Source organism: Pongo pygmaeus, chromosome 11, assembly GCF_028885625.2.
Source record: "Pongo pygmaeus isolate AG05252 chromosome 11, NHGRI_mPonPyg2-v2.0_pri, whole genome shotgun sequence".
NCBI lineage: Eukaryota > Metazoa > Chordata > Mammalia > Primates > Hominidae > Pongo > Pongo pygmaeus.
The window spans coordinates 15,310,185-15,454,363 of NC_072384.2; the positions used below are offsets into that span (position 1 = coordinate 15,310,185).

General features: G+C 39.7%; 1 protein-coding gene across 1 annotated transcript; it reads right to left on the reverse strand.

Annotated features, from left to right (window-relative positions):
- Window positions 1-109,093: 109,093 nt before the first annotated feature.
- LOC129031734 (peptidyl-prolyl cis-trans isomerase A-like) lies at window positions 109,094-109,618 on the reverse strand. The gene has a single exon (XM_054478363.1). It carries the CDS (start codon window positions 109,586-109,588, stop codon window positions 109,094-109,096), a length of 495 nt encoding a protein of 164 aa, XP_054334338.1. The 5' UTR covers window positions 109,589-109,618.
- Window positions 109,619-144,179: the final 34,561 nt, after the last annotated feature.

Below are 144,179 nucleotides of genomic sequence, written 5' to 3' on the forward strand. Positions count from 1 at the left end.
CTAAGGCAGAAATCAGGAAGTTCTTTGAAACCAGTGAAAACAAACAGACAAGGTACCAGAATCTGTGGGCCACAGCTAAACAGTGTTAATAGGGATATTTATAGCACTAAATGCCCACATCAGAAAGCTGGAAAGATCTCAAATTGGCACCCTAACATCACAATTAAAAGAACTAAAGCAGCAAGAGCAAACAAATTCAACAGCTAATAGAAGACAAGAAATAACTAAGAAGCTGGAGGCCACCATCCTCAGCAAACTAACATAGGAACAGAAAACCAAACACCACATGTTCTCACTCATAAGTGGGAGTTGAACAATGAGAACACGTGCACACAGGGAGGGGAAGAACATACACTGGGGCCTGTTGGGGGGTGGGGGGCAAGGGGAAGGATAACATTAGGACAAATACCTAATGCATGTGGGGCTTAAAACCTAGATGACAGGTTGATGGGTGCAGCAAACCACCATGGCACATGTATACCTATGTAACAAACCTGCACAATCTGCATATGTATCCTGGAACTTGAAGTTAAAAAAAATATATATATATACTCACACAAAAAAAACCCAAAACTAAAAAACAAACAAAAATGAAAAGGAAAAAAAGCCAATAAAGGAAGAAAGAAACAAGTGATAGCACTGTGTGATTTTCTTCAGCTCCCAGGTCACATAAATGAGTGTGTGATGTGTTCTGAGTATGAATCACAGAACAATTCTGCCTGGCCTTCTCCCTTTATTATGCCAAAGAAGTCACGTTGGAATCATGGCTCATAGACCTATTGGCCTGGCTTCCTGTAATAACACGTGGGAGATAAGGGATGGGATAAAGATGGTGGGTGTGGCAAGGAACAATGAGAAATAATGTCTTGCTAAACTAAATTCTGATTTTTAATTAAGAATTATTTGGTAAACTCAAATAGTAGGACACTTGGAAGAGATCAACAAAGTATTTTGATCTTGGAAAGATCAAAGTGTTTTAAAAATTGGAAGTTTTTAATAAACTTTGATCATTTACTACATCACTGAAAAACTGTCAACACTTCCAAATATACACATATTTATTTTTTATAAATACGTATGCATGCACCAATAATCTTAGCTAATATCCTAACCCACAGTGTACATTTAAAAAGTTTGTCACCCTCAAAAATGGACATAATTTTATATATCATATTGTCTTTATAATTTCTAACTTGAGCTGCTTCATGCCAGGTGTGATTAATTTGCTGTTGTTTTCACTTATTATTTGGTATGATTTGGTTGACAGAATCTGTATTTGGAGTAGAAAAAATGTCAGCTCTGAAAATAAGGTATGGCATAATTGGCCTTGCATGTCACTATTTTAAACTGCGATACAGTTTCTTGCAGGAATTGTTAAGATATTCATGTCTATTTTGGGAGGCACTAGTTTATCTAAAACATGTAAACACATGTGATTGGACACAGTCTGCAATACTTGGCAATGCATGGAGCGCTCATGAGCAAGTGGGTCCCAGGGGCGGCCCCTTCACGTGAGCCTCCCTGCCTTCAGGTTCCTCATGTGGGCTGACAACAAAGGAGCCCAGGGACACTTCATGGGTTTAACATAAGCAAAGCATTAACGAAGCCACTGCCTCTGGCTCCTCCCAAGTAGCTGGGATTATAGGCAAGGGCCACCATGCCTTGCTCATTTGTATTATTGTTTAAACTATAAACCAGAGTTTAATAGATATACAACCAGCATAGAAAAACTCAAAACTATACATGAACCAAAACCAGAATGCTGCTTGGCTCAGCTGGCCCCCAAATAAAAACCAATAAAAAGGACAAATCAAGAAAATAATATATTAACTAGGATAGGATTATTGTTATCAGAAAAGACAACCAGCCATACAGTAGGAAGGAAAAAGGTGCACTGTTTTGTTTGTAATTTAAAGCAGACCTTCTAACCTGATAGACATTCTGATCCACCCCTCAAGCCCTGCTGGTTTGACCCATGAATAATTAGACCTTACCATTTTCAACCCATAGTCCTCTTTAATTTTAATTTTTTTTTTTTTTTTGAGACGGAGTCTCGCTCTGTCGCCAGGCTACAGTGCAGTGGCACCATCTCGGCTCACTGCAACCTCCACCTCCTGGTTCAAGCAATTCTCCTGCCTCAGCCTCCCAAGTAGCTGGGACTACAGGCGCATGCAGCCACGCCAAGCTAATTTTTGTATTTTAGTAGAGACGGGATTTCACCATGTTGCCTAGGCTCGTCTTGAACTCCTGAGCTCAGGTGATCTTCCTGCCTCGGCCTCCCAAAGTGCTAGGATTACAGGTGTGATTTATTTTATTTTATTTTATTTTTTATTTTTGTTTTTTGAGACAAGAGTCTCACTCTGTCGCCCAGGATGGAGTGCAATGGCATGATCTCGATCTTGGCTCACTGCAAACTCCGCCTCCTGGGTTCAAGCGATTCTCCTGCCTCAGCCTCCCAAGTAGCTTGGATTACAAGTGTGTGCCACCACGCCCAGCTAATTTTTGTATTTTTAGTAGACATGGGGTTTCACCATGTTGGTCAGGCTGGTCTTGAACTCCTGACCTTGTGATTCCCCCACCTCGGCCTCCCAAAGTGCTGGGATTACAGGTGTGAGCCACTGTGCCCTGCCAATTAATTTTATTTTTAACAGAAAAGCCTGTTTTTGTTTTTACTGGAGGCTCACTTGGCCCATAGACTTTTTTTAAAAAATACTTTTTTATTTTGAAATAATTACAAATCCACATGCAGTCGTAAGAAATAATAGAGTTCATGCCATCTTTTTTCAACTTGGGTTATTCTATTTATTATTCTTGCCTCATTGGTCTGGCTAGAACTTCTAGACTGATTCTAAATAGAAGGGGCAACAGCAGGCATCTTTGTCTTATTCCTCACCTAAGGGGAAAAAGTTTTCAGTCTTTCATCGTGTCCTTTGATATAAGCTGTGGCTTTTCATTATGGCCCTATCATTTTGAGGAAGTTTGTTTCTGTTTCTCCTATATTGAGTATGTGTTCCATTAAAAGATATTCATGTTTTTCATATGCTTTTTCTGCATCAACTGAGATAATCATGCAGTTTTTTTTCTTCATTAATTTTTATTGTTGAACCATCTTTCCATTCCAGGAATAAATCCTACTTGGTCCTGTTATGTAATCAATCCTTTTAATATGCTGAGTTTTGTCTGGTAGTATTTTGTTAGAGATTTTTGCATCTATATTCACAAGGGATATTGATCTGTAGTTTTCTTGTAGTGTGTTTGTCTGGCTTATAAGTAGAAATCCTTAAAGAATCCACAGAAGATTGCTTGAGTTAATAAATGAATTCAGCAAAGTTGCAGCATATAAAATCAATGGATAAAAGTAAGTTATATTTCTAAATACTTGCCATGAGCAGTCCCAAAATGAAAAATAATAACAAATTCCCTTTATAATAATATTCAGAAAGAACAAAATACTTAGGAATAAATTTATCCAAGGAGGCAAAAGGCTTGTATATTGAAAACTAAAAAATATTGATGACAAAATAAATGGAAAGACATCCCATGTTGATACATCAGAAGACTTAATGTAGTTAAGATGCCGATACTGCCCTAAGCAACCTATAAATTCAATACAATCTCTATCAAAATCTTAATGGCATTTTTTATGGAAATAGAAAACCCTATTTTAAAATAGGTTTTAAAGAATCTCAAGGGACCCTCAATAGCCAAAACAATCTTGTAAAATAAGAATACAGTTGAACTCATACTTTCTGATTTTGAAACACACTACAAAGCTACAGTAATCAAAACAGTGGAGTACTGGTATAAAACAATGGAATAGATTATAAAGCCCCAAATAAACCCTCCCATATGTGGTCATATAAATTTTGACAAGGGTGTCAAAACCATTCAACAGGAAAGGACAGTGTTTTTAATGAATGGTGCTGAAAAAAATGGATTTCCACATGCAAAAGAATGAAGCAGGACTCTATCTTATACCTTATTTACAAAAATTAACTAAAAATGGATTAAAGACCTAAATTGACAAGCAAAAACTATACAAAATTTAGAAGAAAACAAATGAAAATCTTCATGTTGTTGGATTCTGCAATGATGTCTTAACCACCTACAGAATAGGGAAATAGCTGCAAAGCATACATCTAAAAGGGATTAATATCCAGAGTCTTTATGAACGTTCAACAACTCAACAACCACCACCACCACCACAAAACAAACAATCCAAATGGAAAATGGGCAAAGGACTCGAATAGACATTTCTACAAGAAGATAAACAAATGACAATAAGCACATGAAAAATTATTCAGCATCACTAGTTGTAAGAGAAATGCAAATACAAATCACACTGAGGTACCACTTTATACTGATTAAGATGGTTATTGTCAATAAATTGGAAAATAACGAGTTTTGGCAAAAATATGGAGAAATTAGAGACCTCAAGCATTGTTGGTGGGGATGTAGAATGGTGCAGCTGCTTTTGAAAACAGTTCCGTCGTTCCTCAAAAGGCTGAACATAGAATTACCATGTGATCCAGTGATTCCACTCTTAGGTATATACCCCAAAAGAATTGAAAATAGAGACTCAAACACGTACTCGTGTACTAATGATCATAGTAGCATTGTGCACAATGGCCAAAAGGTGGAAACAACCCATGTGTCTATCAACAGAAGAATAAATAAAATGTGGCATTACACACATAAAAAGATTAAAATTCAGATAGACACTACAACATGGATGAAGCTTGAAAACATTGTGCTAAGTGAAATAATTCAGAGATGAAAATACAAATATTGAATAATTGCATTTATAGGAGATATCTAGAATAGGTAAATTCAAGGATACAGAAAGTAGAGTAAAGGCTACTAGAGGCTGGGTAAAGGGAAAGTTGGATCCTACTTTATATCTGATTTAGGGTATAAAGGAGTTATTGCTTAATGGGTACAGAATTTCTGTTTGGGATGATGAAAAAGTTCTGGAAATACATAGTAGTGGTGGTTACATAACATTGTAATGCCACCAAATGTACATTTAAAATGGTTAAAATAGTACTTTTTATGTTATGTAAATTTCACCACAATTAAAAACATAAAAAAAGTTGACTGGGTGTGATGGCTAACGCCTGTAATCCCAAAACTTTGGGAGGCTGAAGCAGGAGGATTGCTAGGCCCAGGAGTTGGAGATCAGCCCAGGCAACATAGTAAGACCACATCTCTTAAAATAAAAAAAAAATTGGCCAGATGTGGTGGTGCTCACCTGTAATTCCAGCTACTTGGGAGGTTGAAGCAGGGGCATTGCTTGAGCCCAGGAGGCCAAGGCTGCAGTGAGCTATGATCACACCACTGCCTTCCAGCCTGGGTGACAGAGTGAGATCCTGTATCAAAAAAAATAAAATAAAATAAATAAAAATAAATAAATAAAAAGAGAAATTATACAAAGATCCCATGTACCCTTTACCCAGTTTGTCCAATGATAACATCTTGCAAAGTTACAGCACAATATTACAGCCAGGAAAGTGGCATTGAGACAATACACCTTTCTTCTTCAGGTTCCACTAATTTTATTGCATTCATTTTTTGTGTATTTGGGTATTTGGTTCTATAAAATTTATCACATGTGTAGATTCACGTATATACATACCTGTTCATGTATATTTACTTCACTGAAGTAAAGATAATGGGACAGTTCCACCACTCATCATCACAAGGATCCTGTGTTTTTTATATATATATATATATATATATTTTTTTTTTTTTGAGATGGTGTCTCGATCTAACGCTTAGGCTGGAATATAGTGGCATGATCTAGGCTCACTGCAACCTCTGCCTCCTGGGTTCAAGCAATCCTTCTGCCTCAGCCTTCTGAGTAGTTAGGATTGCAAGTGTGTGCCACCACGCTTGGCTAATTTTTGTGTTTTTAGTAGAGATGGAGTTTCACCATGTTGGCCAGGCTGGTCTTGAACTCCTGACCTCAAGTAATCTGCCTGCCCTGGCCTCCCAAAGTGCTGAGATTACAGGCGTGAGCTACAACGCCCACCCCGGGTTGTACTCTTATAAGCACATTCATCATCCCTTCTTTTCTTCCACTTTCCTCTCCCTCATTACTCCACTCATCACCCATAATTCTTAGAAACCATCCAATCATTTCTCAATATTTAATGTTTCATCCTTTCAAAAATCTTATATACAGGAAATAATACAATATGGAACCTTTTGAAATTGGCTTCCTGTTTTTTTTTTTTTTTTTTTTGAGACAAATCTCGTTCTGTCGCCCAGGCTGGAGTGCAAGGGCACGATCTCGGCTCACTGCAGCCTCTGCCTCCCAGATTCAAGTGATTCTCCTGCCTCAGCCTCCCGAGTAGCTGGGACTACAGGCGTGCGCCATCATGCTCTGCTAATTATATGTTTTTAGTAGAGATGGGGTGTCACCATCTTGGTCAGGCTGGTCTCGAACTCTTGACCTCGTGATCTGCCTGCCTTAGTCTCCCAAAGTGCTGGGATTACAGGTGTGAGCCACCATGCCCAGCCGAAATTGGCTTTCTTAAAAAATTAGCATAATTCCCTAGGTATTTATCTAAGTTGTGTCTATCAACACTTTGTTCTTTTCTGTTGCCGACTAGTTTTCCAAGGAATGGATGAATCATATTTTTAATTTTCTGCCTGTTGAAGGATACCTGAACTGATTCCAGTCTTTGTCTATTACAAATAAAGCTGCTGTGAACATTCATGTACAGATTTTTTGTAGATATGGGTTTTTCTGTTTTTGGAGTAAATACTAAGGAGTGATATTGCTAAGTTGTATAGTAATTGCATACATAATTTTCTAAGAGACTGCCAAACTGTTTTCCAACCTGGCTGTACCATTTCATAGTTCCACCAGTGATATATAAATGATCTATATTCTTCATATTCATGCCTGCATTTGGTGGTGTCACTATCTTTAAAATTGTAGCCATTTTGACTATTGCGTAGTGATATCTCATTATGATTTTAATTTGCACTTCCCTAATAGCTAGTGGTGCTGAACATCTTTTCATGTGTTTATTTTCCACAGCTGTATCTCTTCAGCGAAATTTCTGTGCATGTCTTTTGCTCATGTTACTGGATTTTTTTTTTTACTATTAAATTTTAAGAGTTTTTTTTTAAATTCTAGATACTAATTCTTCATTGGTAGTGGCATTTGCAAACATTTTCCCCAGTCTATAGCTTGTCTTTTCATTCTTTTAATGGGATCTTTCACTAAGTAAAATTTTTTAGTTTTGATAACGTTAAAATTATTAGTTTTTCCTTTTATGGATCATGCTTTTGGTGTAAAGTTTAAAAAATCTTAGATCCTGAAGATTCTATTTTTTTCTAAAAGTTTTAAAGTTTATGTCTCACATTTATGTTTGTATCTATTTTGATTAATTTTTTATGAGCTGTGAGACTTAGGTTGTGTTCATTTTTGTGCCTGTTGATGTTAAATTTCTCCAGCACTGTTTGTTGAAAAGATTTTCCATCTTCCATTGAATTGCTTTTGTATCTTTATAAAAAACTCAGTTGGGCATATTTGTGTAGGTCTATTTCTGGGTTCTCTGTTTTGTTCCATTTATCAATATGTCTATTGCATTGTCAATGCCACAGTGTCTTGATTGCTATGATTACATAGTAAATCTAATACCACGTAGAATAATTCCTCCCATTCTGTTATTAGTCCAGATTTTTTTTTTTTTTTTTTTTTTTTTGCTATTCTAGGGCCTGGTGCTTTCCAGATACATTTTGGGATAAGGTTTTCTATGTCTACAGAATCCCTTGCTGGGATTTTTATAGGAATTGGATTATATCTGTAGATCAATTTGGGAAGAATTGACATTTCTATGTTGAGTCATCCAACTCATAAATACAGTATGTTTCCCTATTTACTTAGGACTTTAAAAAATTAATTTCATTGGCATTTCAAAGTTTTCAGCATACAGATTCTGTACACAATTTGTTAGACTTATCCCTATTTCATTTTCTTTGAAACAATTGTAAACTGTTATGTTTAATTTTAGTTTCTACATATCATTGTCAGTATACAGAAATAAAGTTGAATTTTATGCATTGATCTGAGTTTAAGAAAGTCCTCATGCTTATTAGTTCTAGGATTCTATTTTTTTTTTTGTCTACATAGATCTGTATCTATGTAGACAATCATGCTACCTACAAGCAGGTCCAGTTTTATTTCTTCCTTTTTGATCTGCATATGTTATTTATTTTCCTTGTTTTATTGCAGTGGCTAAAACTTCCAGTAGTGTGATGAATAGAGTCATAAGAGTGGACATTATTGCTTTGTTCCCAATCTTAAAGGAAAAGCAAGCATTCCTTTAATGCTAAGTATATTAGCTGAAGGTTTTTTGTAGATGCTCTTTATTAAGCCAAGAAAGTTCCCTTCTCTTCTTTTTTATCACAGATCTTGGTAAATGCTTTTTTTGTGTGTCAATTGTTAAGATCATACAAAGTTTTAAATTTAACTTATGATGGATTACATTGATTGATTTCAAATGTTCAACCAGCCTTACATACCTGGAATAAACCCCACCTGGTTATGGTGTAGAATTCTTTGTATACATTGCTGGATTCAATTTGCTAATATTTTGTTGAGAATATCTGCTTCTAAATTGATGAGTGATATAAATCATTGTATTGTCTTTTCTAGGCTTGTTATAAGGGTAATACTGACCCCATAAAATTAGTAGGGAAGTGTTTTTGCTTCTTCTATTTCTGTAGGAGAATGTGTAAAATTGGTGTTAATTCTTCTTTAAATTTATGGTAGAAATCTTCAATACAACTATCCAGACTTGGAGATCTCTTTTTGTGGAAACTTACAAATTCAATTTCTTTGAAGATTACAGAACTGCCCAGATTGTCTGTTTTATCTTGATTGAGGTTTGGTAGTTTTAGGTTTTCAAGGACTTGTTTCTTTTCTTTTCAGTTGTTGACTGTGAGTTTAAAGCTATTCATGATATCCTTTATTTTTCTTCTAATGGCCAAAGGATTCATAGTGATTTCCTCTCTTTCATTCCTAATTTTTATGTGTCTTTTTTTTGGCCAGTGTTACTAGAAGTTTATGCATTTTATTGATTTTCTTTCAAACAGACAGTGTTTTGCCTCATTCATTTTTTTCTATTTTTGTAAACGAATGCAGGTCCAGCCGTTTGCTGCCTGCAAAGTCTCAAGAATGAGTGAGGTCTGGTAAAAGGAAAGTGGCTTCATTAACAAAAACTAGCAATAGGGAAGTGGCTGGATTCACATCCAAAGCAATCACATTGAATTTGTAGGGAGAAGGCTAGGGTTTATAAAGAGAAACTTGGTATGGGACACATGCAGTTGTGCTGAGTCCAAGGTGTGTGTGTCCTTTTTCACTGGCTATCTTGGATCTCTGTCTACCTGGAGTGTGGGCTGACATCATCTGAACAGTGGCTGGATTGGTGACTAGCTGCCTTGAGGTAATCTCCGGAATTCTGCTCGGTCTCTAGGCTCGGTCTGTCTGTCTCAAGATTAGCCCTTGAACTCCTAAGTAAGCACATACTTAGATACTGGCATAATTAGATGAATGCGAAGGGAGTACACAGTGGGAAAGGAAGGACCATGCAGTCTATTTTAAGGTTAAGGGAAAAGGCTGTTGCAGTTTGCTTCAAGATTACATCTTGAGACTAAAACGGAAAAAAAGTTTTAAAATGCATTATGGAGTTAAGCTGCTGGTTACCTTTTCATTTTTAAAAAAAAATCATTAATTTCTGCTTTTATCTTTATGATTTCCTTCCTTTGCTCTTTTTTCTTCTAGTTACTTGAATTACTTAGGTTATTGATGAGACATTTTCTGTTTTTAGTGCTATAAATTTCCTCACAGCTCTAGTTTTTTCCCCTGCATATTTTGAGATGTTATATTTTCATTTTCTTCCCATTCTATGTATTTTTAAAATTTCCTTTGAGACTTCCTCTTTGATATGTGAAATATTTAGAAGTCTTTTAATTTTCAAGTATTTGGATATTTTCTGTTGTTTTTATTTTATTGATTTCTAATTTGATTTCATTATGGTTAAAGAATTCACTCTGTATGGTTTGAATTATTTTAAACTGCTTGAGGCTTGCTTAATCACTCAGGATATGGCTTGGTGAATGTTCCATGGCCCTTGGAAAATGTGTACTCTGCTACTGTTGGTGGGAGTGTTCTCTATATGCCAGTTACATCCTGTGGGTTGATGGCCTTGCTCAGTCTTCTGTATTCTTGCTGATTGTCTAGTAGCTCTATTAGCTGCTGAGGGTCAGATGTTAAACTTCCCATCTATAATTGTGGAATTGTTTCTCTCTCCTATCAACTCTGTTTTTGCTTCATATATTTTAAGGCTCTGTTGTCTGCAGCATACACACTTAGGATCACAACATCTTCCTCACGGATTGATCCTTTTACATTATTTAATGTTGCTCTTTGACTTGCAATTTTCTTTCCTCTGAAGTCTACTTTATATTAATATAGCCACTCCTACTTTAATTAATGTCTGCATAATACATCTTTTTCCTTCCTTCTACTTTCATCTTACCTGTGGTGTTGAATTCAAAGAGAGTTTCTTATAGATAACATATTGTTGGATTCTGTGTTTTTATCTACTCTGCCAGTCTCTACCTTTTGTCATATTTAGACTATTCACATTTAAGTAATATGTTAGGACATACGTCTGACATTGTTTGCTTTCTTTTTGTTTTCTCTGTTTCTTATTCTTCTGTTCTCTTTCCTTACCTAGTTGTGGGTAACTTACATTTTTAGGATTCCATCTTATTTGTAGTATTTATTGTATATTTTCTTAGTTGTTGCTTTAGGTTTTACAATACATGTATGTAACCTTTCATAGTCTATTGGCATCAATGTTTGCCACTTTGAGTGAAGTTTAGATACCTTACTGTCATTCAGGTCTTTTTATTCTTCCCACGTTTTATGTATAGTGAGCTTAAGTGTTTTCACTACATAAAAAGAGAACTGTATCAGATGGTCATATAATTTTTGCTTTAACCATCAAATATGAATTTGGCAACTCATGAATTGAAGGATATTTATTGTATCTTTCCTAATTTCTAAAATCTACTTTAATGTTTTCCTTTTCTTTCTAAAGTTCCAAGTCCTTTTGTTGTTGTTGATTTCCTTTCCTTTTAGTGAATTTCTTTTAGGTACTCTTTAAAGATACAACAAATTTTCTTAGTTTTCCTTTGTTTGATAAGTACTTATTCCTTTCACTCCTTGGAGGAATTTTGCCACATATTGAATCTACAGTTGACAGTTCTTTTCCCTCAATACTTTAAAAAATAGTCACTCTCTTCTGCGTCCTATGGTTTCAGGTGAAAGCTCAGCTGACTTGAATTGGTGTTGCCTCATGAACAACATTTTATTTCTCTCCAGCTGCTTTCAAAATTTATTCTGCCTTGTCTTTTTGACTTTTAATTATGATGTGATTGGCATGAACTTCTTCGGGTTTACGATTCTTGAGGTTTGCTTAACTTTTTAAATCTGCAGCTGTATGTCTTTTGCCACATCTGGAAAGTTTTCGCTATGATTTCTCTAAAAGCTTTTCCAATGGCTCTTGTGCCCTGTGATGTAAGGGGAGGGCTGGGAAAGGGAAGTCCTCCCAGCCACACCATTTCTGCACTGAGGCGCGCTCCAGCTCCTGTGAAAGGGGCACCCGCCGCAGCCTGGGCAGTGCTCTCCAGTCAAGCGGGGCGTTTCCAGCCGGCTCTGTCCTGGGACACAGCCCGGTCAGGAGAGGGGAGCCACACCACTTATTTTACGGAGAAAACGTCATGTGAAGAATGTAGCCGAGAGGTTAAAGAGAGGACTCTGAGTCGCCATGAGGTATCCACTGTCGGCTGTGGCCGCACGTCTAGCGCAGAGGGCAGGAAAGGCAGGGCTTGGAGCTCTTAGGCCTCAGAAGGCCGTGGGGAGGCCAGTGCACATCCTGCCTGGGCTGGGAGCTGCTGGCTGCTGTGCGGGGCACCGGCAGGCGCCAACGTCACAAAGAGGTCGCAGACGTCACAAAGAGGTCGCTTCCGCACGTGCAGGACTCAGCAGCAAGGGCGTGGGACGCGCAGGCGCCAGGAAGCCCACGGGGCGGAGACCGCAGCGAGCCCGCCCTTCTCCTGCCGCGCGGCCTTCCATTCGCGCCCCCTGTCGGCAGGGCCAGCGGGGCCGCAGAAGCGTGGCTCGCAGGGCCCAGCCGCATGCACCGAGCTGAGCGCGCTCTGGCCTGTGTGGAGCCCAGGCAAGAACGGAGTAATTGGTACAGAGGAGGCTTTGCGTTTTCAGGAATGCACTGTCCCCTTTCCAGGAGCTCTGCAAGTGAGCAGGAATGCCAGAAAGTAGCCTGTGCAGAGGCAGGAGAATGGGAGTCCGCCACAGACTGTCTCTTTCCCCCCTGGCCAGAGTCTCATCCAGCCCTGGGGAAGGAAGAGACCCGGTGGCAATCACGCACCCCCCTACCTGTCCAGATCTTAGCTTGTGGCGTCACCCCTGAGGCTGGAACAGTCTCTGAAGAGGGGCTACACAGTTCCACGGGGGAACTGTGGAGGAAAACACAGGCCTGGCCTGCCAGCGAGGGAGCAGAGGGGCAGGGGAGTCCCAGAAAACGCTCTGGTCGGTAGACGCTTGAAGATAAAACTCCGCCATAGAAGGGTAAGCTTTCATAAAGTGAAAAGAAACATCTGTAGCCAGAGATGGATATAAGAATAGCATAGACAGCCCGGGGAACAAAGCGAGACCCCATCTCTACAAAAAATACAAAAATTAGTCGGATGCTGTGGTGCACGCCTGTGTTCCCAGCTGCTCGGGAGGCTGAAGTGGGAGGATCCCTTGAGCCCGGGAGGTTGAGGCTGCAATGAGCTATGGTCAGGCTACTGCACTCCAGCTTCGGTGACAGTGCAAGACCATGTCATTGAAATGATTTGAGGAGGAGCAAAGGATCTATTCAGGGCTAGCAATGTCTACTTTAAGAAATTATTGTGAGGATGGAGTCTGAAATTTTAAATTAAAAATGAGCACAGACGTGGAAAAGCACTCAATAAACAGAACCTTTACATATATAGTGTAAGAGGGGGTGAGGGAGTCCATTTACTGTGGCATTAGCCTGAGGTTGAAAAGTGGGCTCAAATATTTTAATATTCTAGAATGTTTGGTTGTTTGAGGAAAAATCAGAAGGGGTAATGATGGGATGATGGTGATAGTCTAAGTGTGATTTTTTGATCTCTTCAGGTCCTCCATACAAACAGGTAGAGCAAAATGAACCACATCTGCAATAAAACTAGGTAGCAAGTTTTATCCACAAGCCTCAAGATGAAAGCTGTTGGGGACAAATTCGCTATAGCTAGGTCCATGTGGCACCAGCATCTGGAAGGAGTAAGCTGAGGGAAGCAACACAGTATCTTATAGATCTGAGAGCAGAAGACTCAAAGCACTCCTGGATAATTACGGGAAAGTAGTGGCTTATTTGTAAACAGCAGATGAAATAGGGAAAACATTTTTCATTTCCGTTCACATGTGAATGCAAAGAGTTTAAAGAAGTGTTCACTCTTGGTGTGATATATTCCATGGGTTTTGACAAAGGTGTAATGACATCTACCCACCATTATAATATTGTACACAATAGTTTCATTGCCTTAAAGTTCCTCTGTGCTCTGCCTGTTTATACCTCTCTTCCAGCTGCCTCTGCAACCACTAATCTTTTCACTATCTCTATGGTTTTGCGTTTCCCAACATGTCTTATAGTTGGAGTCACAGAGTATGTAGCCTTTGCAGATTAGCTTCTTTCACATCCTGTTCCTGTTGCTTCACATCCTTGCCAGCATTTGATGTTGGTGTCTTAGATTTTAGCCATTCTAATAGATGTGTAGTGGTATCTTCTTATTGTTTTAATTTGCAGTTCCTTAATGATGTATGGTGTTGTGCATCTTTTCATATGCTTAGTTGCCATATGCGTGGCTTTTTTGGCTAGATGTCTGTTCAAGGCTTTTGCCCATTTTCAGTTAGATGGTTCGTTTTCCCATTGTTGAGTTTAAAGAGTTATTTGTATGTTTTAGATAGCAGTCTTTTATCAGACATGTCTTTTGTAAGTATTTTCTGCCAATCGGTGGCTTGTCTTCTAATTCTTTTGACAGTGTCTTTTGCAGAGCAGAAGTTTTTAATTTTGGTGGTGTATCTAAAAAGGCATTGTCATTTATTAGTTTCTAGGAGTTGTATAGTCTTACATTTTATATTTAAGTCTGTGATCCACTGTGAGTTAATTTTTTGTGAAGTATATAAGATCTGTATCTAAATTCATTTTTTTACATGTGCCTTTCCAATTGTTCCAACACTGCTTGTTGAAGACACTTACCTTTGTGCTATTGTGTTATCTTTACTCATTTATCAAATATCTGTTATATTTATTTGAGTCTTTTTCTGGGCTTTCTATTCTGTTCCATTGATCTAATTGTCTATTCTTTCACCAATACCTTGCTGTCTTGATCACTGTAGCTTTATAGTAAGTCTTAAAGCTGGGTAGTGTCAGTCCTTCAACTTTGTTCTTCTCATTTAATATTTAGTTGGCTATTTTGGATCTTTTGTCTCTCCATTATAAACTTTAGAATCAATTTAATACTCACAAAAATAATGTGCTAGGATTTGATGGGAATTGTGTTGAATCTATAGAGCAAGTGGGAAAAACTGCCATTTTGACAATATTGAGTCTTCCTATCCATTAGCATGGAATATCTTTCCATTTATTTAGTTATTTGGTGTCTTTCCCTACAGTTTTATAGTTTTCTTTAGAGAGATCATACGTGAATGTTGTTGGATTTATGCCTATTTTATTTTTGGGGTGCCAATGTCAATGGTAATGTGTTTTTAATTTCAAATTCTACTTTTTCATTGCTAGTATATAGGAAAGTGATTGATTTTTCTATGTTAACCTTTTTTTGTATACTGCAACCTTGATAATGATTTATTATTTCCAAGAGCTTTTTTTGGTTGATTCTTTTGTTTTTTCTAGATAAACAATCATGTTATCTGGAAGCAAAGACAGTTTTATTTGTTTCTTCCAAATAAGAATATGTTTTATCTCCTTTTCTCATCTTATTGAATTAGCTAGTACTTCCAATACAGTGTTGAAGAACAGTGGGGAGAGGAGACATCCTTGCCTTGTTCTTGATCTTATCAAGAAAGCTTCAATTTTCTTACTGTTAAGTATGATGTTAGCTGTGGGGTTTGTTTTTGTACATGTTCTTTATCAAGTTGAATAAATTTCCTTCTATTCCTAGTTCTCTGAGAGGTTTTATCATGAATGGGTGTTGGGTTTTGTCAAATGCTTTTACTGTATGAATTAATACGAGCATATGATTTTTTTCATAGCCTGTCGATATGGTGGATTACATTAATTGATTTTCTAATATTGAATCGTATACCTGGGGTAAATCCCATTTGGTCATGGTGTATAATTCTGTTTCTACATTGTTGGATTTTATTTGCTAATGGTTTGTTGAGAATTTTTGTATCTATATTCATAAGAGATGTTGCTCTGTAGTTTTATTTTCTTGTGATGTTCTTCTCTGGCTTTGATATTAGGGTAATGCTGGCCTTATAGAATGAGTTAGGAAGTATTCCTTCTGCTTCTATCTTTGGAAAAGATTGTAGACAATTGATATAATTTATTCCTTAAATGTTTGGTAATATTTACTAGTGAATCCATATAGGCCTAGTGCTTTCTTTGGAAACTTATTATTGATTGAATTTATTTAATAGGTATAGGCCTATTCAGATCGTGTATTTGCAGATGCACATAAATTCTAGATGAAATAGATAATTGTCAAGAAAAATACAATCTGCCAAAATTTACGTTAGTCAAAGTCTAACAGACCAATTATGATAGAAGAAATAAAGAACGTAGTTAAAGTGCACCCTCACAATGAAGGCATCAAACTCAGATGGAGTGACGGGAATTCTACCAATCAGATACATTCCAAAACTACTTATAAAGCTTGTGGGTATGGAGAAAGAAAAAAAAAAACCTTATAGTTTTGTGAAGCAAGTATTTATTATATCAAAACTAAAACGACAAATAATTGTAGTAAATATATGATATAATCACTATATTAATTGAAATATATTACTTCAAAAAAATTAGATAAAATATTAGCAAGCAGAATTTAACAGCACTTTAAAAATAATATGTCATTATCAAGCTGAGTTTATTCCAGGAATGTAAAGGTTGTTCAGTATTAGGTAATTCATTAATACAATCCATCATATTTATAGAGATAAGAAAAACATTCCAATCTCCATAGATACATAAAAGTATTTGAAAAAAATCCTTAAAAATGGAAATAAAATATAAATATATGGATATATTCTTAACACGAATACACACACAAGCATGCATTTGTGCATGTACCAGCCCAAAGATTGAATTTTGCTTAATGGGAAAACTAGAGACTGTGTCACTATGTGGGATGCCGACCACCTCCAGTACTATTGAATATTGTGTTACAGATACTAATCAGAGCAAGTAGATAAGAGAAAAAACTAGAGGCACAATAATGGCAAAGCAAGAAGTAATGCCATTTTTCTTTGCAAGTAACATGATCATATATCTGGAAGTTCCTCCTCATCCAAATCAATGGAAAAACTGCAAATAACATGACAATTGAGTAAAAATATATCTTAAGTCAAACAACTCAGAAACAGAAAGACAAATACTGCATGTTTTTACTTATAAGTGAAACCTGAATAATGTATACACATATACAGAGTATAGACTGATAGACATTGGCGACTCAGAAGGGTGGGGAGGAGGGAGGGGAATAGAGGATAAAAAAATTACTTAATGGGTGTAATGTACATTATTTGGACGATGGATACTGTAAAAGCTCAGATTTTGCTACCATGCAATTAATACAATTTAGATGTTTGTCCTCTCTAAATCTTGTGTTGAAATGTAATCCTCACTGTTGGAGGTGGGGCCTGGTGGGAAGGTGTTTGGGTCATGGGGGTGGATTTCTCATGAATGGCTTAGCACCATCCCCTTGATGATGAGTGAGTTTTTGCTCTGGTAGTTTATATAAGATCTGGTTGTTTAAAAGAGTGTGGCACTTCCTCTGTCTCTCTCTCTCTCTCTCTCTGTCTCTTTTTTTTTTTATTTTTTGAGACAGAGTCTCTCTCTGTCACCCAGGCTGCAGTGCAGTAGTGTGATCTTGGCTCACTGCAACCTCCGTCTCCCAGATTCAAGCAATTCTCCTGCCTCAGCCTCCCAAGTAGCTGGGACTACAGGCGCACGCCACCACGCCTGGCTAATTTTTGTATTTTTAGTAGAGACAGAGTTTCACCATGTTGGCCAGGTTGGTCTCAGACTCCTGACCTCAGGTGATCTGCCTGCCTTGGCCTCTCAAAGTGCTGGGATTACAGGCATGAGCCACTGTGCCCAGCCCCTCCTCTGTCTCTTTCGTGCTTTTGCTCTCACCATGTGATGAACTTACACTCACTTTGCAATGATTGGAAGCTTCCTGAGGCCCTCATCAGCAGCAGATATCAGCACCATGTTTCTTGTACAGCCTGTAGAACTGTGGGCCAGTTCAACCTCTTTATAAATTACCTAGCCTCAGTATTTCTTTATAGCAATGCAAGTACAGCCCAATACAGAAAACTGGCACCAAAAGTGGGACATTGCTATAAAGATACTTGAGAATGTGGAATCAGCTTTGGAACTGCATAGCAGGAAGAGGTTGGAAGAGTTTGGAGGGCTCCGATGAAGACAGGAAGGTGAGGGGACGTTTGGAACATCTTAGAGACTGGTTAAATGGTTGTAAGCAAAATGCTGATAGAAATACGGACAGTGAAGGCCAGGCTGACAAGGTCTCAGATGGAAATGAGGAAGTTATTGGGAACTGGCATAAAGGTCACCCATGTTACAACCTGGCAGAGAATTTGGCTGCATTGTGTTCAAGCCATAGGGATCTGTGGAAATTTGAACTTAAGAGTGATGGCTTAGGTTATCTGGTGGAAGAAATTTCTAAGCAGCAAAGCATTCAGGATGTGGCCTGGCTGCTTCTAATAGCTTAGATTAGGTACAGGAGCAAAGAAATGACTTGACATTGGAACTTACTATTAAAAGGAAAAGCAGAGCATAAAAGTTTGGAAAATTTGGAGCCTAGCCATGTGTCAGAGAAAGAAAAAGCATTTTCAAGAGAGGAATTCAAGCAGGCTGTGGAGCAAACACTTGCCAGAGAGTAGCCAACTAAAAGGCATGTGCTAATATCCAGGACAATGGGAAAAAGGCTTCAAAGGCATTTCAGAAGTCTCTGGGACAGCTCCTCCCATCCCAGGCTCAGAGGCCTAGAAGGAAAGAATGGTTTTGAGAGCAAGGCCCAGCCTTGAGACACTGTTCTTCTCTCCATCCCAGCAACTCCGGCTCCAGCCTTGGCTGAAAGGGCCCCAGACACAGCTCAGGCTACTCTGGAGGGCACAAGCCATAAACCTTGGTAGATTCCATGTGGTGTTAAGCCTGAAGATGTGAGGAATGTAACAGTGAAGGGTGGTTGGCAGCTTGCCCCTAGATTTCAGAGGATGTATGGGAAAGTCTGGGTGCCCAGGCAGAAGCCTGCTACAGGGGCAGGTCCCCCACAGAAAGCCCCTATTACAGCAGTGCTAAGGGGAAATATGGGGTTAGAGCCCTCACACAGAGTCCCCACCAGGGCACTGCCTAGTGGATCTGTGGGAAGGAGGCTACTGCCTTCCATACCCCAGAATAGTGATTCACTGGCAGCTTGCCCCCTACATCTAGAAAAGCTGCAGACACTTAACTCCAACTTGTGAAAGCAGCTGTACCCTGCAAAGCCATGTCAGGAGGTGCTGCCTAAGGCCTTGGGAGCCCATCCCTTGCACCAATGTGTCATGGATGCAAGACATGGAGTCAAAGGAGGTTATTTTTGAACTTTGAGATGTAATGACTGCCCTGCTGGGTTTCAGACTTGTGTAGAGTCTATAATCCCTTTGTTTTGGGTAGTTTCTTCCTTTTGGAATGGGAATGTTTACTCAATACCTGTGCCACTATTCTATCTTGGAAGTAAATAACATCTTTTGATCTTACAGGGTCATAGGTGGCAGGAACTCATCTCCAGATGGTACTTTGGACTTGGGACTTGGGAATTGGGATTTTTGAGTTAATGTTTTTAGTGACTATTGTGAAGGAATGAATATATTTTGCAATGTGAGAAAGATGTGAAATTTGGGGGACTTGGGGCTGAATGATACAGTTTGTATATTTGTCACCTCCAAATCTCACATTGAAATGTAGTCCCCAGTGTTGAAAATGGGGCCTGGTAGGAGGTGTTTGGGTCATGGGGGTGGATCCTTCATGAATGGCTTAGCACTCTCCCCTTGGTAATGAGCGAGTTCTCGCTCTGGTAATTCATATGAAACCTGGTTGTTTAAAAGAGCATGGCACCTCCTCCCCCTGTCTTGCTCCTGCTTTCGCCATGTGATGCACCTGCTCCCCCTTTTCCTTCTGCCAGGCTCTTATCAGCAGCAGATGCCAGCCCCATGCTTCTTGTACAACCAGCAGAACTGTGAGCCAATTAAACCTCTTTTCTTTATAAATTACCCAGCCTCTGGTATTTCTTTACAGCAATGCAAGAATATCCTAATACAGTAATATATTCATGTAACAAAATTGTACTTGTATCCCTTAAATTTATACAAGAAAATATCAGTTTATAGAGTGAGTATTATATACACACATGCATACAAGTATGTGTATATATTTGTATATACATATATGCACTTTATATATTAAATTGTATTATATTCATTCATATAAATATATATTCTAATATTTATTAATAGACACATATGAATAAGTATTTATTCTGTACTTGATCTTAGCCTAAGGCTAAGCCTAAAGGCTGAGAAACAAATGTATATATATTTATATATATATTTTTTATGTATATATAGTACTATGCACACATACACACACATATGTGAAGATATAATGGAAGAGAAGAACCCATTTACAAAAATAGATGTAACAAAAATACAAAGACATAAATGTAGCAAGAAATGATCAAAATCCATATGAGGAAAACTATGCATACTTTTAAAAGACATAAAAATAGATTTGAAGACATGGAAAGGCACCATATTCTTGGATAAATAAGCTAACATTATCCTAACTTTTAAAATCCCAGCACAATAATAGCCATAACTTTTTTTTCTAGATCAAGACAATTTGCCTGTAAAGATTGTTTGGAGGAGCAAGGATATGGGGTTCTGTGAGACATTCGATATGCAATAAAGCCTGTAAGTAAAGCAGTGTGACATAGGTCCATGAAGAGCAGACAGATTAATAGAATAAAATATCCAGAAACAGATACACTTACATTTAAAAGTTTACTGTAACAGGAAAGTGGGATTTCAAATCATCAGGGAAAAAGAAAAACTTTAAAAAATTGAATAACTGAGTGACCCTATGGGGAAAAAAAAAAGAAATTGGATTCGTTTTTCACGTATCATGTCAATTACAAAAGGATAAGAGATTTCAATGTAAAAAAATGGAATCACATGTACAGTAAAAGAAAACACAGATGAAATTCCTATATAATTTGGCATCAATTTAAAATTCAGAAACAGTAAGAATAAAATTGGATATGTTTGAATAATAAAAATTTTAAAAAGTAATTTTCAGGGCAACACCATAAAGTAATGACAAACTAGAAAAAGATATTTGTAACTTATATTGCAGAGAAAGGGTTTATATTCTTAATATCCAAAGAGCTTCTAATACTACAGAAGAAAATAACCTAGAGCCCTATGGAAAGATCAGAGTAATGTTTCATTCACAGAAAAATAAGTGCAAATGATTCTACACCACATGAAAAGATGCTCATAGCTGCTGATATAAAAGAAATCCATATGAAAACTACATGACGATTCCATTTTTAACCTACCAGATTGTCAAAGTCCTAATTTTAACAGTATATTCTTTTGGCCAGGCTATGGGGAGATAGGCACTGCTGTATATTGTTAGTAGCAATAATCTGATGTGTACCACCTCAAATCAGTGAGGAAAAGATAAAATAGAATCCATTTTTTCAGACCAGACATCAGGAGTGGAATTCAGCAATGCCTAGAAAAATTGTACATACCTTCATCCTTTTCCGCAGCAATTGGAATTACATGAATGTATCCCACAGTTACACTGACAGAAGTTCTAAGAGACATAGATGGCTGGGCATGGATTTCCTTAGATGGAAATACTGGCTCATTCCAGTAATTCCAGCATTTTGGGAGGACAAGGTGGGTGGTCCATTTGAGCTCAGGAATTTGAGACCAGCCTGGGCAACATGGCGAAACCCCATCTCTACAAAAATTATCCAGGTGTGGTGGTGCATGCCTGTGGTCCCAGCTACTTGGGAGGCAGAGGTGGAAGGATGGCTTGAGCCCAGGAGGTGGAGGTTGCAGTGAGCCAAGATCATGCTACTGCACACCAGATTGGGTGACAGGCCAGACCCTGTCTCAGAAAAAAAAAAAAAAAGACATAGATGAAAGGCTGTTTATGCAGGACTCCGTAACGGCAAAAACTAGCAACTACCTAAACATCTATACATAAGGTTGACTATACTATGATACATCTCCATACTGGCATACCATGTAGCTACAAAAAAGTAATGAGGAATACTCTATTGACCTCTACATGGTTATGTCAAGTATGTGTGTAAAATAACAATAAAGCAAGGTAGAGAAAAGTGGGTATACTGTGCTGCCATTTAGCTGAGAAGGGGAGATATGGTTCTATATACCTCTCTGTATTACACAAACCACAAATAATGGGAGGATAGCTTACCTATGGAAGGGATAGAATATAGAGGACAAGGATAAAAGCTATACTTTTTTTAAGAGCTTGTTTTTATAGATTTGATTTTAGCACCACAAAATTATTTTACACAATTATAAAGCATATTTAAATTAAAATGGTCTTTAAAACTCAAAAATAAAATAAATCAAAGAAACTTTTAAATATGTATCCAGTTGGTTGCATAACCACACAGAAAGAAATATTCCAAGTGGCTTTAAAACACAGTAATTTGTGTATCCCTAATGGAATATATTCTTAGATAAAGTCTATTTGCAAAACAAAAAAGCAAAACTTAAGTTCTTTACAGTAATCATATTGTTGGAGGAGTGCTGGTATTGCTATTCTAAATTGTTGTGGGTATGTTGTGGCTATAAAAACAGAGCCTGGGAATAATTATGTGGTTCTCCAATTCTATCAGTTTGTGTATTATTGAGAACTGGGATTCACTGTATGAGAAAAAAATACAGATGTAAGACTGAAAGGGTTAAATAAAAGCCTTATAATTATGAATTTGGATTAGAAGTATTAGCATAAACTCATGATATATTACATTTCCTATAAAAACACAGAAATACACATATTTCCTAGTTTTGTCAACTAAAATGTCCTAGGAAGATAACGATGAACTCAGAAGTGAGGAGGAGCTCTAGAGCTGAGATTGTGATCCTGAAATACTGTATCTTATTAAGAGAAACCAGAATGCCTGAGAGAAATGACTGATTCCAGGTTTGGGGCAAGGAATATAAAGAATAAGCATGAAATATCTTGTCATGGCAGATAGCACAGATGCTAACAACTACTACCAAGGTCACGGCAAAACTCAGGAGCTGTCTTGAATAGGGTCCCATTAGCCAAAGGGGAGATATTAGCTACAATGGATTAAACACATAAAATGGGATTAAATCCATGCATTTGTAATCTCATTGAAAAAACACGCATATGTTTAATCTTGGAGAAGGAAAGTGAACCAACTCGTTAGTAGAAAACGAGTAAATAAAGGGAACCAAGCATTTTCCCTGGCTTTCTCATGCCATGTGTGCCACTTGGTAGGCAAAGTTTCTCTTTATAAAGCATTTTAGTTTATAAATGAAGAAGGCATATGACATCAGAATGCTACCTACCATTGTGTAGCTCCTAATGAATTAGTGGGTCTAAGTGCTCATAGTCAATGGCTGCTGTCATCACAAAAAGAGAGACAAACGCATTATGGGTATCCTAATGGAAAAACACACATTCCTGATCAAGCGGTCTTGCAGAGGAGGAGGAGGAGGGGGAGAAAAAAACACCCCAATTTAGTCAGAACTTTAGATCCAAGTACCAATTTATGAAAAATATGAAGGATAAAAAAGCATATAAAACAACACCCTGGGGATACAATCAGAAAACTCCAAATTGTGAAATATCTGTAGGACAAACAACCTATTTCTTTGACAAATAAGTTGCATGGAAGAAAAAGAGATGGAGGCAAAATATCTATAGGCAAAAGAGATTTAGGAAATATATCATCCAATCACAGTACATGGACTTTATTTGGATATTGATATAAACTAATAAATCACTGAGAAAATAACATTTATGAGACAATTAGAGTAGGAACACTGGCTGGCAGTATGATGATATGAAAGAATTATTGTTAATTTTTTAGGCACGATACTTTAAAACAATCCTCACGTTCTAAAGACATATATTGAAACATTTGTGAATAAAATTATAAAATGTCCTGGATTTTCTTCAAAATAATGTGGAAAATGGGGAAGGGGGTTGGGTAATTGCTGACCCCCAGAGGCGGGGACAAGGGAGACATTATGATATTCTTTTTGCATTTGTATATATTTGAAATTTTCAAAATTAAAAATGTAGAAAAATATTTCATGAGGGCTTAAGAACTGCACACTCATGCCCTTGTAGGCGTCTGGCTTTCAGAATAGCTTAGTGTTTTCCGGAAGACCTCCTGGCCCCATTATTTTGTATTTCTAACATAAAATCAGAGGTAATTTGAAATTTTATTTGTAATGGGTTTCTTTGCAAGTGTACTTCTACCTGAGTTGGCTTTTCATGGCTCCAAAATTGCTCTCTGGGTTTAGGTAGAGACATCTGGCCATTTCGGATGAGTACACCTATTGGCAGGTGGACAGCTTTCTCCATATGGGCCATACCATTACCATAAATCCATATGCATAAATATGCATGAAATAGGTGCCATATGTTGGTTCACTGTTTAACATTCACCGAGCAGACTTCCCCTGTTCACCCTTCTTACTCTCCTCTAATCTTTTCCTTTTGTCTAATCACTGGAGCTCCTAATTTCATCCTGTGCTATTTTACTCTTTTTTAGTTTTTCTTTTGCTTCTTTGGGGGAAGATAAAAGTCCCCCCAAAACTAGGGGAATGTCAGTCAAGGCATGGGGGTAGCAGTAGGGCCCGTATAGGCAAGGAGCAGCAGAGGAGGGCGAACTAGATGGTGGGTCAGCTCACACAGGAGCCTGGGAGTTTGTGGTGTAGGAAGGATTAAACCCCAGCGATTTTGGTTTTCTGTTGCTGCATCACAAACTACCCTCAAAAGAAAAACTGAACATTTTATTGAGAAGGGTCTTTCTAACTTAAGTTATTCCTCTGTTCCATGTAATGTTGGCTGGGGAAAAAATCGTCTGGGGTTTGGGCGGGCTAGAAAGCCTAGGCTGGTTCATCCCCGTGTTGGGCCCCTTGGTGGGGATGGCTGGAAGATTAGGCTCAGCTGGGATGCTGGTGAGGTCCGGGCCTTCTCTCCCACTAGGTGGCTTCAGCACCTCTCCTCCTGGCATTGCCTTCCATGTGGTCTCTGTGTGGCCTGTCACACAGGGTAGGCAGACTTTTAACAAAAAATTGGTATTATAGTTTAAGTTCTGGGATACATGTTCAGAATGTGCAGGTTTGTTACATAGGTATACACGTGCCATGGTAGTTTGCTGCACCCATCAGCCCCTCATCTACATTAGGTATTTCTTCTAATGCTATCCCTCCCCTAGTTCTCCACCCCCTGACAGGCCCCAATGTGAGATGTTCCCCTCCCTGTGTCCATGTGTTCCCATTGTTCAGTTCCTACTTATGAGTGAGAACATGTGATGTTTGGTTTTCTGTTCCTATGTTAGTTTGCTGAGAATGATGGTTTCCAGCTTCATCTATGTTCCCGCAAAGCACATGAACTCAGCCTTTTTTATGGCTGCATAGTATTCCATGGTGTATGTGTGCCACATTTTCTGTATCCAGTCTATCATTGATGGGCATTTGGGTTGGTTCCAAGTCTTTGCTATTGTGAATAGTGCTGCAATAAATATATGTGTGCATATGTCTTTATAGTAGAATGATTTATAATCCTTTGGGTATATATCCAGTAATGGGATTGCTGGGTCAAATGGTATTTCTGGTACTAGATCCTTGAGGAATCGCCACACTGTCTTCCACAATGGTTGAACTAACTTACAGTCCCACCAATAGTGTAAAAGCATTCCTATTTCTCCACATCTTCTCCAGCATCTATTGTTTTCTGACTTTTTAATGAATTGCCATTCTAACTGGCATGAGATGGTATCTCATTGTGGTTTTGATTTGTATTTGTCTAATGACCAGTGATGATGAGTTTTTTTTCATGTTTGTTGGTTGCACAAATTTTTTTTTTGAGAAGTGTCTGTTCATATCCTTTGCCCACTTTTTGATAGGCTTGTTTGTTTTTTCTTGTAAATTTGTTTAATTCCCTTGTATATTCTGGATCATAGCCCTTTGTCAGATGAATAGATAGCAAAAATTTTCTCCCATTTTGTAGCTTTCCTTTTCACTCTAATGATAGTTTCTTTTGCTGCACAGAAGCTCTTTAATTAAATTAGATCCCATTGTCAAATTTGGCTTTTGTTGCCATTGCTTTTGGTGTTTTAGTCATGAAGTCTTTGCCCATGCCTATGTCCTGAATGGTATCGCCTAGGTTTTCTTCTAGGATTTTTATAGTTTAAGGCCTTACGTTTAAGTCTTTAATTAATTCAAATTAAATTAATTTGAATTAATTTTTGTATAAGGTATAGGGAAAGGGTCCAGTTTCAGTTTTCTACATATGGCTAGCCAGTTTTCCCAACACCATTTATTAAATAGGGAATCCTTTCCCGATTGCTTGTTTTTGTCAGGTTTGTCAAAGATCAGATGGTTGTAGATGTGTGGCATTATTTCTGAGGCCTCTGTTCTGTTCCATTGGTCTATATATCTGTTTTGGTACCAATACCATGCTGTTTCAGTTACTGTAGCTTTGTAGTATAGTTTGAAGTCAGGTAGCATGATGCCTCCAGCTTTGTTCTTTTTGCTTAGGATTGTCTTGGCTGTAGGGGCTCTTTTTTTGGTTCCATATGAAATTTAGTTTTTTTCTAATTCTGTGAAGAAAGTCAACGGTAGCTCGATGGGGATAGCATTGAATCTATAAATTACTTTGGGCAGTATGGCCATTTTCATGATATTGATTCTTCCTATCCATGAGCATGGGATGTTTCCATTTGTTTGTGTCCGCTCTTATTTCCTTGAGTGGTGGTTTGTAGTTCTCCTTGAAGAGGTCCTTCACATCCCTTGTAAGTTGGATTCCTCTGTATTTTATTCTCTTTGCAGCAATTGTGAATGGGATTTCACTCTTGATTTGGCTGTCTATTATTGGTGTATAGGAATGCTTGTGATTTTTGCACATTGATTTTGTATCCTGAGACTGCTGAAGTTGCTTATGAGCTTAAGGTGATTTTGGGCTGATATGATGGGGTTTTCCAAATACACAGTCATGTCATCTGCAAACAGAGACAATTTGACTTCCTCTCTTCCTATTTGAATACACTTTATTTCTTTCTATTGCCTGATTGCCCTGGCCAGAACTTCCAATACTATGTTGAATAGGAGTGTTGAGAGAGGGCATCCTTGTCTTGTGCCAGTTTTCAAAGGGAATGCTTCCAGCTTTTGCCCATTCAGTATGATATTGGCTGTGGGTTTGTCATAAATAGTTTTTATTATTTTGAGATACGTTCCATCAATACCCAGTTTATTGAGAGTTTTTAGCATGAAGGGGTGTTGAGTTTTATTGAAGGCCTTTTCTGCATCTATTGAGATAATCATGTGGTTTTTGTCATTGGTTCTGTTTATGTGATGGATTACATTTATTGATTTGCATATGTTGAGCCACCCTTGCATCCCAGGGATGAAGCCAACTTGATCGTGGTGGATAAGCTTTTTGATGTGCTGCTGGATTCAGTTTGCCAGTATTTTATTGAGGATTTTCCCATCAATGTTCATCAGGGTTATTGGCCTGAAATTTTCTTTTTTTGTGTGTGTCTCTGCCAGGTTTTGGTGTCAGGGTGATGCTGGCCTCATAAAATGAGTTAGGGAGAAGTCCCTCTTTTTCTATTGTTTTGATAAGTTTCAGAAGGAATGATAACAGCTCCTCTTTGTACCTCTGGTAGAATTTGGCTGTGAATCTGTCTGGTCCTGGGCTTTTTTCAGTTGGTAGGCTATTAATTACTCCCTCAATTTCAGAACTTGTTATTGATCTCTTCAGGGATTTGATTTCTTCCTGGTTTAGTCTTGGGCAGGTGTATGTGTCCAGAAATGTGTCTATTTCTTTTAGATTTTCTAGTTTATTTGCATAGAGGTGTTTACAGTATTCTCTGATGGTAGTTTGTATTTCTGTGGGATCAGTGGTGATATCCCCTTCATCGTTTTTTATTGTGTCTATTTGATTTTTCTCTCTTTTCTCCCTTATTAGTCTGGCTAGCAGTCTATTTTGTTAATATTTTAAAAAAAGCAGCTCCTGGATTCGTTGATTTTTTGAAGGGTTTTTCGTGTCTCTATCTCCTTCAGTTCTGCTCTGATCTTTGTTATTTCTTGTCTTCTGCTAGCTTTTGAATTTCTTTGCTCTTGCTTCTCTAGTTCTTTTAGTTGTGATGTTAGGGTGTTGATTTTAGATCTTTCCCGCTTTCTCCTGTGGGCATTTAGTGCTATAAATTTCCCTCTAAACACTGCTTTAGCTGTGTCCCAGAGATTCTGATACATTGTGTCTTTGTTCTCATTAGTTTCAAGGAACTTAATTATTTCTGCCTTGATTTCGTTATTTACCCGGTAGTCATTCAGGAGCAGGTTGTTCAGTTTCCATTTGGCTGTACAGTTTTGAGTGAATTTTTAAGTCCTAAGTTCTAATTTGATTGCGCTGTAGTCTGAGAGACTGTTTGTTATGATTTTCATTCTTTTGCATTTGCTGAGGAGTGCTTATTTCCAATTTGGGGTCAATTTTAGAATAAGTGTGATGTGTTGCTGAGAAAAATGTATATTCTATTGATTTGGGGTGGGGGGTTCTGTAGATGTCTATTAGGTCTGCTTGGTCCAGAGCTAAGTTCAAGTTCTGAATATCCTTGTTAATTTTCTGTCTCATTGATCTGTCTAATATTGACAGTGGGATGTTAAAATCTCCCACTATTACTGTGTGGAAGTCTAAATCTCTTTGTAGGTCTCTAAGAACTTGCTTTATGAATCTGGGTGCTCCTGTATTGGGTGCATATATATTTAAGACAGTTAGCTCTTCTTGTTGCATTGATCCCTTTACCATTATGTGATGCCCTTCTTTGTCGTTTTCAATCTGTTGCTATAAAGTCTGTTTTATCAGAGACCAGGATTGCAACCCCTGCTTTTTTTTGCTTTCCATTTGCTTGGTACATATTCCTGCATCCCTTTATTTCGAGCCTATGTGTGTCCTTGCACTTGAGGTGGGTCTCCTGAATACAGCACATCAATGAGTCTTGACTCTAGCCAATTTGCCAGTCTGTGTCTTTTAATTGGGGAATTTAGCTCATTTACATTTAAGGTTAATATTGTCATGTTTGAATTTGATCCTGTTATTCTGATGCTAGTTGGTTATTTTGCCCATTAGTTAATGCAGTTTCTTCATAGTGTTGACGATCTTCACAATTTAATATGTTTTTGTGGTGGCTGGTACTGGTTTTTCCTTTCCATATTTCCTTCAGGAACTCTTGTGAAGCAGGCCTGGTGGTGACAAAAATATCTCAGCATTTGCTTGTCTATAAAGGATTTTATTCCTCCTTTGCTTATGTTTCCATAAGCATTTCCAGCTTAGTTTGGCTGGAAATGAAATTCTGGGTTGAAAATTCTTTTCTTTAGGAATGTTGAATATTGGCCACCACTCTTTTCTGGCTTGTGGGGTTTCTGCAGAGAGATCCACTGTTAGTCTGATGGGCTTCCCTTTGTGGGTAACCTCACCTTTCTCTCTGGCTGCCCTTACCATTTTTTCCTTCATTTCAACCTTGGTGACTCTGACAATTATGTGTCTTGGGGTCGATCTTCTCATGGAGTATCTTTGTGGTGTTCTCTGTATTTCCTGAATTTGAATGTTGGCCTATCTTGCTAGGTTGGGGAAGTTCTCCGGGATAATATCCTGAAGAGTGTTTTCCAACTTGGTTCCATTCTCCCCATCACTTTCAGATACACCAATCAAATGTAGATTTGGAATTTTCACATATTCCCATATTTTTTGGAGGCTTTGTTCATTCCTTTTCATTCTTTTTTCCCTAATCTTGTCTTTATGCTTTATTTCATTAAGTTGATCTTCAATCTCTGATATCCTTTCTTCTGCTTTATTGATTTGGCTATTTATACTTGTGTATACTTCACGAAGTTTTTGTGCTGTGTTTTTCAGCACCATCAGGTCATTTATGTTCTTCTCTAAACTGGTTATTCTAGTGAGCAATTCCTTTAACCTGTTTTCAAGCTTCCTTGCATTGGGTTAGAACATGCTCCTTTAGCTCGTAGGAGTTTGTTATTACCCACCTTCTGAAGCCTACTTCTGTCAATTCATCAAACTCATTCTCCATCCAGTTTTGTTCCCTTGCTGGCAAAGAGTTGTGATCCTTTGGAGGAGAAGAGGCATTCTGTTTTTTGGAATTTTCAGTCTTTTTGCGCTGGTTTTTCCTCATTTTCATGTATTTATCTATCTTTGGTCTTTGATGTTGGTGACCTTTGGATGGGGTTTTTGTGTGGATGTCATTTTTGTTGATGTTGATGCTACTCCTTTCTATTTGTTAGTTTTCCTTCTAACAGTCAGGCCTCTCTGCTGCAGGTCTGCTGGAGTTTGCTGGTGGTCCACTCGAGACCCTGTTTGCCTGGGTATCACCAGTGGAAGCTGCAGAACAGCAAAGATTATAGCCTGTTCCTTCTTCTGGAAGCTTTGTCCTAGAGGAGCATCCATCAGATGCCAGCTGGAGCTCTCCTGTATAAGGTGTCTGTTGACCCCTGCTGGGAGGTATCTTCCAGACAGGAGGCACCGGGGTCAGGGACTCACTTGAGGAGGCAGTCTGCCCCTTAGCAGAGTCGAGCTCTGTGCTGGTAGATCCTCTGCTCTCTTCAGAGCTGGCAGGCAGGAACATTTAAGTCTGCTGAAGCTGCCTCCACAGCCATCCCTTCCCCCAGGTTCTCTGTCCAGGGAGATGGGAGTTTTATCTATAGGCCCCTGACTGGAGCTGCTGCCTTTCTTTCAGAGATGCCCTGCCCAGAGAGGAGGAATCTAGAGAGCAGGCAGACTTTTTATATGACCACTCAGGGCTCCAAAATTGCAAAGCAGAAACCTCTAGACCTTTGGAAGGCTTAGTTAGGCCCAGCATGGGCACAACACCATTCCCACCATGCTCTATTGGTGAATGCAAGTCCCAAGGCATAGCAGATTCATGAGGGAGGGGTGTGTTTCCTGGGGGGCCATGTCTACTGACTGGCTTTCCTGGTCCTCCTGGCATCCAGTGATCCGTATCCTTCCCACATGTAGAACACACTCCGCTTCTCCAATGTCTTATTCCAGCGTAGATCAGGTTCAGGCTGAAGTCCAGGTTCTTGTCCCCCAAATCAGCTCCAGAAGCAGACAAAGGGCCTCAGGCAGTTTTTTAGGTTCATCTCAGTCATTGTTCCTCGTGAATAGAAGACTAGGAATAAAGAGACAGATGACCTGTTCATCATCTTCCAACGTGTAATGATGAGGCAGAGATGCATTCATTACAGCAGACAAATTTGTAGGAGAAAAGGTGGGAGACTGAAGCTATATGGACATCACTAGTCCACTTCGATCCTGGAATTGATGTGGCTGCATCTCTGCAGTCCTGCCCCTGGGAATGGTTCTCCATGGCATTGGCTCTGCCCTCTGAGTCTTCCTGTCCATGGAGAGTGGTCCCACTTATAGTTCTTAGCATTCTCAGGCTTCCTCCTTCCCAGAGACTACTGAGGCCTCTGAGAATACTTTCCATTTTGAGTTGTATCAGTCTCTTTCAGACTAAGCTGGTGAAAGTTCTTCTAAAAAATTGTAAATTTATTACACATCAAATTAAAATTCTCTTCCACTTCCTCTTGGGATGGGTCATGTGTGACATTGCTTTCTGAGTGGCCGTTTTACTCCAGCTGAAAGGTCTTAACAAAGAAACTTACAGCCGTACTTTTGATCTGATCTTTCACTGAGTCAGTTTCCTTATGCAGCTTCAAGTTAGTTCCTCCTCTGTGTTTGCTTTCCCCCTTTGTTATTCACATCAGCCCTCATTGTGGACATGTCCCTTCAACGTCATTTTAGGTTTGCTTCTGCTGAGCATCTGATGGTCTTCTTGAGTCAGGAGCCAGTTTGCTCATTAATTTCTTAGCTTGGAATCGCACATCATGTACTAGGGAATCAGCTTGGAATCTTGCACCATGTGTCAGTAGCACATGGCACAGTCCACAGCTCGATTTTTTTTTCCATAGGAATCTTTTTCTACCAGAGCAGTTATATATTTTTCTCCCACTTTCCTGGTCCTGGTGGCTGTAGTTCTGATTTCCTCTTCCATGAGGAAAGGTAATTTCATATAATAGTGTGCTCCAGGTAGGAAAGAGGCATGCAGAATTGGGGGCCAGACGGCTGGAGTTTTAATTGCAATTTCTCTGTAACCTCAAGAAGTCATCTGCTCTGTACTCAGGTTCCCTATATGTAAAATAATGAAAATAATGCCACCGCTCTCATAGGTTTATAGCAGAGACTGCTGGTTCCTCACTAAACCTGTTTCTTCTTCTTCCAGCGCACCCAGCTAGAATACACTTCCCAGCCTCCTTTGATGTTTATTGTAGCCCCACACCTGAGCTTTGCCAATGGAGTATGGGTGTAAGCAATGTGAACCACACCAGTCTGGCCCCTAAAAACCTTCTTCGGGTATCTTCTACCTGCTTTCGCCATCCCGACGGCTAAAATAGTCTAGTTTTTCAAAGTAATCTTGGAAAACAAGTTTGAGGACAGCAGAGCTTCCATCAGTCAGAGTGCCTGGATGACTGCAAGAAGGACCATCCTGTTGATCTAGATACCTGTCCAATCCAATGCTGTCACAGGAGACAGAAACCAGCTTCTATGATGGTGGAACCATTATACACACTTTGGTCTCTTTGAAATAGAGCCAGCCTGCCTATACGTGCATCATTATTACAAGAATTAAATGAGTTAATACATGTGAAATACTTAGGACAATGACTGGAACATAATAAAGGGTTAATAATCATTATGGATAATGCATTAGTACCAGGTTTATGCAGAGTTCTTAGTGTTAGCTCCTTGCCTAGCACAGGCCCAAGGCCTCCTCTTCTATTCTCCTTTGGTTGGTCAAACCCTGGCCCTGGCCATTAGTGCCTGTATTCACTTCTCATAGTTGTCTGGGTCTCAGAGGCATTAGCTCACCTGCTTAGACTGTTGGCTGTGTAGTCCTCCCTGCTTAATGTTGCCTGAAGATTTCTATTTCTTTCCATTTCTACTATTTCTAAACTATATTTTATCCAGCAGTTCTGCTTATAGCAGATAGGATGTCCACATTTGCTAATTTTGCCAGTTTTTAAGAGGTGACTCTGGAAGATTCTTAAAACCTACAGTAAACAAGTCTCAGGAGCTGCTGAAATGTGCAGAGTATCAGGAGACCACTGGAAAAAAGAAAGTTTAATAGGTGTGCTATGCACCCACTGTACTTGATTTATCTCCATCATTCTCCCAAATCCACCTGGAAGTGATGATTCCCCTGGAAGTCATCCAATATTAAATGCGTTTCTTCCCACCTTTACGTTAACACAGAAAAGTCACTCGCTGAAATTTCCAGCATCCTCAGAGCTTCAAGGCAAGTACAGCTGTTCTAAGTAATTTTCATCACTTCTTTTGCACTTTTCACACTAAATAACTCCAAATCACCTTAAAGTTCTTGAGGAAAGGCAGCACCCCATCGTTTTTTTCCCCCTGGCAATTTGTCAGCTTGAGCTGTCTGACACATTTTAAAATTTGGTGTCATATTCTTGGAAGTCAAAAAATCTTTCTGGTTTCCTTCTTGACAGACACAGGACATTAGGGTGAAAAGTGAATTCTCCGGTTGTCTGCCAGGGGCTTCATCAAAAGCGACTAGACTCAAGTGACATTCTCATAAACAAAATAATGAGACTGTATCTGCAGAGTTTGGTATGACTGCGTTATGAGGCAGTCTGGTTTATTTGAAAATAGATAGGGTTTCAAATCACTCTGAATTGGGCTTAAGCCCCAGCTTTTCCATTTATTAGCCACATTTTTATCCTTAAAAATGGGAATACAGTTGACTTCAAAGGGTGAGAATTAAATGAGAACACATCTAAGAAAATACCCAGCATGAGACACAATCATAACGACAGTGTCATGTTGAAAGAGAAAGTGGGCTTACACTTCCAGCTGAAATCATGTAGCATATATTGGAATAACTCTTTCACTGCAGACAGCTATAAAATCTGGATTAAAAGTAAAATGAAGCATATGAAGGCATTGGAGCCAGAGCAAGGCAGGCAGGACTTGAGGGACCGCACTCCGAGAAAGCAGGAAAGTGCATGTAAATGCCTTGCTACTCACCTCGGGGCACCTGCTGATTCACAGTATGGGAGGTAGGGCTGGGTCCACAGCAGCCCAAGGCTTATGCAGACTCTGAGGCAGCACAGTGGCGTGGATTAAGAAGGTAAGATCTTGGAGAGGTAGGAAACACAGGATTGAGGCAGAACTCCTGCTTGCAACTTCCCTTTGAGGTATTGGCTACCTTCCAAGCTGTATGTTCTTGAAACAAGGCACTGAGAGTCCAAGATGAAAGGAGCAGCACGGAGATGAATATCTGAGCAGAGATTCCCACAGGCTCATGGTGCTGGGAACAGGGTGTGTGGAGGGGCCCTGGTGAACACAGAAGGCTCCCACTGGGACCAGGGAAGACTATGCCCTAGGAATGAGAACTATGCCTTAGGAGTAAGGCCAACTGGGAAGGCAACCATGCCCAAAACACAGCTTCAACACGGTCAGAGTGATCTGCTAGAGACGACCTGCCATCTACCTCTCAGAAGGAGACATCCTTTCTGGGGGAAGAGAAACCCTACATTTATTTCTTATGTGATATATGTGTATTTCATAAAAAATTACCAGACATGTCAAAAAACAGGACCAAATGACTAAAAGTCACAGAAAAAGGCGGACAATGGAAACATTCCAGGTACTGGAATTTTTAAAATATTGGATTTTATGATTAATACAGTCAAGAAAATAGAGAAAATTATGGATAATTCCACCAGAGAACTAGAATTTATTGAAAAATGAAATACTCATTTTGTACATGAAAAGGTATAATAACTGAAATTAAGAATTTAAAAATAGTAAGTCTATTTTTAGTAGATTAGCAGATTAGGCACAAGAAAATGGATGAAAATGAATTGGAATATTGTCCTGGATTGTATCATGGAGGAAATATATATATATATATATATATATATATATAGTTGTTGTTGTTGTTGTTGTTTGTTTGTTTGAGATGGAGTCTCCCTCTGTTGCCCAGGCTGGAGTGCAGTGGTGGGATCTTGGCTCACTGCAAGCTCCGCCTCCCAGGTTCATGCCATTCTCCTGCCTCAGCCTCCCGAGTAGCTGGGATTACAGGCGCCCACCACCACACCTGGCATGGTGTATTTGTGTGTGTGTGTGTGTGTTTTGTATTTTTAGTAGAGATGGGGTTTCACCATGTTAGCCAGGATTGTCTCGATCTCCTGACCTTGTGATCCACCCACCTCAGCCTCCCAAAGTGCTGGGATTACAGGTTTGAGCCACTGCGCCCGGCCAGGAATTTTATATTTTTTAAAAGTAAGAGCTTAAGAGATATATAGAAGATGGTGAAATATCTAAAATACATGTTACTGGTGCTATTCTTCAAGAAAAGGAAGGCAAAATAAAGACATTTACACGCAAACAAAACCCAAAAAACTGAATTTGTTGACCTTCATTAAAAAAATAGAATTTAAGTGTGAGTTTTTCACAAAGAAGGGAAATTTCTCCTGATGGAAGTCTGGTAGGGAGAAAGGAATGAGGTGCACAGGAAATGATAAATAAATGGATAACTCCAAATGAATACTGACTTTTTGAAACAATGATTCTGATGTCTTATGGGGTTAAAATATATGTAGAAATACACAACAGTATTAACACAACAGGTGTGAGATAGGCAAATGATATCAAATTGTTTTTACATTCTTTCATTGTTCTGGAGGTGTTGAAGCAATGGTTTAAGACAGGCTATAATAAATCAAGAACATATATTGTTATTTCATAAATATTAACACATATACATAATGGAAAAACTTAATAAAGAGAAAAAATGGAATAATACATTTTTCTCTTGTATTAATCATATTGATTAATACAAATGAAGAAAAAACTACAGAAAAGTTATACAGAATAAAAGAAAAAATGAAACAAAAAGGTAAATTTAAATGCAAATATATTCATTAAATATGTTTTGTATTTGTCAATGATCCAATTAAATTAATCCAATTAAAAGTGAAAGCTCTCCACACATGTAAACATAGATTTATAATGAAGGTGACAATGCCACACAGTGAAGAAAGATTAGCTTTTCAACATGTGCTATTGAATCAAATGGGTATTGATATGGAACAAAACCCTAAGCCATACTCAGAAATGACTAGAAATGTGTTGTAATCTGAATGTGAAAGGCATAGTAAGTATATAAGAATAAATAAGTCTTTAGAAGAAAATATGTTCTAATAACTTTGTGATCTTGGGGTAGGCAAAAATTTCCTAAACAAGCACAAAAAGCACCAACTACAAAGAAAAAAACCCAATAGGCTGTAATGTATTAAAATTAAAAGTTGTTCATCACAAGGCATCATTAAGTGAATGCAAAAACACAAGCCACAGAGTAGGGAAGGGATCTGCAATAGATATTGCTGGCAAAGAACACATATTCAGCACACAAAGCAGAACTCCTGCAAGCCAATTAGAAAAAGTTAGACATCTTAATTGAAAATGAGCAAAAATACTTGAATAGGCACATAGTATATCTAAATAGTAAACCTAAGTAAGGTGCATCACTTCATTAGTCATTAGATGAATGCAGATTAAATCTATGAGGCCCCATTGCTCTAAGTAAAGTGAAAAAGACTGATGATGCCAGGTCAAGGTACAAGAACTCTGTTATGCCGCTGGTGGGATTGGTAACTGACATAATCACTATGGCTAATGGTTTGGTACTATCTACCAAAGATGAACATCAATGTAGCATAACACCCAGCAATTTTATTCCTAGATATATAGAGAGACAAAATGTGTATATGTGTTTATAAAACTGTAGAAACATTTTAATGGCAACCCTGTTTGTAAAGGTGTCAAACTGGATGTTATGAAAAGTTCAATAGAAAGATGCATTAAAAAAAATTGCTGTGTACCATACAACAGAACACTATCAGAAAGACAAAAAGCAAACTACTGATAGAGCAATGTGAATGAATCTCACAAACATAGGTTGAGTGAAAGGAGAGAGTCACAGAAGACTTAATATTGCATTATTTCATTTCTATAAATTTCAAAAGCAGGCAAAACTAGTATATGGTGTTAAAAGTAAGAATAGTGGTAGGCCCTGCAGAGAGGCAGTGTCTAGGAAGGGGCATGAAAGCTTTTGGGTTGCCAAATGTTCTATTTCTTGATCTGTGTGCTGATTATACAGTGATGTTCATTTAATGAAAATTTACTGAGAGGTTTGAGGTACACACCCATTCCTAAATGTATATTTTAGTATTTTTTTTAAAAGGCAAACATTCTCAGACAAAAAAAAACCCAATTATTGGCTGCATTCAAAGCCACACCTTAACTATAAAGACACAGAAAGATTGAAAGTAAAAGGAAGGAAAATCATATTCCATGCAAACACCAAAAGAATGATGTTATCCCTGTACTAACATTAGACAAAGCAGACTCTAGAGTAAGAAGTATTAATAATGATAAAGAGGGACATTCCATAATGGTAAATGCAGCAATTTAACTGGAACAGGTAAACATTTTGTATCTGTATTGATCTAACAGCACAGCCTCAAAGATATAAAGCAAAAATTTACAGCAATAAAGGGACAGGTAGGCAAATCAATAATCATACTTGGAGATTTTGGCAAACCTCTCTGCTGATTTGATGCCCAAACAAAAACAGTAAAGATGTGGAATATTTATTTATTTATTTATTATTATTTTTTTCTTTTGAGATGAAGTTTCACTCTTGTTGTCCATGCTGGAGTGCAAAGGCATGATCTCAGCTCACTGCAACTTCCGCCTCCCAGGTTCAAGCGATTCTCCTGCCTCAGCCTCCTGAGTAGCTGGGATTACAGGTGCCCACCACCACGCCCACCTAATTTTTGTATATTTAGTAGAGACGGTCACCATGTTGACCAGGCTGGTCTTGAACCTCTGACCTCAGGTGATCCACCCTTCTCGGCCTCCCAAAGTGCTGGGATTACAGGCTATTTATTTATTTATTTATTGAAACGGAGTCTCACTCTGTTGCCCAGGCTGGAGTGCAGTGGTGTGATCTCGGCTCACTGCAAGCTCCGCCTCCCAGGTTCACCCCGTTCTCCTCCCTCAGCCTCCCGAGTAGCTGGGACTACAGGCGCCCACCACCAAGCCTGGCTAATTTTTTTTTTTTTTGTATTTTTAATAGAGACGGGGTTTCACTGTGTTAGCCACGATGATCTCCATCTCCTGACCTCGTGATCCACTGGCCTCAGCCTCCCAGAGTGCTGGGATTACAGCCGTGAGCCAATGTGCCCGGCCAAGATGTGGAATATTTAAACAGCACAATTAGCAAACTTGAAGCAACTGACCTGGTAGAGCATTCAACCAACAACTTCAGAGTGCACATTATAGTCAAGAGATTTCAATATCTTAAATATTTACCAAAGAGACCACATGCTTTGTGATAGAGCTAAGCTTATCAGTCCCTGTGGGACTGTCAAATTCTGCCATATTTTAGGGCCTCATTCAAATTCCATTTCTAATTACCTTTTTGATTACTGCAGCCTGCTTGGATCTCCTTGTTTCCCATAGAGAAACATGGCAGGATAGAAAAAACCCTGACTTAGAAGTCAGGCAGCCTGGCACCCCCTTCCCAACTGGGTATAGATCCTGATTCCAGAACCTATTTACTTAACAGCTTGGGCAAGTGATTCATCTCACCAGGGCTCAATTTGCTCCTCTGTAAAAGGAAAGAAGGGCAGTTGTTTCAGAGGGCTGGTAGGGGGTTGCATGGGATGCTATAAGTAACACTTTTAATCCAGAGCAGGTATTCAGCAGACAGCAGTACCCTCTTCTGTCCTTCTCCAGACTGTTCACCATGATCACTAGTTTACCACATAACCTGGGCCTCATTTCTCCCACATAAATTAGTTTCACCTCCCCAACTAAGCCTTAAAGGGATAGTGACCAATTCCTATTGCACTCCCTGGGCACCTAGCACAAAGCTATGAAATCATAAAAAAACATGTTGGCCTGGCGCGGTGGCTCATGCCTGTAATGCCAGCACTTTGGGAGACTGAGGTGGATGAATCAAGAGATCAAGACCATCCTGCCCAACGTGGTGAAACTCTGTCTCTACTAAAAATACAAAAATTAGCTGGGCGTGGTGGCGGGCGCCTGTAGTCTCAGCTACTCGGGAGGCTGAGGCAAGAGAATCCCTTGAACCCAGGAGGCGGAGGTTGCAGTGAGCCGAGATCGTTCCACTGCACTCCAGCCTGGCGACAGAGCAAGACTCCATCTCAAAAACAAACAACAAACAAACAGAAAAACAAACCAAAAAACCTGTGTTAACAATAACATGGTCAGGGGACCGAGAGAGAAGGAGGAGGAAGAGAAGGAGGAAGAAAAGAAAGACAATGAACATTTATTGTGGATAGATTCCACTCTGGATTCTGGGCAAATGACTTAACATGCAGTGTCTCACCAGTCCTTGAAACCTATAATCCCAATTGTACGAGTTAGGTTGCCACCTCCTGAGTAGTGAACTTGCCAAGGCTCACTCCAGTAGATTGATCCAGTCCTTCCTGGCTCAAAAGTCTTGTTGCTTAACCTCTGAACTACACTTCCTCCGTAAGTGATAGGTACCCAGGGTGTATTTGCTGCCAAGTTATAATTCATGTCCTAAAAGGAATGAGGACCCCCCACTGGCTGGGGCAAGTTGGGCAGATGGCAGAAAGAGGGAAGAGTGCAAGGTGGTCGGGTAGTGCTACTGGGGTGTGCCACTCTGGCACCAGAACCGTCTCACCATTAGCCACATGAGGCAGGCCAAACTCAAAGCCACATAGCCAGGGAACCCTGCCTGACTTCCAGCTACTGCCGAAAAATGGGTAGAGACCTTAGGTTCTTGGATTGCTAATGCTCTCTGAGTGTCTAGGACAATATCTACCCTTCAGCACTTTGCTCAGGGCAGTCATGAAAGCTGATGTCTGTGAAACAGGTCTACTGGGCACTGATTGCCAACTTGTCTGAGTCCCGTGAGACAGAACATCCACATACAGGTTACATGAAGTGGGTTTATCACTCACAGATAGGCAGCAATGGATAACAGAAGCCTAGGATTTGTGACAAGGGCCTTCCAAGGCTCAGGAAAGCTGCTCAGATGGAGTCTTGTCTGCTTGTGCCCCACCGGCACCACAGCTGAGGGACCCTGGAAAGCAGCCCATCCTGGATTTTATACTTTAAGGAAATGGGACTCACTGGGCTAAAGCATAGCAGGACATTCCGTTTTAGGAGAAATGCGGACAGAGCCTGCACTGTTCCAGCCAGTATCTCCTCATCTCAGGACGCTGCATTCTCAACACATTCTACAGTTATTCTTGAGAACTACAAGTGATAAAGAGGGTTTGTTCAAAGGCTATCCAGTGACACTGTCCCGCAGCGTCAACGTACAGAGCACCAGCAGGACATGCATATAACCAGATGTGTGGATTTATCCTCTTGATAGATGCCAAAGGGCTCTCTAAATTATAGGATTCTGCAGCTGTGAGAAGGCACTGGTCAGCTGGCTCTTCACAGGTGAGGAGAGGAGAGCCAAGAACTGAAGCAGCGCTGGGCTGTGATACATGTTCTGACTTCCAGCTGGTGTGAGTCCTTCCCGAGGGTCCTCTGGAGCATGCATGCACCAGGGACTGGCAGGGTTGAGGAGCTGCTACAGCCAGCAGCCTGATGCCACTGCTGACTCATTCCTCCTCGAGGTGACCCGTGGCTCCCCACAACACAGACACTGGTCCTGAGCCTCATCACTGACTGGACCGTCAACTGACTCCCTGAAGAAGGCCTTGGCAGGTGGTGTTATCTGATTTGGTTCATGCGTCTGTCTTTAAATTCACTCCCACAACTAAACTGAGAGCACGGTGATGGGAAAAGCTAGCTTTAGTGCTGTCTGCTGCTAAGCATGTTTTTAGGTCGCTTGCTCTCCATGGAAAGATAGAATTCTACCCCAGTGCTAAAGATACACTGTTTGGTTATACTTAAATAAATTTGCAGATCTCTTCTGTTGTAAATATTTTATAACTCAACAGTTGTTTTGGCCCAGCAAAGCACTTTATGAGTCTTTCTTGTTGTAATTGCTCTTATTTCAGCTCTTATGTCCAACTTTAAAAGCAGATAATATGAATCCCTTGTACCGCCATAGTCATTTCAGCGGCACTCCATCCTTAGAAATCTGATGCCCAGGTTGCTAAGGATCCGAAGTGTGGAAAGGTTGACTCGTAGATGATAAATAGATAATAAACAGGTATTGATTTAAACTGTAGTGATTTTAAAGATTTATTGCTCCAAGAAGCATATATTGACTATAAAAAGTAAGGTCAAAATTTGACATTGAATTAGCAATAAATATTGATATATACCAAAGCAGAAAGGCAGTAGATGTAAATAATGCTCACTGCATGTTGAATCTAAAAATGAATCATTTGCTCTCCAACCTCAGGTTCCCAAGACACACGCACAACAGATTTGTTAAAACTTAGGAAAGAAGGTGCCTTGATGCAGAGCCATTCAGACAGATGTCATCTGTGTCTGCTACCATGATGACATTAGGATAATTACTAAAGTATGAATATTCCTGTTGCCACGCCAGTGAAGCTGGTCCCAGCTTGATTTCATTCCAGGCACTGAGTCGATTATAAAATAACACTGTGCAAGAGACTGCACTTACTCTAGCTAGCTAGAGGAGATATTGCCACTCTCTACCCAGTGGGTTTCTTCACTGGGTGTTGTTCACAAATGCTGCTTTCAGAACATAAAAGTGTATGTACATAGACCAAGCATCTGGATGGAAAGCAAGGAATACGGTCAGCAAAGTTCTGCCATCTGAATTTTCCTTCTCATTCAGATGTTGTCATGACTACGTCTTAGCACCTAGAACACTTCATCTAATCACGCACCTATTTCTCTACCATCTCTTTGCCTTTCTGCCTGTCTTAGCATGGTGCTAGCTGCACTTCCGAGGCCCATTGAGAGGACCACTGAGCACAAAAACTTGCCAGAGTCTAGTTTTTGGGTCACAGTAGTTGACCCTGGTGTCTACAGATGCATTTCAGCAAAGCCATTAAACTATTGAAATTTTATGAAACTTGCAATTATATTTATATGCTATGTAATTCTCCTTAGAGAGAGTCTGTGGCTGTGGATACATTCTAAAGAGATCTGTGGCCTGAAGGAGGTTGAGAAGTTATAAAGAAACATGTGCCGGGCATGGTGGCTCATGCCTGTAATCCCAGCACTTTGGGAGGCCGAGGCAGGTGGATCACGAGGTCAGGAGATCGAGACCATCCTGGGTAACATGGTGAAACCCCGTCTCTACTAAAAATACAAAAAATTAGCCGGGCGTGGTGGCAGGCGCCTGTAGTCCCAGCTACTCAGGAGGCCGAGGAAGGAGAATGGCATGAACCCGGGAGGCGGAGCTTGCAGTGAGCGAGATTGGGCCACTACACTCCGGCCTGGGTGACAGAGCAAGATTCTGTCTCAAAAAAAAAACAAAAAACAAAAAACAAAAAAAGAAACGTGAATTAAAATGGAAGAAAGGGAGGGACAATTGGAAGCATATCTGAGGTAAGAAAGAGGTTTCCTATTGTTTCTCATAAAAGCATTCTCAGGGGACCTCTGTTGCAGCTGCAGCAGGAACTCTTATTTAAACCCACATCATTTGGTACCTGGAAGTGGAGTGCTTGCCCCTCTTCTTCTGATTCAATCCTGCCCTTGTGGAAAATTCCAACTCAATCAACACCCCACATTCAGTGCAGTTTACCCTCTCCTCCCCTCCCGCCTCATCCTGCAGGTCTCTCCAGGCTTTACCTCAGGCTCTCCTTTCAGTGGGATGCTGCGAGCCCCACCCAGTTGTTGCAGGACAATAGCATCTTGTCTTTCAAAGTCTCAGTTGGAGCCGCACTTAATTTGGGAACCCTCTGATTACCCTCAGTTGGCTTCTCCACCATGATCCCTGTCATCTGTGTTCCTTTCTCTAACGGTTCTGACCATGCTGTTTTATAAGCACCGGCTTTGTCTTTCTCCCTCGATAGACTGTGCCCTCCTTGAAGGAAGCAAGCATGGCTTTCATCCTCATATCCCCAGCCCCCAAGGGCAGAGTCTCACCCTGCAGAGAAGCTCAGGAGATGTGCGTCTCAGGAGCACAGCTGCTGCGACTGACTGCTCCAAGCAGCTGTGTAGGAGTCACTGTCTGCACTGCAGCTCTGAGGTGCCCAACCCTCATGGTGCTTCGCGGTGCTGTGTGGTTGATCCCGGCACCCTAGGCAGGTGGGAAGCTACTTGGAAACAGAGCCTGTTTTCATGCCCTCTAACTCATAAAAAAGCCCAGCCCACATAATTCCTTGTGAATGCCTGTGAGGGACAGGGCAGGGTCCAGATGGACATCAGTAAAGGGGAGCTGAGCCCCTCTAGTATTTGCCACGTCTCCAGGAGGAGACACTGCTACTGAGTCTTCACGGAGATGGGATCAAGAAAGAAAATTGAAATTTTTGGAAAGAAATTATTGAGTCTTAATGCCAGCCATCAAGGATTTAAATGGTCTTTTAATGATGTCAACCACATCAGGTTTGTAAAAGTGTATCTGGAAGGGGGTCCTGCTACAACCAGCAGATCCAGCCCAGGAAGTGCCCTCCTTCCCCAGCCTGAGACTCCTCTCCTTCACTCAGACACAGGGCTGGGATTACCTGCGAGGAAAATTTCATCACGACATGTGCCTGGGAAGGAGACTTTGTCTCTTCTCCTCAGAGACTGCATTCCCATCACTGAGAGACAACAGGCAGCCAGGCTGGGGAAGCTTCTTCATTCTCTCAAGCAGCACAAGCAGGAAACAGTGAGACCTCCAGGGAGAAATGTAACTGCAATACATCATTAGAGGACATCTAAATAGTTGGAGAAGCAGTCTATATTCATGGATCAGAAGACTAGCGCTGTTTAGATGGCAATGCTTCCCAACTGACCTACAGATTCAAGGCAGTCCCCATGAGAATCTCAGGTAACTTCCTTATAGGAATTGAGAAGCTGATTCTAAAATGTATATGGACTTGCAAGGGACCCAGAAGAGCCAAAATAATCTTGAAACAGAAGAATAAGGTAGGGTACTCGTACTTCCTGATTTCACAACTCACTACAAAGCAAAAGAAATCAAGACGATATGATCCTGGCGTTAAGAAAACAGAGAGATCAATGAAATGTCATGGAGAGAGTCCAAAAATAAATCCACACATTTAATAGTCAACTGATTTTTGACAATGGTGTCAAAACCATTCAGTGAGTAAAGAATAATCTTTTCAACAAATGGTACCGGGACAAATGTATGCAGCCATATGCAAAAGAATGAAGTTGAACCCTTACTTCACTCAATTTAAAAGTTAACTTTAAATGGAGCAAAGACCTAAATATAAAAAGCAAAACCAAAGAAATCATGGAAGAAAAAAGTAGGATTAAGTCTTCATAATCTTGAATTTAGCAAAGCATTCTTAGATGTGATATCAAGAGTGCAAGAAATAAAATATTATACTTTGTCAAAATTAAAAACTTTTGTGCTCCAAAGGAAACCATAAACAAAATGAAAAGACAACACACAGAACAGAAAAAAATCTGCAAATCACATATCTAAAAAGGGACTTATATCCAGAACAGATGAAGAGCTCTTCAGTTCTTTATTACTGAATTTTCAGTTCAATCCTCAGTAATAAAACAACAAATAATCTAATTAAGGAATGGACAAAGGATCTGAGTAGACGTTTCTCCAGGGAATATGTACAAATGACCAATGAGCACATGAGAAGATAACCAGCCTCATTAGTCATCAGAGAAACGAACATCAAAAAAAAAAAAAAATCACAGTGAGATACCACTTCACCCCCACTGGCATGACTAGAACAAAAAATTTAGACAGTAATAAGTGTTGGTGATGATGTGGAAAAATCAGAACCCTCATATCCTGCTAGTAGGAAGATAAAAATTGTGCAGCCAACTTGGAAAACAGTTGGGCAATTCCTTAAATGATTAAGCATAGAATTACCATGGAGCCCAGCAATTCCACTTTTAGGTATATATCCAACAGAGAGGAAACATGTTCACATAAAACCTTGTACATGACTGTTCATAGTAGCATTATTCACAATAGCTAAAGGTTGGATGCAACCCAAATGTCCGTCAACTGATGAATAAAGATACAAAATTTGGTGTATTCATGCAATGGAATATTATTTGTCCATAAAAAGAATGCAACTCTGATACAAACGACATGAATGAAACTTGAAACATGCTAAATGGAAAAAGTCAGTCACCAGAGACAACATATTGTAGTATTCTATTTATACAAAATGTGCAGAACAGGGAAATGTATAGGGACAGATAATAGATTAGTGGTTGCACAGGGCTGCAGATGGGGTGCAGACCACCTAAGGAAGCGACAGCTAAAAACATAGGTTTTTGATGAAAATATTCTGTAATTGCCTGGGGTGATGACTGCACACATCTGTGAGTATGTTAGAAACCACTGAATTATACAATTTAAATAGGTATGTTGTGTGGTATGTGAATCATAATTCAAAATAACTGTTAAAAAGAGGATGGGAAGTCCAGAAAGTTCCAAATTATCTAGGCTGACTGCAGCACAGGCTGCCATGGCTGATGCAGAGCACACAGCTGGAGAGAGGGAGGGCCCTGCCAGATGGGGAGTTGGGACAACATTCCCAGGTCAGTGGGGAGCTGGGGCAAGCTTAGGCTATAGAATGTTGGCATGGCAGATTTCAGGGGGGATGGGAGGAAGAAGAGGCAGGGTGATCCGCTGTTCCATGGTCAACTGTGTTTCCACAGTCCCCAAAACATTTCTTGCCCTGCAAATGTGCTACTTTTTCCCCCCACCCCTACTTATCTCAGCTGGTGATGCTATTGTTCCGCCTCCCAGCTCACAGTCCTGGCTTTTTCACTGAACCTGCTAAATATGAACTCCTATATGTGGCATTAGTTTATCCATGTATGTTTTCTCAAGAAAAAAGCAATGATTGTTTGATGCTTCAGTGTGGCAGAGAGGCCAGATTATCCTGACTGTTGACTCTTTTCTGTGCCTGCTGACTTCCGTAAAAAAGCAAATATTCCCCTCAGCTCTGGCCTCTTTTCTCTATGACCTGGGGGTGCAAGTTTTGGCAGCCTGAGAAGTAGCAACCATCCCTTTCATGAACCTTTTTACAAAGATAATCTTTTGGTGTCTTTTTAATTAAATGAAGAATTCCACTGTTCTTGGTAGGACTAGAAAAATACTTAATGCACTAGAAGATCGGCTAAAATTGCAAAGCACTTACAAATTACCTAGGATGTGGCAGCCCAATGAGCAAGGAGTAACAGTAAACGTGTAGACCACTGAACCCTGAGGCTGACTCTCCACTGGCCTTGGATGTGGTATAAACCCATGCTGTTCCCACCCAGCATTTCCAGAATGATACTTGGACTTCCTGAAGCAACAGGGTAGAGTTCTTTTGAGTAAAGGGAAAGGAATCAAAGCTGGCTCAAATAACCTGCAGAAGAAAGAGGGTTGAAAAACTACCAAGACTGTGGGACTTGCAGCTAGGTACCTTGCAATGGGGCTGCTATCAGTGACTGCGGGGTTTGTGCTCTGGCCTCTGTGGAACAACAGGCTTCCCCCAGGGACTTCTGGCATTGGAGCACTGCATTGGCCACTCCAGTTTTTACTCATCCTATCACCCCACCTCCACTGTCAATCAAGGGTGTAACCTTGACTTGGAAGCCTGTGTGTCTCCCTGCCAGTTCTCCCAGGTTGTGGTTAAGACTGCAGTTCTGGGTCACCTGTATACCCAGGGTGGGTCCTGGTAGGGATTCATCCCACCTTCAAGAGTCCAGAAGAAACAGGCATGCAAAGAAATAAGTGAAACATAGCAAGGCGGCTGCTGCAATAGCGGGCCAGGTCCAGGCCATGATAGAGACAAGGGTTAGAGCCACCTCCCAGGAAGGCTGCACAGAGGAGGTATCCTGAGGAGAGTCTGAACCCGAGGAGCATATATGAACTTGCTAGGTAGACGGCGGCAGTAGCCTCCTCAGGTAGACAGTGCTTAGGTTCTTTGGATGACTTCTTGCAGCCCTTAACACTGTCTCCCCTTCTCTCTGTACATAAGAAAAATAAACCAACCTAAGTCATACTTTTCTGTGACTCTTAATTATTTTTCTTCCATGAGTCAAGAGACTGTCAATAAATGGGCTCTTCTTTCCTCGACATGCAGAACTAAAATGGTATCCATCAGATTCTTAGCAGCATAACTGATGAAGTTGCAAAGGTATCTAGGGGGTAGAGGGCAATAAAACATTATGTTTGTAAAAGCAGAATGTCTTTGAGCTTTCAAAATGGGTTGATAACTCCTGGTGCTTTCAATTCTGTAAACTTCTCAGAAGTTGTGTGATATCCTTATTGCACAGCTGGGCAAAGTAAAGTCTTAGGGAGATAATATGATTTCTAGGTCTTCCAGATTTGATGAGCTGTAGATGGATAAGTGGGGTTACCTGGACACCTGGTCCAATGCTTTCCTTTGGCAACAATAGAACAGGAGGAGTGGCTTAGTGGGAAGAGTGGGCAATTCAAGGCAGGAGTCATAGAGCCTCAGTTTGGTGAGAAATCCTACTTTGTACATACTGCTGGGCTCTGAAAATCCAGGGATAGAGACCAAGGGTCTAAAGGGCCTGTCACAGATGAACAAAGTGGAATTTGTAAACAAACTCAAGATCCATGCCTCCTGCCTGGAATTGCTCATTTTCCATGAAAATACAAGGCCTGAGTAGGGAGCCTGTCTATATCACAGAGAGTCTGACGTTGGGCAGGGGGGTGGGGGCAGGAAGAGATGAATGCTATCTACAAAACATCACGAGCAAACACTTCCACACTTGAAAGAAATGTGAACTTTTCCTTTATAAATATGAGTATCACTGGAGCACTGTTTATACAAATGTGGCCACTGACCAGGACTGTCCTTGACTGGTCTGTGGGCAGGCTCTGAGGAAGAAGGCTCCTGCCAGTAGGGACAGGCATGTGTCCCAGATGCTAGCAGCATTTTTGATTTATATGAAAAAGATATTCTGATTTTCCTTCTCAAAAAGGAAAAAAAAGTTTGAAAGATGATTGTGCACATTATTTGTATAGTGTTTCTGTTTTGTTTGATTCAATATAACTTCACTGAAATCTACCAGGTACAGACATCATTCCAGGCAATGAGGATACAGGGAAAGAAGGGACTGTCCTGCAGGTGCACCTTTGCTAGTCCTTGTTCCGTCTACCTAGACTCCCCATTCTTCTGGATCACCCCTTCCCAGGAGGCTCCCTGTTTCCTTGCACTGTACCCCAGGTAGGGCAAGGTACCCTTTTCTCTCTCTGCTTGCCTCAGTCGTCACCCCTGGACTGGGAGCCCCAAGGCCAAGGCCTGGCTCTTCTCTGTCCCTGGTCCCAGAATCTCACAGGTCTGGCACAGAACTAGTCTAGACAAATGTATAGGGATGAACAGGTACCCTCAGGCCCTGTCCCTAGGGCGATAGGCCTTTAGTGATATTAAACAGGTCATGTTCACCTCAGCGAGGTCTGCCTGTCATCAGCTCTGGAAAGATGTGGGGTGTGAGCATATCCTCCAACAGGCAGAAGGCTTCCCTTTTCCTGGCCCTGTTGAGAAGACGCTCTGACAGTCCTTCCTCTGGGGCCCAGGCACCCTCCTTGGGCCAGGCTGCATGAAGGCCATCCCTTAATCTGCCAATCTCAGCGTTTTTCTTTCTGCCACATCCAGATGGCAGGCTGTTCCCAAGCATGGCATTCCAAGAGGTGGGGCCAAAGTTGGGGAAATGCTTTCTAGGAAGGGATGTGCCATAGTAATTGGCCACAGCCTCAGCTCTTCACTGGCCTTCAGGACCATGCACAAACCTTGCCTCAGCCTTTTATGCCATTATTCAGAAAAACACACTAAGAAAGAAAGGAAATTGGTTTTATCATGTTCATGTTATAGGGACAACACTGAATCCATTCTGAGTGATAAAAATAAAATTGACAAACTTTACTACCTTAACTCTCATGAGTAATAATGTATTTGAAACAGACCTGTGTTCATCAGGAAACACTAGTGTTGCAATTTGCCACTGAGAACCTCTCAAAGATGATGCTGACTCCTGCACCTTTGGGCAGCCAAAGGTCAGCGCAGGTGTGGGCAGCCCCCAGAGGATGTGAGAATAGTGAACTGTGGAAGCAAGAAGGGCCTTCACAAGCATGTGGGAGTTGCTGTTTTTGCCACCCTTGACCTGCCGTAAAGGGGCATTGAGGTGCTTGTGGCTGTGGCACACCTGAATAATTGCAAACAACGTGATATGCTGCTACTAACACCAACTTCTCAGGTTTCTGGAATTATGCCCAACACTGAGCAAAAGCAAGAGCGCAAATTATATTGTGAGAAGGCTTTGATTTCTGACTTTTTAAAAGAATGTTTGGAGTATTGCATAAGGCTTTCATACCACACAGTTCATTTACAATAAAATGAACTTTTGCTTCCTGCATGGCTGTTGGCAGATGTGGTCCTGGAGAAGGTTCTTCTGAATGTAGAGAGTCAGTGCTTCAGCTGGAGGAGACGTAGCTGTCTTCCAGCCTGCCCATCCCTGCTCCCCAAAGGCGTCTTTCAGATCTCTCAGGGGTCAGGCTCTAGGCCGGGAGAAAATGGATCCCTGGGTCCAAGCGGGCGATGCTTTTAGCCTGAGACAAGGGTGAGGTCAGGTGAGAGGAGGGACAGACTAGGGTGAGGTCAGGTTCATTGTTCAGGTTCATTGTGGATTTTGTACTAATGTAGATTTTAAAAAATATTACATGGAAATATTATTCATAAATTTTTGGGTGTCTGCCCCAGGCTAGGAACTTACTTGTATCATTACAGTCCCAGCCCTGTTACAGATGATCCTGTGCACAAAAAAGCACCATTGGGAATCAGAAGGGTGAGTCTTTGCAAGCCTCCAGGGGCTCACACATTGTCACTCTCTCTCCCCCTTCCCTTTCACCTGGCTTTGAGATTGAGGGAGCAGGCTTTGAGGTTGAGGAGGCAAAATAAAAATAAAAACAACAACAACAACAAAAACACTTGTCTTATTTTCATTGGCAGGCAGTGTCTGATGTAAGACCTTGAGTTGCAGCTTCCTAAAATACTCCTAATTGGTAACTTACAGTTAATTCACAGGATATTCTTGGTTTAAAACAAACCTGGGGACCAGACTGAAAATGCATTTCAGGACATCTGCAGGGATCATAAAAAGCTCAGCATTAGGTAATTCTCTCTATAAGACACCTTCAGGCATAAAAATATATTAGAATAAAAGTCGTATTAGGGGATTTAATAGCCTTCTCCAATCACCAAGCGGTTCTTGCATCTTGATGTATTTGTCAGGGAGCATCGTTGGTGGAAGAGAACTGACGTCACAGGCAGGTCAGTAAGTGGCATGGCACGGATGAGAGTCTGGCTCCTGAGACCTGCACCAGGCACAGCCAGGCGTGGAGCAGGTGGGGGCACTCTCTCCATCCTCCAACTGTGCTTATCCTGGAGGCAGGGGTCATTTTTATCTTTCTTCCTTATACTTTGATGCATTTTAAATGCCTTTCACAATAAGCATGTATAATTTTTTTTTTCAAAAATGATCTTTACATAATTTTAAGTGCTTTCTGTAGTGAGGATGGTAAAAATATTTCCTAATTCCAATAAATACCAAGCAATAGGAAAGCATCTAAGCAGCAATATCAGGTTTGGGGGTTAGTATTGAATAGAATTGTTGGAGCTCATGCTGTGAAAAACTGAAAAGTGTTAAAAACCCTGCCACAAAAATTCCTGTGGTCCTACTTGAAAATGAGGAGAGGGACTTGTCTCATACCTCAGAGTTGTGGAGCCTCCACCCAGCAATCAGGCCTCTATCAGAGTTACCTGCTGTGTGGACAGGGTCACTGTGGCTGGAGGTTTCACACCCAAGATGAGATCACAGTGAGGGCTGGCAGTAGAAAAATTGTTAATTTGGCAGAGTTTGCTGGGGTTTTCTTTCCAGCTGACCCAAGTCCATAGCTGCAGAACTTGAGAAATTTCACCTGGGAGAGCCAGATCTCCTCAGTAAGGAAGGCTCCTGTATTAAGAGGCTCGTGAAGAAGGGTGGAGTTGAGGGTCTGGAAGTGTGGATGGGCCTGGGGCAGCCAGAGGGGGAAGGCAATGGTGGCTCAGCTAAGATGGGCATGGTGTCCTGATGCTGGGCTAGAGGAAACCAGGGGCCCTGCCCCAGGGCTGGGTGTCTGCTAGAGCCTACAGGCTGAGGTGAGCTGGCTGTGTGCATGTGTGCATGCGTATGTGTCAGAGCGGTTGTCAGCACACAGAAACTATGGCCTGCCAGGGAGGCTGAGTGAAGCAGAAGAGCACTGTCAGACACTGCTCCCAGCTTAGCCTGAGTGTGAGTGTGAGGTGTGAGGAGTAGAAGATGACATTGAAATGTAAGTTCCAGGAAGATGAAGATTTCATCTGTTTTATTCACTATGGGTGTATTCAAAACTCCTTGCAAATATTAGACACTCCCGAAGTGTTAAGTAAACGAAGAAAGGAAGGAAGGAATGATTGATACTAGGAAATGAACAACAGGGTGGGTGGGGTAAGGTATAAGGCTCAAACGTAAGTTGGTAGAAGTGATGTTACCTGACCTCAAAACTTCTTAGAAAGCTAAAGTATTAGATACAGTGTGGTATTGACATAAGAACAGATGAAAAGATCAGTGGGGCATACAAAGGCCAAAGAGATCCATGTTAATAGAGTCAATTGATTTTGAACAGACACATGAAAGCAAGTCAATGAGTAAAGTCTTTTAAACAATTGGTGCTATAACAACTGAATAAAGGAGAGAAAAAAATTTCCATCTTCTTCTACACACCATATACAGAAATTAACTTAAGAGGGATCATAGACCTAAACATAAAAGCTAAAACTATAAAGATTTTAGAAGAAAGCAAGAAAAAATATCTTGGTGGCTTGGGATAAGCAAAGATTTTTTAAGTAGGCTTAGAAATTGATAACCACAAAAGAAAAAAGGTGTTTAATTAGACTTCACAGAAATGATACCATTAGGAAAATGAAATGACAAGCCTAAAAGATAAAATATTCACAAAATATATCTCTAACGAGGAATTTCAAGAGTATATAAGGAACTCAAACTCAGTAATATAAAACTGTCACATTAAAAATGGCAAAACATTTGAACAGACACTCTACAAATGAAGATATATGAGTGGTCAATAAACACATGGAAAGGTTCTTAACATTATTAGTCATTAGGGAAATTTAAGGTAAAACCACAAGGTAGCACTTTAAGCACTAGAATGTCTAAAACCAAAATGAGTGACAGCACTAAATGTTGGCAAGAATGTGGAGTAGCCAGAACCCTTATATGCTCCCCATGGGAATGTGAAATGATATGATTTGTAAGAAAATCCTACAGTGTAAGACAATGGCTTATACTTTTATATCATTTAAACATGCACCAACTTTTTGGCCTTCATTCCTACAGGTTCATCTAAGAGAAATGAAAATTTATGTCCATACAAAGATGAGTAGATAAATGTAATAGCTAAAACATGGAAAAAACATGCCCATCAAAAGAAGGTAGACAAATTACGGTATATTCACACAGACTTCTCAGGAACGAAGAGAAACAAATTACTGATACACTGACATAGATGAATCTCAGAGACTGCTGGTCAAAAGAAGCATATGAAGCTCAAGAACAGGCAAAACTAATACCGGGTAAAAATAATTAGAACAGTGATTGCATTATGAGATTGAGGGATTGAGTAGAAAGGAATAGGAGAAAACTTTCTATAAAGAACGTAAATGTTCTAAATTGTGAGGGGTGTAAGTCACACAGGTATATGTGTGTGTCAAAATTTTATGGCTAAGGTTTGCACATATATATATATACTTTTTACCTAAAGTAAAAAAAAAACTCTAATAATGATAATAAAAATAACCCATTGAGTGAAGAGATGGGGGTGGAAGAAGGTATAGATGGAACAAGAGAGGCAAAATGTTAATTGTTGAAGATGAGTGATGGATATATAAGGATTTGTTATACAATTTTGTTTAATTTCTCTAGTGATAGGATTGGGATGTGTGTTCCCTCCAAATCTCATATTGAAATGTATCCCTAGTGTTGGAGATGGTGCCTGGTGGGAGGTGTTTAGGTTATGGGGGCAGATCTCTCATGCATATCTTGTTTCCCTCCCTGCAGTAATGAGTGAGTTCTTGCTCTGAGTTCATGCAAGCTCTAGTTGTTTCAAAGAGCCTAGGACCTCCTCACACCCTGACTCTTGCTCCTGCCCTTGCCATGTGATGTGCTTGCTCCCACTTTGCCTTCTGCCATGATTGGAAGCTTCTTGAGGCTTCACCAGAAGCTGAGCAGATGCTGGCACAATACTTCCTGTAAAGCCTGTAGAACCATGAGCCAAATAAACCTATTTTCTTTATAAATTACCAGTCTCAGGTATTCCTTTACAGCAAAACAACAACAGGTGAACACACTGATATCATTTGGATCTGTGTCCCCACCCAAATCTCATGTCCAATTGTAATCCCCACTGTTGGAGGTGGGGTCTGGTGAGAGGTGATTGGCTCATTGGGGTGGAGTTTTCATGAAGGGTTTAGCACCATCCCCGCTGGCACTGTATAGTGAATGAATTCTCATGAGATCTGGTTCTTTAAAAATATGTGGCACTTCCCTGCTCTCTCTCGGTCCTGCTTCTGCCATGTAAGAGGCTTGCTCCCGCTTTGCCTTCCACCGTAAATAAAAGCTCCCTGAGGCCTCCCCAGAATCAGATGCTGCTATGCTTCCTATATGGCCTGTGGAACTCTGAGCCAATTAAATCTCTTTATAAATTGCCCAGTCTCAGGTATTTCTTTACAGTAGTGTAAGAATGGACTAATACACCTAGTGTGAAGATGTTCATTAAAAAATGTAACCATCGTCTGGAACTAGCCCTTTTTTAGGATCTAACTGTGTAGTAGAAAGTGGATCACAGCACAGCACTCAGCAGAAATAACACCATCCCAATTCATTCATACAGCTGGCACTTTTAGAAACATCTTTTACACATCCCCTCAAAAAGTACCTAACATGCACAGCAGGTTAAAAAGCACAAGGCTGAGCCAAAAACAGGAAGGCAGAGAAGCTTCGAGAGAACAAGATTCTGAGCTCTGGGGATGTTCTCCTCCAACATTGGGCACTTTAGTGGGAGAAAAGGTGTGGGGTGGGCAGTAGGCATGGCCCAGGTGTGAGTACCAACAGGTAGGCAATGGGGTAAAACGTGGAGCTAGAGCACTAGGTGGGATCTTGTTGAAAAGCAATCCAGTGAATGGGGCTGAGAACATCCTTTACCTACTTGCTCCTATTCCAATTTCCTAGAAATGGCATTAATAGAAAGTTAATTTTGTAACACTAGAAAACAAGAGGGGCACTTTCTGTGGACGAAAAATAATGAGGAATCCATGAAAAACAGGAGATAGATGGAAGAGTGCAGAAGGAAGAAGCCACTTCCTGAAATACGAGCAAGAAAGATATTTAGAAAAGATGGCCCAGAGCCCGTGGCTGCCAGCAGGGAGTTGGGGGGTGGGGTGTGCTGGGTGTTGGGAGCCTGGAGCATACATGAAGGGGTTCTACCACTGGAAGGGCATTTCCACCTCGCCTCTCCTCTCTCTCATGCCAACTGGAATCCTTAGAGGCTTCCATCTTGGGGCAAGAGCCATGGGTGCACCTGCCCAGACTCAAGCTGTTACCCCGAGGTGTCACTTCTGCTGCTGGCACAGCCTGCCCTCCCTGTGCACAGAACAGCACACAGAAGTGCTTCACAGACAGGCTGGCAAGGAGCCTTACAGTCGCAGGTGAGCACACAGTTAAGGCCCTCCCAACACACACACACACACAAACACACACACACACACACACACTACAGGGGGGAAATAGGACAAAGAAAATAAGACCAATCCAATGAAATCCAGGAGTAGAAAAAGTGATGAATTTCCTACACTGTTATCAATAATATACAATTAGAAAATGAAATAGGAAAAAAGTCTCAATTACAGCAGCAACAAAATCTATAAAAAACTGAAACAAACTTCACATGAAACTCACAATGATTAATAATAATCTATAAAACATTTCTAAAAAGCATAAAAGAAGACCCAAATAAATGGACATATGGCACATTCTTGGATGGGAAAGTTCACTATTTTAAAGATGTTGAGTCTGCCCAACTTAGCCTATAAATTCAATGCTATCTCAATCAAAATTCTAAAAAAGCCTTGACCAACTGGAGAAAATAATTATGCAATTGATCTGGAAAATATAATGCTCAAGAATGGCACAGCTAAAAATAACTGAAAACAGACAGAGAGAATGACTGGAATATACCAATAGGTCAACAAAACAAAACATTTTAAAAATAAAAATATGGACATTAGTCTATAACAAATGTAGCATTTTAGATCAATGGGGAAAAATCTATACAACACAAAATGTGAAGACAATTGACTATTTATTTTACGGTTCACAACCTCAAAAGAGTTATAGAAAATAAAACCAAAGAGGATAAAAAACTCTCTAACAAAAATATTTTATTTATTTATATCGTGCCCATGTGCACTCTAAAGCTATTAAAATATATGCAAATATATTCATAACATTGGAGAAGTTCTTCTTAAATAGACACATTTCTTAAATTAAATAGATACATATCCTTAAACTGACATAAAGCCTCATAAAAGCTATAGAGTAAAAGATTGATGAGTGATTGAAAATTTAAACTTTCCACATAAGATAGCATAAAGTAAAAAGATAAGACATGAACTTCCACTTCTGTCCAAGATAAAAAAATAGGGACTGGATTTACTCTCCTACCTGAACAAACAACAACACAAACCAGACAGAAGATATAAAACAAGGGTGTTTGGCTAGCAGACCTCAGGAAGCACAGCACAACTAGGGTTGCTTGGCCTTACTTCCTGTACGGGCATTCCAGGCCACAGCTTAAGAAGGGGAAACCCAGGTGAAGCTCATTGGCCTTCCTGAGTTAAGGAGACAGTGCCGGGATTCTAGGGTGTGCAAGGAGGTGAGAAATAGCAGAGCAGAGCACCACATTGGGTAGGAGAGCTCCGCAGAGAGAGAGAGACAGAGAGACAGAGAGAGCTCTATAGCCCTCCAGAAAAGTCCCTTGAGTCTTCAGCTGCACATCTATCAGCACATGCATTTAAGAAAAATACCTGAGCAGAGAGGAAAATACTTTGTGTTGCCCCTTTAAAGTATTTGCCTAGTAAATCCAGTGTCTGTGCTTCTTTATGGATAGTGCCTGTCAATTTACCTTATTTTATTGAATGTGTCATTTTTTTCCTGTTTCTTTGCATGCTCTGTGATTTTTTATTCTTCAAAATTGGGCATTTGGTTATTGTAATGTGGCAACTCTGGCAATTAGATTGTCCCCTTTTCCAGGTGTCTTAGTCAGCTGAGGCTGCTATGACAAAATATCATGGACTGAGTTGCTTAAGCAGCAGGAATTTATTTCTCTCAGTTCTGGAAGCTAGGAAGTCCAAGTTCAAGGTACCAGAAGGGTCAGTGTCTAGTGAGTGCTCTGTTTCCTTGGGTTGCAGACAGCAGCCTTTTTGCTGTATCCTCACATGCCCTTTACTTGGTAAATGCTCGTTGAGAGGTATCTCTCTTTCGCTTTTTCTAAGGCCACTAATCCCATATGAAGGCTTTACTGTCATGACCTTATATAGGTCTAGTCACCTTCTAGAGGCCCCATCTCCAAACACCATCACACTGTGGGTATGGGTAGGGCTTTATCATATGAATTTGGGGGGCCACAAACATTCAGTTCATGACCCCAGGATTTGATAGATTTTTAGAAATTGTTGAAGACTGTAGTATTTGTTTGGAAACTTTTCTAAACTATTTATGCAAACACTATTTCTTGTTACATGTGCTTACTGAAATCTCTGCTTCTTTAGCTCATGTTCAGTTAATGTTTTTACAGAGATTTCCTTGGATGCCAGAAGCTGAAACACACACACACACACACACACACACACACACACACACATGAAAACTATCTCTCTCAGACTTTGTCAATTCTTCACCAATTAGCTCAGCTTCCTCTGAACCTAGTGATTAGCCTAAGGTGAAGGCTGAAGGCTTCTCAACATTTTTCAGACCATGCATTTTGCTGCGGCATACATGTGGCTTTCTAAATTATCCCACATATGCAGCTGCTTTTGAATGTCCTAATTTCCCAAAAAAGTATTACCCCAGCTTCTTCTCCATGACTTAGATGGTCTACTGTATGTCCCCACCCAGAATCTCTTGCCCCAGGCATCCATGGTTTGTTGTCCCCTGGTATCTTTATAAGTAGTGCCTGCCACTTTCCCCATCTGTGTTCCTAGTTAAATGAGACAGAGATGAATGTATTAGTCCTTCAAGTATCCCCCATCCAGGTTTGAACAGATGTACATAATAATTTGCAAATAAGGTCTGCTCTGTTCCCTCCACTTCAAGGGGAACCTAGTGGCTGCTGCTCAAGACCAAGACTGCCATCATGCTGGGGAGATAGTGAGACAAGGGGGAATGAAGACACCACACACATCTTTTGCCATTTTGGAGATAGCCTTTTTCTTGAGTGGGTGTTTGCTTGGGTGCTATAAGCCCTGATTGTTTTTAAGAGCTCTTACAATATTGGTTCTAACAGTTTCTGGTTGTTTTCTTGATGTTTTTGTCAGAGAATGAGAGCTTGGAGATCCCTAGGGTGTCATTTTGCTCACGTCCTCCTGCTAAAGTCTTTATTAAGTCTAGCTTTTTATGTATCCCTTAGGCATATGAATATAAACCTGTCTATAATATGATTATGTATTTGATTACATTGATTGCTTTTTAAATGTAAAATAAACTGTGCATACTTGACAAAAATATCACGGGTTCAGGTTTATAATACTTTTCATATATCCCTGGATCGAGTTTGTAAATGTCTTATTGAGTTTTTTTTGCATCCATATTCTTAAGTAATATTAATGTCTATTTTTCTCTTATAACTTTTTTGTCTGGTTTTAGTGTAAGTATATGTTCGCCTCATACAATATATTGAAACATATTCCTTCTTATTCCCTTTTTTGGAAGATATTGTAATACACTGGTAATAATTTTTTTTTGAGTGTTTGGTAGAATTCACCAGTGAAGCTACCTGGGCCTAGGCTTTCCTTTGTGAGAAGTTTTACAATTATTAATTTTATTTATTTACTTGTAATTCTATTTGGATTTTCTATTTCTTCTTGAGTCAGCTTTTAAAGTTTGTTTATTTCTATAAATTTGTCTATTTTATCTAGGTTGTTTAATATTTGACATACAGTACTGTGTAGTATTCCCTTATAATCCTATTTTATTCCTATAAAGTCAGTAATAATGTTCCCTCTTTCTTTCCTGGTATTAGTAAGTTAATCGTCTTTTTTTTCCCTAGTCTTTTTCTTTTTACTAGCTAAAGTTTTGTCATCTTGATTGATCTTTTAAAAAGTACAGCTTTTGTGTTCATTGAGTATCTTTATTGTTTTCCTGTTTTCTATTTCATTTATTATCCTTATTCATTTTTAATTTATTTCATTCTGCTTGCTTTTGTTTCAGTTTGTGTTTCTTATAATTTTTTAAGGTAGATAATTAGGTTATTGATTGGGGGCATTTCTTATTTTTCCTTTTATATATATATTTTTGTATTATACTTTAAGTTCTAGGGTACATGTATACAATGTGCAGGTTTGTTACATATGTATACATGTGCCATGTTGGTGTGCTGCACCCATTAACTTGTCATTTACTTTAGGTATATCTCCTAATGCTATCCTCCCCCCCTCCCCCCACCCCCCACCCCACAACAGGCCCAGGTGTGTGATGTTCCCCTTCCTGTGTCCAAGTGTTCTCATTGTTGAATTCCCACCTATGAGTGAGAACATGCGGTGTTTGGTTTTTTGTCCTTGCCATAGTTTGCTGAGAATGATGGTTTCCAGCTTCATCCATGTCCCTGCAAAGGACATGAACTCATCATTTTTAATGGCTGCATAGTATTCCATGGTGTATATGTGCCACATTTTCTTAATCCAGTCTATCATTGATGGACATTTGGGTTGGTTCCAAGTCTTATTTTTCAATGTAGGTATTTACAACAGAAAATTTCACTTTAACACTGCTTTAACTGCATCTAATACAATTTGTTATGTTGTATTTTCTAATTTCCTTAAGAGATTTCTTTCTTGGCCTCATTAGTTATTAAAAAATATATTGCTTAGTTTCCACAAATGTCCTGCTTTTATTGACTTCGAATTTGTTTTGCTGTGGTCGGAGAGCATATTAATATGTTTTCAATCCTTTCAAATATATAGGGACTTGTTTTATGTCCTAACATATGGTTTATTCTGAGAGTGTTTCACTTGCACTTGAGAAATATGGGTATTCTTCTGTTGTTGGGTGGAGATTTCTATAAATGTCTGCTAAGTCTAGTTGGTTTAGAGTGTTGCTCAAATCTTCTCTTTTCTTGATTATCTTCTGTACAGTTTTGGATTTGAAATGGGGTATTGATATCACCAATTATTATTGTTGAATTGTGTATTTCTCTTAAATTTGATCAGTCTTTATTTCATGGGTTTGGGGGCTCTGTTTTTAGGTGCATATATGTTTTTAAGTGCTATTTACTCTCAATAGACTGATCTTTTTGTCATTACAAAAAGTCCTTCTTTGTTTTTAGTAACAACTTTTGTAAAAAGAGTAATTTATTTATTAGTCTTAACCACCCGATCTATCTTTTGCTTAGCATTTACATAGTATATCATTTCATTCTCTTACTTTCAATTTATTGTGTCTTTGAATCTAAATTGTGTCTCTTATAGACATGTTATTAGGTCATAGTTTTTAATCCATTTTGCCAATCTCTTGTTAATGGTGTGTTTAATCAATTTTCAGTATGCTTAAAGTTATTACTGATAACTAAAGTAAATAGCAATTTTGTTATTTGTTTCTATATGTCATAGCTTTTTCTTTATTCATTTATTGCTATTTCTTTTTGCTTAATTGATGTTATATGGTGAACCATTTTTTTACTATATTTTTGAGGCTTTTAAAAAACTACTTTCCCTGTGGATTGCAATTAACATCTTAACTTAAAACTATATATATTTAAAGTTATATATATGTAGCAATACCAAATTAAATTCATAATTTGGATATGAATTTTAAAAATATATATTTTATCAGTATCAACTTTGCTGTTATGCTTTTATTTCTTCCTCACTACTTTGTGCAATGATGATTATACAAATTATGTCTTTATATAGTATATACCTATAAACACTTTTACACTTCTTGCTTTATGTCTTTGTCTTTTAAATCAGAAAGAAGAGAGTTAAAAATAAAATATACAATTATACTCTTTATATTTACCTATGTAGTTACCTTTAATGGTGCTCTTTATTTCTGTTTGTAGGTTTCAGTTACTATCAAGTGTCCTTTCATTCAAATCCTAAGGACATCTATTAGTACTTCTTGTGGGGTACATCTAACAGCAATAAATTCTGTTGGCTTATATTTATCTAGGAATGTCTCAACTTTTCCTTAACTTTTGCAGGAAAATATTTTGGATATAAGATTCTTGGTTGACAGTCATTTTCTTCCATCACTTTGAATATGTTATATCACTGACTTCTGGCTTGCATTATTTTTGCTGAAAATATCAGCTGTTAATCTTATTTGGGGTTCTGTGTTTGTGATGAGCTGCTTTTCACTTGCTGCTTTCAAGACCAAATCTTTGCCTTTGTTTCTTGACAGTTGGATTTTGATATGTCTAGCTGTGAATGTCTTATTTTATCCTATATGGGAGTTTACTGAGCTTCTTGAATATATGAATGGATGTTTACTATAACTTTGTGTAGTTTTAATCCACTATTTCTTTAAATATTTTTTCTTCACATTTCTTCTCTTCTTTTCTTCTATGATTCTCATTTTATGTTTGTTGATGTGCTTGCTAATGTCGGACAGATCTCTGAGGTCCTATTAATTTGTCTTCATTATTTTTTCTTTCTGTTGTTCATACTAAACAATCTCAATGGAGTTATCTTAAAATTCTCTATTATTTTTTCAGCTCAAATTTCCTGTTGAGCAACTCCAGTAAATTTTTCCATCCAATTGGTGTACTTTTTAACTCAAAAATTTCTATTTGGTACTTTTTAAAATTATTATTATTTTTTCTGTTCATTCTTTTTTTTCTTTATTATTATTATTATTATTATACTTTAGGTTTTATGGTACATGTGCGCAATGTGCACGTAAGTTACACATGTATACATATGCCATGCTGGTGCGCTGCACCCACTAACTCGTCATCTAGCATTAGGTATATCTCCCAATGCTATCCTTCCCCCCTCCCCCCACCTCACAACAGTCCCCGAAGTGTGATGTTCCCCTTCCTGTGTCCATGTGTTCTCATTGTTCAATTCCCACCTATGAGTGAGAATATGTGGTGTTTGGTTTTTTGTTCTTGCGATAGTTTACTGAGAATGATGATTTCCAATTTCATCCATGTCCCTACAAAGGACATGAACTCATCATTTTTTATGGCTGCATAGTGTTCCATGGTGTATATGTGCCACATTTTCTTAATCCAGTCTATCATTGTTGGACATTTGGGTTGGTTCCAAGTCTTTGCTATTGTGAATAATGCCGCAATAAACATACGTGTGCATGTGTCTTTATAGCAGCATGATTTATAGTCCTTTGGGTATATACCCAGTAATGGGATGGCTGGGTCGAATGCAATTTCTAGTTCTAGATCCCTGAGGAATCGCCACACTGACTTCCACAAGGGTTGAACTAGTTTACAGTCCCACCAACAGTGTAAAAGTGTTCCTATTTCTCCACATCCTCTCCAGCACCTGTGTTTCCTGACTTTTTAATGATTGCCATTCTAACTGGTGTGAGATGCTACCTCATCGTGGTTTTGATTTGCATTTCTCTGATGGCCAGTGATGGTGAGCATTTTTTCATGTGTTTTTTGGCTGCATAAATGTCTTCTTTTGAGAAGTGTCTGCTCATGTCCTTTGCCCACTTTTTGATGGGGTTGTTTGTTTTTTTCTTGTAAATTTGTTGGAGTTCATTGTAGATTCTGGATATTAGCCCTTTGTCAAATGAGTAGGTTGCGAAAATTTTCTCCCATTTTGTAGGTTGCCTGTTCACTCTGATGGTAGTTTCTTTTGCTGTGCAGAAGCTCTTTAGTTTAATTAGATCCCATTTGTCAATTTTGGCTTTTGTGGCCATTGCTTTTGGTGTTTTAGACATGAAGTCCTTGCCCATGCCTATGTCCTGAATGGTAATGCCTAAGTTTTCTTCTAGGGTTTTTATGGTTTTAGGTCTAACATTTAAGTCTTTAATCCATCTTGAATTGATTTTTGTATAAGGTGTAAGGAAGGGATCCAGTTTCAGCTTTCTACATATGGCTAGCCAGTTTTCCCAGCACCATTTATTAAATAGGGAATCTTTCCCCATTTCTTGTTTTTGTCAGGTTTGTCAAAGATCAGATAGTTGTAGATATGTGGCATTATTTCTGACGGCTCTGTTCTGTTCCATTGATCTATATCTCTGTTTTGGTACCAGTACCATGCTGTTTTGGTTACTGTAGCCTTGTAGTATAGTTTGAAGTCAGGTAGTGTGATGCCTCCAGCTTTGTTCTTTTGGCTTAGGATTGACTTGGCGATGCAGGCTCTTTTTTGGTTCTATATGAACTTTAAAGTAGTTTTTTCCAATTCTGTGAAGAAAGTCATTGGTAGCTTGATGGGGATGGCATTGAATCTGTAAATTACCTTGGGAAGGATGGCCATTTTCACGATATTGATTCTTCCTACCCATGAGCATGGGATGTTCTTCCATTTGTTTGTATCCTCTTTTATTTCTTTGAGCAGTGGTTTGTAGTTCTTCTTGAAGAGGTCCTTCACATCCCTTGTAAGTTGGATTCCTAGGTATTTTATTCTCTTTGAAGCAATTGTGAATGGGAATTCACTCATGATTTGGCTCTCTGTTTGTCTGTTATTGATGTATAAGAATGCTTGTGATTTTTGTACATTGATTTTGTATCCTGAGACTTTGCTGAAGTTGCTTATCAGCTTAAGGAGATTTTGGGCTGAGACAATGGGGTTTTCTAGATATACTATCATGTCATCTGCAAACAGGGACAATTTGACTTCCTCTTTTCCTAATTGAATACCCTTTATTTCCTTCTCCTGCCTAATTGCCCTGGCCAGAACTTCCAACACTATGTTGAATAGAAGTGGTGAGAGACGGCATCCCTGTCTTGTGCCAGTTTTCAAAGGGAATGCTTCCAGTTTTTGCCCATTCAGTATGATATTGGCTGTGGGTTTGTCATAGATAGCTCTTATTATTTTTAGATATGTCCCATCAATACCTAATTTATTGAGAGTTTTTAGCATGAAAGGTTGTTGAATTTTGTCAAAGGCCTTTTCTGCATCTATTGAGATAATCATGTGGTTTTTGTCTTTGGTTCTGTTTATATGCTGGATTACATTTATTGATTTGCTTATATTGAACCAGCCTTGCATCCCAGGGATGAAGCCCACTTGATCATGGTGCATAAGCTTTTTGATGTGCTACTGGATTCAGTTTGCCAGTATTTTATTGAGGATTTTTGCATCAATGTTCATCAAGGATATTGGTCTAAAATTCTCTTTTTTTGTTGTGTCTCTGCCAGGCTTTGGTATCAGGATGATGCTGGCCTCATAAAATGAGTTAGGGAGGATTCCCTCTTTTTCTATTGATTGGAATAGTTTCAGAAGGAATGGTACCAGTTCCTCCTTGTACCTCTGGTAGAATTCGGCTGTGAACCTGTCTGGTCCCGGGCTTTTTTTGGTTGGTAAGCTATTGATTATTGCCACAATTTCAGCTCCTGTTATTGGTCTATTCAGAGATTCAACTTCTTCCTGGTTTAGTCTTGGGAGGGTGTATGTGTTGAGGAATTTATCCATTTCTTCTAGATTTTCTAGTTTATTTGCGTAGAGGTGTTTGTAGTATTCTCTGATCATAGTTCGTATTTCTGTGGGGTCGGTGGTGATATGCCCTTGATCATTTTTTATTGCATCTATTTGATTCTTCTCTCTTTTTTTCTTTATTAATCTTGCTAGCGGTCTATCAATTTTGTTGATCCTGTCAAAAAACCAGCTCCTGGATTCATTTATTTTTTGAAGGGTTTTTTGTGTCTCTATTTCCTTCAGTTCTGCTCTGATTTTAGTTATTTCTTGCCTTCTGCTAGCTTTTGAATGTGTTTGCTCTTGCTTTTCTAGTTCTTTTAATTGTGATGTTAGGGTGTCAAGTTTGGATCTTTCCTGCTTTCTCTTGTGGGCATTTAGTGCTATAAATTTCCCTCTACACACTGCTTTGAATGCATCCTAGAGATTCTGGTATGTTGTGTCTTTGTTCTCGTTGGTTTCAAAGAACATCTTTATTTCTGCCTTCATTTCATTATGTACCCAGTAGTCATTCAGGAGCAGGTTGTTCAGTTTCCATGTAGTTGAGCGGTTTTGAGTGAGATTCTTAATCCTGAGTTCTAGCTTGATTGCATTGTGATCTGAGAGATAGTTTGTTATAATTTCTGTTCTTTTACATTTATTGAGGAGAGCTTTACTTCCAAGTATATGGTCAATTTTGGAATAGGTGTGGTGTGGTGCTGAAAAAAATGTATATTCTGTTGATTTGGGGTGGAGAGTTCTGTAGATGTCTATTAGGTCCGCTTGGTGCAGAGCTGAGTTCAATTCCTGGATGTCCTTGTTGACTTTCTGTCTCGTTGATCTGTCTAATGTTGACAGTGGGGTGTTAGAGTCTCCCATTATTAATGTGTGGGAGTCTAAGTCTCTTTGTAGGTCACTCAGGACTTGCTTTATGAATCTGGGTGCTCCTGTATTGGGTGCATATATATTTAGGATAGTTAGCTCTTCTTGTTGAATTAATCCCTTTACCATTATGTAATGGCCTTCTTTGTCTCTTTTGATCTTTGTTGGTTTAAAGTCTGTTTTATCAGAGACTAGGATTGCAACCCCTGCCTTTTTTTGTTTTCCATTTGCTTGGTAGATCTTCCTCCATCCTTTTATTTTGAGCCTATATGTGTCTCTGCATGTGAGATGGGTTTCCTGAATACAGCACACTGATGGGTCTTGAGTCTTTATCCAATTTGCCAGTCTGTGTCTTTTAATTGGAGCATTTAGTCCATTTACATTTAAAGTTAATATTGTTATGTGTGAATTTGATCCTGTCATTATGATGTTAGCTGGTTATTTTGCTCGTTAGTTGATGCAGTCTCTTCCTAGTCTCGATGGTCTTTACGTTTTGGCATGATTTTGCAGCAGCTGGTACCGGTTGTGCCTTTGCATGTTTAGCGCTTCCTTCAGGAGCTCTTTTAGGGCAGGCCTGGTGGTGACAAAATCTCTCAGTATTTGCTTGTCTGTAAAGTATTTTATTTCTCCTTCACTTATGAAGCTTAGTTTGGCTGGATATGAAATTCTGGGTTGAAAATTCTTTTCTTTAAGAATGTTGAATATTGGCCTCCACTCTCTTCTGGCTTGTAGGGTTTCTGCCGAGAGATCCGCTGTTAGTCTGATGGGCTTCCCTTTGATGGTAACCCGACCTTTCTCTCTGGCTGCCCTTAACATTTTTTCCTTCATTTCAACTTTGGTGAATCTGACAATTATGTGTCTTGGAGTTGTTCTTCTCGAGGAATATCTTTGTGGTGTTCTCTGTATTTCCTGAATCTGAATGTTGGCCTGCCTTGCTAGATTGGGGAAGTTCTCCTGGATAATATCCTGCAGAGTGTTTTCCAGCTTGGTTCCATTCTCCCTGTCACTTTCAGGTACACCAATCAGACGTAGATTTGGTTTTTTCACATAATCCCACATTTCTTGGAGGCTTTGCTCGTTTCTTTTTATTCTTTTTTCTCTAAACTTCCCTTCTCACTTCATTTCATTCATTTCATCTTCCAGGGCTGACACCCTTTCTTCCATTTGATCGCATCGGCTCCTGAGGCTCCTGCATTCTTCACGTAGTTCTCGAGCCTTGGTTTTCAGCTCCATCAGCTCCTTTAAGCACTTCTCTGTATTGGTTATTCTAGTTATATACATTCTTCTAAATTTTTTTCAAAGTTTTCAACTTCTTTGCCTTTGGTTTGAATATCCTCCCATAGCTCGGAGTAATTTGATCGTCTGAAGCCTTCTTCTCTCAGCTCGTCAAAGTCATTCTCCGTCCAGCTTTGTTCCGTTGCTGGTGAGGAACTGCGTTCCTTTGGAGGAGGAGAGGTGCTCTGCTCTTTAGAGTTTCCAGTTTTTCTGCTCTGTTTTTTCCCCATCTTTGTGTTTTTATCTACTTTTGGTCTTTGATGATGGTGATGTACAGATGGGTTTTTGGTGTGGATGTCCTTTCTGTTAGTTTTCCTTCTAACAGACAGGACCTTCAGCTGCAGGTCTGTTGGAGTACCTGGCCGGCCGTGTGAGGTGTCAGTCTGCCCCTGCTGGGGGGTGCCTCCCAGTTAGGCTGCTCAGGGGCAGGGGTCAGGGACCCACTTGAGGAGGCAGTCTGCCTGTTCTCAGATCTCCAGCTGTGTGCTGGGAGAACCACTGCTCTCCTCAAAGCTGTCAGACAGGGACATTTAAGTCTGCAGAGGTTACTGCTTTTTGTTTGCCTGTGCCCTGCCCCCAGAGGTGGAGCCTACAGAGGCAGGCAGGCCTCCTTGAGCTGTGGTGGGCTCCACCCAGTTCAAGCTTCCAGGCTGCTTTGTTTACCTAAGGGAGCCTGGGCAATGGTGGGCGCCCCTCCCCCAGCCTTGCTGCTGCCTTGCTGTTTGATCTCAGACTGCTGTGTTAGCAATCAGTGAGACTCCGTGGGCGTAGGACCCTCTGAGCCAGGTGCAGGCTATAATCTCCTGGGGCACCGTTTCCTAAGCCCGTCGGAAAAGCACAGTATTCAGGTGGGAGTGGCCCGATTTTCCAGGTGCTGTCTGTCACCTCTGGAAAGGGAACTCCCTGACCTCTTGCACTTCCTGAGTGAGGCAATGCCTCGCCCCTGCTTTGGCTGGCGCACGGTGCACTCACCCACTGACTGGTGCCCACTGTCTGGCACTCCCTAGTGAGATGAACCCGGTACCTCAGATGGAAATGCAGAAATCACCCGTCTTCTGCGTTGCTCACGCTGAGAGCTGTAGACCGGAGCTGTTCCTATTCGGCCATCTTGGCTCCTCCCCTATTTGGTACTTTTTAAAAATATAATTTCTGTTTATTGATATTCTAATTTGTTGGGAAATTGGTATCATAATTTTCTTTATATCTTTATACTTTTTTAAAGTTCTTTGAATATATTTAAAATAACTGATTTAATCTCTCTAGTAAGTCTACATCTTTAAGGATATTTTCCATTCACTGTTTTTTACTGTGCTTGTTTCTCTGTATATGTTGTAATTTGTTTTTGAAACTGGATATTTAAAAAAAATCATTTGGCAATTCTGGAATTCAGATTCCTTTCTTGCTGAGGATTTGGTGTTGTTGCTGCTTGTTTTTTTTTTTTTTTTATTGTTGCTGTTTGTTTAGTGACTTTCTCAAACTGATTTTATGGGGTTTGTATTCTTTGTCACTTGTGACCATTAGCGTCTCTGTCTGTAAATGAGAGTTTTCAGAGAACTTCCAGAAAGATCAAATTATGACTATTTTTGAGAATGTTGTTGTTGGGGGAGCTCTGAACTTATTTTTCCCCTCCAATGGCTCATAGGTTGCTAGGTTTTTCCATGACGGTGGAGCTATTATTTAAAAGGCAACTGCAGAGCTAGAGACAGGGTATTTGGAATATAAGAAGTTAAAATGCCATAAAACTTAATGTTCTTACTGAGATTAAATATTTTCTTAAATAAATGGTCCTTGGATTGTTGCAAGCCTTTGGATGATTTCCAGAGTTCTTAAATGTTGATATTTACTTTATTTTTGGCCAGTGTTCCAATTTCCTTTTTTAAAAAATTTTTTTACTATACTTTAAGTTCTAGGGTACATGTGCACAACGTGCAGGTTTGTTACATATGTATACATGTGCCATGTTGGGGTGCTGCACCCATTAACTAGTCATTTACATTAGGTATATCTCCTAATGCTATCCCTCCCCCCTCACCCCACCCCACAATAGGCCCAGGTGTGTGATGTTCCCCATCCTGTGTCCAAGTGTTCTCATTGTTCAATTCCCACCTATGAGTGAGAACACTCGGTGTTTGGTTTTCTGTCCTTGTGATAGTTTGCTCAGAATGATGGTTTCTAGCTTCATTCATGTCCCTACAAAGGACATGAACTCATCCTTTTTTATGGCTGCGTAGTATTCCATGGTGTATATGTGCCACATTTTCTTAATCCAGTCTATCATTGATGGACATTTGGTTGGTTCCAAGTCTTTGCTATTGTGAATAGTGCCACAGTAAACATACTTGTGCATGTGTCTTTATAGCAGTATGACTTATAATCCTTTGGGTAGATGCCCAGTAATGGGATTGCTGGGTCAAATGGTATTTCCAGTTCTAGATCCTTGAGGAATCACCACACTGTCTTCCACAATGGTTGAACTAGTTTACAGTCCCACCAACAGTGTAAAAGTGTTCCTATTTCTGCACATCCTCTCCAGCACCTGTTGTTTCTTGACTTTTTAATGATTGCCATTCTAACTGGTGTGAGATTGTATCTCATTGTGGTTTTGATCTGCATTTCTCTGATGGCCAGTGATGGTGAGCATTTTTTCATGTGTCTGTTGGCTACCTAAATATCTTCTTTTGAGAAGTGTCTGTTCATGTCCTTCGCCCACTTTTTGATGGGGTTGTTTGATTTTTTTCTTGTAAATTTGTTTAAGTTCTTTGTAGATTCTTGATATTAGCCCTTTGTCAGATGAGTAGATTGCAAAATTTTTCTCCGATTCTGTATGTTGCCTGTTCACTCTGATGGTAGTTTCTTTTGCTGTGCAGAAGCTCTTTAGTTTAATTAGATCTCATATGTCAATTTTGGCTTTTGTTGCCATTGCTTTTGGTGTTTTAGTCATGAGGTCCTTGCCCATGCCTGTGGCTTGAATGGTATTGCCTAGGCTTTCTTCTAGGGTTTTTATGGTTTTACATCTAACATTTAAGTCTTTAATCCACCTTGAATTAATTTTTGTATAAGGTGTAAGGAATGGATCCAGTTTCAGCTTTCTACATATGGCTGGCCAGTTTTCTCAGCACCATTTATTAAATAGGGAATCTTTCCCTATTTCTTGTTTTTGTCAGGGTTGTCAAAGATCAGATGGTTATAGATGTGTAGTATTATTTCCGAGGGCTCTATTCTGTTCCATTGGTCTATATCTCTGTTTTGGTACCAGTACCATGCTGTTTTGGTTACTGTAGCCTTGTAGTATAGTTTGAAGTCAGGTAGCGGGATGCCTCCAGCTTTGTTCTTTTGGCTTTGGATTATCTTGGCAATATGGGCTCTTTTTTGGTTCCATATGAACTTTAAAGTAGTTTTTTCCAATTCTGTGAAGAAAGTCATTGGTAGCCTGATGGGGATGGTATTGAATCTATAAATTAACTTGGGCAATATGGCCATTTTCATAATATTGATTCTTCCTTTCCATGAGCACGAAATGTTCTTCCATTTGTTTGTGTCCTCTTTTATTTCATTGAACAGTGGTTTGTAGTTCTCCTTGAAGAAGTCCTTCACATCCCTTATAAGTTGGATTCCTAAGTATTTTGTTCTCTTTGAAGCAATTGTGAATGGGATTTCAATCATGATTTGGCTCTCTGTTTGTCTGTTATTTGTGTATAGGAATGCTGGTGATTTTTGCACATTGATTTTGTATCCTGAGACTTTGCTGAAGTTGCTTATCAGCTTAAGGAGATTTTGGGCTGAGACGATGGGGCTTTCTATATATACAATCATGACATTTGCAGACAGGGACAATTTGACTTCCTCTTTTTCTAATTGAATATCCTTTATTTCTTTTCCTTGCCTGACTGCCCTGGCCAGAACTTCCAACACTATGTTGAATAGGAGTGGTGAGAGAGGGCATCCCTGTCTTGTGCCAGTTTTCAAAGGGAATGCTTCCAGTTTTTGCCCATTTAGTATGATATTGGCTGTGGGTTTGTCATAAATAGCAGTTATTATTTTGAGATATGTCTCATCAATATCTAATTTATTGAGAGTTTTTAGCATGAAGGGCTGTTGAATTTTGCTGAAGGCCCTTTCTGCATCTATTGATATAATCATGTGGTTTTTGTCTTTGGTTGTGTTTATATGCTGGATTACATTTATTGATTTGTGTATGTTGAACCAGTCTTGCATCACAGGGATAAAGCCAACCTGATCGTGGTGGGTAAGCTTTTTGATGTGCTGCTGGATTCTGTTTCCCAGTATTTTACTGAGGATTTTTGCATCGATTTTCATCAGGGCTATTGGTCTAAAATTCTCTTTTTTGTGTGTATGTCTCTGCCAGGTTTTGGTATCAGGATGATGTTGGCCTCATAAAATGAATTAGGGAGGATTCCCTGTTTTTCTATTGATTGGAATATTTTCAGAAGGAATGGTATCAACTTCTCTTTGTACTTCTGGTAGAATTCGACTGTGAATCCATCTGGTCCTGGACTTTTTTTGGTTTTTAGTCTATTTATTATTGCCTCAATTTCAGAACCTGTTATTAGTCTATTCAGGGATTGAACTTCTTCCTGGTTTAGTCTTGGGAGGGTGTATGTGTCCAGGAATTTATCCATTTCTTCTAGATTTTCTAGTTTATTTGCATAGAGGTGTTTATAGTATTCTTTGATGGTATTTTGTATTTCTGTGGGATCAGTGGTGATATCACCTTTATCATTTTTTATTGCATCTATTTGATTCTTCTCTCTTTTCTTCTTTGTTAGTCTTGCTAGAGGTCTATCAATTCTGTTGATCTTTTCAAAAAACCAGCTCCTGGATTCATTGATTTTTTGAAGGGTTTTTTATGTCTCTATCTCCTTCAGTTCTGCTCTGATCTCAGTTATTTCTTGCCTTCTGCTAGCTTTTGAAGGTGTTTGCTCTTGCATCTGTAGTTTTTTTTAATTGTGATGTTAGGGCATCAATTTTAGATCTTTCCTGCTTTCTCTTGTGGGCATTTAGTGCTATAAATTTTCCTCTACACACTGCTTTAAATGTATCCCAGAGATTCTGGTATGTTGTGTCTTTGTTCTCATTGGTTTCAAAGAACATCTTTGTTTCTGCCTTCATTTTGTTATGTACCCAGTAGTCATTCAGGAGCAGGTTGTTCAGTTTCCATGTAGTTGAGCGGTTTTGAGTGAGTTTCTTAATCCTGGTTCTAGTTTGATTGCACTGTGGTCTGAGAGACAGTTTTTTATAATTTCTGTTCTTTTACATTTGCTGAGGAGTGCTTTACTTCCAACTATACGGTCAATTTTGCAATAAATGTGATGTGGTGCTGAGAAGAATGTATATTCTGTTGATTTGGGGTGGAGAGTTCTGTAGATGTCTATTAGGTCTGCTTAGTGCAGAGCTGAGTTCAATTCCTGGATATCCTTGTTAACTTTCTGTCTCATTGATCTGTCTAATGTTGACAGTGGGGTGTTAAAGTCTCCCATTATTATTGTGTGGGAGTCTAAGTCTCTTTGTAGTGCATCTATATTTAGGATGGTTACCTCTTCTTGTTGAATTGATTGCTTTACCATTATGTAATGGCCTTCTTTGTCTCTTTTGATCTTTGTTATTTTGATCCCTTTATTTTGAGCTTATGTGTGTCTCTGCATGTGAGATGGGTCTCCTGAATATAGCACACTGATGGGTCTTGACTCTTTATCCAATTTGCCAATCTGTGTCTTTTAATTGGAGCATTTAGACCATTTACATTTAAGGTTAATATTGTTATATGTGAATTTGATCTTGTCATTATGATGTTAGCTGGTTATTTTGCTCATTAATTGATGCAGTTTCTTCCTAGCATTGATGGTCTTTACAATTTGGCATGTTTTTGCAGTGGCTGGTACCGGTTGTTCCTTTCCAAGTTTAGTGCTTCCTTCAGGAGCTCTTGTAAGGCAGGTCTGGTGGTGAAAAAATCTCTCAGCACTTGTTTGTCTATAAAGGATTTTATTTCTCCTTCACTTATGAAGCTTAGTTTGGCTGAATATGAAATTCTGGTTTGAAAATTCTTTTCTTTAAGGATGTTGAATATTGGCCCCCACTCTCTTCTGCCAAGAGATCTGTTGTTAGTCTGATGGGCTTCCCTTTGTGGGTAGCCCGAGCTTTCTCTCTGACTGCCCTTAACATTTTTTCCTTCATTTCAACTGGTGAATCTGACAATTATGTGTCTTGGAGTTGCTCTTCTTGAGGAATATCTTTGTGGTGTTCTCTGTATTTCCTGAATTTGAATGTTGGCCTGCCTCACTAGGTTGGGGAAGTTCTCCTGGATAATATCCTGCAGAGTGTTTTGCAACTTGGTTCCATTCTCCCCGTCACTTTCAGGTACATCAATCAGATGTAGATTTGGTCTTTTCACATAGTCCCATATTTCTTGGAGGCTTTGTTCATTTCTTTTTACTCTTTTTTCTCTAAACTTCTCTACTCACTTCATTTCGTTCATTTGATCTTCAATCACTGATACCCTTTCTTCCACTTGATCAAATGAGCTACTGAAGCTCTTGCATGCATCACATTGTTCTCGTGCCATGGTTTTCAGCTCCATCAGGTCATTTAAGGGCTTCTCTACACTGTTTATTCTAGTTAGCCATTCATCTAGTCTTTTTTCAAGGTTTTTAACTTCTTTGTGATGGGTTCGAACATCCTCCTTTAGCTCGGAGAAGTTTGTTATTACTGATCGTCTGAAGCCTTCTTCTCTCAACTTGTCAGATTCATTCTGTGTCCAGCTTTGTTCCATTGCTGATGAGGAGCTGCATTCCTTTGGAGGAGAAGAGGCACTCTGATTTTTAGAATTTTCAGTTTTTCTGCTCTGGTTTCTCCCCATCTTTGTGGTTTTATCTACCTTTGGTCTTTGATGATGGTTACATACAGAAGGGGTTTTGGTGTGGATGTCCTTTCTGTTTGTTAGTTTTCCTTCTAACAGTCAGGATCCTCAGCTGCAGGTCTGTTGGAGTTTGCTGGAGGTCCACTCCAGACACTGTCTGCCTGGGTATCACCAGCAGAGGCTGCAGAACAGCAAATATTGCAGAACTGCAGATGTTGCTGCCTGATCCTTCCTCTGGAAGCTTCATTTCAGAGGGGCATCTGGCTGTATGAGGTGTCAGTCAGACCCTACTGGGAGGTATCTCCCAGTTAAGCTACTCAGGGCTCAGGGACCCACTTGAGGAGGCAGTCTGTCCATTCTCAGATCCCAAACTCCATGCTGGAAGAACCACTAATCTCTTCAAAGCTGTCAGACGGGGACATTTAAGTCTGCAGAAGTTTCTGCTGCCTTTTGTTCAGCTATGCCCTGCCCCTAGAGGTGGGGTTCACAGAGGCAGGCAGGCCTCCTTGAGCTGTGGTGGGCTCCACTGAGTTCGAGCTTCCTGGCTGCTTTGTTTACCTACTCAAGCCTCAGCAGTGGCAGATGCCCCTCCCCCAGCCTCGCTGCTGCCTTGCAGTTCGATCTCAGACTGCTGTGCTAGCAGTGAGCGAGGCTCCGTGGGTGTGGGACCCTCTGAGCCAGGTGCAGGATATAATCTCCTGGTGTGCCGTTTGCTAAGGCTGTTGGAAAAGCACAGTATTGGGGGGGAGTGTCCCAATTTTCCAGGTACCTTCTGTCACGGATTACCTTTGCTAGGAAAGGGAATTCCCTGACCCCTTGCACTTCCCAGGTGAGATGATGCCCCACCCTACTCCATGGACTGCACCCACTCTCTGACAAGCCCCAGTGAGATGAACATGGTACCTCAGTTGGAAATGCAGAAATCACCCATCTTCTGCATCGTTCACAATGGGAGCTGCAGACTGGAGCTGTTCCTGTTCAGCCATCTTGGAACCTCCTCCCTCTAATTTCTTTTATTTAGAATCACATTTTGTGGAGTTCCTTTGATGTCACTTCAAATGATTTTTTGACAAAGATGAGTAAGCAATGCCAAAGATTATTAATTACCTTTTCAACAAGTAGTGCTTGAGCAATTGATATTTGTAGGCAAAACAACTAAACAAAAAAGAAACATACAAACCTCAATCTAAACTACCTCACACCTTACACAAAAGTAAATTCAAATTGAATTTTCGAATTTACACTGGACAGTATTCTCCACAGAAACAAACAGAAGAATATTATATATATGTATGTATGTATAAGAGATACATAAGCTAGACACATACATATATACTTTTACATACACATACATATGTATAAAGCCAATTATAAATTCCAGTTTGAATCTGAAGGTCTAAGAAACAGAGGAATTGATGGTGTAAGTTCCAGTCTCAGTTCAATCCTGAAGGCAGGAGAAGACTGATATCTCAGCTCAAAGAAAGTCAGAGAGAGAGAATCCTTCCTACTTCTACCTTTTTGTTCTTTTCAAGCCTCTGGTGGATTGAATGAGATCCATCCACATTAGAGAGGGCATTCTGATTTACTCAGGCTACCGTTTCAAATGTTGATTTTATACAAAAACACCCATACAGACATATCCAGAATAATGTTTAACCAAATATCTGGGCACCCTGTAGTTCAATCAATTTGACATATAAATATGACCATCATAGAATTAAATGTAAAATATTTTTTTTGGTAAAAGAATGGTAAATATTTAAAATCTAGGTCTAGGCAAAGAGTTCATAGACTTGATATCATAAGCCAATCCATACAGAGAAAATAGATACATTTGTCTCATTAAAATTATAAACTTTCACGGTCTGAAACACATGTAAAAAGTATAAAAGCCAAATTAAAGAGTGACAGAAGACATTTTTCAAAGCACACATTCAGTAATAAACTGGTATCTAGAATATATTAAAAATAACTCTCAAAACTCAAAACATGACAAAAGAGGCAATCAAATTAGATAATGGGTAAAATATATTAACTGACATTTCACCAAATAGGGTATACAGATAACAGATATGCACATGAAAATATTTCAACATCATTTAGTGATCAGCAATGCAGGTGAAAATCACAAAGAGATATCACTGCATAACTATCAGAATAGCTAAAATAAAAAACAGTGACAACAACAAATACAGGTGAGAAAACAAAGGATCTGTATTACTCATATATTTGCTCCTTGGAATATAAAATTGTACAGCCACTCTAGAAAAAGTTTAGAATTGTTTTAATTTCAACTAAACACGCAGTTATCATATTGCTCTAAAATCGCCCTCTTGGACATTTTCTAGATAAACGAAAATTTATATTCACACACAAACCTGAACATGAGTGTTCATAGTAGCTTTACTTATAATAGGTAAAAAATTGGCATTAGTATAGAAGTATCTCAACAGGTAAATGTTCAAAAAAACATGGAACACACATACCATATAATAAAAGCACTAAAAGGGAATGAACTATTGATTCACACTACCGTTTAGATGAATCTTCAGGGAGTTACGCTGGGTGAAAAAAGCTAATCCAAAAAGTTAAATATTGTATGATTCTATTTATATAACTTTTGAAATGACAACATTTTTAAAAATAGACAACAGATTACTGATTGACAGGGAGTAGCTGTGAGGGAACTATGGTTATAAAAAGGAAACATGAAGGATCCTTCTGATAATGAAACTATTCGGTATCTGATTCTGGGTGTGGATGCTGTAACTTACATATGTGATAAAATTGTATTTTGTTGAGGATTTTTGCATCTATGTTTATCAAAAATACTGGCCCAAAGTTTTCTTTTTTTGTTGTGTCTCTGCCAGGTCTTGGTATCAGGATGATGCTGGCCTCATAGAATCAGTTAGGAAAGAATCTCTCCTTCTCAATTTTTTTGACTAGTTTTAGTAGGAATAATACCAGCTTTTCTTCATACATCTGGTAAAATTTAGTAGTGATTCTATCTGGTCCTGGGCCTTTTGTTGTTGGTAGGCTTTTGATTACAGAATCAATTCCAGAACTCATTTTTGGTCTGTTCAGGAATTCAGTTTCTTCCTGGATCAATCATGGGAGCTTGTATATTTTCAGAATTTTTTTTTATTTCATCTAGGTTTTCTAGATTGTGTGCATAGAAGTGTTTATAGTAGTCTCTGAGAGGTTTTTGTATTTCTGTTGCAGTTGGACGTAATGTCTCATTTGTCATTTCTGATTGTGTTTATTAGGATCTTCTCTCTTTTTTTATTAGTCCAGCTATCAGTCTATCAATCTTATTTACTCTTTCAATAAACCAAACCCTTTTGTATTCTTTTTAATTAATTTTACATTTTAAATTTTTGTGAGTGTGTACTAAGTGTATATATTTATGGGTTACAAGGGACATTTTGATAAGGCATACAATGTGTAATAATCATATTAGGGTAAATATTGTATCTATCATCTTGATAATTTATCATTTGTGTTTTAAACAATCCAGTTATACTTTTTAAGTTATTTTTAAATGCACAATTAAATTATTTTTTGCTATAGTCACTCTGCTGTGCTAGCAAATACTAGGTCTTATTTATTCTTTCTAAATATTTTTTTGCATCCATTAACCATCCTCACTTTTCACTCCCCCACCCCTACCTCACTGACTACCTTTCCCAGCCTCTGGTAATCATCCTTCTACTTTCTTCCTCCATGAGTTCCATTGTTTTAATTTTTAGCTCCCACAGGTAAGTGAGAATATGTGATATTTGTCTTTCTGTGCCTGGCTTATTTTACTTAATATAATAACCTCCAGTTCCATCCATGTTGTTGCAAGTGACAGGATATCATTCTTTGTTAGTACTGAATAATTTGTCGTGTATATGTACCACATTTTCTTTATCCATTCTTTTGTTGATGGATTCTTAGGTTGCTTCCAAGTCTTGGCTATTATGAATAGTGCTTCAGTAAACATAGTGGTGCAGATATCTCTTCCATATACTGATTTGTTTTCTTTTGAGCATATACCTAGGAGTGGCATTGGTATACAATAGAGTGGTAGCTCTATTTTTAGTTTTTTGAGGACCCTCTAAACTGTTCTCCCTTGTGGTTGTAATAATTTACATTTCCATCAACAACATACAGGGCTTCCTTTTCTCTGCATCCTCACCAGCACTTGTTATTGCCTGTCTTTTGGATATAAGCCATTTTAAGTGGAGTGAGATAATATCTCATTGTAGTTTTGATGTGCGTTTCCCTGGCAATAATAATATTGAGAACTTTTTACTATAACAGTTTGCAATTTGTCTTCTTTGTTAAGAAATGTCTATTCAAATATTTTGCCCATTTTTTATTGGATTTGTAGATTTGTGTTTTCTAATAACACTATAACACCACAGTTAGAATGTTATAATATTCTGGGTTTTGCTGTAGTTCTTACTATTACTAGTGAGTTTTGTACCTTCATGTGATTACTTAATGCTCATGAATGTCCTTTTCTTTCTGATTGAAGTACTCCCTTTAGCATTTCTCGGAGTCTGGTGTTGATGAAATCCTTCAGCTTTTGTTGGTCTGGGAAAGTCTTTACTTCTTCATGTTTGAAGAATTTTTTTTCTTTTTGCCGGATATACTATTCAAAGGTAAAAGTTTTTTTTTCCCTTCAGTACTTTAAATATGTCATGCCATTCTCTGCTGGCCTGTAAAGTTTCCACTGAGAAGTCTGCTGCCAGATGTATTGGAGGAACTGCATTGTATGTTATTTGTTTCTTTTTTCTTGCTGCTTTTAGGATCCTTTCTTTATCCTTAACCTTTGGGAGTTTGATTATGAAATGTCTACAGATAGTCTTTTTTGGGTTAAATCTGCTTGGTGTTCTATAACCTTCTTGTACTTGGATATAAATATCTTTCTCTAGGTTTGGGAAGTTCCCTGTTATTATCCCTTTGAATATTCTTTATATCCCTATCTTTTTCTCTACCTCTTCTTTAAACTCTCAGATTTCCTCCTGAGGCTATTTTCTAAATCCTGTAGGCTTGCTTCATTTTTTAAACTTTTTTTATTGTGTCTCCTGTGTCTATGTATTTTCAGATAGCCTATCTTTAAGCTCACACATTCTTTCTTCTGCTTGATCCGTCCTCATATTAAAAGATTCTGATGCATTCTTAAGTACGCCAATTGCATTTGTCAGCTCCAGGATTTCTGTTTGATTCTTTTTAATTATTTCAATGTCTGTGTTAAATTTATTTGATAGAATCCTAAGTTTCTTCTCCTTGTTATATTGAATTTCCTTGAGTTTCCTCAAAACTGATATTTTGTATTGTCTGTCTGAAAGGTCATATATCTCTGTTGCTTCAGGATTGGTCCCTAGTGGCTTATTTAGTTCATTTGGTGAGGTCATGTTTTCTTGGATGGTGTTGATGCTTGTAGATATTCTTTGATGTCTGGGCATTGAAGAGTTAGGTATTTATTGTATTTTTCTCAGTCTGGGCTTGTTAGTACCCATCCTTCTTTGGAAGGCTTTGCAGATGTTTAAAAGGACTCAAATGTTGTGATGTAATTTGTATCTGCTTTCAGGGGCACCCCAAGACCATTAACACTGTAGTTCTTATAGACTTACAGAGGTACAAGGTCTTGGACAAGATCCAGAAGAATTCTCTTCATTACTAGGCAGATACTCTTGTTTTCTTCCCTTATTCTATTCCAAACAAGCAGAAGATCTCTTTCAGTTCTAAGCCATCAGGAGGTGGGGGTGGTGTGACACAAGCAACCTTGCTGCCACCACCACCAGGACTGCACTGGATCAGAGCTCAAGTCACTACAGCACTGGGTCTTACCCCAAGGCCTGCTGTAACCACTCCCTGGCAGTGGTTTATGTTTGCTTAAGGCCCTGGGGCTTTACAATCATCAGGTTGCAAAGCCAACCAGGCTTGCATCCTTATCTTCAGGGTGACAAGTTCCCTGAGGCCTCAGGTGGGTCCAAAGGTGCCATCTGGGAGAGAAGGAGTAGAGTCAAAAAGCTTAGAAGTCTAGCTGGTATTCTATTGTACTGTGGCTGAGCTGGCACTCAAGTCACAAGATGCAGTCCTTCCCACTCTTCTCTCTACTTTCCAAAAGCAGAGGATTCTTACCCCGTGCCCCCCCCCCCCACCACAGGCCCATTGGGAGTATAGCTGGGCTACTGCTGATGCTCCCTTAAGGTCCAACGGCTCTTTGGTCAGCTTGTGGTGAATGCTGCCTGGACTAGGACTCACCCTTTGGGGCTCCCCTTTGGCCCAGGGCAAGTCCAGAAATGCTGTCCAAGAGCCAAGGCCTACAACTGGGGATCCCAAGAGCCTGCTTGATGCTCTATCCCCTTGTGGCAGAGCTAGTACTTTTATGGTGTAAAACGAAGTCCCCTTTACTGTTCCCTCCATTTTTCTCAAGCAGAAGGAGTCTCTCTCCATAGTCAGTCACTATAGCTGGCAATGTGCCAAGTCTCCCCTGAAACCCACAAATCTCAGAGACTCACCCAACACCCTGCATATAGTACCTGGGTATCACTACTAGTTATTCATGGCCTAAAGGCTCTTCAGTTAGCAGGTGACGAATGTTGCCAGAACTGGGTTCTTCCCTTCAAGGCAGTAGGTTCCCTTCTCATTTAGGGTGTGTGTAGAAATGAACAGGATCTAGGGCCTGGAAACGAGTCTTCATAAGTCTGACTGGTGCGCTATCCTACTGAGGCTCAGCTAGTATCCAAGATGCAATACACAGTTATTCCCACAATTCCCTCTCCTCTCCTCAACTAGAAAGAAGGAATCTCTTTGGAGCTGCAAGATGTGCAGCTTGGGGTTAAGGAAAGGGTGATATCAGCACTCCCTTAGCTGCCCCAGCTGGTGGATCAGTAAACTGTGTGCCTCCAAACCCCCAGTCCACTGGCTCTGGGCCTAGTTCAGCATTAGGACTTGCCTAGGGATGCAGTCCTTGTGGCCTAGACTGCTTTTCAAATTTATTTAGAGCCCCAGAGCTCTCCAGCCTGAGGTGGCAAGGCTTGCAGAAACTCAAATTCTGACTGCTGGGATGGGCAATTCTCCTCTGCCTAGGGCTGGTTTAAATACTCCCTCCATGGGTTGATGTCAGCTGAGTTGGGTCTGGTTTACTTCCTGCTATAACAGGGCGGTGCTGAATTCAATGCAGTGTCTCATTATTGGTACACTCTCCCTCTCTCAAGCACATAAAGTCTGTCTGTGCACCATACTGCTGCTGCCAGAGTGGGGTTTGGGGGAAAGAGTGGCATCAGCAATTCAAGCCTGTTTTTTTTTTTTTTTCTACTTCTTCAGTGTCTGTTTAAGTGATATTAAGTTAAAACCAGGTACTGTGAGTGCTCAATAGGTTTGGGGTTTTTACGAAGGTACTTTTATTTGTGTGTAGACAGTTCTTAAATTTGTGTCCTTGCATAGAGGATAAGCAATGGAACCTTCTATTCTACCATCTTGCTCTGCCTTTATATTGTTTTTGGCATCTCAGTTTCCTTCAGTTCAGCTCTTATATTTTGGTTATTTCCTGTCTTATGCCAGCTGTGGGGTTGTGTTTTTCTTGTCTTGTTCCTCTAGTTCCTCTAGGTGTGATGTTAATTTGTGAATTAGAGATCTTTCCTTTTGATGTGGTTGTTTAGTGCTATAAACTTCCCTCTTCACATTGCCTTAGCTATGTCCCAGAGATTCTGGTGTGTTGTGTCTTTGTTCTCATTGGTTTCAAAGAATTTCCTGATTTCTGCCTTAATTTCATTGTTTACCCAAAAGTTATTCAGGAGCAGGAATTAAACCTTGTTTAAATTCCATGTAGTTGCATGGTTTTGAACAATTTTCTTAGTATTGATTTATATTTTTATTGCACTGTGGTTCAAGAGTGTATTTGGTACAAAATACTAGCAAGCTGAATCCAGCAGAACATCAAAAAGCTAATCAATCACTATTGAGTAGGCTTTATCCTTTGGAGACGAAATTGGCCCAACATATGCAAATCAATAAATGTGATTCATCACATAAACAGAACTAAACACAAAACCACAGGATCATCTCAATAGAGGCAGAAAAGGCTTTGGATAAAATTCAACATCCCTTCCTGTTAAAAACCTTCAACAAAGTAGGCATTGAAGGAACATAGCCACAAATAATAAGAAGCATCTATGACAAAGCCACAGCCAACATCATGCTGAATAGTCCAAAGCTGATGCTGGAAGCATTCCCCTTGAGAACTTGAAGAAGACAAGGATGCCCACTCTCACCACTCCTATTTAACACAGCATTGGAACTCCTAGCCAGTGCAATCTGGAAAGAGAAAGAAATAAAAGTCATCTAAATAGAAAGAGAGAAAATCAAACTCTCTCTCCTCGCAGATTATATGATTCAATACTTGGGAAATCCTGTAGTTTCTGCCCAAAAGCTCCATGATCTGATAAACAACTTCAGCAAAGTTTATGGATACAAAAATTAGTAGAATTTCTATATACCAAGAATGTCCAAACTGAGAGCCAAATCAAGAACTCAATCCCATTCACAATAGTCACAAAAAGAAAAAAATACCTAGGAAAACAGCTACCCAAGGAGGTGAAAGAACTCTACAACAAGAATTACAAAACACTGCTGAAAGAAACCAGAGATGACATGAACAAGTGGAAAAACATTCCATGCTGATGGGTAGGAAGAATCAATATTACTAAAATGACCACACTGCCCAAAGCAATTTATAGATTCAATGCTATTCCTGTCAAATGACCAATGACATTTTTTACAGAATTAAAAAAAAAACTATTTAAAAATGCATATGGATCCAAAAAAGAGCCCAAATAGCAAAGCAATCCTAAGCAAAAAGAATAAAGTTGGTGGCATTACGTTCCCTGACTTCAAACTATACTACAAGTCTACAGTAACCAAAACAGCATGGTACTGATACAAAAAACAAATACATAGACCAATGGAATAGAATAGAGAGACCAGACATAATGCCTTCTACCTACAACCATCTGATCTCCAAAAAATTCAACAAAAATAAGCAATGGGGAAAAGATTCCCTATTCAGCAAATGGTACTGGGATAACTGGTTAGCCACATGCAGAAGATGGAAACTGGACCTGTTCCTTACACCATATACAAAAATCAACTCAAGATGAATTGAAGACTTGAGCCTTTCAGAGGGGGGAAAATGGTAAACACAAGGTGGGACGAACTTGCAGCTCCCGCTCGGACAGACAGAGCAGTCTTTGGAGACCCCCATTGTGAACTTTTGCTCCAAGAACTACCACAGGAACATGTCAGGAAAGCCAAGGGAATCCACAGACCCTTTGAAGGAGTTGAATTTCCACTGGAGGTTCTGTGGGACAGCTAAGGAACTGTGTCTGCTTGCTTTCTCAGCTGGGAGGCTTGCAGCCCAAGGCAAGTTCTCAGCCCTGCTCATCAGTTGCCTGGAAATAAACTTGATGCTGTTGGGGGAACACGGTGGCAGTGAGACTGGCCCTTTGGGCTGTGGGCTGCATAGGAGCTGAGTGAGGCTTGTGGCTTTCCCTTCCTTCCTTGGCGACCTGTTTGATGCAACAGAAACAGCCATAATCCCCCAGGAACATAACTCTGTTGGCATGGGAACCACACCCCATCCCCCATAGCAGCCACAGCAAGCCCTACTCAAGGAGAGTCTGAGCTCAGACGTGCTTAACCTTGCCCCCACCTGATGGTCTTTCTCTACCTGCCCAGGTAGTTGAAGACAAAAGATGTTATCTCTTGGAAGTGCTATAACCCCACCCACCATCTGATCCTCCCTATACTACTGCAGCTGAGGTGCTCTTGAAAGTGCCACCTCCTGGCTGGAGGCCAACCAACACAAAACCGGTACACTTAACAAAAATACGGGATGGGTGTGGTAGCTCACGCCTGTAATCCCAGCACTTTGGGATACTGAGGCCGGTGGATCACTTGAGGTCAGGAGTTCAAGACCAACCTGGCTAAAATGGCAAAACCCCATCTCTACTAAAGCTGGGTGTGGTCGTGTATGCCTGTAGTCCCAGCTACTTGGGAGGCTGAGGCAGGAGAATTGCTTGAACCAGGAGGGGAAGGTTGCAGTGAGCCCAGATTGTGCCACCGCATTCCAGCCTGTGCAACAGACTGAGACTCTGTCTGAAAACAAAACAAAAACAAACAAACAAACCAAAACAACCAAAGACCCTCACAGAGTCCACTTCACTCCCCTGCTACCTCTCTATACTACCACAGCTGATGTGCTCTTGAAAGTGTCACCTCCTGGCTGGAGGCCAACCAACACAAAAGCAGCACACTTAAGAAAAATACCATCAAGGACCCTCACAGTGTCCACTTCACTCCCCTGCTACCTCCATCAGAGTGGGTGCTGGTATCCATGGCTAAGGATGGATCACATTACAGGACTCTTCAGACACTCCCCAGTACCAGCCCAGAGCCCAGTAGCTCCACTGGGTAGCTAGATCCAGAAGAGAAATAACAATCACTGCAGCTCGGCTCTCAGGAAACCCCATCCATAGGGGAAAAGGGAGAGCACCACATCAAGGGAGCACTCCGAGGAACGAAAGGATTTTAACAGCAGCCCTTGAATCCCAGATCTTCCTTCTGACATAATCTACCCAAATGAGAAGGAACCAGAAAAACAATTCTGGTAATATGACAAAACAAACTTCTTTAACATCCCCAAGAGATCACACTAGCTCACCAGCAATGAATTCGAACCAAGATAAAATCTCTGAATTGCCAGGAAAAGAATTGAGAAGGTCGACTATTAAGGTGATCAAGGAGACACCAGAGAAAGGGTAAAGTTCAACTTAAAGAAATCAAAAGAATGATACAGGATATGAATGGACAAATCTTCAGTGAAATAGCATAAATAAAAAACCATCACAACTTCTGGAAATGAAGGACACACTTAGACAATTGTAAAGTGCACTGAAAAGTCTCAGTAATAGAATTGAACAAGTAAAAGAAAGAAATTCAGTGCCTGAAGACAAGGCTTTCAAATTATACTAATTCAACAAAGACAAAAAATAAAAATAAAAAAATTAAAAAATGGGCCAGGTGCAGTGGGTCATGCCTGTAATCCCAGCACTTTGGGAGGCTGAGGTGGGTGGATCACTTGAGGTCAGGAGTTCGAGACTATCCTGGCCAACATGGTGAAACCTCCATCTCTACTAAAATACAAAAAAATTAGCTGGGCATGGTGGCACGCGCCTGTAATCCCAGCTAGTCAGGAGGCTGAGGCAGGAGAATCACTTGAACCTGGGAGGTGGAGGTTGAAGTGAACCAAGATGGTGCTACTGCACTCCAGTCTGGGTGACAGAGTGAGACTCCATCTCAAATTAAAAAAAAAAAAAAAAGAAAAAAATACAAACAAAGCCTTCAAGAAGTTTGGGATTATGTTTAATGGCCAAACCTAAGATATAATTGATGTTCCTCAGGAAGAAGAGAAATTTAAAAGTTTGGAAAACATATTTGAGGGAATGATCAAGGAAAACATCCCTGGCCTTACTAGAGATCTAGACATCCAAATACAAGAAATTAAAGGACACCTGGGAGATTCATTGCAAAAAGGTCATCACCTAGGCACATGGTCATCAGGTTATCTAAAGTCAAGACAAAGGAAATAATCTTAAGAGCTGTGAGGTAAAAGCATCAGGTAACATATAAAGGAAAACCTATCAGATAGACAGCAGATTTCTCAATGGAACCCTACAAGCTAGAACAAATTGGAGTCCTATTGTTAGCCTCCTTAAGCAAAGACAATTATTGTATTCAGTGAAACTTAGCTTCAAAATGAAGGAAAGATACCGTCTTTTTCAGACAAACAAGGGCCGAGAGAATTCTCCACTACCAAGCCAGCACTACAAGAAGTGCTAAAAGGAGTTCTAAATCTTGAAATAAACCCTCAAGATACATCAAAATAGAATCTCTCTAAGGCAAAAATGTCACAGAACCTGTACAACAACAACACAATGAAAAAAAAAAGTATTCAGGAAACAAATAGCACGGTGAATAGAATAGTACCTCACATCTCAATACTAACTTTGAATGTAAATGGCCTAAATGCTCCACTTAAAAGGTACAGAATAGCAGAATGGATAAGAATTCACCAACAAGTGCTGTACAAGTGCATGGAATATCTTTTTCTATCCCTTTACCTTAAGTTTATGCAACTCCTCCCATGACACATAAGGAGTTACATAAACTTAAGGTAAAGGGATAGAAAAAGATATTCCATGCAAATGGAACCAAAAGTGAGCAAGAGTAGATATTCTTATATGAGACAAAAAAACTTCAAAGCAACAGCAGTTTAAAAAGACAAAGAGGGACATTATATAATGATAAAAAGCCTTGTCCAATAGGAAAATATCACAATCCTATATATATATGCACCTTACACTGGAGCTTTTAAATTTATGGAACAATTACTACTGGACCTAAGAAATGAAATAGGCAGCAACACAATAATAGTGGGGGACTCCAATACTCCACTGACAGCAGTAGATAGGTCATCAAGACAGAAAGTCAAACAAAGAAACAATGGACTTAAACTATACCTTAGAACAAATGGACTTAACAGATATTTACAGAACATTCTACCCAACAACTGCAGACTATACATTCAGTATATCAGCACATGGAACATTATCCAAGATAGACCATATGATAGAGCACAAAACAAGCCTCAACAAATTTAAGAAAATCAAAATTATATAAAGTACTATTTCAGACCACAGTGAAATAAAATTGGAAATCAACTGCAAAAGGAATGCTCAAAACCATGTAAATACATGGGAATTAAATAACCTGCTCCTGAATGATTTGGTCAACAATGAAATAAAAGTGGAAATTAAAAATTTTTTTGAACAGAATGATAATATTTACACAATCTATCAAAACCTCTGGGCTACAGCAAAGGTGGTGCTAAGAGAAAAGTTCATAGCATTAAATGTCTACATCAAAAAGTCTGAAAGAACACAAATAGACAATCTGAGGTCACACCTCAAGCAGCTAGAGAAACAAGAACAAACCAAACCCAATCCCAGCAGAAGAAAAGAAATAACCAAGATCAGAGCAGAACTAAATGAAATTTAAAGAAAAAGCTTGTTCTTTGAAAATATAAATAAAATTGATAGACCATTAGTGAAATTAACCAAGAAAAGAAGACAGAAGATCCAAATAAGCTCAATTAGAAATAAAACGGGAGGTATTACAACTGATACCACAGAAATACAAAGGATAATTCAAGGCTACTACAAACACTTTTACACATGGAAACTAGAAAACCTTGAGGAGACAGATAAATTCCTAGAACTATACAACCCACCTAGATTAAATCAAGAAGAAATAGAAACTCTGAACAGACCAATAACAAGAAGTGAGACTGGAATGATAATTTAAAAGTTACCAACAAAAAAATGTCCAGGACTAGACAGATTCACAGCTGGATTCTATCAGACATTCAAAGAAGAATTGGAACCAATCCTATTGACACCATTCCAAAACATAGAGAAGGAAGGAATCTTCCCTAAATCATCCTATGAAGCCAGTATCACCCTAATACCAAAACCAGGAAATAACATAAAAAAAAGAAAACTACAGACCAATATCCCAATGAACATAGATGCAAAAATTCTCAACAAAATACAAGCTAACACAATCCAACCTTTAATTGTAATAATTTCTATGTGTCAAGGGTGGAACCAGGCAGAGGTAATTGAGTCATGGGGGCAATTTCCCCCTGATGCTCTTGTGATAGTGAGGGAGTTCTCATGAGATCTTATGGTTTTATAAGGGACTTCCCCACTATTCATTCTGCACTTCTCTCTCCTCCCACCATATGAAGAAGAATGTGTTTGTTTCCCTTTCTGCCAAAATTGTAAGTTTCCTGATGTCTCCCCAGTCTTGTGAAATTGTGAGTCAAATAAACCTCTTTCCTTTATTAATTACACAGTCTCAGGCGTTCTTTATAGCAGTGTGAGAATGGACCAATACACCAGGGATTTACGGATGGTTTAACATCTGCAAGTCAATAAATGTGATACACCACATAAGCAGAATTGAAAACAAAAATAACATGATCATCTCAATAGATGCAGAAAAAGCATTTGACAGAATTTAGCATTGCTTTATGATTAAAACCCTCAGCAAAATCAGCATAGAAGGAACATAACTTAAGGTAATAAAAGCCATCTGTGACAAACCCACAGCCAACATTATACTGAATGGGGAAAATTTGAAATCATTTCTGAGAACTGGAACAAGTCAAGGATGCCCACTTTCACCACTTCTATTCAACATAGTACTGGATGTCCTAGCCAGAGTAATCAGACAAGAAAAAGAAATAAATGGCGTCCAAATGAGTAAAGAGGAAGTCAAACTGTCACTGTTTGCTAATGACATGATCGTATACCTAGAAAAGCCTAAAGACTCATTCAAAAAGCTCCTAGAATTGGTAAATGATTCAGCAAAGTTTCAAGATACAAAATTAATGTATGCAAATTAGTAGCCCTGCTATACCCCAACAGTGACCAAGCTGAGCATCAAATTAAGAACTCAATTGCTTTTACAATAGCTGCCAAAAAAAAAAATTAGAAATATACTTAACCAAGCAGGTGAAGGACATCTACAAGGAAAACTACTAAACACTGCTGAAAGCAGTCATAGACAACACAAACAAATGGAAACATATCCGATGTTCATGGAGGGATAGAATCAATATTGTAAAAATGATCATATTGCTAAAAGCAACCTACAAATTCAATGAAATTCCCATCAAAATACAACCATCATTCTTGACAGGACTAGAAAAAACAATTCTAAAGTTCACATGGAACTAAAAAGGAGCCCCACATAGCCAAAACAAGACAAAGCAAAAAGAACAAATCTGGAGGCATTACATTACCTAATTTCAGACAATACAATGAGGCCATAGTTACCAAAACAGCATGGTTCTGTTACAAAAACAGGCATACAAGAAAAGAAAAACAACACAGAAAAAACAGGCATACAGACCAATGCAATAGAATAGAGAACCCAGAAATAAAGCCAAATACAATCAACTGATCATAGACAAAGCAAACAAAAACATAAAGTGGGGAAAAGACACCCTATTCAACAAATGGTGCTGGGATAATTGGCTAGCCACATGTAGGAGAATGAAACTGGATCCTCATTTCTCACCTCATAAAAAATCAACTCAAGATTGATCAGATACTTAAATCTAAGACCTGAAACTATAAAAATTCTAGAAGATAACATTGGAAAAACCCTTCTGGACATTTGCTTAGGCAAAGCTTCATGACCAAGAACCCAAAAGCAAACAAAACAAAAATAAAGATAAATAGATGAGACTTAATTAAACTAAAAAACTTCTGCATGGCAAAAAAAAAATAATAATAATAATCAGCACAGGAAACAGACAACTCACAGAGTGTAAGAAAATCTTCACAATCTGTACTTCTGACAAAGGACTAATATCCAGAATCTACAAGGAACTCAAACAAATCAGCGGGATAAAAACAAACAATCCCATCAAAAAGTGGGCTAAGGACACGAATAGACAATTCTCAAAAGAAGATATACAAATGGCCAACAAACATATGAAAAAAGGCTCAGTATCACTAGTTATCAGGGAAATGCAAATCAAAACCACAATGCAATACCACTTTACTCCTATAAGAATGGCCATAATCAAAAAATCAAAAAATAATAGATACTGGCATGGATGTGGTGAAAAGGGAACACTTTTACACTCTCAGTGGAAAATACAACCACTATGGAAAACTATGTGGAGATTCCTTAAAGAACTTAATGTAGATCTACCATTTGATCCAGCAATCTCACTGGATTGCTGGTTATTTATCCAAAGGAAAAGAAATCATTCTATGGAAAAGATACTTGCACACACATGTTTTTAGCTGCACAATTCAAAATTGCACAAATGTGGAACCAGCTCAAATGCCCATCAATCAATGAGTGGATAAAGAAAATGTGGTCTGTATATACAATGGAATACCATAAAAAGAATGCCATAAAAAGAATGAAATAATGGCATTTGCAGCAACCTGGATGGCATTGGAGACCATTATCCTAAATGAAGTAACTCAGGAATAGAAAACCAAACGTTGTTGTGTTCTCACACATAAGTGGAAGCTAAGCTGTGAGGACAAAAGGCATAAGAGTGATATAATGGGTTTTGGGAACTCAAGGGAAAGGGTAAGAGGGCAGTGAGGGATAAAACACTACAATAAATAAATATCCATTAAAACCAAAAAGGATGAATTAAAGACAGAAATGTAAAACCTAAAACTATAAACACCCTAGAAGATTACAGAAAATACCATTCTAGGCATAGGTCCTGGCAAAAATTTTATGATGAAGATGCCACAATCAATTGCAACAAAACCAAAAATTAACAAATTGGACCTAATTAAACTAAAGAGCTTCTGTACAGAAAAAGTAATGGTCAACAGAGTAAACGGAAAACCTACAGAATGGGGGAAAATATTTGCAAACTTTGTATCTGACAAATTTCTAAAATCTGGAATCTATAAAGAATGTAAACCAATTAACAAGCAAAAAACAAACAACCCCAATAAAAATTGGGCAAAGAACATAAGCAGATGCTTTTCGAAAGAAGACATATATACAGCCAGCAAGCATATGAGAAGATGCTCAACATCACTAATCATTAGAGAAATGCAAATCAAAACCACAATGAGATACCATCTCACATTAGTCAGAATAGCTATTATTAAAAAGTCAAAAAACAACAGACACTGGTGAGATTATGGGGAAAAGGAAACACTTATATAGAGTTGGTGGGAATGTGATTTAGTTCAGACATTGTGAAGAGCAGATTGGAGATTTTTCAAAGAACTTAGAATTACTATTTGACCTAGCAATCCCATTATTGAATATATACCCAAAGGAATACAAATTATTCTACCATAAAGACACATGCGTGCATATATTCATTGCAGCACCACTCACAATAGTAAAGACATTAAATCAATGAAAATGCCCATCAACAGTAGTCTGGATAAAGAAAATGTGGTACATATACATGATGGAATACTACACATTTATAAAAAAAATGAGATCACGTCCTTTGCAGCCACATGGATGGAGCTGGAGGCTATTAACTTAAGCAAACTATCACAGAAACAGAAAATCAAATATCATATGTTCTCACTTATTGGTGGGAGCAAAACATTGAGTACACATGGGCACAAAGAAGGAAACAACAGATCCCAGGGCCTACTTGAGGGTGGAGGGTGGGAGGAGGGAAAGGATTGAAAAACTACCTATTGAGTGCTATGTTTATTACCTGGGTGACAAAATAATCTGTACACCAAACTCCCATGACATGCAATTTACCTGTATAAGAAACCTGCATATGTGCCCCTGAAGTAAAAGTTAAAAAAATAAAATAAGGTCCAGTAAAATATAAGTAAGATACAGTTTATGGAAGAAAAAGATGTATAGAACTAAAATATGCATGCACACACATTCACACACACAGAAAAATGAGTACAAGTAAAACTATGAAAAATTAAAAAAGTTTGGTGGATTTTATCAATGTCAAAATCCAGGTTTTGAAATTATTCTATAGTTTTTCACAGTTACCATTAAGGCAAACTGGGAAAATTGTACAAGATATCTCATATTTCTTACAACTGCAAGGGAATCTGCAATTATTTCAATTAAAATGAATTTAGAAAAGTACACTAGGACTTCTAGTTTCAGCTCTGGCATATAAATATATTGGGAGTCATTACTCCCACTCATTTTTGACAACAAAAAAGCTGAAAAACTAAAAATCAATCACCAGAGAATTGAGGTCACAGAGCAAACCACCTCCCTGAAATCAAGAAAGATGGGCAAATACCAAGAGTCACAGTGAACATCTGCTTACTTGGAGTGGAACCTGCAGGAAATATGAATCAGTAGGAACACTTAAATGGCAAATTTGATGGATATATGGGAATATCCAAAAAAAATTACCTCATGACTCTTACGAGGGTAGGAAATTAATCATTTTGAAATACACCTGGAGTGTTCTCCATAACAAAGATCTGCTATCCAAGGAAAAATACCCTACCACAGCTTTGTTCCAGTATAATAACAGTGGGCTACAGTTGACAGAACTGCAAGACACAACTTCTATTTAAGTAGGAGTGCTTAGGGAAGCCCAAAAGCAAAGGAGGATACAAAAACAAACACATTAGAGAAACTTGAAGTTGCTGGCACATAAAGAAATATTAGGCAAATCCCACTCCTAGCCACACTGACATAACATACTATGCTAAAGGTCTATCTACCTCAGTTCCTGTTACCTGTGTTCATGTTTTAAATAAAATTTCAAAACATGCTACAAGGCAAGAAAAAAAGAGTCTAAAGAGAAAGTAAGCATCAGAACTAGACTGAAAGAAGACACAGATTTTGGAATTACCAGATGGGAAATTTACATTAATTATGATTAATATGTTAAGAGTTCTAATGGAAAAAGTAGACAACATGCAAGAACAGATGGATAATATAAGCACAGAGATGGAAACTCTAAGAAAGAATCAATGAAAAATGCTAAAAATAAAACACTATAACAGAAATGAAGAATGCTTTTGATTATCTCAGCAGCAGACTGGACAAAGCCAAGGAAAGGATCTGAGGTTGAAGATATGTCAGCAAGTATTTCCTAAGTGAAAATGCAATGAGAAAATAGAATAAAAGCATAATAGAATGTATAAGAACTGTGAGAAAATTTTAACAGGAATAACTTATGCAGAATGCCAGAAGAAGAAGGAAGACAGAATAAAGTGGAATAAAAATTTGAAGTAATATAGCCAAAAGCTTTCCAAGACTAATGACAGACTTAAAACCACAGATTCGGAAATCTTGGAAAAACCAAGCAGAATAAATACCCCCAAATTCTACAAGTACACGTATAATATCCAAATTGAAGCAAACCAAATACACAGAGAAAATCTAGAAAGAAGCCAGTAATTCAAAATAAAACAAAACACCTAACTTACAAAGGAACAAAGATAAAAATTGTTTTGGACTTCTTATCAGAAACCAGGCAAACAACAGAGTTGAGTAAATATTTAGTGTTGGAAGCAAAAAAAAAACATATCTACCTATAAACTGTATGCTTTTCCCTTAAGTTTGATAACAAGGCCAAGATGCCCTCTCTCACCACTTCTATTCAACATAATACTGGATGTCCTAGCTAGTCCAATTAAGCTAGTACAATTATACAAGAAAACAAAATAAAAGGTATACCTATTAGGAAAATAAAATAAAACTATTTTTGTTTACAGATGACATGATTGTCATTGACAACAAAGCTCCTAAAACTAATAAATGATTACAAGATTGCAGGATACAAGATTAATAAGCAAAAGTAAATTGCTTTGCTACACACCATCAACAAACAATAGGATTTTGAATTTTTTTAAAAATAGCATTTACAATAGTACCCCAAAATAAAATATTTAAGTTTAAATATAACAAAATATGTATAGTAATTATATGTGAATAACTACAACACTCTGATCAAAGAAATTCAAGATCTAAACAGGGAGATACTCCATGCTTATGAATTGGAACACTCAATGTTGTTAAGACATCAATCCTTTCCAACTTGATCTAGATTTAATACAATTCCAATAAAAATATCAGCAAGCCAATTTAGATATCAACAAACTGATTCTATAGGCAAAAAATCTGGAATAGCCAACATAACACTAAAGAAGGAAAATGAAGTTGGAAGTCTTACGCTATTTGACTTCAAGGCTTACTATAAAACTACGGTAATGAAGACAGTGCACCACTGGCAAAAGAATAGACACATAGATGCTCTGAAATAGTCTCACACAGATATAGTCAATTGACCTTTGACAAAGCAACAATGACAATCCAATGGAGAATTGACAAGCTTTCAGCACAAACAGTGCTAGAAATATTGGAGGACACACCTATATGCAAAAAAGAAAAAAAAAGAAAAGAAAAAAAAGAAAAAAAGAATCTAGCCACAGACCTTACATTTTACACAAAAATGAACTCAATGTTAATCACAGACCTAAATGTAAAATGCAAAACTATAAAACTCCAAGGGATCATAGAAGAAAATAAAATAACCTTGGATATGGTGATAAGCTTTTAGATAAAATACCAAAAGCCAGTCAATGAAAGATAAATATGATAAGTTGTATTTTATAAAAATAGTAGAGTTTTTTTTAGGGGAGGCTTTGGGAGAGACAGATACCGTCTCTGGTAGAATATCAAGAAGTTAGTAATGATGGTCAATTTTAGTGAAAGAAACAGGGAAACTCTTGACTTAGTGGTAGAAGGGTATCTTTATTTTCAATGAATTCCCTGTTGCACATTGGAAAGAATTTCCATATGCATATATTAAGTTAATATTTCTAAATTAGGAAAAAAAACAGAGATTCTAGCACAGGGTAGAAACATGCATTGGCATCACTGGCATGCAAAGAAAAGCTCTTAGTATTTGTATCAGCCATAAACTTAACATAAATCAGTAGAGTACTGTGATTGCTAAAAATTGGTGAAATTGGGATCTCCTTAATAGGAATATTACTTTTAAAAACCACACTTTTACTATATATTAGATAAAGGGAGGATGGTTCTTGGCTCCTCTTTCTTAGGAGAGCTACGTTCAGTTTCAGGATTTTATATAATGAGAAAAAGAACAACATAAACATGAATTAAGCCTAGGGACTAGTGAATAAATTAAAATGCATTCTCTCATTTAAATCTCCAACAGTTCTAGAGGTGGATAGTGTCATCATTTTGATGTAGAAAACGTGAAAATTGTCGCTGGCAAATTGAACGACCTGCTGAAAGTCACAATAGTAGCAGAGCATCTCAGCCCACATCTTCCTGCTATCAGGGCCTGAGGGTTTCCATCCACTCTGCCATGTTGTCTCCAGAGTGGTATCGACAAGTGCGAGTTTTCAAGATGAATGTGCCAGAAATAGTGAGGGACTGGAAATCAGAGGAGGTAATTGTGTCACAAAGGCACTCTTGAGTATTTCAAAGGCCATTCTGTGATAGTTAAGCTACATGTGATCTGCGTGTGTCAAAGGGACAGAAAAGGGACAAAGATGTAGAAGCTGTAGGAAAGAAATGTAAACTCAGTACTTGATAAACACATGCACATCTTTTTTTTTTGAGACGGAGTCTCGCTTTTTCGCCCAGGCCGGACTGCAGTGGAGCTCTCTCAGCTCACTGCAAGCTCTGCCTCCCAGGTTCACGCCATGCCATTCTCCGGCCTCAGCCTCCCGAGTAGCTGGGACTACAGGCGCCCACCACTGCACCCGGCTAATTTTTTGTATTTTTAGTAGAGACGGGGTTTCACTGTGTTAGCCAGGATGGTCTCGATCTCCTAACCTCGTGATCCTCCCGCCTCGGCCTCCCAAAGTGCTGGGATTACAGGCGTGAGCCACCGCGCCCAGCACATGCACATCTTTTAGGACTTCTCAAGCATTGCGTCTCATATGAAGCTTATCCTTATTCTCCTCTTGCAAGTAGGACTCGCTGCTCCTTTTTGTCCTCTTCTTCTATTATATGAAAGAGCTTATGTCAGATTGACATTGTTGCTTTTTAAAGTATTTGACAAAATTCACCATTGAAGTTATCTGGGCCTGGAGTTTTCTTTGGGGAAAGGCTGTTTATTACAAAGTCTTTGGGTAGTGTTCCCTTTTCTGCTTGATATCCTTTAACTTAAATGCTACATTGCAAAATTAACAATACTGAAATCTGATAAGGGGATAAGATAGAGAAGAAAAAGATTATATATACACATATTGACAAAAATGAGGTAGAAATACTCATAACAAATAGTCTTTATTTCTGCAACTTGTCACATAGTCATAGTTAGTATTTATAGCTATCTTTTTCCACTGACCATTACGTATTCCATTTTCCCTCTACAAGTGCCTCAGCTGGCTGTGGTTCTTAAACTGGGGCGACTCAGATTTTTATTCTAGAAGGATCTAGGCTATTAGTAGTCCTGCCTGAATTGGGTTGTTGTAGTTTTTCATTAATGTTAAACACAGGGCATGGTAGTACTAACAGACAACCTAAGGTATCTGCTGTATTCTAGACATATTATTCCTTATCTCCATTGTGGAGAAGCAGTCCAACATCCACTGTGTAACCAGTGCCAATCACCCAGCCAGTATAGTAACTCCATATTTTGCCTGTTGATTCAGACACATGAGGAGTCCAAAGTGACCAGATAGCAGTCTTGAGTTCATTGTTATGTCTCCATGTCTCAGTTTCTATGTTCATGTCTTCATGTCTTAGTCTAGAGTAGTTGCTACTTCTTTCTCACTAGGTCCAATCAGCAGAATGTCATCCATGTAAGAGACCAGTTTGATAACTTGTGGAACAAAGAGGTGATCAAGATCCCCACAAACCAGATACTGACATAGGGCTGGAGGGTTGATATACCACTGAGGTAGGATAGTGAATGTGTATTACTGGACTTGCCTGTTGAAAGCAAACTGCTTCTGGTGGTTTTTATTAACAGGGGTAGAAAAAAAACATTAACAAGATCAATAACTGCATGCCAGGTACCAGACGATGTGTTAATTTGCACAAGCAATGAAACCACATCTAGTAAAGTGGTTTCAATTGGAGTTATTACTTGGTTAAATTTACAGTAATGTACTTTAATTTTCCAAGATCCATTTTCTTCTCAAGCTCCTGACCTCAAGTGATCCACCCACCACGGCCTCCCAAAGTGCTGAGATTACAGGCGTGAGCCACCACGCCCAGCCTTTGTGTTCATAAGTGCTTATCGTTTAGCTCCCACTAATAAGAGAGAACATGTGGTATTTGGTTTTCCCTTCCTGCATTAGTTTGCTAAGGATGACAGTGTCCAGCTCCATCTATGTTCCCACAAAAGATATGATCGTGTTCTTTTTATGGCTGTATAATATTCCATGGTGTATACAGGCCAGATGAGTGAGTTAAATGTGCCACCTCTGCATCCTTCAAGTCCTTGATGGTGGCACTAATCTCTGAAATCCCATCAGGAATGCAGTATTGCTTTTGCATTACTATTTTCCTAGGTAGAGGCAGTTCTAGTGGCTTTTGCTTGGCCTTACTTACCATAATAGAGCTCACTGCACAGGTCATGGAGTCAAAATGGGGACTCTGCTAGTTGCTGAACATGTCTATTACAACCACACATTCTGGAATTCAGGAAATAACCACAGGATGGGCTCAAAGACCCACAAAGGCCCACTGTGAGATGAACCTGAGCTGAAACTTCATTGATCACCTGACCTCCACAAGTCCCTACTCTAATTGGTGGACCACGGTGATGTTTTTGCTCTCTTGAAATTAGCATCAGTTCAGAGCCAGTGTCCACTCTTCTTCCCTAAAATATGGTTATTTCCTTTTCCCCAGTGATGATGACCTTGCTAAAAGGCTGTAATCCATTTGCAAAAGGCTGGGAAAAGATTAACAGTATAAATTTCTGGCAGTGTAGCAGAGCCCTTCCTCAAGAGACACAGCCTCCCATTCATTAAAGGGGTCCTGGGTGTGTAAACTGGCACAATTCTGGGTATTGATTAAGGGGTCAAGACTCTGTGTTTTTGTAATTCAAGTTAAATTTTAGTTCACTTGACCTAGAACTCTTTTGCTTGTACAAATCACATAAGAATTTAATAGTCTGCTTATCTTTTCACTCCTAAGAACACCATGATCATTTAGCAAATGCCACAGGTCTCTGAGAGTCCGACTATTCTGATGATTGCTATGATTTTGCTGTCCATTATGGCAAGCACACCCACCTTGCCTTTGGTTATTAAGTGCCACCACTTGACCTCTGCTACCCTGGGATCCAGTTAATTTCATTGCATCTGGGTTTCCCAATTCTATGGCAGTAGTTCCCACTGTAATTTCTACCCTACAGGCAAGAACAACCACAGAGCTCTTTGAAGATGCTAGAGTTCCCCTTACAAATTTATTTCACAGTCAGGGTGAAAAGTATGTCCTCTGGACCCTCTCAGCATGGGTGAGCAGGTCTTAAATAATAAATCCACCCTGATATTTCAATCTCTTAAGCCTTTGAATTTTTTCTTCTGCAGTACACCAGGACAAGTCTGCCTTTTTTACTTTATTTAGTGCAAGCCAGCTTTTGGTCCATGTTTCAGTCAACCAACCAAACAAATGGTTAGAGCTGCAACATGAAGTCCAGAATCTCTGCTTAGTGGGAATATATTTGTAAATTTGGCCTGATCCAAGTTAATTTCTACCATTTTTCCACATCTTTAGCATTCATTTCTATATATATTCCCTGTTACTGTTGGCATAAATTGGAAAAATCAAGTAGTTCTTTTGAAGTGTAGTACACCTTCTCACAGGTGCACTCTGCACCTCTCTTTTAGGACTTGAGTCTAGTCCTAAAATTCTAGTCTTTTAGGACTAGACTAAAGTCTGAAACCAAAGATGAATGCAAGAAGGGGGGTCCTGGGAGATTCAGAATTATCTTGTAAGGCACCTATCTCAGGGGAGCCATAACAGGTTTCTCAGGCAATGCAGGGTTTATCTCCTCAGGTAGGGGTTGAGTGGCTGCTTCTACTGGCAAAAAAGACTTGCCAGAATTTAGGGACCTAATGTCAAGAATCCAAAATGGCTGTACTAATTTATAATACCATCATCAGTAGTATGTCTTATTCCAGCTCTCAGGGTCCCATTTCTTTGCAGTTAATACCGTCATTTTAACAACACCTACCTTGAGAAGTTAATAAATTTGCATTATAATTCAGCCACTCACCAGATGAGATACTAGGTGTGGTTTTTAGCAATCTCAGCTCTGCGGCTTCAGGAAATAGGGTCTCTTTCAGGGAAGACATAGTAACCTCCAGGTCATTTATACAGTGTTAGATCTGGAAGTTAGAATCTCTGAGCTCATCCTTTTCTTTTCCCACTTTGTTCAGTGCAATTAGAAGCTGTCAGTCAATCTCATTATGCTTGTCAGTTTGACAAAAAAATGTTCTAAGGTATCAAATATAGTCACCTGGAATTTTGCCTTTTACAAGTATTTGATTAGGAGTGTCTAGTGGTGATATTTTGTGCATTTCTATTGCCACATCACACTATGTACTGTTAGTGTTCTCCTTACTACTGAAAATAGAATCATGAGTGCCTTTATATCTAATCAAATCAGAGGACTAACTCCAGAAACTCCAGAATCAATTCAGAAAACTCATCCTTGAGATTCTTTTTCTCTTCCAATTTTTAAATAGATTTAGTTGTTATTGTTGTTGTTGTTATTGAGTAGTTAGTTCCTTGTATATTTTAGATATTAACCCTTAGCCAAAGTATGCTTTGAAAATATCTTTTCCCTCAATCCATGGGTTGTCTCTTCATTCTACTAAATTGTTTTCTTTACCATGCAGAAGATTTTGGTTTCATGTAATCCCATTTGTTTATTTTTCCTTTTATTGCTTGTGCTTTTAGGATTATATCCAAGAAATCTCTGTCCAGACCAATGCCATGGAGCTTTTCCTAGGTTTGCTTCTAACAGTTTTATAGCTTTAGGTCTCATGTTTAAGTCTTTAATTAATTTTGAATTAATTCTTGTATAAGGGCTGAGATAAGGATGCATTTTCTTTCTTCTGTATGTGGATCTTCAGTTTCAGCCAGTACCAGGCTGTTTTGATTACTGTAGTTTTGTAATATATTTTGGAATCCAGTAGTGTGATGAGTGTAACTTTATTCTATTTGGTTAACATTGTTTGGCTATTTGCAGTCTTCACAGTTGCATGTATATTTCAGGATTATCTTTTCTATTTCTGTGAAAAATGACATGGGAATTTTGGTAGAGATTATATTGAATCCATAGATTGCTTTGGATAGTGTGGATATTTTAGCAATATTAATTCTTCCAATCCATGAACATGATATATATTTCCATTTACTTGCGTCATCTTTAATTTCTTTCATCAATGTTTCATAGCTTTCAGTATGAAGATATTTCACTTTCTTGGTTAAATTTACTTCTAAGTATTTTTTCATGTTATTGTAAATGGGATTTTTTTCTTAATTTCTTTTTCAGACAATTTGTTGTTAGTGTATAGAAACACTACAGATTTTTGTACATTGATTTCGTATCCTGCAACTTTACTAAATTTATCAGTTCTAACAGTTTTTGGTGGCATTTTTAGGATGTCTACACTCTTATGTTCATTTCAGCATTATTTACAATATCCAAGATATGGAAACAACCTAACTGGATTAAATTGGATGAATGGATTAAAAAATCAATGGATGAATAGATTTTGAAAAATGTGGTAGAGATACACAATGGAATATCATTCAGCCTTAAAAAGCCAGAAATTCTGTCATTTGCAACAACATTTTGTATCCTGCAAATGAGGATCCTACAAATGAGGATACAAAATGAGGTCATTATGTTAAGTATAATAAGCCAGGCACAGAGAGACAAATACCATGTGATTTCATTCGTATGTGGAATCTAAAAAATATGAACTCAGAAGTAGAGAGTAGAACGGTGATTGGCAGAGGCTGAGTGTGTTGGGGGGATACTGTGGGAAAGGATGGATGGGGAAAGGAAAGACGTTGGTCAACAGACACAAAGTTACAGTCAGATAGGAGGAATAGTGCTAGTGTTTGCACAGTAGGGTGACTATAGTTAATAATAATATATTGTACATTTCAAAATGATGAAAAGAGAGGATTTTAAATGTCCTCACCACAAGAAATGATAAATGTTTGAGGTGATGGGTATGCTAATTGCTTTGATTTGATCATTCTACCATATACACGTATCAAAATATCACTTTGTACTCTATAAATATAAACAATCATTATTCGTCAACTGAAAATAAAATAAAAAAAACTCTGTTCCTTTAAAGCCTCTCTTGGCACTAAGACCCATATGTTAGGGCTTTCCAGAGAAACAGGACCCATTTATGTATGCATGTATGTATGTATGTATGTATGTATGTATCTATCTATCTATCTATCTATCTATCTATCTATCATCTATCTATCTATCTAGATTTATTTTAAGGAATTGTATGATGCACTTGTGGGGACCAGCAAGTCTGAAATCCATAGGGCCAGCCTGCAGGCTGGAGACTTAGGCAAGAGTTGATGCTCCAGTCTTTAGTCTGAATTCCACAGAGCAGCAGGCTGAAATTTAGGCAGAGTTTCTATGTTCCAGTCTTCAGGAGAACTCCCTCTCCTTCAGTAAACCTGTCTTTGTACTGAAAGCCTTCAACTAATTGGGTTAGACTTACCCACATAACGGAGGATAATTTGCTTTACTTAGTTTTACTCAAAGTCTGGTGATTAAAATATTAATCATATATAAAAGTATCTTCACAGCAATATCTAGACTGGTGTTTGACCAAACAATTGAGCACAATAACCTAGACAAGTTGACACATAAAATCAATCAGACAGGAAACTAAATCTTTTTTGTCTTTCTACTTCCAGAGCCTTGAAAGTGTCTAGAAAATAGTAGGTATGAAATAAATATTTATTTATTAATTAGTAAATAGTTCATTGCTTGCCAATTTAATAATAACTTTTCAAGGCAATGAGATTCCTGTTTCTGTTTCTAGAGATGGGGACAAATATTGAGTGATTGTGAGATGAGAACTTAAGCATACCTGCTTAGAGAAAGTTTATGATTACTGGAAATTCTAGAGTGTGAAGAATTTTATTCTTTGTGGAATATGATAGGATATTTTTTACTTCGTTCCACATGTGCCAAAAACTTAAAAATCTTCATTAGAAAGGAGTATGAAGCAGGATGAGCTATGAAGCAAATTTAGAAGCCAAAATTAATGACAAGTTGCTCACAAACCCCTCACCTGTCTAACGTCTTTTCTAAGCGATCACATGTTCTCCGTGGGAGCATATGCATGGGATGCATGTCTTTTTCTCTCCCTGTACTTTATTTGGTGTCTTTTTCACTCCCCATACTTTATTTGAAAACCTGTCTGGAAGGGATGTTGGAATAGCAATGAGGAAGGAGCTGCCAGGTTTGGTGATTCATTTCTATATAGCCTGAGGCCATTTTTATTCCCAGGAGCCCATATAGAAATCATCATCTATGGCTGTTTCCTCATGTCTGTGCAGCCCTGCCTCCAGGAAACAGAGTCAGGGAGGACTCAGTGAAATCTTCGGGAAATGTAAGAGTATAAGGAATGCAAAGGGTCCCCTCCCCACCTGCACATATCTCCCCCCCCTCAAAGAAAACTATCTTGAGAAAACAGTCAGGTATTACAGGATTTGTGAAAACTCATAATCCTGAAACCTTTTATAGCCAAGGTTCCCCAATAAATACTGAAAGGCATTGGCAAGGCGGCTTGTGGCTATACAGCTGGAAGATGGAGAGAACTGTGAACACACAGACCAAAGAGAAACCTTCTTTGGAGAGAACTGTAAACACACAGACCAAAGAGAAACCTTCTTTGGCTGGCCTGAGGGGAGGGAAAAATTATCTCATCTGCTTGTTCTGGGGAACAATGCATTGGCTACCATCTGGAAGTTGAACTGGTGAGATTTGACAACTCATTACCAAGAACAAGAAGACATGATGGTAGACAGAAGTCTTACCCTCTGGAATCATGCTTTCCAAACAGAAGTGGCACCTACTTTTGAGTGAAGAGTGCCCCTCCCACCTAAGTTCTTGATCATTAGATGAACTATGAGGAGCATCCACGCATTGACAGCTTATGTCCCTGCATTCTAATTTGAGTTCTAACAAGGAATCACTGAACCATGGCCAGGCGGGAAGAACATGGGAAATGGGTTCTGGCTCTCAGATCCTAGAGAAGTTGGAGATCTTCTACCCCTCAGCTTTCTCAGTTCCAAAGTGAGCAGGTGAGACTGGATGAGTTGTAAAGCCCCATGGAGTTGAGCTCATCTATGTCTATGACTTGACATCTGGAAGAGTCAGGTAAGGACTAAGAAGGAGCCAGGCCTCAGAATGCTGAGCATTGCGTGTTTGTCCCACAGGATCCCCTCCCCTCCCCTCTCTAATCTTCTCCCCTAGAAGGACAGACCCTAGAGTATCCCCAATAATTCCTGCTGGTGTCCATGCCTGTGTGTTATTGATAGGTGTCACCTGTGACTTGCCTCTAGCCAAGAGATTATGGCAAAGGTGATGGGATTTCTCTCCCATGGGTCCATCACATTGTATAAGACTCCATCTTAGCAAACTGGAGCTGGAGGCTCCCCCTTGCTGGCTTTGGAGAAGCAAGCAGCCACATAGTGAGAGGGCCCAGGGAGGCCACATGGCAGGGAACTCTAGAAGCTGAGAGTGGACACTGATGACATCCAGCAAGAAAACAGGACCTCAATCCTACAACTGCAGGAATGCAACTCAGCCAACAACCTCAAGGTAGTGAATGTTTCCCCAGTTGAGACTTTGATGAGAGCCCAGCCCTGGATTCTAGCATGATGAGACCCTAAAGGAGAGGACCCAGCTAATCTGTACCTGGGGTTGTGAGTTACAGAAACTGTGACATGACAAATGTTTTGTGACTTAACAAACTTTGCCCTAAGTTGCTAACATTATGTTTATTTATTATGCAGCAAAAAGTTCTAATACATCTGCCTTTCTCTGTGCCTCATTTGGAATGGGCTCCCTTCCCTCTGACTTCCAGAGTTCAGCCAGTGAAAGCACTTCCATTGGGTTCAGCCAGTGGAAGCACTAGGAGATCAGAGGGTGAGAAGCGAAGGAAGTTTGGGAATTCAAACTCCCTTCCCTCTGTACAAGCAGCCCTCTCCATGTGGCCGCCCTCTTTGGAGTTAGGAAACTGCTTTCTTCCTTTGCTCTGCCAGGCTCTCCTGGCTGTTGCTACTGCCCCCAGAATACCGACCAACTATTTCTTGTGCTTTCTCTGTACCTTCACCACACTTTTTGCACAGTCCTTTTATTAACCTTTCCACAAATAACCCAGATAGATGAGTCATCTGCTTCCTGATGGGTCCTGACCAACACAACAAGACTTCAAGGAGACATATCACATGAGCTCCTTTCCTGCCCCCAACAGATGAAAAGAGGAAAAGTGAAATTAGAACATCCACTACAGGCAGACTTTGTGCTTACAGATTGGTGGATAATTATTAAATTACTGTTTTGCACAACCTTGAAAAAATTGACTTGGGATTTGAAATGTACATGCTGATGCCTTCTATTAATAGAGGCCAAATTTAGCCATTCCTGCAATAAAATTAATGACATACAAATTTCTAAATTAAGACCACATTTTTATGTGTATAGTAAAAACTGAGCACAGAAGAGGAAAACGGCTTTATGGACTCTGTTGATATGGGATAAAATGAGCTTATTCCATGCTTGCTGCTATGGTGGAGTGTCTCACATTGTATGATCTTTGTCACAGACGTCACTTATTGGGCATCAAATATGCATACATTGTGTGATGCTCCAGTGCCTGCGCTGTACTCATCTAGCCTTGCAGAAAGGAGGTGGTTGAGGCTCAGAGGTGAACTCATTTGTCCAAATTCACCAACGGACCTGTTTGGCAGAACCTCTATTTAAACCTGGCTGTCTGACTCCCACTTTGCGTTCAGTGCCAGTGAACCAATTCACATTATTACACAGTTCACCCAAAGAAAGGGAGGGTTTAGATTAGGCCTTGGATTGTGAAATGGGAGACTATTATTTATTCATAAAGGAAGTGATTTCAATCTCAGTGAAAGCTACTTGAAACAGAAAATGTGCCTTTTATATAGACACATAAATAGGTCCCTGTTCAGGAATATACATCATTCTTTCCTGTTGTCTGTGATAAGCTGAGATGTGTTTTCAGGCCTGACATGTGCTGTAAGAAGCATGCATTAGCAGATTTCGTGTGTTTTTATCATGGTGCCTATTGACTCAAGGAGGAAATGTTGCCTATTAAGTTTTACATTAACTAGAAACCCAATTGCTCATTAAGAAATGATTAACTTAATCCCAGCACTTTGGGAGGCTGAGGCGGGCAGATCACGAGGTCAGGAGTTTGAGACAAGCCTGACCAATATGGTGAAACCCCGTCTCTACTAAAAATACAAAAAGTAGCCAGGCATGGTGATGCAGACCTGTAATCCTAGCTACTTGGGAGGCTGAGGCAGGAGAATCTCTTGAACCGGGAGGTGGAGGTTGCAGTGAGCTGAGATCATGCCACTGCACTCCAGTCTGGGCAACAGAGTGAGACTCTGTCTCAAAAAAAAAAAAAAAAAGATTAACTTTGACATTGCCTCCAATGGCAGAGGGTGCACTGCTGTTGCCGTTCTTGCTACTGTTTTTATTTTTCCTAATTGTTCATTTAAAAACAACTTATGATTATAAATCATGCTGCTATAAAGACGCATGCAGACGTATGTTTATTGCAGCACTATTCACAATAGCAAAGACTTGGAACCAACCTGAATGTCCAACAATGATAGACTGGATTAAGAAAGTGTGGCACATATACACCATGGAATACTATGCAGCCATAAAAAAATGATGAGTTCGTGTCCTTTGTAGGGACATGGATGAAGCTGGAAACCATCATTCTCAGCAAACTACCGCAAGGACAAAAAACCAAACACTGCATGTTCTCACTCATAGGTTGGGATTGAACAATGAGAACACATGGACACAGGAAGGGGAACATCACACACCAGGGCCTGTTGTGGGGTGGGGGGAGGGGGAAGGGATAGCATTAACATGTTAAATGACGAGTTAATGGGTGCAGCACATCAACATGGCACATGTATATATATGTAACTAACTTGCATGTTGTGCACATGTACCCTAAAACTTAGAGCATAAAAAAAAAATAAAACTTATGAGGCAAAGCGTTTGGCTTCTGTTATGTGGAGGCTGAGACAGATGCAGCCCATGGCAACATCTCACCACAAACACTCAAGATTTTAGGACATGGGCTTGTCTGTGGTGGTCAACAGTTTTTCCTGGAGTCATTCTCAAGCCATGAGAGGATGTGAGAGGAGTAGATATGTTGTCTTTCCTCCATTATGCTCCTCCCCTGACTCAAGCGTCCCCAAGGGATGAGGCTCAATGACATGGGTATCATTTTTGGGATGAGCTATCATTCTTACATGAGCATCTGTCCCAACACGTAACAAATAGCTTGAGTGGCTGGGCTTTCTGGGATATGGGTAGCTGACACGAGGCTCCTGGAGGACCTGGGCCGGGATATTTAGGGACCAGATGTTTTCCCAGAACTCTGGGGGCAAAGATCACAAGTATGGGCTTCCCTGCAGTGCAGCTGGAGATAGGGATAGGCTAGTCTAGGTTAACTTACCACAGATCAATCCATCAAATGGAAAATTCATCACATTTCCCAATGCTACCCATGTCTTACGAAGCTTTTTTCACTCAACTATTTATGACGATAACAGGAACTCACATTAGAAGTGTTGGTAAAGACCAATATGCTGTGGATGTTCGGGCACAGAGTGTGTGCACATAGACATTTCTCCCTTAAATCCAATTTTCACATCTCTGTCCTATCCTCTGGCCCCATTTCCCCTCTCTGTCTCTCAGTTCTCTCTCAGTTTTCCCTCTTTCTGTCATTTATCTGCCTAATTCCCTGTCTGACCCTAGGAATCTCCTTCTCCTGTGTGATCTATTAATCTCCAAGGAGGGTAGTATAGGCATCTGGATCCCTTGTGGGTCTCCTTCTTGTGAACCTACTTTAGAAAAATATATAATTCAGCCTCTGTGCTAATATCCATGCCAGGGACTGAGGATAATTAAAAGAGAGCCTCCTTGTTGCCTTGTAAATCACACTTGGAAAAGGATTATTTGATCTGTGATCTTGCTAAAATCATGAATGACAAGCAGATGTACCAACTGAAGTAGTCATATTACCAGATAAAATTATCTATATCAATTGTTAAGAAATACTGCATAATTATTTTTCTTGTTAAAAATCGGTTCGAGTGCTTTGGGCTCCAAGGAAGAGAAATATGATTCATATTGGATTGAGCAATAAGGGATTTCATTGGTTCACAGCACAGGAAGTAGTGTGGTTGGTTGGAATTCATGTACCATTTCATGAAGGGACCTCTCTTGGCTCTTCTCAGTCTGGATTCTTCCCTTTTGTTTTTAGATGGCTGCAGTAACGCCAGGGTCCCCAGCTTTCCAATGTATTCAGAGTTCCATCTTAATAGTAAGAGACTTCCCATCCTGCAGGTGGACACAACCTAAATTACCTGTTCCCTGGGGCTGTCCATCTTCCTGTCTCAGTGCATTCAAGGATGGGATTTTGGATACAAAGACACTTTTCGTTGGTCTCTGCTGTTCCAGACAGACCCATGCCTCCCCACACCCTCTCCCTGTGCTCTGTTCCTCACACACCCCATGCCCACCAACACCCTTTGCTCAAGTTCTACTGTGTCCTAAATTCTCAGGGTTTCCACTCATCACTGTAAACAACACAAAACAAACACAGCAAACAATCCTAGCACCAAGCCAATTTGGATGCTTTAAAGTATAGGTCCTTCACCCAATAATTGTTGCCACATTTATTCTTTTTCTAGTGGCTTTTAATGTTTATATTCTGTACTATGCATTGATCATTTATTACATTAAATTGTAGCACTTTTGTATCCTAAAGTTTGTGTGTGTGTGCTTGTGTATTCTGTAGGGTTTTCTATGTACAAGGTCATGTAATCTATAAATAGAGATAGCTTTGCTTCTTCCATTCTAATCTCGATGCATTTTCTTCCTACGATTTTCTTTCCCAATTGCCCTGGTTAGCCCTCCAGTACAGTGTGAGGTGGAAGTGGCGAGAGGGGACATCTGTGCCTTGTTCCCATTTTTAGATTTAGGTTTTTCATAGAGTCTCTTTTTCAAGATGAGGAAGTTACTTTCAGTTCTTATTGTTGAATCTTTTTAATCTCAACAAGATTGTGTTAAATCATTTTTATGTATCTATTGGGATGAATATATGGATTATGTCCTTATTCTATTCTTATTATTTCTTAAATTGACTTTTCAGTTGTTATATCAAACTCACATTTCTGAAATAAACTGCTCTTGATTATCTTTTTTTATATATTTCTGTATATATTTTGCTACTATTTTGTTGAGGTTCTTTGCATCTATATTCATGAGACATTGGTCTGTAGCTTCCATTTCTTGTGATGTCTTTGTTTTGTTTTCATATTAGAGTAATACTGGTCTCATATGATGAGATGGAAAGAGTCCTCTTATTTTGGAAAGAGTTTGTGAAAGATGGGGATTAATTTATCTTTGAGTGTTTGGTTAAATTAACCAGTGAAGCCACCTAGACATGATATTTTCTCTGTGGGGTATTTTAAATTACTCATTCTATATCTTGTTGTAAGTTTATTTCATTTTCTCTTTTTCCTTGAGTCAGTTTTGTAAAGTTCTTGAGTCAGTTTTGTAAGTTAACTCTTTCTAAGAATTTGTTCATTTTATAGGTTATCCTTTTTTTTTTTTTTTGCCAGAGACTTCATACTACTACTTCCTTATAATCTCTGTTTCTCTAAAATTTTATTTAACTAAACTTTTTTAGAGACAGAGTTTTTGCTGTGTTGCCCAGGCTGGTTTTGATGTCCTGGGCTTGAGTGATCTTCGTACCTCAGCCTCCTGAGTAGCTGGGTCTATAGGTACCTGCCACATGCACCTAGCCTAATCTCTGTTTTTGTTTTTTAAATAAATTTCTGTGAAGTCAGTAAGGATGTCCTCTCTTTTATTCTTAATTTCATTATTTTGAGTTTGTCTTCTTTATTCTTGATCAGTCTTGCTAAAGAATGGTTAACTTTGATCTTTTCAAAAGTACAGTTGTTGATAGTGTTGATTTTCTCTACTGTTTTTATGCTGTTTCATTTAAGCCCAATCACATATTTAGTATTTCCCTCTTATGCTTGCTTTGGGTTTAGTTTGTTCTTCTTTTTATGATTTCCTAAGGTTGAGAGTTAACCTATTGATTTTGCCTCTTTCTTACTTTAAAATTTTTTATTATGTATATTTAAGGCATACAACATGAGGTTTTGACATACATATATAGTAAAATGATTGCTACAGACAAGCAAATGAACATATCCATCACAAACACAAGGTTACCTCTTTTTGGTCTATGTGGGTGTGCAGTAAGAGCACCTAAAATGAACTTTCTTAGCAAATTTCCATTATGCAGCACAATATTATTGACTATAGTTCTCATGATGTACATCAGATTTCTAGGTTTATTCATCCTGGATCAATGCAGCTTTATACACTTCGATTTATGTCTTTCCATTTTCCTCTTCTCCCATAACCACCATTCTACTCTGTTTCTATGTATTCGACTCTTATTTTTTTAATATGCATTTACAGTTATAAAATTCTCTCAGCTGCATTTTATAAGTTTTGGCAATTTTTTCTTTCATTGGCCATCCATTTCAAAATATTGTCCAATTTTACTTGTGATTTATTGTTCAATTTGTTGGTTATTTAAGAGTATGTTATTACTTGCCACATGTTTGTGAATTTACCAAATATTCTCCTGTTATTGATTTCTGATTAATTCCTTGTGGTGGGAAAACATACTTGTATGATTACAGTTCTTTTAAATTTATTGAGACTTTTATGTAGACTAGCATATGGCTTATGCTGGAGAATATCTCATATGTTCTTGAAGACAATGTATATCTTGCTGCTGTTGGGTGGAATGTTCTGTCAATGTTTGCCAGCTCCATTTGTTTTTTAATGTTGTTCAGGTCCTCTACAGTGTTGTCTTTCTTTGCTGATCTTATGTTTAGTTATTATAGCTATTATTGAAAGTGGATTACTGGAGTCTCCATCTGTTGTTAAATTGTCCATGCCGTTCTTCAATTCTGTCAGGTTTTTTTTCTCCTGTATTTTGGGATTGTATTGTTTGTTAAGGGCACATATATTTGTAATTGTTAGATCTTCAGTCAATCAATCTTGACTGATTATTTTTTCTTTTTTTGACAATTGTTATTTAGTTTTTATTTCGTAATCATAAACTTAACTCAAGTCTGCAATCCAGCAAGGCATGGAAGGGAACAAGAAAAACATGGAACCCAAAGGGAACTGTGGCTAGAGCACAAAGATTCTAGGATGCTGTGAGCAAATGGGGTGGAGGGGTGCTCTCCTGAGCTACTGAAGGAATGGTCTGGTGGTTAAGATAAAACACAAGTCAAACTTATTAGAGTTGCTCATAGTCAGCAGTGGTGATCTTCTTGCTGGTCTTGCCATTCCTGGACCCACAGCGCTCCATGGCCTCCACAATATTCATGCCTTCTTTCATCTTGCCAAAGACCACATGCTTGCCATCCAACCACTCACTCTTGGCAGTGCAGATGAAAAACTGGGAACCATTTGTGCTGGGTCCAGCATTTGCCATGGACAAGATCCCATGACCTGTATGCTTTAGGATGAAGTTCTCATCATCAAATTTCTCCCTGTAGATGGACTTGCCACCAGTGCCATTATGGCGTGTGAAGTCACCACCCTGATACATAAACCCTGGAATAATTCTGTGAAAGCAGGAACACTTATAACCAAATGCTTTCTCTCCAGTGCTCAGAGCACAAAAGTTTTCTGCTGTCTTTGGAACCTTGTCTGCAAACAGCTCGAAGGAGATTTGGCCCAAGGGCTCGCTGTCAACGGCAATGTTGAAGAACACGGTGGGGTTGACCATGGCTGATAGTACAGGGCTCCTGGTGGCAGCGGCATCTAAAAAGTCTCTAGTAACATTTTTGTTGAAGTCTATTTTGCCTGTTGTTATTATAGACATTTCAACTTTCTTTGCTTATTGTTGGCATGTTACATTATGTCTCATGCTTTTACTTTCAGTCTGTTTATTTCTGTTAATCTAAAGTGTGTCTCTTGTAGAAAGAATATACATAGACATTGTTTTCATTTTTTATGCATGGTGTAAAACTGTTTTTTAATTAGAGTGTTTAATTCATTTACATTTAATGTCATTACTGATAAGGTAAAATTTACTTTTATCATTTTGCTATGTGTTTTTTATGTGTCTTATTTCTTCGTTTTTCTATTGCTGCCTTACTGACTTCTTTTGTCTTAAGTAAAAATTTTCTAATGTAGCATTTCAATTCCCTTTTTGTTTCCTTTATTATGAGTTTTGAGTTAGTCTTAAGGATCACCCTGGATATTACAATTAACATCTTAATTTATAACAAACTAACCTGAATTAATACTAACTTAATTCACTTGTATATCGACACTTTGCTCCTGTATAACTTCATTTCTTCTCTACTGCTTAGTGCTATTATTGTTATACAATTACATCTTTATGCAGTCTAAATTAATCAACACAGCATTCTAATAATTGCTTCCCACTGCTGTCTTTTACACCAGACAGGAGAAGAATTACAGAAAAATACATTTACTTCTTTCTTTCTGACTTGCATGACTTTTATTTCTTTGTCTTGCCTAATTGCTCTGGCTAGAACTTCCAGTATACATTGAATGGAAGTGGCAAGAGTTAACATTTTTGTCTTTTTCCTCGTCTTAGAAGAAAAGCTGCTGGATTTTCACTGTAGAGTAGGATGTTAGATGTGGCTTGTGATATATGACCTTTATTGTGTTGAGGTATATTCTTTCTGTACCTAATTTTTTGAGAGTTTTTTTTCTTTTCCACGAATGATGTTGAATTTCATCACAAAATTTTTCCATATCTTAGATGATCATATAATTTTTTTTGAGACAGAGTTTTTCTTTTAACATTCTTTCAATATGATATATCACATTTGTTCATTTGCTTATGGTAAACTATCCTTGCATCCCAATAATAAATCCTACCTGATGATGGTGTATGATCCTTTTAATGTGTTGTTGAACTTGGTTTGTTAGTATTTTGTTGAGGATTTTCTGCATTTTGAATCTTACTTTTGGGTATTTATCCAAACAAAATAAAATCAGGATCTCAAAGAGATGTCTGCACTCCCCTGTTCATTGCAGCACTATTCACAATAGCCCAGATATGGAAACAGCCTAAGCATCAGTTGATGAATGAATTGATAAAGCCAAATGTGATGTGTATGGAATATACATTCTATTCAGCCTTAATAAGGAAAGAAATTCTGCCGTTTGTGACAACACAGATAAACATGGAGGATATTATGCTAAGTAAAATAAGGCAGACACATGAAGACCAATACTTCATATCTCACTTCTATGTGAAATCTTTAAAAAGTCGAACTCATGGTAATAGAACAGAATGGTGGTTGTCAGGGGCTGGGGGTGGTAGAAATGGGGAGATGTTGGTCAAAGGGTATAAACCTGTAGTTATAAGATGAATAAGTTCTGGAGGCCTAATGTACAGCTGGGTGTCTATAGTAATAATAATGTATTGTCTACCTGAAATTTGCTGAGAGTAGATCTTCAGTATTCTCACCACACACTCAGAAAAGACAACTCAGTGAGGTGGTGGATGTGCTGATAAGCTTGATTGTAGTAAGCATTTCACAAGGTAAACATATATCAAAACATCACACTGTATACCTTGAATATATACAATTTTTGGCTTTCAATCATACCTCAATAAAGCTGAAGAATATATTTATGCTGTTCTTTATATTTATACATAAAATGTAGATATTTTGCTGGTGCTCTTGTGTCCTTTGTGGACATCTGAGTGACTTTATAGTATGCTTTCAAAGTAGCCTGAATTACTCCCTGTAGTATTTCTTTGTAGGGCTAGTGACAAATTGTGTTTTTGTTTGTCTGCGAATGTCTTAATTTTTTCCTATTTTTTGAAAAATATATTTTCTCAATGGTGAATTATTGGTTTATAGTCTTATTTCCCCAGAACTTTGAATAAGGCATCCTGCTTCCCTCTAGCTGCCATGTCTTTTGATGATGAGACAGCTGTTAATCTTACTGAGGAAGCCTGATCCATGAGGAGGCCTCTTTTTTTTCTCTTTTGAGATTCTCTTGATGGTTTGATGTGTTATGATATGGATCTCCTTGAGTTTATCTTGCTTGGAGTTATTGAGCTTTTTAGACACGCCCATTAATGTTTGTCATTACATTAGAAAGATTCTGGCCACTATTCCTTCAAATATTTTTTCTGCACTTCTATCCATCCCCCTGCTGGGATTCCGATTATGTGTATCACAGCTGGTGGATGATGTTCCACAGGTCTCTGATACTCTGTCCCTTCTTCTTCATTCTTTTTCTTTCTCTTCCTTAGATTGTATAATATCATTTGATCTATCTTCAGGTTCACCAATTCTTTCTTCTCCAGCTCAATCTGTTGTTGAGGCCCTCTAGTGATTATTTTATTTCAGTTATTATACTGTCAAATTTCAGAATTTGTATTCAGTATTTGGTTATAATATCACTCTTGGTTAATAATCTCTATAATATCTCTCTTCATTCATAATCTCTATTTGATGAGACTATTGTCATATTTTTCTTCTATTGTTTACACATGGTTTCCTTCAGTTTCCTGACCATAGCTGTAATAGCTTATTTAAGTGGTTTTTTTTTTTTTGAAACCTCAGCATCCTAATAGAAAGTATCTGGTGACTGCTCTCCCCATCCCCATTGATGACCCATACTGTCCTGTTTCCTTGTATGTTTCATATAGTTTTGTTGAAAGTGGGACATTTTAGATAGTGCAATGTGGCAACTTTGGAGATCAGATCCCTCTCCCTCCCACCCCAAAAAACAGTTTGTTGTTGCTACTGTTTTTGTTTTGTTTCTATTATTGCTGTTTGTTTATTAAGTAACTTTTCTGCACTAATTCTATGGAGTCTGAATTTTTTGTAGTGTGCAAGCCGCGAACTCTTTGCTCAGTTACCTTAGTGGTCAGGCAATAATTGAACAGAGGTTTCCTTAAATTCCTTGAACTGATAAGCCTTTGCCCCTCTGCGGAGGCACCCTGTGCGATTGCTGAGGCACATGGCAACATGAATACAGTCTGTAACTGCCTGTGCGCGTCCTCAAGGGCAGCCGCAGGTGAGAGCCCAGGGTTTGGCCAGGTTTCACCTGGGCATGCTCACAGCGCCCCCTCCACAGAAGCCATTCCAGGACCCCAGGAATATGTCAGAGCTCCTCAATCCCCTTCATCCTCGGCCCCATGCTGGGCCTTTTGCTCCCTGTGTCTCCCTTTTAATGATTTGGCCAGGATCTCATTTGCCCCAGCTGGCATTGCAGCCTCAGGCAGCTGTGACATTTAAGCACATGTCATTCATGGTTTGAGAAATGGCTTGTGAATGGGATTTTTCCACAGACCTGTGAGACAGGCCAATTAGTGACGTAACTCTGAGGATGGGACTTTTTGAGACACTCCAAATACAATTTCCCCCTTTCCGATGGTTCCATGGCTGCTGGTTTTCACAGGCACTGTGGCTGTGAGGATTTCCAGGCCCCCTGAGCTGGGTGAGCAGAATGAGGTGTGGCAGGTTATGTTGCCGCAAGCCCCACTGTTCTGACTGATGTGCAGTGTTCTAGAATAAATTCTCCTGCAATTGTTGCAAACATGGTTAATTTCCAGAGCGCTACAAAAGTTTATTCGGACAATTTTTGCGAGTACTTTTGATGCTTTATGGAAGGGCTGATTTACGCTAGCTCTCAGTGCACCATTCCAGAATTCCTGCTTTTTTTTTTTTTACCTCATTTCTCCTATAGCACAGTGCCATGCTCGCCAGACCAGTGCCATGCACGCTCCTGTGACTGAGGGAGCTGTGGTGTCTCAGCACGTGCTCAACATCACCAGCTGGTAATCAACTGGCTCTCATATTTGTCTGTCCATCCTCTTTAAAATGTAAGATTTGGCCAGGTGCAGTGCTCACACCTGTAATCCCAGCACTTTGGGAGGCCGAGGCAGGTGGATCACCTGAGGTCAGGAGTTTGAGACCAGCCTGACCAACATGGAGAAACCTCATCTCTACTAAAAATACAAAAATTAACTGGGCATGGTGGCAGGCGCCTGTAATCCCAGCTACTCGGGGGGGCTGAGGCAGGAGAATCGCTTGAATCTGGGAGGTGGAGGTTGCAGTGAGCCAAGATAGCACCACTGCACTCCAGCCTGGGCGACAAGAGCAAAACTCCATCTCAAAAACAAACAAACAAAAAATGTATGATTTGCCCTTCACAGACCAAAAGAGTCCAGTGTCCTTCACCCAGGAGCTGCACATATCCCTTCAGGTCCGTGATTCACTTTTGGCTGCTTTACTAGGCTACATCCAACCCATGACTGTCATTCATGGAGAATCCCAGAAGCAACAGCACTGGCTCTTCCTCCAATTTATGTATCTGTTCTGGCTGGTTCTAGTATCCTGGGTATCTTTTTCCTTTTTTTTTCCCCCTTTTTCCTTTTTCTTTACCAATTGTTGGAAATGATGAAGTCAGCATTCTGGCACAGCCATGCCTGCAGCTAAAGTCATGGAAATATTACCCACATCTTATCTAGTAAACACATATTTCATTTCACTCCTGACCTTTCTTTCCCGGGGAACAAAGTCTCAGTGATGCCATATTGCATATTCAGCAGAGTTCCGAGCTGTCCTCAGACAGTCTCTTGGTGAACTTTGCATTAGGGTGTGTGGGTGCAGGGCAAAAGCCCAGCTGTCAAGGAGAGACTCACTAATTCAGGATATTCTCCTCCCAGTTGGAACGGCCTCCTTTCCCCTCTTCTTTGACCTGGGGAGCTGGTGTTACTCAGGCTCTGCTCTGGCCTCTCTGACAAGCCACAGCTTTTATAGGAGCGCTCTTCTCCAGGCAGATTGAGTTCTTTCTCTGGAAAATAGGACTTGGATTTAATTTTGAGTGCAAACATGACTGGTCCCTGCAGCTGAGGGAGTGCAAAGGAGGAAAAGGGTCTGAACATCTGCTCAAGTAAACACCTGCATTAGACAGAACAGACTACCCTGCCGAGGAACAAATTCAACCTGGCCACTTCTGTGGCTTCATATCAAGGGCTTATTTCTCACTCGTTTAAATTCTGATGCAGTTTTCCAGGAAGTGGTGGCCCATGCAGAAGCAGAGATCTAGTTGGCTCCATCTCGTGGCTCTGCCATGACAACCCAAGGCCTCACTGTTGCAGCTGTGGAAGGGTGAGGGGGACTCAGGCTCGCTCTTCTGTGCCTCAGCCTGGACTGGCACATGGATGCTGGAATCACCTCTCCTCACGCCCCGCTGCACAGAAGCAGTCACATGGTCCTCCCTTGTAGCACGGCTAGGAGGAGTTGTCTCCCCATGTGCCCAGGAGGAAGACAAATTTCCATGCGGCTTGGCACAGAAGCCTTATGGCTCCACCCCAGGGTTCGCTGTGGCCTTGTTCTTTGACTCACAAACTTGGCTTAGAATATCTGTGAGATTTGATACCACATCTCTCCCGGGCACATTTTAGGCTAAGATTCTCTTCCCTCTGATTTCTTCTCAGTATTAGCCTCTCTATTTAGCATCTTCTAGGAATCTAAAAAAATTTTGATTTGCTAAGAACTCCCTTATTTTCCGTGTAGTGTTGTGATCTAAATAAGGCCCCCTGAGGACTTTTTCCTTATTTTAAATTATTTTTCTTAATTTTCAAGTGATTTTGGACAGAAAGGGGAAGGAGTTCACTCTCTTATATAACTGCATTTGTACTTTGAGGATTGCTTGGTGCCCATGCCCCACCAAAATTCTAGAACTTCCTGGTTACACGGACCACATCCATTTTGCTGACACTGTGCCTGGCACACAGTATGCATCTGGTGTTTATCTGCTGAATGAACAACTATCTATGGTGGGAGAGGTATGGAAAGAACCCTGAGAGAGGCCGTGGAGCAGTGCAGTCGGCTGCATGGCATTGATGCCTCAGGGCTTGACTGTTAAAACTGCGAACTCTTCCCATTTAAAGCGAGAATAGCACACAGGTAAATATGTGGTCATGTGAACAAAAAACTTGAGGTTCAACTTAAAAATCATTAGAATTGAAAAGGAGTGGCTCAACGAATAAAAAATAAATAAATAGAGCTGCCAATCCCATTATGGGGTATATCTCCAAAGAAATGAAATCAGCATAGGAAAAGATGGCAGCACTCCCATATTGGTTGCAGCACCATTCACAATACCCAAGATATACACTCAGCTGGCCGGGCACGGTGGCTCATGCCTGAAGTCCCAGCACTTTGAGAGGCTGAGGCAGGTGGATTACCTGAGGTCAGGAGTTTGAGATCAGCCTGGGCAACATAGTGAAACCCCGTCTCTACTAATAATACAAAAAAAAAAAAAAATAGCCAGGCATGGTGGCGTGCGCCTGTGATCCCAGCTTCTCAGGAGGCTGACACAGGAGAGTTGCTTGAACCTGGGAGGCGGAGGTTGCAGTGAGCCAAGATTGCACCATTGCACTCCAGCCTGGGCGACAGAGGAAGACTCCATGTCAAAAACAAACAAACAAACAGATATGCACTCAGCCTAACTGTCCATCAGTGAATAGGAGGAGAAAGAGAATGTGGTATAAACACAAAACAAAATACTACTCAGCCTTAAAAAAGAAGGAAATCTTGCCATCTGTGACAACGTGGATGAACCCAGAGGACATTATGATAAGTGAAATGAACCAGGCCCACAGACACGTGCTGCACGACCTCACTTATGTATAGAATCTGAAAAAGATGAACTCAAAGGAGCAGAGAACAGAATGGTGGTTGTCAAAGGCTAGGAGGAGATGTTAGTGAAAGGGTACAACATTTTAGTCAGACTGGAGGGATAAGTTCAAAAGATCTACAGTCCGTCATGGTGAGAACAGTTAATAACAACATATTGTATACTTGAAAGTTACTACAAAGTAGATTTTAAGTGTTCTCACCAAAAAAATTATATGTGAGTTGATAGATATGATATTTGGCATGGTTTAGTCATTCCACAATGTATATATACTTCAAAATATCATGTTGTACACCATAAATATATACAATTTTTATTTGTTAATAAAAACACTACTACCAGTTCTCCCCACAACCCCAAAAGGAAAAAAAAGGAATGGCCACAAAGCACAGTGACTATCAGGACATGGCTCTGAGTTGACCCCGTGCGGCATGCAGGTCATGTGACCTTAGGCCACTCAACGAATCGCTTTTTGCTTAGCTTTCCCGTCTGTACAGCGGGTGGACAAACATGGTCTCTGGTCTGTATATCCTGCAAGTGTGTTCTGATGATCAAACCCGCTGCCTATGGTAGGGCAAGTTCCTTTACAAGCTTAGCATCTCTGCAAGTATCCAGGGCACTGCGGGGGCCCCTACTCTGTGGAAACCATCAGTACTTGCAGGAGTATTTTGTCGCTAGCTCAACCTACCATCTGTCTGAACTCGCTGCCCGAGTCAGGAAAGCACAAGTGGCGTTTCCACAAAACTAGATTGAACTGGAATTAGCTGGCTTAGTTGTCAGCTTGGTTTCATTTCAGCTTAGGTGAATGAAGCTTTTAATGAAATCTATTTTTATAGTCTTAATGTCCCCCACGGGCACTTAAAGAGTATTATTATTCCAAGCAGAACCATTTGGCATGAGAAATAGAATTGATGGCATTTTAGAATTATGGGGAATAATCAGCATTGGAAGATACTGAAAGAAAGTCAAAATAAAACCAGGCAGAGGGTCTTGAATCATCTGGGGAGGAACAGAGATTTCTGATGTTCTGAGGAGTGTCCCAGTACCAAGACTGGGAGGCAGCTGGGAGAAGGGAGTTGGTGGCACAGTGAAAAGGACCTGGACTGGGGTCCCCAAGTCCTAATAGTTGTGAACTAGATCACATGTGGCCCACCTCAAGCAGGCCTGAATGTGCATTATGTCACTTAGCTGGGGCCTGAGCAGCAGGTCACAGAAGGAGTGGTTCTGGATGTGGCCGTGGAAAGAGAAGTCCAAGCACCTGTAGAGATGGTCTGCATTTTCCTCCCACTTAGGGTGCAGCTTTCCACCTCTTCTGCAGGCCCTGAGTGCACAGGCAGCTCTGCCAACCCACTGGGGGCTCCAGAACACACCTCCTGCTTTAGCACCTGCACCCTCGCTGTGAGGATCTGTGTGCACTTCCCCTCCTTTAAGGCCTGGCTTAGCCATCCCACTCCTGGAAATGCTCCCCCCAGCCCACTAAGCAGAAACCACCAGCCACTGTTGTCATCTCCCAAGGGAGAACATTGAGTCTCAAAGAGATCAAGGCTCTTGCTCTCAAAGCTCATTTGGACTCAGCAGGCATTCACACCACACAAACTCAAATGGATGCCGAAAGCTCTAGAAATGTTTTAAAATTTCAATAGCATTAGGGGTACAAACTAAATTGAATTGTATAGTGGTAAAGCCTGGGTGTACCTGTCACCTGAAGAGTATTTATTGTAGCAAATAGGTCATTTTGTGTTCTTTGTCCCCCTCCCACACTCCCCACTTTGAATCTCCAATGTCCATTATACCACTCTATGCCATTGCATACCTATAAGTTAGCTCCCCCTTACAAGCAAGAACATGCAGTATTTGGTTTTCTGTTCCTCAGTTGCTTCACTTATGATAATGATCTCTGGTTCCATCCAAATTGCCACACAAAACATTATTTTGTTATTTTTTATGGCTCAGTAGTATTCCATTGTGTGTGTGTAATACACACACACACAGACACACACCACATTTTCTTTATCTTCTCATCTGCAGTCGTGAATTGTGCTGCAATAAACATACAAGTCCAGGTGTCTCTTTGATATGATAGCTTCTTTTCCTTTGCATGGGTACCCAGTAGTGGGATTGCTGGATCCAGTGGTAGTTCTACTTTAAGTTCTTTGAAAAATCTCCACACTGTTTTCCATAGAGGCTGTACTAGTTTACATTCCCACCAACAGTGTATAAGCATTCCCTTTCCACCACATCCACGCCAACATCTACTGTTTTTTGACTTTTTAATAAGGCCATTCTGACTGGGGTAAGGTGATATTTAACTTCGTTTTAATTTGCATTTCCCTGATGATTAGTGATGCGGAGCATTTTTTTCATATGATTGTCATCCACTTGTATACCTGCTTTTGAAAAATGTGTGCTCATGTTGATTATGATTATTCGTTTTTTTCTTGCTGATTTGTTTGACTTCCTTATAGATTCTGGATATAAATCCTTTGTCAGATATACAATTTGTGAATACTTGCTCCCATTCTATAGGTTGTCTATTTACTCTGTTGAGTACTTCTTTTGCTGTGCAAAACGTTTTAGCTTAATCATCTCATTTATTTTGTTGTTGTTGCATTTGCTTTTTGGGTATTAGTCATAAATTCTTTGCATACATAGGCCAATGTCCAAAAGGGTTTTTCCTAGATTTTCTTTTAGGATTTTTATGGTTTCAGGTCTTACGTTGCAGTCTTTAAGCCATCTTGAGTTGATGTTTATATATGGTGAGAGGTAGGGATGCAGTTTCATTCTTCTGCATATGGCTATCCAGTTTTCCCAGCACCATGTGTTCAGTGGGGTGTCTTTTCTGTAGTGTATGCTTTTGTCTGCTTAAAATCCGTAATTTTTCTGAGTTTTGCCTATAGACCTGTGTCATGTGAGCCTCTTGCATTCCTTTGGAAGGGGATCTCACACTGACCTTGTGCCAGCTGTGCCCTTGCTCTGGTACAAGGAGCCTGTTGGCCAAAGAAATTTGTCTGCTTGGAATAAAGACATCCTTCCTTCTAGATATAGACTCCTTTCCTGACCTAGGTGAGCCTCTTTCTTGGGTCTGTACTCCTGAAGGTTGCCTCTGACACCAAAGTGTGCAAGTGTGTATCTGATCCCTGACTGGGGCAGGAGTTGAGTGATGCAGAGGGTGTGGGTGGAGCTTGGACAGGCAGATTCAAGTGTCTGCCCTGCATGAGCCCAGCCCCATGGTGCAGGACAGGGCTGGTGTGGGGAGAGGACTGGTCAAGCTGAGCCTCAGGGCAGACGGGACCTATAGCTGGTGCTCACCCTGCTGCTGTCTTCTGGCTCAGATCTCTGAGGAGTCTAAGAATTTTAAATTTGAATCTCATCTTCCAGGTTGTTATGAAGGAATACTCATTACAGATGAAAGGTAGAACATAAATTGCCCAGCAATTTATTAACTTGACTTAGCATTTTAAACTATTTGGACATATGGTTCCTGGACCTCCATTTGTGTTCTTGCCCTGAACCCTACAAATGTCAGGAGGCCTGTTTCTAACACAAAACACCACCCCTCAGAGAATTATGGCTCTATCTTGTGCATTTTAAGAGGCCTCCATCTATTAACCTTTTAGGCCCATGAGCAAAGGTGCACATGGCCTAATTCACTGTGCATTCCAGCACCTGGCCCTGGAGACAGCCATACACTGTTTTGATTGAATGGAGCCAGGCCTGGAGGGTCCACAGAGCAGGGGTTTTTCATTCTCTATCTTTGAAGAACAATGAACAAAGAATGGAGCTATTAAATGTTTCCTCAAAACCCTAGGAAAGAAAATGGCTCTGTATGGGAAGAATGAAACGGCCTGAGTTTGTAGAAGGCCCTTGACTTAGGCCGAGCATGACATCAGGGAGGGACAGCCCATGGGGGAGGAGGCTGCTATAGACAGGCTTCCGTGAGAGCCCCTCCGCTGCCACAGAGCACCCCTGAATTTGGTAGAACTTACTGAAGCAATTGTGGCTATGGGGAGACTCCTGCCGCTCAGTGGCCTTCCATTCCATCCTCCCTGCCTTCCTCACCCACTCTCTGGACTACCCAGAGGACTCCTGATGACTCTCCCTCCCAATCCCCTCTGTCCACCTTTACCTGCCTGGCCCACCATCAAGGATTCCCACATGGCCAGCTCCACCCTCCACAAAAGGAGCTCTTGTCATCAACACCATCAACAGCAGGGCTGTCTTCTTTGTTAACAGATGCTTGCTCACGGAGCAGCAAGCACTCAAAGGCTCACTTGGGTGGGACTTCTTAGCAGTTTTTCCGGCTTGATTGTTCTTACATAAACCTTCTGTTTATTACATGTGATCACATACCTCTACCCTCTGTCATGTGTGGTGCTGGGAATATCATATCAGTTCCCAAATTTTATTTCCACAGCAACTCTGTGAGATACGCACTGTCATTACCTCTGTACTGCAGGCAAGAATGCAGTCTCAGTCTCAGAAAGGTCACAGACAGGCACTTGAAATCACCTGGTAAATAAATAAATGGCAAGGGGCTGGGCGCGGTGGCTCACGCCTGTAATCCTAGCACTTTGGGAGGCCAAGGTGGGTGGATCATGAGGTCAAGAGATGGAGACCATCCTGGCCAGCATGGTGAAACCCCGTCTCTACTAGAAATACAAAAATTAGCCCTGCGTGGTGGTGGGTGCCTGTAGTCCCAGCTACTCAGGAGGCTGAGGCAAGAGAATTGCTTGAATGCAGGAGGTGGAGGTTGCAGTGAGCCAAGATCGCACCACTGCACTCCAACCTGGCGACAGAGCAAGACTCCATCTCAAAAAATAAATAAACAAATAAATAAATAAATAATAAATAAATAAATAAATAAATAAATAAAATAATGGCAAGACCAGGTGTCAGCTGAACCCACACATTTAATTACTACCATACCTTGTCTGGCGCTCTTATGGAACTTTTCCTTTCCATCAGTTTTCTTGTTTCGACTCTCAGTGACCTCCTGAGGAGCAGGGGCTGGATGGACCTGGTACCTCTGGGATTCTCGTGTTCATCCCCCTCCTGAGTATTACAAGACCTTAAGATATTAGTTGGGTTATTTTGCTAACAACTAATAGGTTAGAGGTATTTTTGATCATTTGACAAGGGGCAGAAGTCCCAGGACTCTTAGGCTGATTTTCACACTGCTGTCACCTGCACACACTCAGAAAGAACATTTTGTGGTGTGACTTTGTTCTGGGGATGCTGCTGTGGTCTTCCAGGACCATGTAGATTGGTGGAGCACACGCATGTGCCATTAAACACACAAAGGGACACTCATGTCCATTTAAAAGAAAGGTTATCGCCGCTGCATCAGACAGACACGGGATTGACAGGGCTCAGCTCTGCCCCTTAACAGCTATTTGACGGTGGACAGGATTCTGAACATTTTTTGCATATTATCCTCTTAAAAGACTTCTAGAAAAACTATTGATCAGGTACAGCTAATTTATTAAACCTAGTTGCAATAAGGGAGAGCATTCCCTTGGCTAAGTCTGAGCAGAAAGAGGAAAATGGGGGAGGACTCAGGTTGGAGCTGATTGGCATCAGACAGAGTGAAGGAGAGTGGCTTTGAATTGATGGCAAGTGGAGGGTCTGCAGTGGGCCTGGATGACAGAGCTAAGTAACCTATTTCAGCCGGCTGACAGTCCTGCCTCCCAGGAGTCAGTATTTCCTGGATCAAGTTGTTGAGTGACTTCTGCTTGTTTTTTTTAGCATGATTTTTTAACAGAGGAACAGGGAAGGATGCTCAGCAGAGTTTAGGCAGGGGCTGGGAGTTACACTGTTTTCGGTTCCCACTTTCTAAAATGAGTCCCTAGCAGGGAGCCCTACACATGGTGGGCATGTGGCCCAGTGCCTGTCACAGATCATCATAGTGACTGCATCATATGTGACGGTGCAGGCAATGAAAGTAGGAAGTGGTGCAGTTTCATGCTGGGGCAGGTGTTAGAGTTTGGGAGTATGGTACGAGCACATCTACATTGGCAGATGCCATGAGGGGCAACTCCTTCGTCTGAGAGATGTGATCTGGAGAAAGAATGCCAAGAGTCTTCATAGAGGAATTATTGGCCGAACAAGATTTTGAAGGAAGAATGTGCCCGGTGGAAAAGAGGAAAGACCTTCAAGATAGAAATAGTGGTTTACTCAAAAGCACTTGGTGGGATCTAGAACGCCATGGACTGGAATGGGAAAGGGTATTCTGGCTAAAGTATAGCAGAGGAGTGACGCAGGAATGTTGGCCTCCTCAGCACTCAGTAACAAGTTACTCTGCAGGAAATTGTTCCCTGGAGGTCACTGCTGTGTCCTGACATGAAGAGATGTAACCAAGGCGAGGTGAGAAGCACATTTCTCCTTTTGCACTCAGCACAATGACAGCCTGGGTAAGTCTGTTCTTGAGTGTGCTGGACCTGAGAGCACTCCTTCCTTAGAGGACAGAACCCTAGAAGGGCAAGGTCAGGTTTGGGGACAGAGAGGCCCAGTGTGTCTCCGTCGGCCTGGGCAGATGCTGCAACCATGCAACAGCAGACTCTTCAGGCAAAGGCATCCTCCAGGACGTGGTAATTTCATGGTGGTCTTGGTACTGCTGTCTCCACAGGCCAACCCTGCACTGGGACAGTTTCTTCCCCAGACTTGTACTCGCACCAAGTTAGGCAGGGGTTGGCATAAGCCTGGGAACATCAGTTTCTCCATCACGTTTGTAATTGATGAAAGATTGCTGGGACAGTGGAGATGACAAAGGCCACTCATAACTCTCAGTGGTTCCTGACAGGGCAGGAATCCTCATATGGCACTAGGATTCACCCTTAGTAACCCATGAGCAACAAATCTTCTAGGAGTGTCTATACTTTGCCCAGGAGTATGGCTTTTTGATTGTTTGTTTTTAAGGAGTATTCTGGGATGGCTCCTAGTTTGATTAAAAAATAATTATACATGTGCATATTTAATATATATATTTAATGTCTTTAAATACACAGGCTTAGATATGGTTTTACCATGTAGATTACTTTAAAAGGTATTCAGATTTTTAAGTACAGTAAAAATGGATTCTCTTTGGAAGAAAAGCATTCCCCATTATAAAAGTAGGAGATGTTCATTTTAGAAAATAGGAAAAGCTGTCTCTGGTCCTACTACCACAATTTAACAGTTGTTAAGATTTGGTTCACTCTTTTCTTCTTCCTTTTAAAAATATGTATTTTTTAATTTTAATTGCCCTGTTGAGATATAAGCCACCAATTTAAAATGTATGATGCAATTCTTTCAGTACATAAAACTGTGCAACCATCACTACAATCTAAGTTTAGAGCATTTTCATTTCCCTCAGAAAAAATCCCCTACCAATTAGCATTCTACCCCCAGCCCTCACCCACCCAACCTTAATCAAGCACTAATTAGGTGGGGTGGTTCCACTGGATCCATTCCCATGGTAGCTCACTCCCATGTCTGGCAAGTGGGTGCTGACCGTCAACTCCATCGACCATGGAGTGCCTTGTGCATCCACATGACATGGTACCTGGGTTCAAGAGTGAACCTCCTGGGGCAGAAGTGGGAGCTGCCAGTTTCTTATGGGCTGGACCTGGATCTTGGCTCAGCATTAAGTCTGCATAACACTGATCAGGCAGTCATCAAGCCCAGATTCAAGGGGAGAAGAATGTCAAAGGATTTTGGAGCCATGTTTTAAACCATCACAATGGTAATGATATTATATTGAGGAAGCCACGTGCAAATGAAATAAAGAGGAATGCAGAAGAGTGATGGCTGGTGAAACTGTCCCTTCCTTGGGGAAGGTCTGGGGAAATCTGGGGATGTCTTGGCCTTGCCGAATAATGGGGTCACAAGACAGTGGCTGTGACTTTTAAACAAAGGGACAGCACAGCGCCTGAGAGCTCCAGCACTTTTCAGTTGCCGACACTCTATTGTGTCTCCTCCCGTTCAGTCAGGGTCTCTACAAACAGTCCAACTGCTCCTGGACCGAGCTCTCCCTTGTTCCATGAGATGCACAGCGTTTCCTGGATGAAAACTTCAGCACTGGAGATGGCAACTGGCTTTCTTCAGGTCAGAGATAAATCCTTTTGAAATCAAGGATTTGCAATAGCAATTTGCAAAAATAACTTTGAAGATTTGAGGACTCAGGACATTAAGTCCATCCTACACACGTCTGTAAAATACTCGCAGAGCAGCTTCCTTATGTGAAAAGAAATAAACATGTCTAGACTCGGGGAGGTGGAGAAAGAGAAATGATGGAGAGTGGAGGGGGGTATCTGAAAAGGGGAACTTGTCCCCACAAAAGGTCAGGACTTGGAGGCAGAGAAGTGAAATAGCAGAACCCCAGCAATGTTTGGCATCTTTGAGCAGAGAGTTGGCCTTCCTTCCAGGGTGAAGTCCAACATGGCGGCCGCTTTCACAGAGCACCTCCTGGATGTTAGAAAGGGCAGTCCACAGGGAGGCCATAGGTCTCCATAGGTCCTGAGCCGGGGCCTGGCTCTGGACCTCAGGGTATTTTGGCAGTAAAATGTGTTCTTTTAGTGAAATTGGTAATTCCCCTCCTTAAAAATAGCTAGCTAGGATTGCTTTCATTGCTTTTTTGCAAACCTGTAAAAAAGGGAAAGCATTTTCTAGCCAGGTCTAGAGGGAAAGGAAAAGATGGACTGTGAAAGCAGAGACCTTTTGACTTAGTATGGGGGTCGAGAGAGGAGGGAGAACTCATTACAGAATGGAGTCCATGGGAGGGGACAGAGGAAACACCTGTGATGAGCACGTGGCTGGCTCACTGGTGACAATAGGTACATGAGAAGGTTGCTAAGGACTGCAGTGGGTGGTCACCTCCTGTCCTGGTCAGACAGGCTCCTGTCTCCGGAAGCATTAGCTGTGATGGGCAGGTTCCTGGGAATCCTCACCCTCCCTGCTGTTCTCAGGCTTCCTTCAGTAGAGACACCAAGAAGCCCAGGCAGAGAGCCCCAGGCATTGGTCTTTTCTCTCTCTCTTTTTTTTTTTCCTTAAAAGACAGAAACTGGCTCTGGACTGAAGATCCCTGAAGGTCAGAATGGGAAGCTCCATCCCGGTGACCATCATCCCTTTCTGCTTTCATCAGAAATTATTTTAACTGATAGGGATTCACACCCGAGACATTCCCCTGTATGTGATAAATGTCAGACTCACTCTGCAATTCCCGCTCCCACCGTAGGCTCCGCAGGAAATTTGCAGCACAGCAAGCAGGGACTTCATTACATGCCTGTCATCACTGTTAATGGAAATGGCACAGCAAAATCTTCAGGCGCCACTTTGAAACAGCCCCCCTGGTGTTATGATAACATTCCTTCCCATTGCTTCTTAAAGAGTGCAATGGAATGTCAAAGGAGATATGACACTCCAGGAGGGAAGGTCTGTGCCTCCTCAAAACCAAATAATGTGTTCACTTTGCATTGACATAAACTGTTGTATCTGATTTAATAAATCTAAATTGATTATGTATAGGCACACAGGGGATACAAAGAGAGGAGCTATTGTGTTAGGTAATACTGCTTATGATAGTAAAACCTTATTCCTTGCCCTTACCTTTTCTTTCAACCTGAGAGAAGGATGATGTCTCTCTTTTGGAAGGAAGCTTTCTGTGTTAATGCTGCTCGTCAGAGACAGCAATAACACAGAAAGTTTGCTTCAAAACACCTTGAATGCTTCATTCTTCTTAATAACTCATAGGAGGAGAGAGTCCCACCTGGGGTGGAGGAGTATGAACTAATCAAAGGGCACAGTGGCAAGAATGGCACAGCCATGCATTTGGGCAAATCCTTAAAAATGTCTCATCTCCAAAAAAAGGCTAACAGCATCATTTCTTTGGCTACAGAGTAGGAATTATTCCTCAGGATGCTGACATTGGGAATGTCAGCCTCCTGATCTACGGTCTGATTTAGCAATAACTCTGCCTTCCTTTCTAGCCCGGGGAGAAAAGGGACTTTTCATAAGCCCACACTGTAGCTTGATGCGATCTCCTCTCCCTGGGAATGTCATGTGGCCTCATCCTGCAGCAGTGTATATTGAAATGAGATGCTCTACAGATTTCTGTGCTGCAGGATCAGGGATGCCAAAAACAGCATGTGCACTGAGTAAGTCAGTCTGATGCAAGCCATTTGCACCTCGTAGTGCTGTCTGACAACCCATGGGTCATGATCAATGCACTCTCATCCCTTAGCATCAGGCTCACGCTCCTGAGAGGCAGCAGGACTTAACTCACTCTGCCTTCACAGTCAGCAGCCACTCTCTCAGAGCTGGTGTGGGAATCCAAAGTGAATAAATCAGAGTCCTCAAGACACTGAACGCCAAGAGCATGGTCTAATGAACAGTGTGCTATAATAGAGATACATATCGAGGAAGTGGAGGAAGAAGGAGCAGATTGTGTTTGAGAATGGCTTAAGCAGAGTTGAAGCTATTTCTCAGGGTTATCAAATTCCACCAGAGGAATTGGAACCTGTTGTATTTCTCCTAAAATTCTGATGATGAAACATTTATGTTTAGAAATCCCCTCTTAGTGCCTTTACATTATTAAACATTAAGAGATGATTGAAGGGAAAATGCACTTTAGACCAGGTGAAATTATGGCAACTTAGACCAATCCTGGGGGCCTCACTCGTGGAGCCCAGATTTAGTAGAAGAGACTTGTTGGAATTTAGGGGAAACACTGAATATCCTGTGCCCATCTGCCTTCCCATGAGCTGCGTCTGTCCTCCCACCTTTGGGGGAGTTGGTGAAATTAAGCAGTAAGACTGGGCCCACATCAATCCTTCACCTCTCTATAAGAGGAAACATCCTCTGGACCCCTCTGGGGGTGATCTGGCCCAAGCACCTTCACATACTATGGATTCACCATTGTACCCAGCCCACCATCAGGGCATCTAGCTGCCACACATCTGTGTCATCAGTTTGCCTTATCTACAGTCAAAATCACTTGAGATGCTCTGGGATGATGCATTTAAAATGAAAGTCAGATATTTCAGTGGGACCAGACTGGATAAAGGAATAATGACCATTCCACCTGCCTGTTTATGGCATGTAACAAATAGTGAGTATGGACAGGTGGTGATGATGGCCGATCTGCACAAAGGAGGGGCCAAAATACTGGGAAATTCTATTTATTCTGGGATTCTTATGCTTGCTGCTAGTTTTCACCTCCCTCCATCTTTAAATCTGGAATATTTTGTGTATGTGCTCAAAATGCGTACAGTTGTATTTAAGTAAACTGTTTACATTATAATGGTTTCAGGCTTACAGAAAAGTGGCAAAATTCTCATCTATCCCATAACCAGTTTCCTTTACTATTAATATATCCCATTAATGTGGTACATTTATCACAATTAATGAACCAAATTTGATATATGATTATTAACTGAAGTTCATACTTTCTTCACATCTTCTTGGTTTTTAACTAGTGTCTTTTTCTGTTCCAGAATCTCATTCGGAAATAATCGTTGTCATGTCTTCTTAGGCTCCTCTTGACTGTGACAATTTCTCATACATTCCTTGTTTTTGATGACCTTGACAGTGCTGTAAAATACTGGTCTGCTCTTTTGTAGAATGTCCTTTAATTGGGATGTTCTGCAGTGATCAAATCTGTGCACACATATCCCCACAAGGCTAAGGGAACTGAGAAGCTGAAGAAAGAAGCTGACAAATCCAGTGTCTCAGAAAGAAACCTTTAATAGAGACTTACAAGCAGAAACCATGTCTCAGGCAGCTGCAAGATGGTGGATCTCCGCTCCTGCCCTCCAGAAAGTATCCTTTATACAGCAAGATTTTAGGATAAAACACAGGCAGCTGCTGATGTCTTCAGACTTCCTTGATAAATTCACGACCACGGGGAAGTTAGACAAACTTTTTTTTTTTTTTTTTTTAGATGGAGTTTCGTTCTGTTGCTCAGGCTGGAGTGCAGTGGCGTGATCTCAGCTCACTGCAAGTTCCGCCTCCCAGGTTCAAGTGATTCTCCTGCCTCAGCCTCCCTATAGCTGGGATTACAGGTGTGCACCACCACGCCTGGCTAATTTTTGTATTATTAGTAGAGACAGAGTTTCACCATGTTGGCCAGGCTGGCCTTGAACTCCTGACCTCAAGTGATCCACTGGCCTCAGCCTCCAAAAGTTCTGGGATTACAGGCATAAGCCACCACGCCCAGCCTAGACAAACATCTTTATGAGGAGTTATCTATGCTGCAGACATCGTTTAAAGATCTTGCTGCAGAGCACCTTGGGATGTGGAGTTTTGCTTTAAGATGGCATCACTCTTGCCATGCCACAGGCTGTTCTCTTACATGGAATTTGTCTGATTTTTTTTTATGATTAGACTGAGTTTTGGATAATTGGAAGGAAAAACACAAAAGTGATATTCTTATCACATCATATCAGGGATAAATACTATCAACATAACTTACTGTTTATGTTGATCTTGATCACCTGGCTGAGGTAGTATTTGTGAGAATTCTCCACTGTGAGGTTACTTCCTCATTACTAGATGGTTGTTACTCTTTGGAAGGAAGTCACTACCATAGTCCATACATAAAGGGTGGAGACTTATATTCACTCCCTCTCCTTGAGCTGAAGTATCTACATAAATTATTGGAATTTTTCTGAGTAAGAGATTTGTCTGTTGTTCCACATTTATTCGTTTATTTATTCAATCATTTATTTATATCAGCATGGATACTTAGATATTTATTTTGTATGTTGGGTCATAGTCCAATACTATGTTATTTATTTTGTTGCTCAGATTGTTCCACCTTTGGCCATTGACAACTTTTTCAATTTTCTTGTGGGTTCCTTTGACATACCCCCATCATTGTATTTTTTAAAAGCATTTCCTTACTTTCTGTCACTACAAGGTGACCCAGGCTCATCTGGTGTATTTCCTGCCTCCATCCTAAAATCAGCCATTTCTTCAAAGATTCCTGGTAGAAAGCAAGAGCTGGTCACTGAGTGTGCTCGCTGCTACTGGGATGTCATTGCTTCTAGGTCTTCTCATTATCAGAGCAAGAAAATATATGTATACTGACCCACTTACATATATATCATCAAATATTTCTAAATCTTTTCGTCTGTATACTAAAATAAACACAAATTCATCCTAATGTCTCCAATTATGCTCCATCACTCTATGAATTATTCTAGCTTTTGCCCTTTGCCACACCTCCTATGCTAACAATAACAAACTTAGCTCTCACTCTTCATCATCTGTTTACATGATACAGGTTGGGCATCACAAGTCCAAAAATTAAAAACTCCATTTTTTTACCATCAACGTGACACTCAAGGAAAATGTTCATTGGAAAATTTGAATTTTTGATCTTCAGATTTGGGATCTCGACCCATAAATGTAGGGCATATATTCCAAAATTCAAAAAAAAAATCAAAATTTCAAAATACTTCTGGTTCCAAACATTTCAAATAAGGAACACTCAACCTGTAATGTGGTATACTACATTGGTTGGTTTTTGTATGTTGAACCATCCTTGTACTCTAGGAATAAATTACATTTGGCCATGGTGTATAATCCTTTAAATATGCTGCTTAATATACTGCCAAGTATGGTTTGCTCTTTTGTATCAATATTCTTAAGGTATATTGGTATATAGTTTTCTTTTCTTGTAGTGTCTTTGTCTGGTTTTAGCATCATGATAATGCTAGCCTTATAGAATGAGTTAAGAATTATTCTCTCTTCCACAACTTTTTGGAAAAGTTAGATAATAATCGAGAAGGACTAGTTAACTAATTAATCCTTTTAAATATTTGATAGACTTAGCTTGTGAAACCATCTTGTCCTCAGCTTTTCTTTGTTGGCTGGTTTTTGAGTACTGATTAAATCTCTTTGCTAACTGAATTGTTCATATTTTCTCCTTCTTCCTGAGTAAGTCTTGCTAGGTTGTGTGTTTCTAGGAATGTGTCTAGGTTATCTAATTTGTTAGTTTACAATTGTTCATAATACTCTCTTGTAATTATTTTTATTTCTATAAAATTGGTAGTAAGATTCCCACTTTGATTACTGATTTTAGTAGCTTGAGTCTTCCCTCTTTTTTTCCTTAGTCAATGTAGGTAACGATTTGTCAACTTTGTTAATACTTTCCAACAATCAATATTTGGTTTTGTTGATTTTCTCTGTTGTTTTTCTATTTCTATTTTATTTGTCTCCTCTCTACTCTCTAGTATTTTTTTCTTCTGTTAGTTTTGGATTCCATTTGCTTCTTTTTCCCCAGTTCCTTAAGGTATAAAGTTAGGTTATTGATTTAAGATCTTTCTTCTTTTTCAGTGTAGGCATTTACAGCTGTAAATTTCCTTCTTATCTCTGCTTTATCTCATCCTATAAGTTTTTGTTGTGTTTTTATTTTTATTTGCCTCTAGGTATTTTCTGATTATTTTGTGATTTCTTCTTTGACCTGTTGTTTGTTTAAGAGTGTGCCGGTTAATTCCTATAAATTTGTGAATTTTCCAGATTCATTCTGTGATTGATTTGTAGTTGTATTCTACTATAATTGGAAAATATACTTTACATGATTTCAATCTTTTCAAATTTATTGAGACTTTTTTGTGGCCTAACGTATAATCCATCCTGAAAAATGTTCTATGTGCATTGAGAAAAAATGTTTTTAGTGTTGTTCACTAAAAATATAAGTTAAAAAAAAACCTGACAATACTAATTGCCAGCAAGGATGCAGAGCAACAGAAACTCTCATTCATTGCCCAGACTCAGTGAAAGACAGTTTGGCACTTTCTTACAAAGCTAGACAAAGTCTTATCATAAGATCCAGCAATGACACTCATAGGTATTCACCTAAATGATTTGAAAACACAAAAACCCGTACTTGAATATTTATAGCACCTTTATTAATACTGAAAGCACTAAGATTCAACAGGTAAATGGATAATCAGACCGTGGTATATCCATACACATGGTTCTGTCTATACACATGTACTATTCAACAATGAAAAGGAATGAGATTTCAAGCCATACAAAGAGGCAGATAAGTGTTGAGTGCATGTTGTTAGGTGAAAGAAACCAGTCTTTGAAAAGGCTACTTTCTTTATTATTCCATTTATATGGCATCCTGGAAAAGACAAAACTATAGAGAAAGTAAACAGATAAGTGGGTGCCACCAGTTTGAGGAGAAGAGAGGGTTGAATAGATGCAACACGGGATTTTTTTAGGGCAGAGAAACTATTCTGTATGATGCTATATTGGTAAAAACATAACATTATGCATTTTTTAAAAAACCTTAGAACTTTAACAGCACAGAGAGTAAAACTTAATGTATACAAATTTTTAAAAAATCATTGAGGAGGAATTAATTTTTAAAATATCAGCAGATCCCAGGGTGGAGAGTCGACTATGACAAAGAAAATATCTATTATAAGTGTATAAAGTGACCTAAATAAAGGAGGTGAGAGTAAATAATTTTGGAAATGGATGGGGACTGTGAGGCTAAATGCAAAAGACACTGCTGGTGAGTACTGCATGCTTGTTGTTCACTTCTTTCCCACAGTGGTATAAGTTAACAGGGCAACAGGTTAATGCTTCTGAAATGTTCATATATGTACACTGGAATTGAACTATACATAATAGAACATAGGGTAAAACACAACATGATTATCTTAATTGATGCTGAAAAGGCCTTTGGTAAAATTCAGTTCCTTTACATTCAATAAACTAGGACTAGAAGGCAACTTTCTTAACATGATAAAGGCCATCTATGAAAACTCACAGCTAACATCATATTCCTTGATGAAAGAGTGAGAGCTTTTCCCTAAAACTAGGAACAAGCATGCTCAATTTTGCCATTTCTATTCATCAGAGTATTGGAAGTCATACTAACTAGGGAAGAAAAATAAATAAAAGACATATAAACTAGAAAGGAAGAAGTAGAATTATTTTTGTTTGAAGATGACACAATCTTATATGTAGACTCTAAGGGTTCCACAAAGCAACTATTAGAGCTAATAAAGAAATTAAGCAAAGTTGGATACAAAATCAACATGCAAAAGTCAGTCATCTTCTATACACTAGCAATCAATAGTCCAAAAAAGGAAGTTAAAAACAATTAAATTTACTGTAGCGTTAAAAATAATAAAATATGTACCAATAAATTTAAGCAAGGTTAAAGAGTTGCACACAGAAAAGGCCAAAACATGGCTGAAAGAAACTGAGGAAGGCATACATAAATGGAAACACATTCTGTGTTTCAATCCATGGATTGAAAGACTTACTGTTAAGGTGACAATACTATCAAATAAAAGTATAGATTTATTGCAATCCTATCAAAATCCAAACAACTTTTTTTATAGAAATAGAAAAACCCGTCTTAAAGTTTATATGGAATCTCAGTGGAACCCAAACAGCCAGAATAATGTTGGAAAGAAAGAACAAAGTTGGGGGGGGAGGAGCCAAGATGGCCGAATAGGAACAGCTCTGGTCTACAGCTCCCAGTGCGAGCGACGCAGAAGACGGGTGATTTCTGCATTTCCATCTGAGGTACCGTGTTCATCTCACTAGGGAGTGCCAGACAGTGGGCGCAGGTCAGTGGGTGAGTGCACCGTGCGCCAGCCGAAGCAGGGGCGAGGCATTGCCTCACTCGGGAAGCACAAGGGGTAAGGGAGTTCCCTTTCCAGGGGTGACAGACGGCACCTGGAAAATCGGGCCACTCCCACCCGAATACTGTGCTTTTCCGACGGGCTTAGGAAACGGTGCCCCAGGAGAGTATAGCCCGCACCTGGCTCAGAGGGTCCTACGCCCACGGAGTCTCGCTGATTGCTAGCACAGCAGTCTGAGATCCAACTGCAAGGCGGCAGCGAGGCTGGGGGAGAGGCGCCCGCCATTGCCCAGGCTCACTTACATAAACAAAGCAGCCTGGAAGCTTGAACTGGGTGGAGCCCACCACAGCTCAAGGAGGCCTGCCTGCCTGCCTCTGTAGGCTCCACCTCTGGGGGCAGGGCACAGACAAACAGAAAGACAGCAGTAACCTCTGCAGACTTAAATGTCCCTGTCTGACAGTTTTGAGGAGAGCAGTGGTTCTCCCAGCACGCAGCTGGAGATCTGAGAACGGGCTGACTGCCTCCTCAAGTGGGTCCCTGACCCCTGACCCCCGAGCAGCCTAACTGGGAGGCACCCCCCAGCAGGGGCAGACTGACACCTCACAGGGCCAGCCAGGTACTCCAACAGACCTGCAGCTGAGGGTCCTGTCTGTTAGAAGGAAAACTAACAGAAAGGACATCCACACCAAAAACTCATCTGTACATCACCATCATCAAAGACCAAAAGTAGATAAAAACACAAAGATGGGGAAAAAACAGAGCAGAAAAACTGGAAACTCTAAAAAGCAGAGTACCTCTCCTCCTCCAAAGGAATGCAGTTGCTCACCAGCAACGGAACAAAGCTGGATGGAGAATGACTTTGACGAGCTGAGAGAAGAAGGCTTCAGACGATCAAATTACTCCGAGCTACGGGAGGATATTCAAACCAAAGGCAAAGAAGTTGAAAACTTTGAAAAAAATTTAGAAGAATGTATAACTAGAATAACCAATACAGAGAAGTGCTTAAAGGAGCTGATGGAGCTGAAAACCAAGGCTCGAGAACTACGTGAAGAATGCAGAAGCCTCAGAAGCCGATGCGATCAAATGGAAGAAAGGGTACCAGCCCTGGAAGATGAAATGAATGAAATGAAGCGAGAAGGGAAATTTAGAGAAAAAAGAATAAAAAGAAACGAGCAAAGCCTCCAAGAAATGTGGGATTATGTGAAAAGACCAAATCTACGTCTGATTGGTGTACCTGAAAGTGACGGGGAGAATGGAAACAAGTTGGAAAACACTCTGCAGGATATTATCCAGGAGAACTTCCCCAATCTAGCAAGGCAGGCCAACATTCAGATTCAGGAAATACAGAGAACACCACAAAGATACTCCTCGAGAAGAGCAACTCCAAGACACATAATTGTCAGATTCACCAAAGTTGAAATGAATGAAAAAATGTTAAGGGCAGCCAGAGAGAAAGGTCTGGTTACCATCAAAGGGAAGCCCATCAGACTAACAGCGGATCTCTCGGCAGAAACCCTACAAGCCAGAAGAGAGTGGGGGCCAATATTCAACATTCTTAAAGAAAAGAATTTTCAACCCAGAATTTCATATCCTGCCAAACTAAGCTTCATAAGTGAAGGAGAAATAAAATACTTTACAGACAAGCAAATGCTGAGAGATTTTTGTCACTACCAGGCCTGCCCTAAAAGAGCTCCTGAAGAAAGCCCTAAACATGGAAAGGCACAACCGGTACCAGCCACTGCAAAATCATACCGAAATGTAAAGACCATTGAGACTAGGAAGAGACTGCATCAACTAACGAGCAAAATAACCAGCTAACATCATAATGACAGGATCAAATTCACACATAACAATATCAACTTTAAATGTACATGGACTAAATGCTTCAATTAAAAGACACAGACTGGCAAATTGGATAAAGACTCAAGACCCATCAGTGTGCTGTATTCAGGAAACCCATCTCACGTGCAGAGACACACATAGGCTCAAAATAAAAGGATGGAGGAAGATCTACCAAGCAAATGGAAAACAAAAAAAGGCAGGGGTTGCAATCCTAGTCTCTGATAAAACAAACTTTAAACCAACAAAGATCAAAAGAGACAAAGAAGGCCATTACATAATGGTAAAGGGATTAATTCAACAAGAAGAGCTAACTATCCTAAATGTATATGCACCCAATACAGGAGCACCCAGATTCATAAAGCAAGTCCTGAGTGACCTACAAAGAGACTTAGACTCCCACACATTAATAATGGGAGACTTTAACACCCCACTGTCAACATTACACAGATCAATGAGACAGAAAGTCAACAAGGATACCCAGGAATTGAACTCAGCTCTGCACCAAGCAGACCTAATAGACATCTACAGAACTCTCCACCCCAAATCAACAGAATATACATTTTTTTCAGCAGCACACCACACCTATTCCAAAATTGACCATATACTTGGAAATAAAGCTCTCCTCAATAAATGTAAAAGAACAGAAATTATAACAAACTATCTCTCAGATCACAGTGCAATCAAGCTAGAACTCAGGATTAAGAATCTCACTCAAAACCGCTCAACTACGTGGAAACTGAACAACCTGCTCCTGAATGACTACTGGGTACATAACGAAATGAAGGCAGAAATAAAGATGTTCTTTGAAACCAATGAGAACCAAGACACAACATACCAGAATCTCTGGGATGCATTCCAAGCAGTGTGTAGAGGGAAATTTATAGCACTAAATGCCCACAAGAGAAAGCAGGAAAGATCCAAAATTGACACCCTAACATCACAATTAAAAGAACTAGAAAAGCAAGAGCAAACACATTCAAAAGCTAGCAGAAGGCAAGAAATAACTAAAATCAGAGCAGAACTGAAGGAAATAGAGACACAAAAAACCCTTGAAAAAATTAATGAATCCAGGAGCTGGTTTTTTGAAAGGATCAACAAAATTGATAGACCACTAGCAAGATTAATAAAGAGAAAAAGAGAGAAGAATCAAATAGATGCAATAAAAAATGATAAAGGGGATATCACCACCGATCCCACAGAAATACAAACTACCATCAGAGAATATTACAAACACCTCTACGCAAATAAACTAGAAAATCTAGAAGAAATGGATAAATTCCTCAACACATACACCCTCCCAAGACTAAACCAGGAAGAAGTTGAATCTCTGAATAGACCAATAACAGGAGCTGAAATTGTGGCAATAATCAATAGCTTACCAACCAAAAAAAGTCCAGGACCAGATGGGTTCACAGCCGAATTCTACCAGAGGTACAAGGAGGAGCTGGTACCATTCCTTCTGAAACTATTCCAATCAATAGAAAAAGAGGGAATCCTCCCTAACTCATTTTATGAGGCCAGCATCATCCTGATACCAAAGCCTGGCAGAGACACAACAAAAAAAGAGAATTTTAGACCAATATCCTTGATGAACATTGATGCAAAAATCCTCAATAAAATACTGGCAAACAGAATCCAGCAGCACATCAAAAAGCTTATCCACCATGATCAAGTGGGCTTCATCCCTGGGATGCAAGGCTGGTTCAATATACGCAAATCAATAAATGTAATCCAGCATATAAACAGAACCAAAGACAAAAACCACATGATTATCTCAATAGATGCAGAAAAGGCCTTTGACAAAATTCAACAACCCTTCATGCTAAAAACTCTCAATAAATTAGGTATTGATGGGATATATCTCAAAATAATAAGAGCTATCTATGACAAACCCACAGCCAATATCATACTGAATGGGCAAAAACTGGAAGCATTCCCTTTGAAAACTGGCACAAGACAGGGATGCCCTCTCTCACCATTTCTATTCAACATAGTGTTGGAAGTTCTGGCCAGGGCAATTAGGCAGGAGAAGGAAATCAAGGGTATTCAATTAGGAAAAGAGGAAGTCAAATTGTCCCTGTTTGCAGATGACATGATAGTATATCTAGAAAACCCCATTGTCTCAGCCCAAAATCTCCTTAAGCTGATAAGCAACTTCAGCAAAGTCTCAGGAAACAAAATCAATGTACAAAAATCACAAGCATTCTTATACATCAATAACAGACAAACAGAGAGCCAAATCATGAGTGAACTCCCATTCACAATTGCTTCAAAGAGAATAAAATACCTAGGAATCCAACTTACAAGGGATGTGAAGGACTTCTCCAAGGAGAACTACAAACCACTGCTCAAGGAAATAAAAGAGGATACAAACAAATGGAAGAACATTCCATGCTCATGGGTAGGAAGAATCAATATCATGAAAATGGCCATCCTTCCCAAGGTAATTTATAGATTCAATGCCATCCCCATCAAGCTACCAACGACTTTCTTCACAGAATTGGAAAAAACTACTTTAAAGTTCATATGGAACCAAAAAAGAGCCCGCATCACCAAGTCAATCCTAAGCCAAAAGAACAAAGCTGGAGGCATCACACTACCTGACTTCAAACTATACTACAAGGCTACAGTAACCAAAACAGCATGGTACTGGTACCAAAACAGAGATATAGATCAATGGAACAGAACAGAGCCCTCAGAAATAATGCCACATATCTACAACTATCTGATCTTTGACAAACCTGAGAAAAACAAGCAATGGGGAAAGGATTCCCTATTTAATAAATGGTGCTGGGAAAACTGGCTAGCCATATGTAGAAAGCTGAAACTGGATCCCTTCCTTACACCTTATACAAAAATCAATTCAAGATGGATTAAAGACTTAAATGTTAGACCTAAAACCATAAAAACCCTAGAAGAAAACCTAGGCATTACCATTCAGGACATAGGCATGGGCAAGGACTTCATGTCTAAAACACCAAAAGCAATGGCAACAAAAGCCAAAATTGACAAATGGGATCTCATTAAACTCAAGAGCTTCTGCACAGCAAAGGAAACTACCATCAGAGTGAACAGGCAACCTACAAAATGGGAGAAAATTTTCACAACCTACTCATCTGACAAAGGGCTAATATCCAGAATCTACAGTGAACTCCAACAAATTTACAAGAAAAAAACAAACAGCCCCATCAAAAAGTGGGCGAAGGACATGAACAGACACTTCTCAAAAGAAGACATTTATGCAGCCAAAAAACACATGAAAAAATGCTCATCATCACTGGCCATCAGAGAAATGCAAATCAAAACCACAATGAGATACCATCTCACACCAGTTAGAATGGCAATCATTAAAAAGTCAGGAAACAACAGGTGCTGGAGAGGATGTGGAGAAATAGGAACACTTTTACACTGTTGGTGGGACTGTAAACTAGTTCACCCCTTGTGGAAGTCAGTGTGGCGATTCCTCAGGGATCTAGAACTAGAAATTCCATTCGACCCAGCCATCCCATTACTGGGTATATACCCAAAGGATTATAAATCATGCTGCTATAAAGACACATGCACAGGTATGTTTATTGCAGCATTATTCACAATAGCAAAGACTTGGAACCAACCCAAATGTCCAACAATGATAGACTGGATTAAAAAAATGTGGCACATATACACCATGGAATACTATGCAGCCATAAAAAGTGATGAGTTCATGTCCTTTGTAGGGACATGGATGAAATTGGAAATCATCATTCTCAGTAAACTATCGCAAGAACAAAAAACCAAACACCGCATATTCTCACTCATAGGTGGAAATTGAACAATGAGAACACATGGACACAGGAAGGGGAACATCACACTTCGGGGACTGTTGTGGGGTTGGGGGAGGGGGGAGGGATAGCATTGGGAGATATACCTAATGCTAGATGACGAGTTAGTGGGTGCAGCACACCAGCATTGCACATGTATACATATGTAACTTACCTGCACATTGCGCACATGTAACATAAAACCTAAAGTATAATAATAATAATAATAATAATAAAAGAAAAAAAATATTATTGTAAAAAAAAAAAGAAAGAACAAATTTGGAAGACTCACACTTCCTTATTTCAAAACTTAATACAAATGTATACTAATCAAAAGAGTGTATTACTCTTTTGTAATACAATGTAGATCAATGTAATAGAATAGACAGCCCAGGAAAAAATCCTTGTCAATAGATTTTTGACAAGGGCATCAAAACTCTTCAATGGAGGAAAAGAACAGTTTTATCAAAACTGGCGCTGGAAAAACTGGATATACACAGGCAAAATATTGATGCTGGACTCTTACATTATACCATATGCAAAAATTAACTCAAAATAGATTAGAGACCTAAACATAAGAGCTAAACTTATAAAACCCTTAGAGGAAAACATAGGGGAAAAACTTCATGACATTGGACTTGGCAATGATTTCTTGGATATGACACCAAAAGCTCAGGCAACAGAAGAAAACAATATATAAGTCATATTTCACCAAAATTAGAATTTGTTGTGCATCAAAGAACACTATGTGAAAATGCAATTCACAGAATGGGAAAATATTTGTAAATTATATATCTAATAAGATATTAATATCTAGCATATATAAAGAATTCAACAATAAAAAACCCAAACAACCCAATTCAAAATAGGCAAAGAACTTGAATAAATATTTCTCCAAAGAAGAAATACAAATGGCTAATAAGCACATGAAAACATGCTCAGTATCACTAGTCATTAGGTAAATGCAAATCAAAACTGCAATGAGATGCCACTTTACACTCATTTGGATGATTTAAAAAAAGAAACACATTCAGGAGAAATCTGAACTGTCATGAATTTCTGATGGGAATATAGAATGGTACAGCTGCGGTGGAAAGCAGTTTGTCTGTTCCTCAGAAAGGTCAATGTAGGATTAGTATATGATCCAGCAATTCCACTGCTATGTGTCTTACCCAAAAAATGGAAAGCAGGGTCTCCACTAAATACTTGTTTACCAATGTTCATAGCAGCATTATTCACAATAACTCAAAGTCAAAAAGAACCCAAGGTCCATCAACATGCATAAACAAAATGTGCTGTATGCATACAATGGAATATTACTCAGCCTTAAAAAGAAATGAACTTATGATACAAGCTACAACATGAACAAACCCTGAAAACATTATACTAAGTAAAACAAGCAAGATATAAAAGGATGACAAATATAGTCTCATTCCACTGATGTGAGGTACATAGAATAGGCAAGTCCATAGAAACAAAGTAAAATAGAGGTTACCAGGGGCTGGGGGAAGGGGAATGGGAGTTACTGTTTACTGGGTATAGTATCTGTTTAGGGTGATGAAAAAGTTCTGAACATGGATAGTGGTAATGGTTGCACAACATTGTGAGTCTATTAATGCCACAAATTGTATAATTTTGTGTGTGTATACACACACACACACACACACACACACACACACACACACACACACATATGTATTTATTTATTGGGACTGAGTCTCACTCTGTCGCCCAGGCTGGAATGCAGTGACATGATCTCGGCTCACTGCAACCTCTGCCTTCCGAGTTCAAGCAATTCTCCTGCCTCAACCTCCCGAGTAGCTGAGACTACAGGTGCATACCACCACACCTGGCTATTTTTTTGTATTTTTAGTAGAGATGGGGTTTCACCATGTTGGCCAGGCTGGTCTTGAACTCCTGACCTTAAGTGATCCACTCATCTCGGCCTTCCAAAGTGCTGGGATTACAGGCATGAGCCACCGTGCCTGCCCTATGTTATATATATTTAAAACAATACCGCAAAACCTCCCAGGTGATGCAATGTGTACAGGGATGATAACCTTCCTTTATTTTTATTTTATTTTATTTTGAGATAGGGTCTTGCTCTGTTGCTTGGGCTGGAGTGCAGTGGTGTGATCATACCTGGCTAATTTTTAAATTTTCTGTAGAGATGAAATCTCCCTATGTTGTCCAGGTCTTGAACTCCTGGATTCAAACTAATCTCCCACCTTGACCTCCCAAAGTGCTGGGATTACAGGCGTGAGCCACTACGCCAGGCTGATAACCTTCCTTTAAATGAGCTTCTTCACATTTCACCATCCATGTGGTAGTATAGACATAGACTTCAAATTAAATAATGTAGCATAGAAGCCTGGCTTTTACCATATATACTGGAGTGGGGTACATTTTATTCCCTAATAGTCAAATCTTTCATTTGTAAACTTGGTATATTTCATAATGTTCTTTTGAAAATTAAACAAGATACTTCTCACAAAGGGGTCAGAATGGTATATGGCACCTGGACATGCAATGGAATAAGCACATACAGATACCTTGGCCTCAGAAACCAGCAGGAAAAAGGACTCAAGCCCCTTTCCTATAAGCCCAGTGTATTGTGTGTGAGGCCTGAAATTCCTGCTGTGGACTGTAGGTACATTGACAAGTTATTTGATCTTTCTTAGCATTTGTAATCTCATCTATAAATGGGGAGAACAATCTCTACCTACTTTGAAAGGCCGATGTTATACTTGGCACATGGTAGAAATCTGATGAATGATTGTTGGTATTATTAGGTGTTCTTGTTATTCAATGACCCCAGGAGTAGAGATTTAGTCTGAGACTCCATCCTTGCAGATCATGAAACAAGCTATCACATTGATTCTGTTTTCTCTTCCTCTTCCTCTTCATCTGCCTCCTCCCTCACATAAGCATATTTCATGTTGGCCAACTCTTATAGGCAAGTTTCTCAGCAGGGCTTCCTGGAATGTGCTTGTATATTGTCCCCTCCTGCATTGCTCCCTTCTCAGACCCCATTAGGTGAGGTAGCATTCTAAAGATCTGCTCTAATTCCACTTGAACATCCCTAAAATCAGCTAAGCCGAGGCAAGTAGCAGCCCATACAGCCTCATTGGTATTCATTCCACTCGAGAGTGTGGGCACGGTAAATGACATATGAATTATGTATGCCAGCGTTCAGTACAACATTTAGCATGCCTAAAGCAGCATGCATTTTGAGGGAAAGTCATTTTGATTCTGTGATATATTTCACATCCAAATGCTTAGCAGGATCCAGGGCCTGCTTACTGGTTGGTGTCTGGAGCTTGCTGGGTTCAGAACACATGTGGCGGCAGCCCCTGCTCCAGTTCCTTAATCCCCTGCCCAAATTGGGAAGCCTCTCTCCCATTGATCCCTCCTATTGTGCTAAATCTTCAGATTTTAGACTTTCTTATTCCTTGCTATGTGCTGACTTCTCAAGCATTAAGTTCAAGCTCAATTAAACCCAGCCTCTCCTTCTAAACCTTGTGGTAGACATGATACCCAAAGACCACTTTGCTCTGGGCTCCACAGGGCTATGGTTCTGCAATCCTTCTTCAGTGATGCCAGGATTCACATGAATCCTCCTCTACTCACTGGGCACAAGGAGTAGAGATGGCATTCTTGGCAAAGGAACTAGCGAGTGCCTCCCTGCACAGCTGCGGAGCTGATTAGGGAATTTTATCTATAGATGTGAAGCAGATCACTCCTGAACTGTCTGTGGAACCCCGAACGTGCCAGTACACTCTGCCTTGGCACTCTGTCTCTGCCTTCTTTATTTGAAAAACTCCAGGCATCCTCTAAGGAACTGTTCCAGCTGAAACTTCTATTAAATTTTCCCTACTCCTTCTCTTTGCTGGACCCCACAACCTTCCCCTTCTCCCCACAAAAGAAACACACAAAACAAAAACAAAATATCAAATGGACATTTACCCTGTCTAGTAAAAGCCCATTGTTGAACACGTTACATTTACTGTCATTCTTTTGTCCCCACTAGATGCCTAGCTTCTTGAGACACAGAACTATGCTCTCTTTTTCACCAGCCTCTAGCATCATGCCTGGTGCTGGGAAGTTGCACAATAAGCTACATCTTGATTTTGTGAAAATGTGATTTATTCAAGAGATAGCACTTACACAAAGTGGCGCATGGCTAGAGGTATCAGCGACTTAAAAATCAGCGCACTTTGGCTTCAGTACTGGCCTCGTTCCTTACCAGATTCTTGACCTTTGACAGATTTACCCAAGTCTGTATGGCTTCTTTGGCCAAAAGGACCAAATCAAAATAGTTTAGGACATCAGCCTTGTTTAACCCACAGGGTGGATGTGAAGGGCTTTCATGCATATGTTACCTGGAAGAATGTGTTCCAGGGAAACATGTGTTACCTGGAAGAATGCATTTCACTTCAAAAGCATTCCTAATTTCATCTTTATTATTTGAAGAAAAGTTCTTAGAAAGTTAGATATGGTATCTGAAAACTGTCATGTGCATCTTTCCTATTGCCTATACTAAACAATATTGGACCAAGCAAAAATAACATAGCTACTTTGCTTTGGAAAGCACTTGTTCCTGAAAGGTAAGACTGGGAGGCAAATACAACAGCTTTCTTGCCAAACTAACTGCTGGATACATCAGTAGTCACTTCAAGACCCTCACCTGTCTGTGTCCATGGATCCTAATCTGTTATGCAAAAATCCTTTCCAATCCTAGTCAGTTTCTTTCCTCAAAAGGCCAGGCTTAAAGTAATCTGGCTCATACCCTAAAATCCTACAGATATCCTCCTAGTGGTCTCCTTTTTGAGATGTTGCTAGAATTCTGTCAAGGTAGTATTCTTCCTTAATGCAATAATTTGATAAACTCAGCCTTACCCAGTCAGCTTTCTTATTTTTACTTTTTTGAGACAGGGTCTCACTCTGTTGCTCAAGCTGGAGTGCAGCAGCATGATCACAAGTGCAGCCTTGACTTCCTGGGCTCAGACGATCCTCCCAACTCAGCCTCCCTAGTAGCTGGGACTACGGATGTGCACCACCATGCCTGGCTAATTGTTTTTGCAGAGATAGGATCTCGCTATGCTGCCCGGGCTGGTTTCATACTCTTGGACTCAAGTGATCCACCCGCCTCAGCCTCCCAAAGTGCTGGGATTGCAGGTGTGAGCCACCATGTCCAGCCCTCAGTCACCAGTTTTTAGTGGTCTTTTGGGCAGCTGTCAGCCTATGGCCCAAACAGCTAAAATCATCATACTTATTTGGATGTCACATGATCTCTCAGCTCTTTAAATCATTGAAATTTAAATCAGGACAGCAGCAACAAAACCCTTAAGGTAGGAAAGCCATAAGAATATCCATGCACTCTATTTCATGCGTTTTACTCACCAGTCAGAGAACAGAATTTTTCCCCCTCCAATCT

What these genes read in the sequence shown, in the direction of transcription:
- LOC129031734 (XM_054478363.1), bottom strand. Translation starts at nt 109,588, where the DNA reads ATGGTCAACCCCACCGTGTTCTTCAACATTGCCGTTGACAGCGAGCCC.